Here is a 144,179-nt window from a genome sequence, read left to right as displayed (position 1 = left end):
ACCTTGTAAGTGAAGGCATGTGTCCTACAAAGTCAACACATAATAGAGGTCCTATGGAACATCGCCACTAGTCCCTAATTAAATATTATATATAGAGAGAAGAGTGAAGCCCTCTTCACTCTTGTCAACTCTTTCCTTGCTTCTAGTCTAGATTCCAGAGTTTCAAGTTTTCTTGTCTTTTGGCAATAAGCCATTCTAGTCCCTTATTAATATATATACTTCTTTATTTCTATTTTGTCATTTTTTCTTTGATACAGATTTCATTGGTTTATGCATCATCTTCTAGTTCATATCTTTGATAGATTGATAAGATTATACTTACAATATCAGAGCTTTGTCTTATCTTGATTAAGAGTGGGTTATTCCTTTCTTATGATAAGACATAAGCACATGAGAAGTTGCAGATTATTCTCTTCTAAACTGATATTATTCTTAGTATTTTCTTTGTCCTCAAGTCCTTTCTTCTACTTATCTTAAGTGGCATTAGATTTTCTTTTTTGAGTATTATTACAGCAGAGCTTATTAAAATGAAGAGTGCAATGGCACAAATGCAAGAACAATTGAAGAAGTTGATGCTTGCAATGCATTAACTTAATTTACCACCACAAGGATCAATAAGAATGGTAGGAAGTGAGGATATAGAGATGATTAAAGTTGCTTCAACATCTGCACCAAATCATGTCCCTCTACCCACGATGGAACATCCTTCAAGTATTAGAGAACCAAGAGTTGTCCTGTCCGAGAAGTTTGATAGTATAAGATCCAAATTTTGAGGATTTATCAATGAAATACAACTTATGATTGAATTCAACCTCAAAGCTATCCAATTCCAGGATCACAAGTTAGATTCATTGGTACACTTCTTTCAGGTTCAGCATTATCATGGTTTTCATCTTTTCTTGAACAATGACATTCAATATTAGATAATCTGGAGGTATTTTTGGTAAAATTTTCATCCATGTATAGAGAACATAATGCAAATTATGTAGCAACCAACAAGATTCATATTTTGCAACAAGGCAATCGATCTATAACATTATATGCTCCATAATTTGAACAACTTGCAACTGATATCAAAGGATGATGCTGCACTTATTAGCCAATTTTTCTATGGATTACAATATGAAGTAAAGAAATTGATGCTCAACTTACCTGATCCTCAAATATTGAGTCAAGCAATTGACTTTCTTGTGAAGTGTGACAATCGACTTTTTGAAATTTGATCTGAGAGTCGCAAAAGTGGGCCACAATGTTACTACAATTCAATAGCAATATCAACATCTCTTCAATACATTCATTCAAAAGTAAAGGATATATAAATTGATGTTGTATGTTATTAACCTCTTATCAAGTAAAAAAAGACTCAACACTGTCAAATAAGATTGTGCTTATATTATTAAGAACCTAAACACACTATTCAATATTGTACAAAAAAGTGACAAAACTACAAAATGAGGAGCACAGTTGTCAAAGAAGACAATGTGTTAGAAAATAAATTTATCCAGCTATAATAGAGATCGTGCGGTTGAAATCTTGTACATTTTTAAATAAAGGTCATATCTTCTCCTTAGAATCCTCTCCTTATTTTATAATAGATGTGTATTTAAGACCTAATAATTATAAAGCCTCCACCTTGATAGATTCAAGAGTCTCAGCTTGTTTCTTACACAATTTTTTTTTTTTTAAATTCATAAAATGCCATTAGTACAAAAAACTAAACTTGTTCATGTAGAAGTCATAGATGGTCGTCTGTTCTCTTCTATAGATATAACTCATGAAATACTTCTTATAGATGTAGCAATAAATAGTCATAGTAATTGATAAGACAATAATAAATAATCATAGTAATCTTGATTAAGAGTAGATTATCTCTTTCTCTTGATAAGACATAAACATATTAGAAGTTGCAGATTACCCTCTTCTAAACTAATATTGTCCTTAGTATTTTCTTTCTTTTCAAGTCCTCTCTTCTATTTGTCTTGAGCAATATTAAACATCTTTTTTTCTAAGTGTTATCATCGCAGAACTTACTGAAATGAGGAATGGAATGGCACAAATGCAAGAGCGATTCAAGGAGTTAATGCTTGCAATGCATCAACTCAATTTACCACCAAAAGGAGCAACAAGATTGGCAAGAAGTGAAGATATAGAAATGATTGGAGCTGCTTCAATATCTACACCAAATCATATCCCTTTTGTTATGGTAGAACGTCCTTCCTGTATTAGAGAACCTAGAATTATCCTACTTGAGAAGTTTGATGGCACTAGATCAAAGTTTAAAAGATTTATCAATCAAGTACAGCTTGTTATTGAACTTCAATCCAAAAGCTATTCAACTCTAGAATTGCAAGTTAGTTTCATTGGTACGCTTCTTTCAGGTTTAGTATCATCATGGTTTTCATCTTTTTTTGAATGACAAGATTCAATATTGGATAATCTGAAGGCTTTTTTCGTGGAGTTTTGATCCATATATGGAGAACATGATACAATTCATGTTGCAACCAATAAGATCCATATTTTGTGACAAGACAATCGATTAGTAACATTGTACGCTTCACAGTTCCAATAAATTGCAACTGATATCAAGTCGGATGATGTTGCACTTGTTAGCCAATTTTTCTACAGCTTATAATATGAAGTAAAAAAATTAATGCTCAACTTAGGTGATCTTCAAACATTGAGTCAAGCAATTGACTTTGTTATGAAGAGCGACAATCGTCTTTTTAAATTTTGATCTAAGAACCATATAAGTGGACCTCAACGTTATTATAATTCAATAGCAATACCAACATCTGTTCAACACATACATTCGGAAATAAAGGATATGTAAATTGATTCGGTACATTTCAAAACTCTTATTGAGTAAGAAAAGACTCATCTTCATCAAGAAGGATTATGCTTATATTGTGGAGAACCTAAGCACATTGCTCAACATTGTCCAAAGAAATGATAAAACCATAAAATGATGAATATGGTGTTATAATGTAACACAATTGATAGGTGAAAGAGTGTAGAGATTATTATAATTTAGGAGATCTTAGTTCAAAGTATTAGAACAAATTATCTTAGAAATATAGTTAATAGTCAAAGGGGTAGAAAAATTAAAAGGTACCAATACTGCCTTTTAGAAAGATGACTTCTACTTACTTTGTAGCACCATAAGTAAGGCAAATCAAAGTAGGTTGGAAAAATAAATGATATAGGCATCTTTAGAAGGAAGTTAAGAGTAAATTCTAGAAAAAATGTTACTTAGAAAAACTAGATATTAATACCCGGAGAGGGCCGGTTATGAGCCAGGGTTGAAATCAGACCTTAAGGCGCAAAATCCAGTCTCGATGATGACTCCGGAATTCTTTTGCAGATTGGAGAGTAGGGTTTGATAGCAGATTGAATAGGATTTGTATATGCATTGATTTTGGGTGATTTGGAGTTGTTATGACTTTGTAATAGCTTTGCAAAGTCAAGGCTTTTTTCGGATGACTTGTATTTTATGAAATAAAATAGGGTTTACGTTTTGGGTGATTTTAAGAGTTTTGTAATAGATCTATGGATGAAAATTTGTGGATTTATAGTTATAGTTGTGTTTAATATGTTTTGTGAATTTAAGCTCAATCTAACGGTTGAATTGATGAATATTGAGGTTTAAGTGGATGAGGCCGACTAATACCCGAGCACGTTTTTGAGATTATTGTCTATTTAGTAATTGCGATCCTTTTCAAAAAAATTGTGATTGTTTTCAACTTAGTTTTTAAAAAGTGTGCAAAATTTGAGTTAAGATCAATGCTTTATTCATTAATTATTGAGGTTTAAATCTGTTGTAGGAATTACTAGGATTTGGTTAAGGATTGGTTTGGATTTAGGATTTGGTTTAGGAATTGGTTAGGATTTGGTTTAGAATATAGGGTTTAGGATTTGGTTAGGATTTGATTTAGGATTTAGGATTTAGTTAAGATTTGGTTTAGAATTTAGGATTTGGATTAGGATTTGGTTGAGATTTGATTTAAGGTTTGTTTAGGGTTTGATTTAGGGTTTAGGATTTTATTAAGATTTAAGATTCAATTATTTTTGGTCTAAATTTTGAATGAGGTTCAATAGGATTTTTACTAGAATTAAATTAAGATTGAATTGAGATGTATTTGAATGATATTTGTTATCCTTCTAATATTTTTTTAAGAATTTTTATTCTTTGTTTGAAATTTCTTTGAGATTTTTTTGAATTTGATTAAGCTTGCTTAACATTATTATGGTCTAATTAGAGCATTGTTAGTATTCTATTAGAATTAGGATTTTTTTATTGTAATTTCTATTCTTCCTTCCACAGCTAAGTGCACGAAGCATTCTCAAGCAAGACTTCACATATTACGACATATTTGGTGAATCCGAAGTGAAACGCTTGAGGTAGAAGGAATTTGATTTATTTGAATTTTAGAGAAGGAATTCAAGAAGAATGGAAGGAGGAATTTTTGATGGTACTTCAAGTGGAGTTGGAAGTGGTGCTTCAAGTGGAGTTGGAAGAGGAGCTTCAATTGGAGGATAATGTATGCATTTTTATCCTAACTCTGCAAGCATGTTTGAAGCTTTACCTTTATTCATGCAACAGCAACAGTAATAGGTTAAAGATCGCAAAGAAAGTATGGCTAACAAAGCATGATAAGCGGTTGTGGACAAGATCGATCAATTTGAAGGAAAGGATATTACAAAATATTTAAGATGTTATGTAAAGAAAATGAAATTGAAGCATATTTCAAAAAAAGAGATAGTTCAATTATTTGAATTAGCCTTTGTACGAGAGATAAGAAATCAAGTAAAGTCTCTTATACAATATTTTGGAGGTTCATGGGAGAAATTTTCTCAAGCATTGAAGAATGAATTTTTCATGGAAGATAGTGATAGGATTATAAAAAGGTCTTTTTTTGAATGGATTGAAAGGTCAGAGAAGGACCTTCTAGCAATAGAATTATTAAGAAAGTTTGAAAAGTAATATTCTTCTTTATCAAAGAAAAAAAGACAATTATTGGATCTAAGTAAGGTAGATTTCTTTCTTCAAGCAGCTAATGGAAAGTTATAAGAGAACTTGGAAATCATGCTTGAAGATAAAGAAGAAGATTAAGGATTGACAACAAATTGGAAAAAGGTAGAGGAGGTTGTAGGATTGTTGACAAAAAGAGAAAGGAGAAAAGATAGGGAGGGTGATCAAAGACCATTATAAACATCTAAGGTAAAGGTATCTATTACCCATCCATCATCTTTGATTCAACCTTCAATGGCTACATCAAAGAAAGAAGAAATGGGCATTGTTGAAATCATACCTGAGATGAGAGATTTGCAAATAAAATTTATAAAACTTGAAGAGAAGGGTCAATCATCAAGAATATCAACAAAAGAAAGACTAGGGCCAATTGAAGGTATAGTACATAGGTGCATGTGGTGTGATAGCATAAATCACTCAAAGAGGGAATGTGAAGATTTTACAGAGGCATTATGTAAATGAGTTGTTTTTTTTAAAGATGGTATGATACACTCAAAAGAAAGTGGAGAAAAATTGGAAACAAATTTTGGTAAAGGAAGAATGAAGTTATTTGTTTGAGATACTTTTAAAGTACATACAATCTCAAGCAATGAAGCATCAACATATTGGGTGGAAGCAGATCCTAGTAGATGTTTAAGTATAAAACTTGAGTTTTCAAGAGAATCTAGTTCTTTGTGGAGAAGTGCAATGAGTTATACTGAAAGAGAAAATTTTACTAGAAATGATTTAAAACGTGTTGATAATAACATTCGATAAATTACTAAGTGGGATGATCTAGTAGATAGATTGTCTGTATATGGTCATATTGCAAGGAGTCAATATGAAGCATTAATAGAAGAAAAATGAAGGAGAGATGTAAATAATGAAGGGCCCTCAAAAAGAACTACAAGAGAAAAAAAAAACACGACAACAAAAGAATCCTATTCAAGAAGAGACAATAGAGAATATTTCTACAAAAAGAAGGGAAATTAAAAAAAAAAAAGCGAAGGCTCCTACTTATAAATTACAATCAGATGTTAAAGCTACTACAGATTTGAAGAAGGTATTGGAGGAGAGGATTTTAAGTAGAAAGGTTGAATTCACAATTGGTGAAATTCTAAGAATTGCAAAGCATGAGTTTCATGAAGTTATTATTGATACAATAAAGAAAAAATGACAATCTATAGGAGACTTTATGATATCAAAGGCACAAGGAACAAGAGCAATAGAAAGCAATGAACATAAAGAAGATGAAATACAAAATTTTGGAGATGTCTTGTAAGTAAGATTTGCAGAATAAGAAGATGTCATTCAAGCTTCTAGTCATTATTCTAGAAGTCATTTGGCAAGGGCTACGACGGAGACTTTAATAAAATTAGAAAATTTAAAAAAACCAGTTGTAGCATTAATTGATCATGGTTCTGAAATCAGTTTGATGTCAAAAGAATTGTATAATAAGGAAAAATGGCCTATTAATATTGAACATGGGTGGATGATAAGAGCTACAAAGAATTCAAAGGGAGATTTGTATGGAGCATGTCCAAATATTAAGATGACAATAAGAGATGTTATTCATTAATAGAATTTCTTTGTACAAGACATGTCTACATATCCTATTATATTAGGACAATCATATATTATTTTCACACAAATAGAAATAAAAGTAATGGATGACGGTTTAGCGTATACAAGAATAAGAAGCCAAGATGGGTTGAAAGTTCAGTTTTTAACTGTTTGTCCTAATCATGAGAGAAATCGTGATAAGTTGAGAGAGAAGCCATTATCAAATGAGAAATTTGAAGACCTTAAGGATTTTTACTACATACCATTGTAAGGCGGGATTGCAATGGATTAGAAAAAGTAAAACTCTTGCTTAATTTAGAAGAAGAATCATTATCTATCAAACTTATTGAAATGATACAAGATTGTGTATTGACTTTTAAGATTATTGATAAGATGAAAAGGAGGGACAGATGTTATATTAAAAATATTGAGCAAAATTTGAAAGAAAATGGAGAATTGGTTGAAAATGAATTTATTTCAGGAGCATATGAAGAAGTAGGTTTTGTAGATACTATTGGGAAATTAAATTATCTATTATAATGTGGGTTACAAGTAGAGAATAGAGTTATTAATGTATGTTCTAAAGAATTTTATGATGAAATTTAAGGATTTATAGAAAATTTAAGTCGCCAAGAGGTTTATATTGAAACTAAGTATAAATCAATAGCAAGGAAGGTCAAACCAGTGGCTTTACCACTGCCATCTGATTGTGAAGAAAAGATAAGTGGAGCATTGACACAACCAAATTTAAGAGATCCAAGGAAGATAAGGCATAAATTTATGGATGTTACATTAAATGGATTAAATGTTAGAGGCCATGGATTTTTGACAAAATGTGAAGAAAAATATTTTGGGGATATGCTTTCACGTCATGGAAAGGCTTTTGCATTTGAGACACATGAAATTAAGTGTGTTGATCCAAGTATTGAAGTATTTATGGTTATTTTTACTATTCCTCATGAACCATGGAATTTGCGACCAATTCCAGTACCAAGAGCGTATTTATCTAAGTTAGTAAATTTACTCAATGAAAAGATTAAAATGGGAATTTTGGAACCATCTATTGCACCTTATTCTAATTGATGTTTTACAGTGCCAAAGAAAAATGGAACAATGAGATTTATACAAGATATGCAACGCGTAAATAAAGTAACTATTAGAAATATGGGTTCAAGTCCAATTGTGGATGAATTTACAAAAGTATTTGCTGAAAGAGATATCTACTCAATGGGTGATCTTTATTCAAGTTATGATCAATTTCAATTGGCAATATAAAGTAGGGATTTCACAACTATGAAGATACCATTAGGATTAGTTAGAATGTGCACATTACCTTAAGGGGCTACAAATTCTGTAGCACATATGATGAATGGAATGTATAAGGTATTAAGAGATTTTATTCCAAGAATAACAATGCCTTTTTTGGATGATGTACCTATTAAGGGATGTGAAGAAGAAAGAAAAGATGAAACTTTGGATTCAAAGGGATGTAGAAAGTTTATGGCAGATCATATTGAAGATGATGAACAAGGGAATAGATATGTAGTAAGTTTTGGAGCAAAGGTATTGAATTTCAGGCAAAGGACATATGCGCAAATCAAAAGAGAATTATGGAGTGTAGTAATAGCTATGAAAAATGAAAAAGAGTACTTGATTGAAGCATCAGCAGTTATAAAAACAGATTATCTATCTTTGCTAGGCATGATTATAAGTTGTTCAACTCGTGATATTGCTATGTTGAGGTGGATAGCATATATCAAATCTATGAATCCAGAATTTAAACTTATTGCAAGAAAAGAAAATTCAGTTGTAGATATGTTATCAAGAGCAAGGTATATTGATAAAGAAAAGATAACTGATTTAGAAGATGATGTGGATACAAAATTTTATACCAATGCGTTATCAAAGGAAAAGGGTGTATGTTTTAATATACTATTGGAAATATTTTTAAGAGATTTATATGAAAATGAATGGAAAGATGTTGGAGAGTATTTGAGCACATTAAAGCGACAAAAAGGTTGGACGGATCAAGAAATTAAGAAAATCTGTAAGAAAGCTTATGGATATTTTTTACATGATAGATATTTATAGAAGCATCCAAAAAAGAGACGAGAAGTACCACAAAGGGTGATATGTGGTTTAGAAGCTCAACAAAGGATTATTAAAGAATTTCATGAAAATTTATTGATAGGGCATCGAGGTATTTGGGTAACATTCACTAAGTTAAGAGAAAAATATTAGTAGAAGGGAATGTACAAAGACATAGCAAAATATGTAGAATCTTGTGAGACTTGCCAAATGTATTCAAATATTCGATATCGAGATGGATTACATCCAATATACCCATTGGCTTTACATTATAAGAAGGTAGTGGATTTAGTGGCAATGCCTATGGGACTTCGTTAAATGAAGTATTTGATACTTGCATGAGAAGATTTATCAAATATGGTTGAAAGACGGGCATTAAGAACAAAGGATACTAAAGGAGTATGTCAATTTCTATTAGAAGAAGTTATTTATCGCTATGGTTGTATTGAAAAAATTACGGTGGATAGGAGTGAATTGGATGCAAAGGATGCACGAGAATTCTTTAGTAGAATAGGAATTAAACTTTCTTTAACAACAGCATATAACCCAGAAGGTAATGGTAAAAGTGAGCATGGGCATTCACCTATTGTTAAGATATTAGTAAAGACATGCAATGGCAAAGCACATGAATGGCCTAGACTACTACCATTTGCACTATGGACAAATTGTACAACTCATAGTTCGGTAACAGGTTATATGCCTTCTGAATTAATATATGGACAAAAACCAGTAATGCCAATAGAAGATGTAGTACCTACATGGGGTGTATTGCCTTAGAAGAATAATCTTAACAGAGAAGAACTTTTAGCATTACGGATTCAGCAACTAGAAAGAAGACCCAATGATATTGAAATAGCAAAAAAAAAATTGAAAGAAGTAAGGAAAAAGAATTAGGAAATATTTGATAAAAAAACATTGACTACGACCTAAGGCTATTGAAGATGGTGATAAGGTACTAGTTTATCATAGTAGCTTAGACAATCAACATAACACTATGAAGAAGTTTGCAAAGAGATGGTTTGGACCTTATATTGTCAAAAAGGCACACAACAATGGAACATATTCATTACAAGAACTTGATGGTACAGAATTGAAGATACTCATAGCAAGCAAACGAATCAAGTTATTTAAACAAAGAGATGAAGACATTTATTTTGATGAAGAAAAAACTCCAATACAAGATCTTGAGATTGGAATAGAAGAGCATACTGAAAATCAAGAATTAGACTAAGATGAAGAACATTCTACATCAATATATTGAAGAATTTTTCGTGCATGCCGAACGGTGCACAGATTCAAGGGAAGTGGATGTCGTGATGTAACATGATTGATAGGTGAAAGAGTGTGGAGATTATTATAATTTAGGAGATCTTAGTTCAAAGTATTAGAACAAATTATCTTAGAAATATAGTTAATAGTCAAAGGGGTAGAAAAATTAAAAGGTACCAATACTGCCTTTTAGAAAGATGACTTCTACTTACTTTGTAGCACCATAAGTAAGGCAAATCAAAGTAGGTTGGAAAAATAAATGATATAGGCATCTTTAGAAGGAAGTTAAGAGTAAATTCTAGAAAAAATGTTACTTAGAAAAACTAGATATTAATACCCGGAGAGGGCCGGTTATGAGCCAGGGTTGAAATCAGACCTTAAGGCACAAAATCCAGTCTCGATGATGACTCCGGAATTCTTTTGCAGATTGGAGAGTAGGGTTTGATAGCAGATTGAATAGGATTTGTATATGCATTGATTTTGGGTGATTTGGAGTTGTTATGACTTTGTAATAGCTTTGCAAAGTCAAGGCTTTTTTCGGATGACTTGGATTTTATGAAATAAAATAGGGTTTACGTTTTGGGTGATTTTAAGAGTTTTGTAATAGATCTATGGATGAAAATTTGTGGATTTATAGTTATAGTTGTATTTAATATTTTTTGTGAATTTAAGCTCAATCTAACGGTTGAATTGATGAATATTGAGGTTTAAGTGGATGAAGGTCTCAGAAAGTAGAATTCTAGGTCTAATAAGGGTTTTTAAGATTTCGTACAATCTACTAGTTCGATTGGAGTGAAACTTATGTGAAAGAATATTAGACTTGTTTTTGTATGTATATGAGATTTTTGAGATCAATCGAACGGTGAAAAAGAGAGATTTTGGCTTTGGAAGATTAGCATCAAGGTTGGAGAAGGAGGCCGATCAATACTTGAGCACATTTTTGAGGTTATTGTCTATTTGGTAATTGCGATCCTTTTCAAAAATTTTGTGATTGTTTTCAACTTAGTTTTTAAAAAGTATGCAAAATTTGAGTTAAGATCAATGCTTTGTTCATTAATTATTGAGGTTTAAATCTGTTGTAGGAATTACTAGGATTTGGTTAGGGATTGGTTTAGATTTAGGATTTGGTTCAGGATTTGGTTAGGGTTTGGTTTAGGATATAAGGTTTAGGATTTGGTTAGGATTTGATTTAGGATTTAGAGTTTAGTTAAGATTTGGTTTAGGATTTAGGATTTGGATTTAGCATTTGATTAGGATTTGGATTTAGCATTTGGTTAGGATTTGGTTAGGATTTGGTTTAGGATTTGGTTGGGATTTGATTTAAGGTTTGTTTAGGGTTTGATTTAGGGTTTAAGATTTTATTAGGATTTAAGATTCAATTAGTTTTGGTCTAAAGTTTGAATGATGTTCAATAGGATTTTTACTAGAAATAAATTAAGATTGAATTAAGATGTATTTGAGTGATATTTGTTATGCTTCTAATATTTCTTTAAGAATTTTCATTGTTTGTTTGAAATTTCTTTGAGGTTTTTTTAAATTTGATTAAGCTTGCTTACCATTATTATGGTCTAATTAGAACATTGTTAGTATTCTATTAGAATTAGGATTTTTTTATTGTAATTTCCATTCTTCTTTTGACAGCTAGGTGCCTGAAGCATTTTCAAGCAAGACTTCACATATTACAACAACAACAATCAAAGAAGATAGAATGTTGGAAAATAAATTAGTTCAACTACAATAGCAATCGTGCAGTTGGAACCTTGTATAACACTTAGTGAAGGCTTTATTCTCTCCTCACATCCTCTCCTTGTTTTAGGATAAATGTTATTCTAGGACCTAAACATCACAAAGCCTTTACCTTGCTAGATTCAAGAGTCTTAGCATGTTTCTTAGATGAGAATTTGCTAAAAGATATAGCATAATTTTAGTGAAGAAAACTAAATCTGTTCATGTAGAAGTCATAGATGGTCGTTTGTTATCTTCAGGAGATGTTACTCATGAAACCTTTTTTTATAGAAGTAGCAATTAATGGTCATAGTAGCTTTGTAATATTTAATATCATTAAATCTCCCTCTAATACAATCATTTTAGGTTTATCATGGCTTAAAAACATAATCCTAAAATAGATTGGATTTCTTGTAGTCTTGACTTTTCTAAAAGTATAATTAAGAACGTAATTCATCAAGTAGAAAGTTATACATTTAGTACTATTAAACTTATATTTGTAGGTGCAAGAGCTTTCTTGCATGCTGAAAAAGAAGGATCCCCTTATGTCATTTATGCTACACCGGTGTCGGGATAGAGAGAGTTTGCCTCAAGAAAGCGCTGGGCTTCTGGCTGTCACTAAATACTCAATCAAGTTTGAAATATAAGGATAAAAATTATATATATATAAACTCATCTCATTTGGAGCAATTACATCAATATACAAGCCTTAAAATCCAAAGAACACCAAAATACTTGATAAGGTGTTACAAAAAACTTATATATCCTTATGAGGAATTTTTCCCGAAGTTCAACAGCTCATAACTTACGATCTAACCGTCTAAACAACTCCAAATTGTACATGGAGTACTGATATATCTTTAGCAACTACCACACCAAAATTCAACCGTAAATTCGTCTCGGATCTTGTGATATCTTGAAAACATTAACTGTAGCTTCAAACCCTAGCTTTTTTACATCCGTGTACAACTTCCTTCATATCTCACAAAGTAATTATTCAAATACTATGAAACTTTGATCTAAAGCTTCTTAACCCAATTATACACACTTGTAGAAATTTTGAGCCAAAAATTCGTCTAGAAACTCAAGATATGGCTCCACCCATAACTAGCAACAAAACAATATACTTACTGCCTTCAAATTACAAGTGCTGTCTTCAACGCCTCATAACTCCTTCACCCAATCTTAGAATTCACTATACAGTAAGTAGAATGTGTAGCCGAGAAAATGCTCCCTCCAAATCCAGTCGCCGATCTTCTGTTGCTCTCCGTATTCGTATGTGATGCCCAAAAGAAGTGACAGTAGGTACGAAATTGACACCTTATCTTTGAACACTCATATCTTTTCCATAAAAACTCGAAATCACACAAAATCTTCACCCAAATTATACCCAAAACCCTAAACCTTCTGATCCTAGCCTCAAAAGCTCGAATGGCCTCGAAAGAGGAACCCTAATCCCTAATATGGCCTCGGGCAGCCTCCTCAAAGCCCATTGGGCATGGTATTCGACCAATAGGGATGAAGTTCTTTACCCCTTGCCTTCATCCAACCATGCCTTACTTTCATCCTTCCCAATAAGCCTCCTTCTAGTTATATTTTCATCTTTTAACTCCTCCCTTCCCTTAATCTTTATACTAACTATCTAAATCCTATATAATATAAACTCTATAATCAAACTAGATTAACTTCCAAATAATTTTTCTTATTTCAATTCATTTTAAATTAACATACTAACTATTCTAACTCACATTAAGACTTATAAACATATTACATATTTTTACTAATTTTTACATACTGTAAGTAATTACAATACGACACCGGTTTATATTGGTGCAAAGACTTTAAGTGGCATTCCAAGCAAATATCAAGCTTTTCAAGATGTATTTGAGAAAAATGCAAAAACTCTTTTGGAACATTATTCATATGACTGTTCAATTGACCTTCAAGAAGGAGCCGAACTACCATTTGGACCAATCTACAATTTATCACAAAATGAATTGGCTGAATTCAAGGAGTATATTGAAGAAAATTTGGCCAAGAACTTCATATGCTATTCCAAATGTCTAGCACGAGCTCAAATTTTATTTGTGAAGAAAAAAGATGGATCATTGGAGATATGTGTTGATTATCGAGGACTCAACAAAATCACCATCAAGAAAAGGTACCCACTACTTTTGATATCTGGACTCCTTGATTACTTGAATCAAACTAAGATCTATACAAAAATTGATCTATCAGGAGCATACAATCTAGTAGTCATCAAAGAAAGAGATGAATGGAAGACTGTGTTTTGAACAAGGTATAGACATTTCGAATACAACATCATGCCTTTTGGACTTACAAATACACCAATAGCATTCCAACATCTAATGAATGATGTCTTTTGGGAGTTTTTAGATGATTTTTTTGTTTGTTACTTAGACGACATCTTAATCTATTCTAAGAACTTAGAAAAATATGAACTTCATGTTCGTCATGTGTTACAAAAACTAAGATATGCGGGACTCTATTCCAAGATAGAAAAGTGTGTATTTCATACTACTTAAGTCGAATTTTTAGGATACAACATTTCAAATGATAGACTTATGATGGATCCTAAGAAAGTTCAAACTATTATGGATTGGAAGATCCCAAAAACGATAAGAGATGTCCAATATTTTTTGGGATTTGCGAACTACTATCGGATCTTCATCAAAGACTTCTATCAAGTTGGAGCTCTACTTACTTGTTTGACTTGTAAAGACAAACTTCAATAGAATCAAGAAGCAAAAGTAGCATTTGTAGCTTTGAAGATAGCCTTTGTTTCTGCACTAATCTTGTATCGCATTGATTTTTTTAAGCCATTAATTATGGAAACAAATGCATCAGATTTTGCTTTTGGTACTATATTATTACAAATGGGAATAGATGATAAACTTCATCCAATAGCTTTTCATTCCAAAAAATATTTTGCAGTTGAAATCAATTACGAGATCCACAACAAAGAACTTCTTGCAATTGTGGATTTGATTCAAGAATGGTGTCATTATCTAGAAGGTGCTTCTAGCTTAATCATTGTATATATGGATCACAAGAATCTTGAATATTTTATATTAGTACGTATTTTAAATTGTTGCCAAGCCCGTTCAAATACGTCTTTGTCAAGATTTGAATTCAAGATCACTTATCGACCAAAAAAATAACAAGGTTTGTCAGATGCACTCTCTAAATGATCTTACCTTGTACCAAAGAAAGGAGATATTGCTTTCAATCAACAATGGACATTTCTCTTGAAGCCAGAGTATCTTCACCTTTGAGTAATGAAATCAACACTAACAGTTGATTCAACTTTTATTAAGTAAGTTCAATCAAGTATGTCTACTGATTCTCTTATTCGTGATATTAAGGAAAATCCTTCAAAGTCTAATGTTACTTCCAAGTCTGAATTTAAGAAAAATCAACAATATTTTGAAAGACGCTTATATGTTCCAAAAGATGAAGTTCAATTAAGTGTTCTTCAAGCTCGTCATGACTTTCCAGCAATAGGACATTTTGGATACAATAAAACTTTAAAAACTAATATTCAAGGACTTTTGGTGGCCACAAATGTGGAAAGCAGTCAAAGATTTTGTACAATCTTGTGATGTTTGCTCAAGATCAAAAACTCCTTGTCATCGACCTTACAGACTTCTTCAGCCATTACCCATTTTAGAACAACCATGGTCTTCTGTTTCTATGGATTTCATTACAGATCTTCCAATCTCAGGTTCTTATGACTCTATATTCGTGATAGTAGATCATTTTACTAAGATGGCACATTTTATACTATGTACAAAATTCGTCACAAGTGAAGAAACAACTAAGGTCTTTCTTGACAATTGTGATTGCTCGTTTTACTTATTCCAAATTAATCTAATGAAAATAAATCCATATAGGAGGATTTGAATACGAAGAATAACTAGTTGCTTAAGCGTTCATGTTAGGATCACACAATCAATTACCTCCTGAATGTATCGTCTCTATTTCCAATATTTGAATACACAAGGAAACTATAATCTCCTCCTTCACCTTATCGGTCTCTTCCTTACAATAATTCAGTCATATCAATAACTGCTATTTCCACCAATATATTCACCCTCATAATCTTCAACTGTAATACTATGCCCTCATAGCTTTCAGCACACAATTACTCTCATTTCAATCACTGGAACTCTTCACGCAGAACTGCCATTCATATTACAGTGTCGTATTATGTGATTTCCTGCTTGAGAACACACCGGGCGTCTGGCTGCAGGAGGTAGTATGGAGATTTGCTAATATTCAAGCAGTCTATCGGTTTTTGACTGTTGGAATATAAACGATTGTAAGAATATACTATAAATCTATACAGATGTCCTTTGACTGCTCGCCAAAATCCTTTTTGCCCCAGCCGATAGGTCTCTAGACATTACAGAGAACCCCGAACAACCCAATCTGCTAATCTCCAATACCACTTTATACTCACGACCTTGTATCCACTGACTGTCTTATTAGATTAACCCAAAAAATTTCATTTAGTCCACATATTCAATCCTATAGACACCCTTTTAATTCTTCAATCATAGACGTAACTTTGATTTCACAAAATAGTCAAGAGTAATCACACCCACTTCATTAAAATCTCGATTCACTAGTACAATACATCGACCTTTCAACATTGATCGCCAGAAGTTCTTTTTCTGATCCCTTCTCAAAAACCTTGTATCCTCTTTTTTTCTTAACCTCCCTAATTTCCGAATCTCTGAATCCTCTCCTCTACCCTAACCATTTTTCGATTTTTTTTTTTTTTTTTTTTTTTTTTTTTTTCTCTCAAATCCTAGCCTCCGAATTCCTTCAATCTTCCATCTTGGATCCGAAATTGGCTCCGCCATCAAAGCTTTCTCCTCCACTTTTTACCTTTTAAAAGGTTCTTTTTTCGGAAACAACATTTCCGAAAACGGCACAGAGAATAGGACAACCTGAAATGGAATCAAAACCCCCGTAATCGGGACCACATTGAGTTGCCCAACCAAATCAGGTCTCATATTGGCTAAGAGGCCTGTAGTAAGACTTAGATGTTCCCGTAATTGGGTCAAATTAGTCCTTCGCGTCAGGCTCGCTCAGTCATCGATTTAGTCTTTTCAATTCTGTTGACTCCCACTATTGGACTCGAATAGAGCATTTCGTTACTGGTAAGTATGCCTGACCGACTGTGACGGGGTGTCTGAACTGGCCCCTGAATATTGGCACTGGAATCTATCGTTGCTCCCAATATTCGAGGTGACTGAACATTAATAAAAGTCTCCTTTATTTATATTTTCATAGTATACTCGTGTTACAACACGACAACGGTGTTTCATACAAACACAGACTCATTCTCTCTATTGAATTACAATCTGATTTTAGCATTCAATCTTTCTTCTTCTCAAATAATACCAATCACATTTCCATTCCATAATTCACTTCATAATATTCAGAAACTCTCAATTCTCTTATTCAAAGAAAATAACAAACAAAAGAAAAGAGGTAGCACCAAGCTTACCTCAGCTTACACTATAACAGCGATGGTCTTTGGTTCATGACTCTCACAGTCTGATATCTTAGTTAATTTCTACAACTCCTATATACTACTACCCCTGATTCTTGAGATTTCAACCGTAATTCTATAATTAATTACTTTTAATAACTAAATCACTCATCTATCTTCCTGAATTTCCTATTATATGGACTATTAATATATTTTACCAATATCTTTCAAATATGAATTAATATCTATTCTACATAGCTCCACTTCTATCTGTGCAGCGTCCTTGCCGTCACGGCCATAATCATGTAAGCTAATAATTACATATAGAAATAGGTAGAAGTAAGTAAAAGTAGATAAAAGTAAGTTAATTCTATAATATTTAATATAGAAGCTTCCTAGAAACTTCCTAGATGCTACTTTGACTTCATAGGTGTCTTTAATTGACTTTTTGGATTAGAAACGTGGTCAACAAGTTGGCCATGTGCCACACATGTTGTTAGCTTGAAGATCAAGCTAACTATGTGGCCCACACGTAGAAAAACTTGCCTTGTAAGTCAAGGCATGTGTCCTACAAAGTCAACACATATTGGAGGTCCTATAGAACGTCACCACGTAGCTTCTTATTAGATAGTATATATACAGACAAGAGTGAAGGCTTCTTCACTCTTGTCAACTCCTTTCTTGCTACTAGTCTAGTTTCAAGGGTCTCTAATTTTCTTGGCTTTTGACAATAGCCATTCCAGTTTCTATTTCAATATATATACTTGTTTATATATATTTTGTTACCTCTCTTTGAGTGAAGGCTCACTTGTCTGAATTGTTTTTTCGTCGAGTTCTTGTCTTTGACAGATTGACAAGAGTGTACTTACAATATCAGAGCTTTGTTTTTCTTGAGTAAGAGTGGATTATCCCTTTCTCTTGACAAGGCATAAGCGTATTAGAAGTTTGCGGATTACCCACTTCTAAACTGATATTGTTCTTAGTATCTTCTTTGTTATCAAGTCTTTCTTTTCTTTTGTCTTGAGCAGTATCAAACAAATTTTTCTTCTTAGTGTCATTATGGCAGAGCTTGTTGAAATGAAGAGTGCAATGGCACAAATGCAAGAGTAAATGAGGGAGTTAATGCTTGCGATGCATCAACTCAATTCACCAACACAGGAAAGAACAAGAATGGCAAAAAGTGGGGATATAGAGATGATTGGAGCTGCTTCAACATCTACAACAAATCACGTTCCTTCTCCAATTGTACAACACCCTATAAGCACTAGAGAACCAAGAATTACCTTACCTGAGAAATTTGATGGTACGAGATCAAAGTTTCGAGGGTTCATCAATCAAGTACAATTGGCAATTGAACTTCAACCGCAAAGCTATCCAACTCCAGGATCACAAGTCAGGTTTATTGGCACTCTACTTTCTGGTTCTGTATTATCGTGGTTTTCGTCTTTTCTTGAACAACGAAATCCAATATTTGGACAATTTGGAAGCTTTTTTGGCGGAGTTTTGATCTATGTATGGTGAACACGATGCAACTCGTGTTGCAACAAATAAGATCCGAATTCTGCGACAAGGAAATTGCTCAATAATAATGTATGCTTCACAATTTTGACAACTTGCAATTGACATCAAGTGGGATGATGCTGCACTCATCAGTCAATTTCTTTATGGATTGCAATACGAAGTAAAGAAATTGATGCTCAACTTACCTGATCCTCAAACTTTGAGTCAAGCAATCGATTTTGCGGTAAAATGTGATAATCGACTTTTTGAATTTCGATCCGAGAATCATTTACGGGAACCTCAACGTTATTACTCAATGGCAACATCAACATCTTTACCAAACGTACATTCAAAAATAGAAGACATGTAAATTAACGCGGTACGTTTTAAACCCCTAACTGAGCAAGAAAAGATTCATCGTCGTCAAGAAGGATTATGTTTATATTGCAGAGAACCTAAGCACACTGCTCAACATTGTCCAAAGAAAGGACGCAATTATAAAATGAGGGGTACGACGGTCAAAGAAGACAACATGTCAGAAAACGGATTCTTCCAGCTACAATAGGGACCGTGCAGCTGGAACCTTGTACAATTCCTAATGAAGGTCCTATCCTCTCCTCAGAACCCTCTCCTTGTTTTATAATAGACTTATATTTAGGACCTAAGAATTACAAAGCCTTTGCTTTATTAGATTCAGGAGCCTCAGCATGTTTTTTAGATGAACAATATGTTAAAAGTCGTAAAATACCCTTTGTACAGAAACCTAAACCAGTACATGTAGAAGTCATAGATGGTCGTCCCTTGTCTTCTGGAGATGTCACTCATGAAACTCATCCTATAAAAGTAACAATAGACGGTCACGATAGCTACATAGCTTTTAACATAATTAAATCCCCGTCCAATCCAGTTATTTTAGGTTTATCTTGGCTAGAAAAATATAACCCTCGAATAGATTGGAATTCACGTAAACTTGACTTTTCCCAGAGCGTTATTAATAGTTCTACCAATCAAGTAAAAAATTATAAGTCTAGTATAATAAAACCCGTACTGATAGGTGCAAAAGCATTTATACACGCAGCAAAAGAAGGATCAACTTTTGCTATTTATGCTGCACCTATTTCTGAAAACATAAAGACTTCAAGTGGCATTCCAAGTCAATATCAGGAGTATCAAGACGTTTTTGAGAAAAAGAATGCAGATATTCTTCTTGAGCATCGCCCATATGATTGTTCAATCGACCTCAAGGAAGGAACTCAGCCACCATTTGGACCAATTTACAGTTTATCGCAAGATGAGATGGCTGAACTCAAGACATATATTGACGAGAATTTAGCGAAGAATTTCATATGCCATTCAAAATCTCCAACAGGAGCTCCAATTCTATTCGTAAAGAAAAAAGATGGATCTTTATGAATGTGTGTTGATTATCGAGGACTCAACAAGATCACAATCAAGAACAGGTATCCATTACCTTTGATATCAGGACTCCTTGACCAGTTGAATCAAGCTAAGATCTATACAAAAATAGATCTAAGAGGAGCATATAATCTAGTACGGATCAAAGAAGGAGATGAATGGAAGACTGCGTTTCGAACCAGGTATGGACATTTCGAATATAATGACATGTCCTTTGGACTCACGGATGCACCAGCTGCTTTTCAACATCTCATGAATGATGTATTTCGTAAATTCTTAGACAATTTTGTCGTCTGCTATCTAGACGATATCCTGATCTATTCTAAGAACGTCAAAGAACATGAAGTACATGTTCGTCAAGTATTACAAAAACTTAGAGATGCAGGATTGTACGTCAAGATGGAAAAGTGTGTATTTCACACTACTCAAGTTGTCTTTTTAGGATATATCATTTCAAATGATGGTCTCATGATGGATTCTAAGAAAGTCCAAACAATCATGGATTCGAAGATTCCAAGGACAGTAAGAGATGTCCAATGTTTCTTGGGATTTGCCAATTACTATCGAATCTTCATCAAAGATTTCTCACGAGTTGCAGCTCCACTTACACGCTTGACTAGTAAAGATAAATTCTAATGGAATCAAGAAGCGGAAGCAGCATTTGAAGCCTTGAAGACATCGTTTGTCTCTGCACTAGTCTTATATCGTGTTGACTTTTCCAAGGCATTTTTTATGGAAACAGATGCATCAGATTTTGCCTTGGGTGCAGTTTTATCACAAATGGGAACAGATGACAAACTTCATCCGATAGCTTTTCATTCAAGAAAATTCTCAGCAGTCGAGATCAATTATGAGATCCACGATAAAGAACTTCTTGCAATCGTGGATTCCTTTCAAGAATGGCATCATTATCTAGAAGGCGCTTCTAGTCCAGTCACTGTGTATACAGATCACAAAAACCTCGAGTATTTCATGTCAGCACACGTGTTGAATCGTCGTCAAGCTCGTTGGAGTATGTCTTTGTCAAGATTCGAGTTCATTATCACTTATCGGCCAGGAAAACAACAAGGTTTGTCTGATGCCCTATCTAAACGTTCTTATTTTGCACCAAAAGAAGGAGATGCCGCTTTTGAGCAACAAAGAACGGTCCTCTTGAAACCGGAGCAATTTCATCTCCGAGCAATGAAATCAACATTGACTGTTGATTCAACTTTTCTCAAGCAAATCCAGTCCAGTATGTCCTCAGACCCTCTTGTTTATGATATCGAGAATAATTCTTCTAAGTCTCATGATTCTTCTAAGTTTGAATTCAAGAATAATCTATTATATTTTGAAGGACGTCTATATGTTCCAGAAGGAGAAGCACGTTTACGTGTTCTTCAAGCACGTCATGACTTTCCAGCAGCAGGGCACTTTGGATATAATAAGACTTTGGAACTCATATCAAGAGATTTTTGGTGGCCACAAATGTGGAAGTCAGTCAAAGACTTTGTACAATCATGTGATATTTGTTCAAGATCAAAAATTCCTTGTCATCGACCTTACGGACTTCTTCAGCCATTACCTATCCCAGAACAACCATGGTCTTCTGTTTCTATGGATTTCATCACAGATCTTCCAAGCTCAAGATCTTATGATTCTATATTTGTCATAGTAGATCGTTTCACCAAGATGGCACATTTTGTACCATGTACAAAATCTATCACAGGTTGCATATCGGTTATATCTACCGGAGTCAATGAAGATCCATCCTGTATTCCACGTGTCTCTTCTTGAACCATATAAGACAGTGGATATACAAGGAAGAAGACAAATGCCACCGCCTCCTATAGAAGTAGATAATAATGAACAATTTGAGGTAGAAGAGATATTAGACTCAAGGCGGCACCGAAATAAGCTGGAATATCTTGTTCATTGGCGCGGATATGATATTAGTAAACGCACATGGGAGCCATCCAAGAATCTAGCAAATGCATTAGCTAAAGTCAAAGTTTTTCATCAACGACATCCATCAAAACCAAGATGAAATCTCTCTTATAAAAGAGACAAGATTGAGGCAAGATAACATTCAATTTCCTATCTTTGTTTGTAACTTATTTATATTTGTGAAGCTAATTAGATGGAGAGCCAACAACCAGCGGATTCAACTCAAGAACCTTCGTTTGCTGACCTGCCGGACGAGACATTACGATTGTCACAACCTTCAAGACGACGCAATCGAGATGAAGATCTTCAAGAACGACATGTTCTTCCTCGAATAGATGGTGAGATACATCGCGTTTGGTATCACGATTTAGGAAGGGACTCTCGATGTTTGGTGATTTTGCTAGAGGTAGGAACAACTCCTGATGGTGTTCCGAATATTCTATTCGAAGGAAGTTACGAAGGCCTCAAGAATGATCAAATAACTGGATGGTCTTCCCGCCTTGGTATGGGACACTACCGATGGTTGAGAGGCCCTATCAATCATCTTCGAAGAGAACAGAGATCAGAGTATGTGGCGAATACAATTCGTTGCATCATAGATTTCCTCAACATATGATGACCGCTCCTCGTGGAACTCGTCTCTAGAAGGGGGGGTAATGTCACGGCCATAATCATGTAAGCTAATAATTACATATAGAAATGGATAGAAGTAAGTAAAAGTAGATAAAAGTAAGTTAATTCTATAATATTTAATATAGAAGCTTCTTAGAAACTTCCTAGACGCTACTTTGACTTCATAGGTGTCTTTAATTGACTTTTTGGATTAGAAACGTGGTCAACAAGTTGGCCATGTGCCACACATGTTGTTAGCTTGAAGATCAAGCTAACTATGTGGCCCACACGTAGAAAAACTTGCCTTGTAAGTCAAGGCATGTGTCCTACAAAGTCAACACATATTGGAGGTCCTATAGAACGTCACCACGTAGCCCCTTATTAGATAGTATATATACAGACAAGAGTGAAGGCTTCTTCACTCTTGTCAACTCCTTTCTTGCTTCTAGTCTAGTTTCAAGGGTCTCTAGTTTTCTTGTCTTTTGGCAATAGCCATTCCAGTTTCTATTTCAATATATATACTTGTTTATATATATTTTGTTACCTCTCTTTGAGTGAAGGCTCACTTGTCTGAATTTTTTTTTCATCGAGTTCTTGTCCTTGACACTTGCAAATACTCAATTGATACTTATCTAAAAATTATCTAACAAAACTCTATAAAGTTACTAATTCCTCTAGCCTATCTAATTAATCAATTGCCATAGTATTTGTTATTGGTTCCATTGATTCCAGTTCCAACTGCAAATCTTCGACCTCCTCCAATCCTTCCATTGGCTCTTGCCTCAACTGAGTTGAAAGGTCTTCATTTTACTCACCCAGTTAACAGACTTGAGCATCCAGTTTCAAGATCTGGACATCTCGAAGTTTCAATTGTTGCTATTGCTGATTCATCCATTCTAGAACATCTTCAATCGATACTTGTAACTACCTCCTCACTATTAACTTTTAACTAAAACTACTACTCTCGAAAATACAAGAAACACAAGAAAATGGCACTCCTGCCAATCTAAAACAATACCACAGAATGACTTTAAGTGGTGTTCCACTCGTATTCTTTTACCTAGTGGTGATAATGACAACATGTTACCCATACTGTCCGTGAAAGGTAATGGGAAGTAATCTTTCTTGGTGGCCGCATTTAACTTTCAAAAATCTTGACATATCCTAATTTTTCCATTCTTCTTCGGTACCATCACGATTGGTGACACCCATGCACTATGTGAAACAGGATAAATTAAATCCACGTCGAGAAGTTTATCCAATTCTTCTTTCACTAAAAGAAAATATTTTGGGTTAAGCCGATGTTGGTTTTGACGAACTGGCGTAACACCTTCCTCCAAAATAATCTGGTGCTCATATACGTCAACTAGAATTCCTTTCAAATCCACATACGACCACGCAAAGGTAGATTTGTGACAAACAGAAAACTATTTCTAAGTATCCAATTTTGTACCGATAATATCGACATATATTTTAATTAGCTATGGCATTTCATTGATACCCAAGTTAATAGATTGACACACAAGATCTTCAACAACCTCTGATTTAATTATTTTCTCCTGATCTGAATATCTTGTATTATCCGACATATGGAAACCATCCAAATCTGGTTCTAATGTACTGACTCTATTGACTGCGGAATTATTCATCCATTCGACAATAACATGATCCGAGTTAGTTGCATCCTCTTGATGCAGTAAATATTTGCCGGGACTTCCACATTGGTAGACTCCTGCCTTTGCTGTTAAAGTATTTTGTCCTACCCCAAATTGTGGTGAACCTGTAGCATCGTCATCTACCTCAATTGATTGACTCTCATTGTTTGATGTAAATTCTGATTCTGGCAATTGAGATTCTCCATGATATTGTATCGGGTACATTTGTAAAACAATCTGGTCATGGCCTTTTTCAATTGCCAATGTGCCTCGGTCCCAATCATTCTTAGCTTTGGCTTGATAAAGCCAAGGTCTGCCCAATAAAATGGGATATGATAACGTAGAACTCTGTAATCGAAATACAATATAATCAATTTTGTATGTCAATCCTGCGATTATAGTGGCAATATTTTGTAAGATTCCCATTGGTTTTAGCCAACTATGATCTATCATTCACAAGACCAATGTCGTAGGTAGCAATTGCTTTAGATCTAAGTACTCTATTGTATCCACGTTCATTTAATTCACACTCGAACCACCATCGACTTGTACCCTTAGAATTAAAATGCCATCAATTGATACATCGATTGTTGGTGCTCCCGGATCAGGGTTCAAATTGACTTCACAAACTTCTTTATTACGATACCTATGCCGTGTTAACGATGAGTTTAATGTAGAACGGTACTCTAGTGCGATCACTAGAAGTTACTTCATAGAAATAGAAGGTCGAATAGTGTCCAAATCCTTCAAAATATCATAGGATTCCATATTTAGGATAATTTCCAATGCCCTCTTTCTTTTCATTGGTTTGAGTTTAACTCCGTGAAGTAAGATATTCTTCTACCCTGGACTTAGAATTGGAACAGCAGCCGGGGCTTCCTTAAAATTTCCACCCTCGAGAGGATCTTTCAATAGATAAGACGTTTCTCAAAACTGCGTAGAGATCGAAACTGCTTGGAACGAAACCGAACCCTCCGTAATTGGGACCTCATTGGGTTGTGCCATTGAGTTAGGTCTCATACTGGGTACGAAGCCCGTAACAGGACCTGGATTGGATGGTCTCCAAATTGGATCAAATTGGTCTTTTGCATCAAGATTACCCAAATCTTGAATTGGTCCTTTTCTCTTTTACTGACTTCGGATAAGAACGGCTTAGACACATTCTACCCGATTTACCGAAGAATCTTGAAGACCTCGATTTATCTCCTCAATTTTTCCTTGGCTTTGCATCTGCTAATCCCGATTATTGAAATTGAATGGAGCATTACATTGCTAATGCGTATACCCCGACTGCTTGCAATTTCCACAAACTGGCGCAAAATCATCACTAGCTCTAGGATTGGGACATTCATTGGCATAATGACCAATTTGTCTGCAATAGAAATAACGAAGTGGTCTTCTTGTACCCCCATCAAGCATATTGGGTGTCTCCATCAGTATATACCTACTAGGCTTGTTCCATGTAGGGTTAGAAAATGATCCTGGTTGTCCCGTTGGTACTGAGGGAACTTGTTTCGATGACGTTGGTGGAGCATATTGCTGATACCTCTACTGCTCCTTATCGTAGTTCTGGGAGTACCATGCAGACCTCTGATTAAAATTGGAACTTTGAAAGTTATTGAATGCTCAATTTTGTAGATTAAATTGATTTCTATTCCATCCAAACATATTTCCTGTTTACACTTGATTGACGTTCCACTGGGTTGGTGGGATCATGGTTTGATTACTAAATTGTTGTTGTTGTCTTTGCCAATTCCAATAATTTGCTGTTAGGTGCTTTCCTCTATAAAATATACATTGATCCATTATTTGTGAGGATGAGGGGCATTTTGTTATAGAATGACCGTGGCCCTTACAATTACTGTACCATACATTGGTCCTAGTATTGGTAGGCTTTTGCCTCTTCTCCTTATCTTTGGCCATATTGATGGCCATTTCCTCCATTTTCTTCGTCAAATTCAATAATAAGGTTTCATTGGAATCTTTTAGGGCTGGCATTATTGATATCTCTACTGTAGTTAATACTTGTTGTTCATACAAAACATATGGAGCATACACTGTTATCACGTTCGGTAGTATAGCTTACAATAGAGTGACATTAACTGGCCCCTGTTTCTAACATTCGTGGATAATTACCCACTGATTCGTTCCAAGTCGGATTTTGATATCTACCTTAAACTGGAATCATCGTGGCTTCCACAGTTAAAAACTAATTATAATGGCATTCCTCCCAAACCTTGGCTCTATTAAAGAACGCAACCACCGTAACGAGTTGAGCTTCCTTTACAAACATTTTTAGCTCTGGTGAGTGCAAACCATTGATTAATATGGATAAGATAAATGCCTCTGATATTTGGTGATTCGGCCACTTACTGAGTATATCAGCTACTCGGCCATAGTACGATTCCACCGCCTCCTCTAGGATCATTTTACTGTTCATTAACCTCTCTCGAAGGCGGTCCTCAAAACCAATTGGCCGAAAATGAGATAAAAATGCATTCTTCAATACTTCCCAATTCGGAAATTGATGCACTGGTTGGCAGTTGTACCATTCAAATGTCATGTCTTTTAAGGTCATTGGCAGCAATCGCAACCAAATATCTTCAGTTTTGCCATTATTAGCTACACATGTTGTAAGAAACTGAGACAAATGTTGATCGGGATCCGCACTCGAAAATCCCCAAAAAGTAGGTAGTGGCACGACACTAGTCGTACGGTCACCTACTGCATCCATTTGTACTACAATCGAAATGACTGGTCCTCCTGATGCCATTGAATTTCTTGTTTCGCTAAACTCCATTTTAAAATAATCTCTGCTTTCCCTTATTCTAATTTCCGAGCTCTCAGTGCTCTCCGATTTACTGTTATTTTTTGCAAATAGTTTTATTGGTTGAAATGCATGTAAAAACATTGGATTTTGAAATATAATATAGTTATCTTTATTGACAACCAATTTGTGCCAATCTGAAGAACCCCTATTGCTCGTTTCAACGGTACCCCTTACTGGAAAAATACCCAATGGAGTACCAAATTCTTCTACGCCTCCTTCTCTTTCAATTAACGGCCTCAAGATTTCTACTAGAATGTTAACAAAATTTCTCGCAAGTGTTCTTGGCAGTTTTTTTAATGGTACATATGACTGCAAAATTAACAGTCTGTCTGGTTCTAGATATGTTTGGATTCGCCGACAAGCTTGCAACCATGGTTTAATCGAATTCTATCGATGCTTCTTTTTATGATAATGTTCTTCCTCTTTTCTAAGCAAGTTCCTTCTTTACGCTCTTCCCTATCTTTCTCTCAACTGATTTATTTTCCTCGATGCAATGCTCTTGTTCTTATTAACCATAATCTTGCTTCAAACACTACTAAAATCATCTTCTATTGCCAATTTTCTCACATGTTTGGTAAATAACTCCTAACACTTAAAGCTATTATCACTCCCCGGCAGTGGCGCCAAAATGTGATTGCTTATTTTACTTATTTCAAATTAATCTAATAGAAATAAATCTGTATAGGGAGATTTGAATACGGAGAATGACTAGTTGCTTAAGCGTTCACATTAGGATCACACAATCAATTACCTCCTGAATGTATTGTCTCTATTTCTAATATCTAAACACACAAGGAAATTATAATCTCTTCCTTCATCTTATCGATCTCTTCCTTACAACAATTCAATCATACCAATAATTGCTATTTCCACCAATATATTCACCCTCATAATCTCCAACTATAATATTGCGCCCTCACGGCTTTCAGCACACAATTACCCTCATTCCAATCACTTGAATTCTTCACACAGAACTACCATTCACATTACGGTGTTTCATACAAACACAGATTCATTCTCTCTATTGAACTACAATCAGATTTCAACATTCAATCTTTCTTCTTCTCAAATAATACCAATCACATTTCCATTCCATAATTCACTTTACAATATTGAGAAACTCTCAATCCTCTTATTCAAAGAAAATAACAAACAAAAGAAAAGAGGTAGCACCAAGCTTACCCCGGCTCACACTATCACAGCGATGGCCCTCGGCTCACGACTCTCACAGTCTGATATCTTAATTAATTTCTACAACTCCTATATACTACTTGCCTTGATTCTCTAGATTTCAACCATAATTCTATAATTAATCGCTTTTAATAACTAAATCACTCATCTATCCTCCTGAATTTTTTATTATATGGACTATTAATATATTTTACCAATATCTTTCAAAAACGAATTAATATCTATTCTACAACAATATATATCATTGTCATGGATTACCCAAGGATATTATATCAGATAGGAAAATTTAGTTTGTATCAAGATTTTAGTGGACTCTTTTCAAGATTCTAAAAGTGGATATAAAACTATCTTTGGCATTCCATCTTCAAACTGATAGACAAACGGAGCATGTTAATCAAGTTTTAGAGGAGTATTTAAGATGTATCATCAACTACTAATTAGATGATTAGACAATTCTTTTGCCATTGGTAGATTTTACTTACAATAACACGATACATTCTTCTGTAAAATAAACACTTTTTTTTGCCAATGATGGTTATCATGCACGACTTGATACTTTTGACTTTTCAAAAGCTGATAATCTTTTGGCAAAAGATTTGGCAATTCATTTGTCAGAGCTACATGCAATGATGAAGGCGTAGTTAAAAGAAGCTCAAGAACAACAAAAGGTCAATGTGGATGTTTGAAGAAAGGAACAACCACCATTCCACACGGGTGACAAGGTATGGTTACTTAGTCACAATATCAAGACCACTCATCCTTGTGATAAGTTGGACTATCAAAGGCTTAGATCATTTTCTATTTCTGCTAAAATCAATCTAATTGCATATCGTTTATACCTATCGGTATCATGTTGTAACACGACTATATAGTAGAAGATAATAATATGGATCTTCTTATAGAAGAGCCAAGTTAAAAGATATAGTAGAAAAATATGGATAAAAGATAGGAAGGTAATAAAATTTTTAATAGGAATACTGCCTTTTAGAAAAAAAAAGCTTCTATTTACTTTGTAGGGCCAAAAATAAAGTAAAATAAGATAGATTGGAAAAATAAATTATATAGACAACTTTAAGAGAAAGTTAAGAGTAAATTCTAAAAAAAATTACTTAGAAAAGTTAGATATTGATACGTGAGGAGGGCCGGTTATCAATCTGGATCGAAATTAGACCCTGAGACACCAAAACTGAGCACCTATTGCAACTCAAGGGTTCTTTTGCAAATCGAAGAGTAGGATTTGATAGCAAGTTGAATAAGATTTCTATAAGCATTGGTTTTGGATAATTTGGAGTTGTAATGACTTTGTAAGAGCTTTACAAAGTCAAGTTTATTTTTGGATGACTTAAATTTTGTGAAATAAAATAGGATTGACGTTTCTTGTGATTTCAAGAGTTTTCTAATAGATCTAAAGGTGAAATTATATGGATTAATGGTCATAGTTGTGATTGATATTTGTTGTGAATCTTAACTTGATCTAATGGTTGAATTGAGGGTTATTGAGGTTTAAGTGGATCAAGATCTCAGAAAGTGGAATTTTAGGTCCAATGAGATTTTTTTAGATTTCTTGTAATCTACTTATTGGATTGAAATGAAATTTATGTGAGAGGATATTAGACTTTTTTTTCTATATTTATGAGAATTTTGAGATCAATCAAACAATGAAAATAAGAGATTGGCTCTGGGAAATTAGCATCAAGGTTTAAATCTGTAATAGAAATTATTAGGATTTGGTTAGGATTTGGTTTAGGATTTAATGTTTGATTAGAGTTTGATTTAGGGTTAGGATTTGGTTTAAGGTTTAGGATTTGATTTAGGATTAAGATTTGATTTAAGGTTTAGGATTTGATTTAGGGTTAGGATTTGGTTAGGGTTTGATTTTGGATTAGGATTTTTATCAACGACATCCATCAAAATCAAGATGAAAACTTTCTTTATAAAAAAAACAAGATCTAGGTAAGATAATATTCTACTTTCAATCCTTGTTTATAGCTTCTTTATAGTTGTAATCTAAGAAAATAGAGAATCAACAATCAACGGATTTGACTCAAGAGCCTTTGTTTGCTAACCTACTAGATGAGATATTATGATTGTCACAACCTTCAAGATGATGCAATCGAGATGAAGATCTTTAAGAATGACATGTTCTTCTTCAAATAGATGGCAAGATACAATACGTTTAGTATCACGACCTTGAAAGGAACTGTCGATGTTTTGTGATTTTACTAGAGGTAGGAACAACTCTTGATGGTATTCCAAATATTTTATTCGAACAAAGTTATAAAGGCCTCAATAACAATCAAATAACTCAGTAGTCTTCTTGTCCTAGTGTGGGACACTATCGATGGTTGAGATGCCTTATCAATCATCTTCGAAGAGAACTAAGATCAGAGTATGTGGCAAGTATAATTTGTCGCATCATAGATTTCCTCAACATATGATAACCGCTCCTTATAGAACTCGTCTCTAGAAAGGGAGGTAATGTCATAGACATATGCATGTAAGTCAGTAATTACATGTATAAATAAGTAGAAGTAAGTAAAAGTACGTAAAAGTAAGTTAATTCTATAATATTTGCTATAGAAGCTTCTTAGAAGCTTTATAGATGCTGCTTTGATTTTATAGGTGTCTTTAATTGACTTTTTGGATTAAAAAATTTGTCAATAAGTTGGCTATGTGCCACATATGATGTTAGCTTCAAGACCAAGCTAACTATGTGGCCCACACATAGAAAAATTTGCCTTGTAAGTCAAGGTATGTGTACTACAAAGTCAATAAATATTAGAGGTCCTATAGAACATTGCCACGTAGAGCCTACTTAGATAGTATATATAGAGACAAGAGTGAAGCTCTCTTCACTCTTGTCAATTCTGTTTTTGCTTTTAGTGTAGTTTCAAGGATCTCTAATTTTCTTGTCTTTCAGTAATAATCATTCCAATTTCTTTCTTAATATACATATTGAGTTATTTCTATTTTTTCATCTTTCTTTGACAGAATTCTCACTTGTTTATTTGTATTTATCAAATTCTTGTCCTTGATATTAGATCTCTCTCTAATCTAATCATTTTAAGTTTATCATAGTTAGAAAAATATAATCGTTGTATAGATTGGATTTCTCGTATCCTTGACTTCCCTAAAAGCATGATTAAGAATGAAATTAATCCAATAGAAAGTCATAAATCTAGTACAATTAAATCTATGTTTGTAAATGTAATAGCTTTCTTGTATGCTACAAAACAAAGATTATCTTATGTCATTTACGTCACACCTATTTTTAATGATGGAAAGACTTTAAGTGGCATTTCCAACCAATATTAAGAATTTGAAGATGTATTTGAGAAGAAGAATGTGGATACTCTTTCAAAACATCATCTCTATGACTGCTCAATTGACCTTCAAGAAGGAGCATAACTACCATTTGGACCAATTTATAATTTATCACAAAATGAATTGGCTGAACTCAAGGAATATATTGAAGAGAATCTAGCCAAGAATTTCATATATCATTCCAAATCACTAGAAGGAACTCCAATCTTACTTATGAAGAAGAAAAATAGGTCATTGCAGATGTTTGTTGATTATCTAGGATTCAACAATAGATATTCTCTATCTTTGATAATTGGACTTCTCTATCAATTGAATCAAGCTAAGATTTACATAAAAATAGATCTACGAGGAACATATAATCTAGTACATATTAAAGTAGGAAATAAATAGAAGATTGCATTTTGAACTAGATATAGGTATTTTAAATACAATGTCATGCCTTTTGGACTTACAAATGCATCAACAAATTTTCAACATCTAATGGATGATATTTTTTGAGAGTTTTTAGATAATTTTATTGTCTATTATCTGAATGATATCTTGATCTATTTTAAAAACACGGATGAACATGAATTTCATATTTGTCATATATTACAAAAATTAAGAGATGCGGGAATCTATGCCAAGATAGAAAAGTGTGTATTCCATACTACTCAAGTCGGTTTTTAGGATACATTATTTCAAATGATGGATCCTAAAAAAATTTAAACAATTATAGATTAGAAGATTCCAAAAACGATAAGAGATGTCCAATCCTTTTTAGGCTTTGTTAACTATTATTGGATCTTCATCACAGACCTTTTTTGAGTTGCAACTTCACTTACACGTTTGATTTGCAAAGACAAACTTGAGTGGAGTAAAGAAGCAGAAGCATCTTTTGAAACTTTGAAGTTAGCCTTTATTTCTACACCAATCTTGTATTATATGAACTTTTGTAAGGCATTTTTTTATAGAATCAAATGCATCAGACTTTGCTATGGATATCGTATTATCACAAATAGAAATAGATGATAAACTTCACTCTGTAGTTTTTTATTTCAGAGAATTTTCAATAGCCAAGATTAATTATGAAATCCACAACAAAGAGTTTCTTGCAATCATAGATTCATTTCAAGAATGGCTTATTTTATACTATGTACAAAATCTATTTTAGGTGAAGAAATAATTAAACTCTTTATTAGCAATATCTATCACTATCATGGATTATCCAAGGATATTATATCGGATAGGAGAACTCAGTTTGTATCAAGATTTTGGTGGACTCTTTTCAAGATTCTAAAAGTAGATATAAAACTATCTTTGGTATTCCATCCTCAAACTGATGAATAAATGGATCATATTAGTTAAGTTTTGGAGTAATATTTAAGATGTACCATCAATTATCAATAAGATGATTAGACAATTCTTTGCTATTCATAGTATTTGCTTATAATAATATAATACATTCTTCTACAAAATAAATACATTTTTTTATCAATTATGGTTATCATCCACGATTTGATACTTTTGACTTTTTAAAAGCTGATAATCATACAGTGAAAGATTTGACAAATCATTTGTCAAAGCTACATGCAATAATAAAGGTATAGTTAAAAGAAGCTTGAGAACAACAAAATTTTAATGCAGATGTCTATTGAAAGAAAAAACTATCATTTCATATAAGTGACAAGGTATGGTTAGTGTATCGCAACATCAAGATCACTCTTCCTTGTGACAAGTTGAACTATTGTAGACTTGGACCATTTCTTATTTCTGTACAAATCAATCTACTTGTATATTGTTTACACCTACCAGAGTCAATGAAAATCTATCCAATATTCCATATGTCTCTTTTTGAACCATACAAGAAAGTAGACATATCAAAAAGAAGACAAGCTCTACCTCTTCGTATAAAAGTGGACAATAATAAAGAGTTCAAAGTAAAAGAAGTTTTAGATTTAAGGTAGCGCCAAAATAAATTAGAATATCTTATCCATTGGCATGGATATGACATGAATGAATGCACATGGGAGCCAATAAAAAATCTTACAAACTCAATAAAGGCGGTGAAGGCTTTTTATCAATGACTTCTATCAAAATTAAGCTAAAGACCTTTCCTATAAAAGAAAGAAGATCTAGGCAAGATAATGTTCTACTTTCAATTCTTGTTTGTAGTTTTTTTTGTATTTGTGATGTTAAGGACATAAAGAACTAACAACCAATGGATTTGTTTGAAGTCCCTTTGTTTGTTGACATGCCGAATAAGACATTGTGATTGTCACAACCTCAAGACGATGCTATCGAGATGAAGATCCTCAAGAACAATATATTTTTCCACAAATAGATGGCAAGATATAATACGTTTGGTATCACAAACTTGGAAGAGACTCCCAATATTTGGTACTTTTATTAGAGGTAGGAACAACTCCTAATGGTATTCCAAATATTTTATTTGAAAGAAGTTATGAAGGCCTTAACAACGATCAAATAATAAAGTGGTCTTCCCACCCTAATATGAGACACTATCGATTGTTGAAAGGCCCTATCAACCATCTTCATAGAGAACAAAGATCTTAGTATGTGACAAATACAATTTGTTGCATCATAGATTTTATCAACATATGATGACCAGTCTTTGTAGAACTTGTCTCTAGAAGAGAGGGTAATATCATAGATATATACATGTAAGCTAGTAATTATCTATATAAATAAGTAGAAATAAGTAGAATTAGATAAAAGTAAGTTAATTCTATAATATCTTCTATTGAAGCTTTTTAGAAGCTTCATAGACATTGCTTTGACTTTATAGGTGTCTATAATTGACTTTTTGGATTAAAAACGTGGTCAACAAGTTGGCCATGTGCCACATATATTGTTAGCTTAAAAATCAAGCTAATTATGTGGCCTACATGTAGAAATACTTACCTTGTAAGTCAAGGCAAGTGTCTTACAAAGTCAATACATATTAGAGGTCTTTTAGAACATTGCCATGTTGTCGGGATAGAGAGAGTTTGCTTCAAGAAAGCATTAGACTCCTAGGTGCCACTAATTGCTGAATCAAGTCTTGAAATAAGAAAGACCAAATATATATATATATATATATATATATATATATATATATATATATATATATAACACTTTTAGGTACTATTATAAAGTATATAAGTCTTAAGTTTTTAAAAACATCCAAAATATAATGAAACCTTTAAATCCTAAAATATCCTTATAGAATATTATTTTTAAATTTTAACAACTGATATCTTCTAATGTGACTGTTCAAAAATACTCAAAATTTATCTGAAGTACTAATGTATTTTTAAAAACTACCACAACAAATTTCAACTAAAAATTCGTTGTAAATCTTAAGATATTATTAAAATCCTAATAGTAGCTTTAATTTCTAATTTTTATACACCTGCATATAATTTTCTTCACATCTCACAAATAAAGTACTTAAATGCCACAAAATTTATATGCATAGATTTTCAATACAATAATCTATCTTTTCTAAAATATTTGAGCCGATAATTCATCTAAAAACTCAAGATATGGTAGAAAGCATTACTACGAACAAAATCACTTACTTACTGCCTTTGATTTTGGATGTGCTGACTTCAACTTTCTATTACTTCTTTATTTAAACTCCAAATTCATCAAATAGTATATAAAAATTATAGTTGAAAAATTTGTCTATCCAATCTTAGCCGCCGATCCTTCATTGCTCCTTGTAAACATATGTTATGTCTCAAAGATTGACAGTAGGTACAAAATTGATACCTTAACTTTGAGGGCTAATAATTCCTTCATAAAAACTCCAAATCACACAAATTTTTCATCCAATTCATACTCAAAAATCTAAACTTAGAGACCGTAGCCTCTAAAGCTTGAATGACATAAAAAAAAAATCCTAATCCCTAATAAGGCCTCAAGCAGCTTCCTTGAAGCCCATTGGATATGGCCTTTGACCAATAGGAATAAAGATCCCTATTCCTTTCTTTCATCCAACCATGCCTTACTTTCATTCCTCCAAATAAGCCTCCTATTAGTTAAGCTTTTCATCTTTAGACTCTAATCTCCTCTCAAGGCTTCATACTAAACATGTAGGTCATATAATTTTTTTAAATGCTAGAATCAAAATAGTTAAAATTCAAAATAAAGTTCTTATATCTTCTCTCTTTAAATTAATCTATTAACTATTCTAACATACACCGAGACTTATGAATATATTATATATTTTAATTAATTTTTACATACTATAAGTAATTACAGTATGATAACGTAGCCCTTAGTTAGATAGTATATATAGAAATAAGAATGAAGCCCTCTTCACTCTTGTCAACTCCATTCTTGCTTTTGGTCTAGATTCAAGAGTTTTAATTTTTTTTGTCTTTTGATAAAAAACTATTCCAGTCACGTTTTAATATATATACTTCTTTATTTTTATTTTGTCATTTTTTCTTTGACATTGATTTCATTAGTTTATGCATCATCTTCTAGTTTATGTCTCTAACACTAAGTAGATTATAGATTTAGGTACTACTAAGCATATGATATCATACAAGTCTTTATTTGACATTTATGAAGAAATTCCAACAACAAAAGTTTGGTTATGAGACAATGGCATGGTATAAGTCATTGAAATTGGATCTATTGTTGTAGAAATTTTTGTGAAGAATCAAATCAAGAGAATCAAGTTGAAAGAAGTCTTATATATACCAAAGATAAAAAAGAACCTTTTTTTGGTAAGCAAACTTATATCACATAGTTGTAAGATTTAATTTTATAAGAATGGATATTTTCTGAAGACATTGAGTAGACACTATGTTGTTAAAGGCCTTAGAAATGAAAATCTCTACTTCATCAATTGTGAGAAGGTGAATAGATTAAAAGTCGCAACATTTAGTGATCTTTCACATAATTAAGACAAGTTTGGAATTTGGCATCAACAACTTGATCATTTGAATTGTAAAAGCATGAAGGAGCTCAAATCCATATTAAGTGGCTTGGAACTTGGTCAATTCAACTACAATGCTTTGATGCTTGGTTGTGAAGGTTGTATACAAGGCAAACAACAAAGGACTTTATTTCTAAGAAGAAATACAACATATTGATGTATGGCATGATTAGAAATCTAGGATTAGATAGAATATTTAATTATAGAAAGTTTAATTTTAACCTATTGGCTAAGCTTTAATAAGTGATTTATTCCATCTTTAACTTATATACAAAGTTTTGGCTCTCAAAACCTTTTCACTTTATAAAAAATGTCCAAATTGTAGTAAAATCCCTTAAAACATATTTTTTCCATAAAAGATTTATCCTTCTTAAACTTTAGAAAATCATATCTCTTAATTAAACCATTTAGTTTCTTTTAAATTTCTAGATAGTGTATCACTTACTCTTAAGCTTTATCATAAAAAAATAAAATAAACTATAAATTCGCTACTGATCTTTTAGTATTTTAGAAATCCTAGAAAGTGCTCTAAACTCTAATCTACAAGCACCTAAGTACTATTTTATTTATATCTTGAAAACAAAAAATTCAAATATTACAAAATTTAAGCATAAAGTTTAACAATATTAATATACACATTTTTAAAAAATTTGAGTTAAAATCTCATCAAATTACTCAAGATATAGCTCAAAACACAACCACTATTGAATTGGATCACTTACTACCTTTAGATTTAAAGCATTGACTTCAACTTCTAATATTTCTTTCATCCCAACTTAGAATTTATTAAAAAAATAGATAAAAAATATAGCCAAGAAAGTAGCTTTTTTAATTGCAGTTATTGTTCTCTTATTGCTTTCCGTATGTATGTATTATGTTCAAAAGATTGACATTAGGTACAAAAATAATCACCTTAATTTTGAGCATCCATATCTCTTTCATATAAACTCTAAATTATACAAAAAAATTATCAAAACCATAGTCAAAAACCTAAACTTATTTATCCTAGCCTCCAAAGTTCGAATGCCCTCAAAAGAGTAATCTTAATCCCTAATAAAGCCTCAAGCAACTTCCTTGAAGCGCATTGGGCATGCCTTTTGGTCAATGGTAAAGAAAATTTTCATCATCTATCTCCATTCATCCATATGGATGTCTTAACTATTCTTTTTGCTATTAAAAATCCTCTCCAAATTTTTTTCTAATAAGATTTAAATAATATATGCCCTAAACATCAAATAAAAGAAACAAAATAAGACTTTAGGAGTCATTAATGTCTAACAAAGGTCACTTTAAATATGTAAAAGTTACTATCAACCAAAATCAATCTTAAAAACCATTATCAAAAGAAAATAAAGTTATATAAATTCTAATAGTAGTTCTTTTAAATAACCTCCTTTCAAAATAATAATCTAACTACATTCTATAATTAATTAAAATCCATTAACATGACTCTTATTGTATTACTTAATAAATTATATATTAAATATATAAACATAATATTTTCACATAGTAGCCAAACCACAACATATCAACGTACAAGCAAATTATTGGAGAATGTGCATTTTGATGTTTGTGGATCAATGAAGATACCATGAATTGAAGGAGCAAGGTACTTTATTACATTTATTGATGATTTTTCAAATAAAGTATGGATTATCATCATTAAAGCCAAGAATGAATGTTTCTTAAGGTTTAAGGACTTTAAAGATCTTATAAAAAAAATAATATGAATGTAAGATCAAAGTGTTGCACAGAAACAAAGGTGAGTATATGTCAAAATATTTTGATGAATTCTTAAAGATTCAAGGTTTTACAAGACAATCCTCTACTCTCTAGACTCTATAACAAAATGGAGTTGCTGAAAGAACAAATTGCACTATTGTGGAGATGTTAAGAAATATGTTTCATATACAAAATTTTAGGTATGAATGTTGAGTAGAAGCAATGATAAATATTGTATATACAAGGAATAAGTACTCAAAAGTGCACTCACATCAATGACTCTACAAGAAGCTTGGAGTGGCAAGAAACCTTTTATTTCTTACATAAGGATTTTTGGATGTATTTTCTATGCAAAGATACTAGATTGTATGAGGTTCAAACTTGATCCAAAAGATACTAAATGTGTGAAAAATATGCCAATATTATATTTCTTACTAATCTATTGAATTTGTGTGATGAAATGAAGTCCACAAATACTATGAGATTAGAGAATGCTATGGAAGAAGAGTACAAATCACTCATAGACAATGGAATATGGCAATTGACTCAATTTCTATCAAATTCATCTTCAATTAGTTATAAGTAGGTATTTAGAACCAAAAAGGATGCAATGGACAATGTTGTAAGATGTAAATTTAAATTAGTTGGCAAAGGCTATTCACAAGTTGTTGATATTGATTTCAATGAGATATTTGCTTCCATGGCCAAATTCACCACCATTAGAACTATTGTTATAATTGAGGCAGCAATAGACTTTTAGATGCATTAAATGGATGTGACGACGACTTTTTTGAATGAAAATCTAAAAGAAGACATTTACATGGATCAATCTCAAGGTTTTGTAGAAGAACGGAAATAATATCTTATTTTTAAGTTAAAAAAAGCCTTATTTGGATTCAAGTAAACTCTAAGGACATCGTACCAACACATTGATATATTCTTTGTAAATAAAGGATTTGAAAAGAATGAATCTTATCATTCCTTATATGTGATGCAATCAAGTGAGTTCATATTGATTATCATCTTCTATGTTAATAATTTAATTATTTTTACCAATACTATAAAGATGATGGATTGGTTGAAAACAAAGTTAGAAAAGAAGTATGAGATGAGTGATTTGGGAGAACTTTACTATTATTTAGAAATAGAGTTTATGAGAGATCATGCTAAAAAAACCATTAAAATGAGCCAAAACAAGTACATTAAAGAAAAATTGAAACAATCCAATATAGAAGAGTATAAGCTTATTAGAATACCTTTAGAAGCCAATTTAAAGTTAATGAAGCTCAAGGATGAAGAATTTACTAAAGTTGAAGGTCAAATATAAGGTATTTCATATAAAGTAGCAATAGATTCATTTATATATGCTATAGTTAACATAAAGGTGGATGTTGTATATGCAGTGAGTGTTGTGAGCCAATACATATCAAAGGTTGGACTAATCTATTAAATAACCATCGAAAAGATCATGAAGTACTTAAAAAATACTTTATATTTCAAATTATGCCATAGAGATGATAATATTAATTTTCATAATTATTGTGATGTTGATTAGGCTGGAAATGCAAATAATAGAAGACCATCAATGGAATATATATTCTTTGTTGGAATAAGAGTTATTTTGTGGTATCATAAGAGATAACTAACAATTACAAGATCAATAATGGATGTAGAATATATGACAATAAGTCATGGTGCTGTCAAGGACAAGAACATGATAAAAACAAATAAACAAGTGAGACTTCTCTCATAGAAAGATGATAAAATAGAAATAAATTCATATATATATATATATATATATATATATATATATATATATATATATATATATATTAAGAAAGAAACTGGAATAGCTATTGCCAAAAGCCAAGAAAACTAGAGATCCTTGAAACTAGACTGGAAGCAAGAAAGAAATTGACAAGAGTGAAAAAGGCTTCACTCTTGTCTCTATATATACTATCTAACTAGGGGCTACGTGGTGACATTCTATAAGACCTCTAATATGTGTTGACTTTGTAGGACACTTGCCTTGACTTACAAGGTAAGTTTTTCTATGTATGGGCCACATATTTAGCTTGATCTTCAAGCTAACAATATGTGTGGCACATGGCCAACTTGTTGACCACGTTTCTAATCCAAAAAGTCAATTAAAGACACCTATGATGTCAAAGTAGCATCTATAAAGCTTCTAGAAAGCTTTTATACCAAATATTATAGAATTAACTTATTTTTATCTACTTTTACTTACTTCTACTTATTTATATATGTAATTACTAGCTTACATGAGTATGCTTGTGATAGGTGCAATGGAAGCAATATAGTTAAGACAACTTTCGGAGGACATTAAAATATTACAAATGAAAGCAATTCTAATGGAGTGTGACAATCAAAGATGTCTTGTATTTATAAAGAATCCAAAGCATCATTCAAGAATCAAAGACATTGTCATTCAACATTACTTCATAAGGGAGGAGATTTAAATGGGAGTGATTGATTTGAAGTATTGTGCAACAAAATACATGCTTGCTAGTTTGTTGACAAAGGTATTAATAAAGGATAGAAATCATATGTTGAAAAAAATATTAGGATTAAAAGCCTTTCGACCAATAACAAAGTAGGAGTGTAAAAGTAAGTAAATAAAAATGAAAATAGAATAAATTATCTTATAAAAGATATTACTTTAGATAAATTGTTAATAATCAAAGAATTCACTTTTGGTGGTTAAAAAGAGCATTCTATGGATATAGAATGAGGTCAAGGAACAAGAGTCAAAGTCAAGAGGATAGAGTATGAACTAGAGAATATCCAAAGACTAGATAAGAATAATTAGTATTTGGCATAGGATATCTTTATGATTAGAAAGATGCCAATCAATCTTAAGATTAAATTTGTAAAAGTCAAAGAATGGAAGTTGCCTTGTAAAGCAACAACCACCACTTATAAGTATTAGGTGTTGGAAGTGAGAAATATCTTACTCCATACTTTCTTTGTGTGCAACCTTGCTAATACTAAGTGTTGCAAATTCATAGTACTTATTTTTCAATACCTCTTCATAATTAACTATGATTTGCTCAACATTTGTAGTATTACTCTTTTGTTATAGGTTGAGATGAGTAGAATGCAACGTAAGGGCCTGGAGGAAGTAACATAATAACTATAATAATAATAATAATAATAATAATAATAATAGAATAAATACCATTCAGATGCCATAACTTGTTATTATAATTTTTAAATTATTTCTCTCCTATTTTTATCCAACAAAATTTTGAATCAATATAAAATATTATTTTATTGATTTTTTAAAGTAAAAAAATTCATTATCAATATATATATATAATCAATATAAGAAAATATTAAATTGATCCACATGTTACGTATTTTAAAATTCATGAATAGAGAAGAAATCAAACTATCGCAATAGAAGTAACAATTATATTAGAAGAAAATATAAAAGAAGTTGAAGAAAGCTAAAACTGAGTTGTAATGCAACTTTTATCAAAACAATTTGTAAATTGGGCTTGGAATAAATGGATTGATTTAAGATATAGGTGGATCAATTTAATACTTTTTAATTTTTGAACATATAGATATATATATATATATATATATATATATATATATATATATAATATTATTAGTATGAAAGATTATTATTTATATTCACAATAGTCATTATTAAAACTACCAAATATTGTAAAGGTAGTTAAAAAAGCACTAAAGTTGAAATAAGATTGAATTAATAAACTATTATAAGTATCAAAAAAAATTAATAAAAAATTATTATATAATTGAGAAAAATAAAGATTAGCCTATGGACATGGAGATTGTAAAAAATAATAATATACACATAATTATAAAGTACATTACTTCTTGGAGATGAAGTCTACAAAGAAATAAAATAAGAATGTGATAACAAAGTTAAATAATGGTTGTGCAACCGTAAAGAATACATAAAAGAATTATTAAGAGCATTATGGATTTGGATTTTAATTAACTATGTTAGAGAGAAAAAAAATATATCCATTGTAATAACTTATACAATGTTTGTTGGATCATTACAAATAAGTTTTTCAACAAGCTATTCTTTATTCAATAGAAATTGTAGATGGATGTTTAAACTTTTTAAAGGTAGAAAAAAAAAGAATATTAGGCTATTCAATAGATGTTGTTAAAAAATATTATGATAAATCTAAAAAAATATAGAGTTTCTTTCTATATTAAGTATATATAATAATATGTAATTTTTTTGGCTCTTCTTTATTTTTCTTCATAATGTTTTTTCCAAAATTATTATCTATATTTTAAATACAAGTAACTTATATTATTGTTACATAAAATGCCAATTTTCAAAAATTTCTACTTGTATGATTTAATAAAAAATATAAATATAAAAATAAAAAAACTTCATATAAATTCTAAAAATAATATAAAATCCTTGCCTACTAAAATTTATAGTCATTTAAGCTATAGTATTTTTTTTTAATAAACAATCTTATCATACTAACAAACTAGACTTTTTATATAACTCATCTTCAATCACTCTTTTATGCATATATCCTTAAATACAAGTCTTGAAATAATAAAATTAAATAATTTTTTTAAAAAATAATTATAAATTTTATTAAAAAAAAATAATTAGTCATTATTTATATTAGGACTAAATTAATATCTACCAAACTTGTTGTTCTTGAACTACAAGCATGTTAAGTCTTGTCAAGTTTAGATTTTTATTTATTACTCTTCAAGAAAAATCTTTGATTCAAATTATTTTATAAAAATATCTTATCTCATTTGAATGTTATTATTAAAGAATAAACAACATAGGTAATATTGAAAGTACTATAGGTGTAGAAGAATCATATATAATAACAAGTCAATAGTTCTATATAATCCTGTTTATTATAAATTTATTATTACCAAATTAAAATTGAAAATTGTTCTACAAGAACAATTGTAAAATATTTCTAAAAATATTCTCAAAAAAGGTATTACTCAGCAATAGTATCTTTGTAAAACCTTTTATAAGAACTTAAAAATATAGAAGCTTCTAACGAGTTTTTTTAATATTTTGATACTTGTCATGTATTATTATTTAAAACTTATAACAAATTTTAAACTTTAAATTTTAGAATAGAAACCTTAATGTTCAATGGTCGTAACTTTATTTAAAAACTCAACATATGATGTATTACAATTCTAATTTAACTTTATGAAAAATAATGGATATCCAAAGGTGGACAATATTGACAAAAAGAGTTGTAACATATGTAAAAGATGATGTAGCTAAAAATTAATTATATAAAAAAAATTGAGATTATTATGCTTACAGATAAAATTATTATTTCAATAAAGACACAGTAGCAATGATTGTCCCAAAGAAAGACATACTATTTCAATATTGACATTGTACCAAAGGATTTTTACTTGCAACCTTTTTTTAAAATTATATAATTAATTGGATTTGTTTTTTTTTATTCAATAACTATTATTTCTTTTTAAAGAATATGTTGGTGTACTTTATTTCTTATTTCAAGATGTAATCTACACTCTTAGATATTTAGAATTCAACAAAAAATAAATCCATTCAATGCCAAATGTTATTAATAAAGAAATACAACATATATTAAGACTGTTGTTTGTCCAAGTTTTGGTTTTTGAAAATCTTAAAGATAACAAAAACTCATGGTGATATAACTATTGTGGCTATCATAGAAAAAATTGTAAATAAAAGTTTGATGCGAAAGAAAACTTCCAACAATTAATAATTTGTTTAATGTTCTCCAAAAAGTTATCAAACATTAAATTTTATCTTTCACATAGTCAAACAAGTTTTAAAACTTTCTAATCTTGAAACAACTTGATAATACAATTATCAATCACTTAATACAAAAAAATAGAAGTTGATTTTTCTCCAAGCCACATGCTATACATTCAAAGAAGTTCTTACATCAACACACATCTATTCACTCATTGAATAAACAAGAATATGTGCTACATAGAATACAATCAAATCTTTCATACAAAATAAAATTGTTGAAGAAAAAATATATATAGAAAGAGAGAGAAACTTTAAATAGACCTAGACTTTTACTAAATTGACCCACCCATCATGAAAAAAAAATGACCTCTAGATTCATTTCTATACTACTAAAAACCAAGCACATTCATGATGATTACCATATTCTTCATCACGGATACATCAATTTAAAAAAAACTTGGGTCTATTTAACATTCTCCTATATACATACATGTAATAAAAAAAAGTTTTTGTCACAAAAAAAAAATAAAAATAAAAATAACCATCCTTTATATATAAATAGATAACTATTTTTCTTCAATGGCATATTTAAGCATGAAAAAAGACTAAATAGTCAAAGCAGTTGCTTCGTTTGAAATTCCTTCTTTACGGCCTTCAAGTGGGAAAACAATCTAATCCAATGACAATGCGACACGTGGCAGCTTCTGATTCGGCCCATCAGTCCGGACCCCTACACGTGGATTCGTGGGGGGGGGGGGTGTGGGGCTGCGTGACGGTGGAGTTGCGTCGTCGTCTTTGCTTTGCGTAATGTACCTGGTGGCATACCTGTATCGCTTCGTCTCTTCATTTCCAGTCTACCCATTTCATTAATTACGTCTTTTCATGTAGTTTGGATACCTTTTTTTTTAGTACTTAATTTCATGGTGTGAGGCGTTGGGACCATGTGGTCGTTGAACCTTCACAATTTCTGAATCGACTGGAATTCGGTGTTCAATTTGGATTTTGCATTGCTTGGAATTGTCCGGTAGGTTGAATTTGTGGTGGGTTCGTTTTTTAGCTGGTATTGTTTTGTTTCGAAAGCGCTGTGGTGAAATCATCGTTATGATCTTTTTGTGTGTTTGTGCGTGTAGTTGTGTATGTTTTGTGTGTCGATTCGTATCTTTGTTGGATGCGAATTTGAGGGTTTTATTGAATGATAAGATCGGCAGGTGAGGTGGTGAAGAACTGAAGGGAGCACGATGATCAAGTTGTTTAGTGTGAAGCAAAAGCAGAAAGAAAATAGTGCGAATGGAAGACCCATCAATAAGCAAAGCGCTGGTGAATTGCGAGTCCAGAAAGGTTTTTTCGAATCACCTTCCCATGCTTTTGTGTGTAGCTTTAAATTCCGTGACGTTAGCTGAGTCTCTTGCACGTGCTCTGTGTTAAATTAGGGTTGTGTAGCTGATCTGGTAAGACTTCGTAGTGGTCTTTGAGATCGACAGTTGCTTGCCTACTTTTGATTGGCTGATTTTATTTGATTTGACGCTGTCTGTTTGCACAAATCTTCAGTTGCTTTGTATTCATGGTGAGATGATCTTTATGCTGCCTTTTTCGGTGTTTGCCTACTTTTCTCCTTTCTTGCTGCTTCCGTGATTCTAGTTTCCTAGAGATCTATTGCTGTAAGTTATATGTTCATGTTCAAGTAAGTGGTCATGAGCATGAATTATTCAGCTTCTTAATCTGCAACCCGTTCTCAAGGTTACGTATGTTGGTATTCCAGATATAAGTGAGTTAAATCTTGCAAAGACAACTTCTATAAGCTTTCCGAATGGGAAGGACAAACTTCTCGACTTTGAGATCACTATTCGCCCGGATGAGGGCTTCTATCAGTGAGTAGCCTGCCTTGCCTCAGGGATATTTATTACCTTTCTTTCTTTTTACCCCTCATTTTGTGTTTCCGTACTTATAATTGATAGGTATTTTCATAGGAGTGGGTTTATTTTGTCGTGACAGATTTGGTCTCTGAAACCTTAATTGAATATTGAACACCTTGATATTTTTGGCAGAGGAGGCATTTTCATATTCAGTTTTCAAATATCGCAGGTGTATCCTCACGAAGCACCAAAGGTCAAATGCAAGACAAAGGTAGGATGAGTAATCGACTCTAAGGTTTTGATTTGGGAGCGAGCATTTGTTACTTACACCATCGTTCGTGTATTTTTAAGCGTCCTGCAATCTGTTCTCATAATTCTTGGAATGTACGAGTAGACACCGACACTGAGTAGATTCATGATTTTGAAACGTCATCAATCTAATGTAACGATTGCTCAAGTCTTAACTACTTGACTTACAATGTGTGTAGGTTTATCATCCAAATATAGATCTGGAAGGCAATGTGTGTCTGAATATTCTTCGTGAGGATTGGAAGCCTGTGCTGAGTGTAAACTCTATCATATATGGTCTCCAATATCTATTCTTGGTAGGTTTCTGATATTATCTGTTAATGTGTGACCTTGTGGTTTGAAAATAATTCTTGGGGTCCAGACAACTGCGTGGTGTTAATGAAGTGGTATAGCCTCGTGCACAAATTGACTTGGTCGATACATTTCTTATTTAATAAATTTGTCACTTTTTGTTAGATAATGTGACTACTTCTAACCTCTTTTTTCTTTTCTTTTTTTGTTTTTATTTTTTATTTTTTTATTATTAATCTGTTTTTTCAACAGGATCCCAATCCAGATGATCCACTTAACCATGATGCTGCACAAGTTTTGCGAGACAACCCTCGACAGTTTGAACAAAACGTGCGGAGATCAATGGCTGGTGGCTATGTCGGAGGCCATCATTTCCCTAGATGTATTTAACCTCATTTTTTGAATATTAATCAATTTTGTAAGCCTGCAGGTCAGTGGCTCATTCGTTTGAGCACATTGTCGTCATCAATCACTGTAGAATGGTGTTGTAGTGGACACTAGATCCAATTATTGGATGCTGAGTAGTTTTTAAGTGCTATGTTAATCCTGCAGTCCTCTTTTGAGTCAACACTGCCTGAAACACCTTGTGTGAAATGTAATTTTGGAGAACCAGAATTCATGGTTCTTTTGAAAGAAGTCCGTGCCTGGTACGTTGAGGTGTACTGGCCAAGGGTACTTTACTGACCTTGGTCCAAGGCTGGGATTGTGCACATGTTCCTTAGCTTTACTAATGACGACATAGTACGGTACGGTATAAAATTTTGAAATTTTGTTTCACCAAGAGTTTAACTTTCTGCAAATGCAAGGACATTGAATAATAGTTTGATTTACACTGCAAGCACAATTACTACAGGCTAGTTTTTGTGATGTGAGAAGTATCCCTTGAGTCGATGAGATAGAGAAAACTACTTGTCTTGATAGTCGTTGTTTTTCTGTCGAGAAACGCGGTTTATCTTCATTTTATTCATCTCCATTGGCAACCTGGTGTTTTCTCTGGCTATTCATACAAGTTTCTCACGTCAATTTGCAGTCCAACAGATGTGCAATTGTAATAGACGCTGTTTAGTTCAAAATCTGAATAGCATGCCACGTTCCTTTTACCGAGTTCTTTGATTTACATTACAATTTTATTCCAGGTTTCATTTGGACCTGAATTAAGCAATTGCAACCGTTTAATTTTCATCACTGGATTTGGTTGTGCCCGTCTTCATCACCTGTTAGGATAGAAAAGAATGTGCGCTGCCGAGAATGGACCTCTGAATTCTTACCAACTCCAGTCACAGAAAGTAATCGATTTTCAGTAGGTCAGAAAATGGCAGATCAAGGAAGTAAGGTAGTAATGGTAGAATAGGTGTGAGACACAGCGGCTGCCAATGTACCTCAATTTGTTTGGAATGTGCTTGGAATGTGCACTAGTGGTAAAGTTCGTCATTTCTACCAACTGATTGGGAGGTAGGCGAACATGGCATCAAACTTGGTGGAGGATCGCTATTGCCAGAGGATTCTTACACACATGGACATGGAAGAATTGCTTTGACTGAATTGTAGTGGCACAACGTAGAATGCGACTTAAGCTAGCCGACCCATTTCTGATAACCTAAGCATTGTAGCATATATACAATAAGTGTACAAAAAAAAAACGTATATATATATATATATATATAATTCCATGTAGGAAAATAGAAATAAGGATGATTTTAGGTGCTTTCACACAATTTTGTCCAAAGACAAAATTTATATTAATAATTTAGTTGAAGATTTACTTTGATCCAAATTTGGCAAATAGGCCAATTTAATTCCAACTAGTGATTGGTTACAAAATCAAGAATGCTTGATTTCATCCAAATTTCTAAGTTGACATGAAATTTTTAATTTCTTATCCAATGGCCCCATGAAGTTGAAGAAAAATATAAATAATATAAATTAAGTAATGTGAAATCATTAGGTGTCAAAATTGATCAATGTTATTATATCAAGTAGAAATACACCTTATATGTCAAAAATAGAGGGGTGATTGAGAATGAATTGGCCACCTTAGTTGGTACTAAACTTTACAATTTTATTTGCAATTAATCAAGAGTGGGTCAAACCAAGCAATTGTAAACTCAAGGTGTCACTTTCTTACTATTGCTACACCATTAGATTTGGCCATCTCTTCAATGAAATATCTAATTTAATCCAATTTTGAAGAAGTGGCTGATTGTTGATTACAAAGAGAACTACAAATCCAAATTTAAAGTCATTTTTTTATAATGAGTGAGAATTAGAAATATTTGGTGAAGTAGGATCTTGAAGAGCTGTGTTTTCCACTCACAAAAAATTGTAGTTGAGAAAGAATTGAACGGCTATAAAGTACTTCTAAAAGATCTCGAAGCATCAAATAAAGTTTCTTTAATAATCAAACATAGGAGTTGAAATAAACAAATACATCTATTGAATTTATGGTGCTTATTTCTATATCCAAAAAACTGCTCAATAGTTTATTGGTAAATAGCTTATAGTTAAGATGTAATTAAGATAGCTATATATATATATATATATATATATATATATTTTAATCAGAGGAAATATTTACTTATTTATGTAATAAATTGCTCATATTTTATTATTGAGATTGAATAAGTTATTAATGTCTAGGATACTTAGTACTATGTAAAGATAGCTATCATTAACTTCTTTAGTGCAAACATCTTTTTTGAGATCTTGACCTTTTAAAAGTAGTATCCAACATATTTTAAAAGTATTTTTAAAATTATATTTAGTATTTAAAATTATTCTTATAATACAAAATTGAGGTTATATAATATTTAAATAAATTGTTGAAGATAAGGTCTATAGATAATTTGGTAGTACATCATTTATTAGTTGAAAAAAATCTACATTTATTATTATAATGACCATACTATAGGAAATAAAATTCTTTAATAAATTTGAGATTTTAGAGGAAAACAAAATAGAAGATTCTATTCATAAGAACTTAAGTTTGAGATTTTTTTAAAGTTGTGATAATCCTAAAAATGATTTTTCTCATATATAAGAATCAAAATTGTCTGTATATACATATATATATATATATATATATTAAATCATGTTTTATTTATTAAATCATGTTTTATTTATTAAATCATGTTTTATTTATTAAATCATGTTTTATTTATTAAATCATATATAAGAACATTTAAAATTATATTATAAATATACAAGATTGTAGACTAAAAAAATTAAAACCAAAAACAAAAACACTTCAAATCCATTAGATGGCTTTATATATTTCTAAGAAAGAAAAATAAAATAGAAAATATTTTGAAATTGAAATAGAGACATTATAGAAAATACTAAAAATCATGGAATTAGAAATTTAAGATATATAATATTTAAAAATAACTACAAATAATGAACAATATTAATACTTTCGAAAGGATTTTTTTGGAATACGATTAGAATAATTAGAAAGAAAAAATAATATATAAACATATATATATATATATATATATATATATATATATATATATATTATTAAGACAAGTGGATCAATGTAAAATGATACAACATTCTAATATCTTGGTACAACTTTTTATTAAGGCTAGTAAATACTTTAAAAAAATAAAGTTATATCAAATGTGTTGTTATTTCCATGAAAATTTAAATAATAAATCCTAAAATTATTTTATTTATAAAATAAATATGATAATAAGATTTATATTTTAAAAATAAATAATAATATAATAATATAAAGACAGAAAAATTCAAAAAAAGTTTTAGATATTAGATTCAGAATATAATACTTAGAAATTTAAAATTTATGATTTGAAATTCAGAGATTTAGTAATTTAATAATTTAATAAATATTAAATAATTATTTAGAATTTAAAAATTCAATAATTTAATAAACAGTAATTTACCACTTGATTTGTAGACCTTCAAAATTAGAAGGTAAGTCAAATTAAAACTTACAAATTTCTACCCATGTACAAAGTCAACTCAAAAATCAAAATGGTCAAACACCTAATATCTATAAATATATACACTTTTAGGGTAAATTAATGTTATTTTTAAAATATTCAAATTACAAATAGATTCAATGGTGGTTTCATAACTATCAAAAATCCTTCTATAATTAAAGTCAACACCTTAAAAGTTAAATCAAAGTTGCTATATCTTAAAAACTAAGAATTCATGTGACAAGTTATTTATACCAAAGGAATTATAGATAACAAAAATAGAGTAGATCAAGTCAAAGTAAAAAAATAAGATGGTAAAAAAATTGGATACATTTTTTTAATTTATAAATTCTAAATCCTATATCTTATATCTTAAATCATAAATCCAATGATATTAAATCATGTTAAACTCCAAAAATAAAGATGTGATTTAAATTGAGCACATTTATGTATATTTAAATCTTAAAACTTTGTATCTAATTTGTCAAAAATTTAATTGTTAAATTTAATTTTAGAGCAATTTTATCTTCCTAACCAAATTTTCATAGATCAAAGTATTTATACTATTGGAATTAAAATTTTTAAAAATTTGAAAGTATATCAAGTCAAAATTTTAAAAATAAAGACATCAAAAAATTGAAAACATCTATATAACTTGTTATCCAAATCTTAAAATATAAATTTTTAATATTTAATTGACTTTATAAATTAAATATGTTAGATAATTTGAATATTTACTTATTATTATCTCTTTGTGTAGGTTTTTTTTATATGATCTATATCTAATCTTTTTAAAATAACTATTCTTTATATACTACTATATTTTTAATATATCTTCTCTAAGTTTGATTTTACTTTTTTTACCAACTTATGATTATATTATCTACTAAATTTTAAATAATTTTTTTAAGTATCTATTTAAGAAAGTATTGATAATTCTTTTTGATAATGATATCAAATTTAAACATATTCCAAATCAAAGTGAGTAAAGGATATAAAATTGCCCAATTCATGTTGCAAAGATGTTAATCTTAACTACCAAATAATATTAAAATAAGTCAAAGATGTCAGACCATCTAATTTATTTAAAAATAGTCTCAATCTTTAAAAATAGCTTATATTTAAGGTAGTTAGAGATGTGAGGTTGTATCATGGATATATACATTTATTCCAATAGCTACCTATATGATTAGGTAGAAGTAGCTAAATATAAATTAGTTTCATAAAGTCTTCTAGAAAAGCTTTCTAGAAGCTTTATAGACGTGGTTTTGACTTTAGATGTGTTTATAGGTTAGAAACTTGGCCAAAAAATTAACTACGTATTGATAACTTGTAGAACAAGTTAACTTCATATAGTAGTTCGTGAAATAAGTTAACTATGTGGTGCATATGTAAATAATTTGCCTTGCAAGTTAAGACACGTGGCTAGGAAAATCAACACATGTTAGAAGTCCTATAGAATATCGCCATGTAGCTCCTAGTTAGAGAGTGTATATGGAGGCAAGAGTGAAGCCTCCTTTACTCTTGTCAACGCCTTTCTAACCCTTAGTCTTCTTCCAAGACTTTCTAGTCTTCTTATTTTTGCAACATCCATTCCAGTTCAATATTATATTAACTTTGTGTCTTTCTAGTTCCTTTCAGTGATACAAGAGTCTATTAAAGATTTTCTTTTCTCGAGATTTATGTCCTTGATAGTTTGACAAGAATGCTAACATATTATTTTTGTCTTGCTTTAGAAGTAAGTGAATTATTCCACTTTTATTGTTGTGTTTTGAAGGTTGTAGACTACCCACCTTTAAAGAAACAATCTTATTTTTTAACATTGATTTTTTTTTGAAAGAGAGTGAATTTTCCCTCTTCATGAAAATTTTCATTAGACATTAGAGATTGCAGATTATCTTCCACTAATTTAATTTTTTGAATTTTTTTGACTTATCTAAAAATATATATATATATATAGATACTACTTTTAATGGAAGTGAGAATAGATTTGTATCTATTATGGATCTTCATAAGCTTATTAATATTCTTAGAATAGAGATCTTATATATTTTCAATGTGAGTTATAGAGGTACTATTTGTATGCCTATGAAAGAACTTCAAAGTCTACATCAAGAAGTTGTGTAGTTGAAGGAAGCAAGTAAAACAACTTCACAACTAAATCTAAGAAGTTTTGTTTATACAAGTACAATGCAAACCAAGATTAGTATGCTCGAGAGTTTTGATGGAAAAAGATCAAAATTTTGAGGATTTTTGCAAAAATTCAAGCTTTATCTAAGTTTGCATGCCTTCCAATATCTTGATGGATTTACTCAAGTTAGATTTGTATGCACACTTCTATCTAGAAGTGCTCTCTCTTCATTTACATCTTTAATAGAAAAGGATTTACAACTTTTTTATGATTTGAATTCATTTCTAGAAGTATTTATTGCCACATTTGGAAAAAGTGATCAAAAAAGAATAACAAAGACTAAGCTCTTATTTTTACAATAAGAATTATGATCAGCCACCATATATGTTGTTGAATTCCAAAACCTCACTTGCAACATGGACTAGAATGACAAAGCCCTTATCAATCAATTTTGATATGGATTGAAGGATAATATCAAAGATTTATTATTGTCAATACCAAAAGCAAAATCTTTGGATCAATTTATTGCTCATGCCATTGCATGTGATAATAGATCGTTTCAAAGACATTAAGAACAAAGACTTGATTGAAGAGGAACAATTGAAGTAATGATGGTAATTCTTAAGTTTTTTGAAACTTATTTACTAAGGTCAGAACCAATACAAATTGATATGGTACATTTTAAACCCCTAACAGGATAAGAAAAAACTTACCATTGTCAAGAGGGTCTTTGCTTATATTGTAGAAAAGCTAGGCACACTACTCAACATTATCTAAAGAAGCAATGCAATTACAAAATGAGAAGCACGATTGCCAAAGAAGATAATGTGTCAGAAAACAAGTTCCTTCAGAAATAATATAGACCATATGACTCGAATTATGTACAGCATCTAATAAAGGTCCTATTCTCTCCTTAGATCCTTTATCTTATTTTACAACAGAAGTTTGTTTAGGACCAAAAAATCACAAAGACTTAGCCTTGTTAGATTCAAGAGCCTTAGCCTATTTTGTAGATGAAGATTTTGCCAAAAAATAAGATATATCTTTAATTAAGAAAATCAAAATGAAGGTCTTGTTAAGTAAATAAAAATTCATAAGTCTAGTATATCCAAACCATTATTGGTAGATGTAAGAGCTTTCATGCATGCGATAAATGAAGGACTATCTTTTACTACATATGCCACGTCTATTACTGATGGTGAAAAGATATCAAGTGGTATTCCTAGCTAATATCAATATTTTGAGGACATTTTTTTTTAAAAAAAAATGTAGATATTCTTCCAAAGCATTGTCTTTATAATAGTTCCATTGATCTTCAAGAAGGAACTCAACTACCATTTGGACCAATCTATAGCCTATCACAAAATAAGTTGGTTGCACTCAAAGAGTACATTGATGAGAATTTGGCTAAAAACTTTATACGCCATTTTAAATCTCTAGTTGGAGCTCCTATCTTATTTGTAAAGAAAAAAGATGGATCTTTGTAGATGTGTGTGGACTATAGAGGACTTAATAAGATCACCATCAAGAATATGTATCCTCTACTTTTGATTTTAGGACTTTTTGATCAATTAAATCAAGCAAAGATTTATACAAATATAGATCTATGAGGAGCATATAACCTGGTTCATATCAAAGAAGGAAATAAATGAAAGATTTCTTTTCAAATTAGGTATGGGCATTTTGAATATAATGTCATGCTTTTTGGACTCACAAATGTACCAACTGCTTTTCAACATCTAATAAATGATATCTTTTGTGAATTTTTTGATGATTTTATTGTTTGTTATTTGAATAATATTTTAATATATTCTAAGAATATAAAAGAGTATGAAATTCATATTCATTGTGTGTTACAAAAATTAAGAAATGCAAGATTATATACAAAGATGGAAAAATGTATATTTTGTATTACTTAAGTTGATTTTTTGGAATACATTATTTTTAATGAAGGCCATATGATGGATCCAAAGAAGGTTCAAATTATCATAGATTGGAAGATTCTAACAATAGTAAGAGATGTGCAATGCTTTTTGGGCTTTGCCAACTATTATCAAATCTTTATCAAGAACTTTTCTCAAGTTGCAACTCCACTTACACGTTTGACTTATAAAGACAAACTTTAATGGAATAAAAAATCCAAAGCATCGTTTGTTGTTTTAAAGAAGAAATTTATTTTTGCACCAACCTTGTATTGCATCCACTTTTCTAAGATATTCTTTATAAAAATTAATGCATCAAACTTTGCCTTGGATGTAGTATTGTCACAAATAGGAAGAGATGATAAACTCCATCTAGTAGCTTTCCATTTCAAGAAATTTTTAGCAACCAAGTTTAACTATAACATCTATGATGAAGAGCTTCTTGCAATTGTGGATTCATTTCAAGAATGGCATCATTATTTAGAAGGCCCTTCAAGACCAATCACAATATATACAGATCACAAAAACCTCGAGTATTTCATGTCAACACATGTTTTAAATCATTGCTAAGTCCATTGAAGCATGTCATTATTAAGATTTGATTTCAAGATCACATATCGACCTCGAAAACAATAAGATTTATGAGATGTTCTTTTTAGATTTTCTTATTTTACACCAAAAGAACGAGACATATATTTTGATCAACAAAGAGCAATCCTCTTGAAGCCTAAAAATTTTCATCTTTGAGCAATGTTGATTTGACCTTTGTCAAAATAATTTAAGTAAGTATGTCCTCTGATCCTCTTATTCATGATATCAAGAATCTTTCTTCTAAATCTCATGATGTTTCAAAGTTTAAATTCAAGAACAACCTATTCTATTTTGAAGGCCACATATATGTTCCAAAAGGACAAGCACGTTTATGTGTTTTTCAAGCATGTCACAACTTTCTAGTAGTATGACATTTTAGATACAATAAGACTTTAGAGCTTATATCTAGAGATTTTTGGTGGCTATAAATATGGAAGATAATAAAAGACTTTATCTAGTCATGTGACATTTTTTCAAGATCAAAAAATCCTTGTCATCGATCCTATAGACTTTGCCAACCATTACGTATATCCAAAGATACATGGTTTTTTATTTCTATAGATTATATTATAGATCTTCTAAGTTCAAGTTCATATGACTCTATATTTGTAATTGTAGATTACTTCATCAAAATGACATATTTTGTACCATATATAAAATCTATTTTAGATAAAGAATTAACTAAGCTTTTTATTGGTAATATCATCACTATCATGAATTGCCAAAAGATATTATATTGGATAAGAAGACTCAATTTGTATCAAGATTTTGAAGAACCTTATTTGAGATTCTAAAGGTGGATATAAAGTTTTCTTTGGCTTTTCATCCTCAAATTAATGGGCAAATAAAATGGGTGAATTAAGTTCTAAAATAGTATTTGAGGTATACTATCAACTATTTTCAAAATGATTGGATAATTCTTTTGCTATTGGCAAATTTTGCATACAATAATTTGATACATTCTTCTCCTTAAGAAACACTTTTTTTTGCCAATTATGGTTATTATCCATGACTTGATACTTTTGAATTTTCAAAAGTTGATAATTCTATGATAGAAGATTTTGTAAATCATTTATTAGAGCTACATGTAATAATGAAGATACAATTAAAGGAAGCTCAAGAATAAAAAAAGACCAATGCGGATGCTTATTGCAAAGAGCAACCATAATTCAATGTGGATGACAAGATATGGTTACTTCATTGTAATATCAAAAATACTAGTCATTGTGATAAGTTGGACTATTATAGGCTTGGAACTTTTCTTATTTGTGAATAAATCAATTTTATTGCTTATTGATTACATCTACCAGAATCTATGAAGATCCACCATATATTTCACGTTTCTCTTCTTAAGCCTTATAAGATAGTGAATATTTTTGGAAGAAGACAAATGCTACCTCTTTCTATAAAAATAAATAATGATCAAGAGTTTGAGGTGGAAGAAATCTTAGATTCAAGGCAGCACCAAAATAGATTGGAATATCTTATTCATTGGCATGGATATGATAATAATGAATGCACATAGAAGCCAGTAAAGAATCTTGCAAATACAACAAAGAAGTTTGAGGCCTTTCATCAACGACATCCATCAAAACTAAGATCAAGAATTGTAAGATCCATGAAAGATAATGACCACTCCTTGTAGAACTTGTTCCTAGAAAGGAAGGTAATGTCACAAACATATATATTTATCTCAATAGTTACTTATATAATTAAATAGAAGTAGTTAAATATAGATTAATTTCATAAAGTCTTTTAGAAAAACTTCTTAAAAGCTTCATAGATGCGATTCTGACTTTAGATATTTTTGTAGGTTAGAAACTTGGTCAACAAGTTAACCATGTATTGATAACTTATGAAACAAGTTAACTCCATATAGTAGCTTATAGAATAAGCTAACTATGTGGCACATATATAGATAACTTGCCTTGCAAGTTAAGACATGTGACTACCAAAATCAATACATGTTAGAGGTCCTACAGAATATTGCTACATAACTCTTAGTTAGAGAATATATATGGAGGCAAGAATGAAGCCTTCTTCATTGTTGTCAATGCCTTTCTAGTTTTTAGTCTTATTCCAAGACTTTCTAGTCTTCTTATTTTGGCAATAGCCATTCTAGTATAATATTAGATCATCTTTTAGTAACTTTCTAGTTCCTTTCAGTGATACAAGAGTATATTATGGATTTTCTTTCTTTGAGATTCATGTCCTTGACAAGTTGTCCAATTCATTTGATAATAATATCAAGCTTGAGTAATTGCTTATTTTAATAGTAGTCGAAGATGTGAGGTTGCATAGTTCATTTAGAAGTGATGTTAGATTTAAAGAATAGCTTATATCCAAGGTAATCAAAGATATGAGGTTGTCAATTTTATTTGGTAATGATGTGAAGCTTTTGTACTTACTTGTATTAAAATTAGTCAAAGATGTGAGGCTGCTAATTTCATTTGGTAATAGTATCATGCTTATGTACCAATTCATATTTAAGGTAGTCAAAGATGTGAAATTTCTAAATTCATTTAGCAATAATATAAAGCTTGAGCATTCTTTTATACTTAAAGTTGTAAAAATTATAGAGTTTTTAAATTCATTTGATAATGATATTAAACTTAAAATAACTTATGTTAAATATAGTTAAAGATGTGATGTTTTCTAATTTATTTGATAATGATATGAAGTTTGAGCATCTATTTACATCAAAGGTAGTCAAAGATTTAAGATTGTCCAATTCATTCGGCAATAATATCAAGTTTTTGTACCAACTTATATCAAAATGAGTTAAAGATGTGAGGTTGTTAGATTCATTTAATAATGATGTAAAACTTAAACAATACCTTATGTCTAAGGTAGTGAAAGATGTAACATTATCTAATTCATTTGGCAATAATGTCATACTTAATTACCATATTATAATAAAATTAGCCACTAATGTAAGGTTGTTCAATTCATTTGGCGATGATATTAATCCATACCATTCATGTGCATTTAATATAGTCAAATATTTAATATTTTCTAATTTATTTGACAATAATGTCAAACTTGAGTAATAATTTATATCAAAGATAGCCAAAGATGTGAGGTTGCTCAATTTATTTAGCAATGTTATCAAGTTTGAGCATCTACTTACATCAAAAGTAGTCAAAGATATAAGATTATCCAATTCATTTGGCAATGATGCCAAGCTTTAGAAAAAGCAATATTTTCTAAACAAAGTAAGCAAGCCAAAGCAATATTTGTCAACTACTCATAGAACAATGTTACTTGCACCAAAAAAAGAAACATCATATTATATAAGCATCTATACAAAAAAAATGCATGAAGCTTACAACAATCTTAAAACAAGGCAAGCAACTATGAATGAGGCCAAATAAGGTACTATTTGCTTAGATTTCATCATGTTGAAGATGAGAGTGGAACTAATGGGTGGTCATTATACTCAAGACAAATGAAAAGTCTATTTAAGATTATTTTTAATTTTACACACACACATATATATATATATATATATATATATATATATATATATATATATATATATTAATCAAATTAATATAAAAATAATCAATCTTATAATAAAAATAAATTTTAAAAAATTATAACAACCAACTTTATTCTAGGATAAAATAGAATTAAATAAGTAAATCAAAACTATCAAACTATAAAAGGAATTGAAAGTTTATTGGATTTATTTTAAATATAAAAAATTTAAAAAGTAAAACTATAAAATAAAAATATATATAATCTAAGAAATTTAGAAATAGATTAATTAAACAAATCTAGAGAAAAGAAACAAAGGTACGAACTTGTGATTGTAGAGCTTGATAAAACTTGAAGAAATATAATTGAAGTAATAGAAGAATTGAAAGTACTAGCAATAAGTTTATAAATAATGAATAATAAATCTGCAAAAAAAGAGATATTTTGGTGTAAAATACTTCAACATGCATAAATATTAAATTTATTCTATATGAAATATTTTTAATTACAAAAATAATAATTCATATTCTTAAATAATGAATCATTTAAAAATTCTAAAATTATTTTTAAACACATCAACATTCTCATTCTAATGTTAGTTCTTAAGTTTTTTAGTTTTTTACACAAGAAAAAATAAATTTTATGTAAAAAACTAATAGCAAAATGATTAATTAAGAACTTAAATACTTATTTTATTATTTGAACAAAATTATACTAAAAATAGACATCAAATAGAATAATATCTTTTATTTATTATACCACTCTCAAATGATTAGAAAGTTTGCTATTCTTTTAAACTCATCCTCTTAATACTGCAACCTCTCAATTTGCAAACTGCTTACAGTTGCCATCTTTTTTGTTTTTTTTTGCTCCCTACTTATGATGGGTTGTAATTCAAGTTCCTTACTAGCCAATTGATCTGTCAACTTTTCACCTTGGGCTTCAAAACTTGATGTATTTGTTGTTGCTCAAATGACAAAGTGCTCTAAAAACAGCACATTTGGGTGCAACAACCTATCTGTGGTATTCATTAGAAAAATGTAGAAAACAATTCTTAAATTGCACTCAAATCTGTGCACAAAACCATCAAACATGTATAGCAATCTCTCCTCCCAACACAATATGACATCCACTCCACAAAGGTTCAACTCATCTGTAGAAAAGACCAAACCTTGGAGTGCTCACATAGGAGGCATCAATATACCTTAAAACAGCTTGTGCCTATTAAACCCACATAGAATCAAACCCTCCACTTCCACCTAATTCTCCTCATCCTCCTACTTACTCTTTCCTAGTATAGAACCAATTCACTAGAAAAATGATTGGACTATTTTATCCTTCACCAAAAAAAATAATAATACAAAAAAAGGACTGCCAGCGAGGCTCCACGACAGCCAAACTGGGGGGTGTGTGTCCAGGTGTAAGACGCACAGCCAAAGTTTGGTGGCAGCCACTTAAGCACCATAAGCCCATGCCAAGTGTAAAATGAGACACTACCTCCCTCCCCTCAACCCACAAACGCACCCAGCTCTCACTAAAATCCACCCTTCTTCTGCTTCGTCTTCTTCTTCTTCACCCTTTGCTTTGCTTCGCATTGCAGCTGCTCTGTCCTACTCACTCACTCACAGCAAAGTTTCTCGCACACACACTCTTGTTTTCATCATAGTTTTGTGTTCCACGTCTTTGGAGGCTTGGACCTGGTTGCTCCCAACGCCAGGTGTGAGAGAGAGAGAGAGAGAGAGAGAGAGTTAAAGAGAGAGGGTCTTGTCTTTCACTTGGCAATTCTGTGGTTTTTCCTCATGCGTTGATTTGGTAGGGCCTGGGCTCGTTTGGTTGTGTTACAGTTGTGTGACGATGAGTAGCTGCTGCGTGACTGGTAGTATGGCAACAGTGGGCTTTCTATGAACTTTGTCTGAGTAATTTCAAGTTCGTTTCGTTGAAGGTTTGAGTTGCTGGTCTGTGTGTTGCAGAGTTCAGCTCATTGGGGTTTAGTGGGTCTTGATTTTGTGGCTGGAGGTTTGGCTTTGAGTTTCTCTCATTTGCCCTGTTGGAGGGGTGTGCGTTCGGGACATAGGGCCTGTCGTTTTGTTTCCTGTTTTGACTCTCTTGAGATTTGGTTGAGATTTGGTTAGTTCGAAACGGACTTTCTGAGGTCGTGAAGGGAGATACATTAGTCCTGGGGTTAATGTGGAAAGCACAGAGCGATAACTTTTCTTCACTGATTTCATGTTATTTAAGTGCTAGAAATTGTGCATCTAGTGACTCAATGTGAATTTGTGCGAATTTTGGTTTTTGGTTTAGATCTTTGGAGGGACAAACGTTGTGGTCTGTCCCAACCAAGCACTCAGACTTATGAGTACTCTGACATGAGGTGTTCAGCACTTTGATAAAAGTGGAAAGCTGCGATTCTTTTTATTTCTTTTTGTAATTTGGAGTTTATGGTAGGTTTAGTACAAATACTGGATAAGTTGGAGCTAGAATTACAGTATGGAGGACTAGAACAATCCATTGAAGTGGTAAATTTGGAGGTGATGAGCTTCACGTTGAACCTAGTAATCTTGAGAGCACCTGATCTACGAATCCACCGGTACTTCTTTTTGCCACTCTAGCTATGTAATCTGAAGTTTTTAATGTGTTTCTCAGCTTGGCAGGTTTTGACTTGGTGACTGGTTAGGAGATTAATGGCATTGTCCACCGCATCTGAATCTAGGCGTGCTGGGCCTCAGGATCCCATGGTGATTCTTCTATGGTCCCTTCGATCTTGGAAACTCAAGTATGAAAAAGCTTTGATAAAAGACGTAGAGTTGTAAGATAATTTAGACCTTGGTAAATTATGGCCTTTATATTGTGAGTGCAGCCGTCGGTGAGTACCCACGATTCTTCGGGAGCAAAGTTGAAGAATTTCAAGTTTGTATTTGTCACAGGTAAGTGTATCAATTTAATGCAACTGAATTGGTACAACTTCCTAAATTTTGGCATTGAACGTACTAAAATAATCCCCTTCAAAGCCGCAGGATTTATTTGCTGGCAATTCAGCTCTCTGTTATTATCCAACCATGCACTTAATGACCAGATCACGTTTTGGGTGGACAGAAGTGATAGCTGTTTCTTTAATACTTTTTCGTTCATGAAGAGGAGAAATAATATCTAATCGATAACTCAGTTCATATTATGGGGTATCACAGGTGGGCCGGGAAGTGGGAAAAGCACACAATGTGCTAAGATTGTGGAGAATTTTGGGTTTGAACACCTCAGTGCGGGAGATTTGCTGCGAGCAGAGCAAAATTCAGGCACTGAAATTGGGTAGGATTATGTAGCCATTTAAGACGGGTGATCTCACATAATGCTCATGTTACGCCGTGCACTCTAAATCCTCAGGGTTGATCTGTTTCCACCTTCGATTAACATCCATATTTTACACTAGTTCTGCCTCGTAATTGAGGGATTTCTTTTCTTTTCTTTTCTTTTCTTTTTTTTGAATGCTGCGTATTTCTCTTGCTAATTAGAATCTAATAGCAACAAATACATATGATGTGCCAGGAACATGATTAAAGATTTGATCAAGGAAGGAAAACTAGTACCATCAGAAGTGACCGTAAAGCTGATTCTGAAGGCGATTTCGGAGAGTACCAACGATAAGTTTTTGATCGATGGATTTCCAAGAAACGAAGAGAACCGCGAGGTTTGGGATCGCGTGGTAAGTGACTATATTGCTTATACTATTTTCTCTGGTACTTTTTAATATCGTTAGAAGTATTCGACAAAGGCTTGCGTTGTTGGTAACCTCTGGTTCTATGTTACCAAATTATAAAGATATTGATTACATCAGTGACAACTCAATTTTTTTAGCAGAGTATAACCTAAATCATGGACTGCAACATTTTTCTTGAATTCTTATGAGACTAATGTTTATCTTGAACTTTTTGTAAAATCCTTTTAACCAACGAGCCACGAAGTGTTTGCAGACTGGACTTAAACCTGAGTTTATTCTCTTCATTACTGGCTCAGAGGAGGAGATGGAAAGACGAGTTTTAAGTCGCACTGGGGTAATTACTGTGGTCAATTTTTTTCTATTCCCGTCTTACATAAACCTGCCAACTTTTCCCATGCAGAATAAGAATTCTCCTTTGGCTCTGGTTTATTTCCAAGGTTTTGTGGGTATTCTTAATTTGCAATCTTTGTCGATTGTACAACTGTCACTGAAAGGATTGCTTGTTCATATTTTTTCCGGATACTCGTGCTAGCTGTTTTAGTGGCCTTTCATTCTCGCAATTGTTGATGGTCACTATCTGAGATTATCTTGGATTAGTCTTGATTGTGGGTGGGAAATAGGGTCGAGATGATGATAATGTTGAAACTATTCGGAATCGGTTCAAAGTATTTAATGAATCTACGTTGCCTGTTATCAAACGCTATGAGACCAACACCACAGTACACAAGGTTAGTTGCAAGGCTATTTATTTCCATCAGAGTCTGAATCTTGTAGTCCTTCCAGGAGCTATGGTCCTCGAATTGGAGTTGCTTTCTCTGCATATCTCATCAGTCTCACTACAGTATGAAAGCAATTGTGCTAAGGAATTCCAAATTGTTACCTGAACATGAATCATAATCCTGATTTGCAGGTAAATGGATTGCACTCTGCCGACGAAGTTTTTGCCTCAATCCGACCATTGTTTGAGCTTATTGTACAGGTACGACGACAATTCACTCCCATCAATTTTTAATCCCCTATGTGAATACTTCGAGTTTTCAATTGCTTGTTCAACTCTTCAAGTCCCAACGAGTTAAGCTGTGAGCACTTGGAGATTATGTTCAAGATGACAAGAAAACTTTGGATGGCAATGCTTCGCAGGCCAGCTAGTGGAAAGTTTGGACTTCCCCAACTTCATACTCAACCTGAGCCAAGCTAATGATAGCTGTTCTATATCACAAATGCTGAGCTCCAGTGTAGTGGCTCGCAAATTTACTATCCTCAACACTAAGCTGTTTGTATTATACACGAGTATTGAAACAAAAAAACATCCTAGATAATGAGGACGTGAAGACTTATCATAGGACAGGAGCGTGGCAATGGCTGCAAAATGATGATAGTCAGAAGCCTGGGAAGTTGACCATTACCACCCATCTGTTGCAACCACCGTCCACCATTACATAGTTTTTTATATTAGTTGTGGAAAAATAAATGATTAACGTTCAATTTGTAAAAATACAAGTGGCGTAGCTTGCAGATACGCACAGAAGTTCCCAACCCATCTGGACAATAAACCAAATAAATATTCATGATCACCTTCACAACAAATTCAATCGCCGTCTCACATGTGTTCTTTAAAATCATTAAGTAACGTTTAAATTTATAATTTCATCTGTTATCTATTGAAACATGCTACTCCTGGCATACATTGAAATATATTCGAAGATATTGTACATAATATCTAATCACTTCTGTTGCAACAATTTATATCATCTTTTAGAAAACTCAGTTGACACCTAATATATTATTTGCAAACCATGTTTATTACAAATCAGACAGTTCCAAAAACTGGACTTGCTCCCAAAGCTCGTAAATCCAACATAGAAAACTTGAAATGTTATAAAAACAAATCTGCTTGAATTGTTACGCATCAAGTACAAGGTCATTTGGTTTGCAAGAGCACCTGATTCTCCACTATTCGGCTGCAAAAGTACTGTAACAGGCATTAAAGGAGACTACTAAACGACCTATGAAAGTAGTATTTGCCAGAAATTAATCTGTAGTAGGACTGACTAAGAACAACGATCTGCTGTAAACCAGAGAAGGAAAAACTTTTAACCTAAAAGCTGTCCTTTAACCTTAATTCCTGGGAATGATGGCTTGACGGCAATCAAAGGATCTCCATACCCGACGGGTACTGCAGCACGAAATATGAAGAATTAGTACAAGAAGTTACAAAATCCAACAGTTAGATATCAAATAATTGGAAATATATACACTTCTAATCAAAAACGTCCATGTGCAAGTAAACCAATGATACTCAAGGGAATCAGGGCTGGACTGTAGCAATGACTGGTGTCACGATTATAAAAAGATGACAGCGGGGAAGAATATTCCAGTTATTACAAGCATAGATGTGCAGATAGGATGATCAAAAAACAAGAAAGAAAACCTCATAATTCTTATCTTCAAACAATCAATCAGCAAGAAAAAGTAAGGAAGGGAAGGAGAAGGAGAAACAGGAAAAATAAAGAAGTGATCAAATACCTCCGTCTTCCCACAAAACTTTCTCAACTTCACCAGTAACATCAGCCTGCATAACCGAGAATTCGAATTGAACATATGAAAATGGGGATCAAATTTTTAAACGTCACCATTTACATCACTCCTTGAAATCCACATCCTCTCATTCTAGACAAGAGTGTTGGTTGCCTTAACACAAGAGACCAAGGATAATACATAGTGAATGTCCCTAGCTCATGTGATGCCACCTCCTCAATATATTTGTATTCTTTATACAAAAGAGTAACGATCTTGACAGTGGTAAAACAATAATCATGTTTATACTGTAAGGTAAACATCATCACAATGCGAAAGATTAGTATTGACACCAAGTATAAAATGCTCCCTATGGAATCTGCTAAAAGAACATTTACCTCTACAGGTTGTTGCGTGCCGAGCTGCTCCAAATAGCACACCACTTGACCCTCCTTAACTATTTGTCCCTGAGGAAATAGCAAAGCAAGTGCACAAATTAGTGAGGTAACATGATCTCTCGACATCCCACTCACAACTTTTTGGAGCACGGAACCACATGTATATGTCAATACCAACGATACCAACCTCAAGTTCCATGCCTCAACATCTTTTCATACCCTACAATGGTTCTGAGTTTCACTTTTACATGGAAAAACTAACGACCAAACGCGAATTCAATAATGCTTCTGTACTTCATGCTGATCAAGACTTCAAGTTCCTCGCATTTGGAGCCCTCAGAAGAACAGCCACATAGGAAATTACAAAAAGCAAGCCGCACTTATTAAATAAAATCATCGACAACCGCTAAAATTTGAGGATACCTCTTCGCAGAGTGGAGGACCACTTTTACCCTTCACGGTTCGCCCTTTCCTGAAGAGACCCACCTGATCCTCAACAAGTACAAAAACATAAGTGATGCATGCAGAACCAAGGACTTCTTCAAGTCGCAATGAACCTTACTAAACTCAACATTACAGCTTCGATATAACAGACTAACTAGTGTACCATACATTTACTGCAGGGTAAAAGACAACAAACGATTTCGAGAAATGGTCAACCACTCATAAATGACTAGGTCAGCTGGTTAGTACCCACGATAAACAATCCTGAACCAAAAAAGCAACTAGCATAGTGCAAGAGGTGAAATTCAGTCAACAAAAATCATAAATAAATAGTTGTGCAGCGTGGAAAGAGTAGCATGCTTGCATTACCTTTGGTGAGGTAATGAAAAGCAATCCTGCATCAGCAGCTGCTTCTATGAGACCAAAATTTGAGACGGGCTTCAATGACGACCCAGAGAGGGCTTTCTTGGCGAGCTTGGTGGAGGTAGGCTTCGAAGCGGCTGGAACGGCCTCAGCTGGAATGGATTCAACCATAGCCTTACCCAATACTGGAGGCCCTGCTGCAACTGGCTTCGGAGCCGGTGCTGGCTTGCCAATCTCTCTCCTTACTCGCAAACTGAAGGAACCCACCTGTAAACCGTGACAATCTTTTAAACCTAGCCAATAGAATGATTCTTTTGAACACGTTGAGCCCCGAAATAGATGAACGAAACTTCATTCTTAATCGCCTGCCTTGCTACATTGTTATCTGAAAAACAAATAAACATGAAAAACCTGTAGAGTCCAGCCAATTTCTTCTTTAAAAAATTACATAGGTCAACTAAAATGTGCAATAGCGACCGCAGAATACCTGCTATCACCCAGAAAAGACACGTCAAAGCAGAGGCAAGAAATTTTACTTTCATCTGCACCTCGGAAATGTTCGATGTCTCATCGCAGACCTGCATAAGGAGATTTTGAACCTGTACAAATACGGCTCCCCACTAATCAGCTCCCCACTAGAGCCAATGCCAAAAACAGGACGAACCATTCGCGAGGGGGGGGCAAAAACAGAAAAAAGATTGCCATAGGAAGATGCATAGAATGCTGATACCTCAAAGGCACTGGGAATCAAGGGGTTCTCTTCTTCTTCCTCCACAACTTCTTCGACCTCCTCCGCATCCAAAACCTCGGATTCTTCTGTCACGAACTCAGTCACGAGCGCACGAGGCCGGCGCCCTCGCACCACAGCAGCCATCCGGGAGTGGGAGCATTCCCGCAGCGGAGCTGCAAAGCATGGACGCCCGGCGGAGATCCCGATGCGCTCGGCCGGCGCCGCTGCTGCTGCGCGCAACGTCTCATTCCCCACCAATGCGTTGCTCTCCAGGGAGGGGCTCCTGGCCACCACGAACCGTCCCGCTACGAGCGCCATGGCTGCAGACTCTCTCAACCAATCCCCCACTCAAAAACCCACAGGCTCTCCTGCAAAAACCTTGCGCTCTATTTCCTTCTCCCTTTCTTTCTTCTTCCTTGTTCCAAAAGCCCTCCAAAGCCCCGCTTGGGAAACGTCGACCTAGAACGCACGCACACAGTGGGTGAAATGGCTGCTAACCGCAGATAAACATGAGAGGAATTCACTCAACTAACACTTGAGCTGTCAGACAGACAGGGATGTCGTCTCCCATCTACCAGCGTGGCTTCGATGCTCAGCCTCGGGATGGACGGTCGATGCTCGCGCGGTAGAAGGGTCCTGCTGGACACCCATCGTTGACTCCGCCTCGTAAAAGTCAAAAATACATCACAGACGTGTAGTAAATATCGTAACAAGTCTTTATTAACTACTGAGGGATTATCTAAGTGGATGTGATTTCAGTAAACCATTCGGTGTATTTTTTCCACCAGGGTCGTGAAGGTGAAGTGAGATCGTTTTAGATAGTTTGTCAAATTGGTGAGGGTGAGCGTGTGTGTACAAGCAAGATAATTAAAACTTCATGTGATTCAATTATTCTTGAATCTGGTTAGGAATATGTTCAATTACATAGCTTGTTGTTAGTGCATCTATGATATTTGGTTTTCAGATTAGATGGATGTAGCGAGGTTCCCATATATATATATATATATATATATGAACATTTGGTGTAAAGGATTGATCTACTTAATATTTTTTAATTTTTTTATCAAGATTAAAACTACTCTACTTTCTAAACTATAAAAAATATATATATCAAGACATTCTATCATTATGATGAAAACTTATGAGCACTTGTGGATTGAGCAAACTTAAGAAGAATTGTGAAAGTGGCAAACTACATGTATCTTCCATCCTCACATTTAGAGGGAAAACAAATCAAGTCAAGAAACTGAGAAGCAAATAAAGAAGATTCAGAGAAACTGCCTTCAAATAACAACCAACTTAAAGAGACAAGGACATAAAATTTTGATGTCAATTATGCATACAGATCTCTCCAACACAGAAAGGGTCTTCACCACTAACACACTCGAGCACAAGCTGGGGTGCCCAACCCCTACTAACTTAGCAGTGTGCAGCTTTCTGCTGGATAGCTATATCCAAAAACTCAACTACCATTCGCGCCTCAAAACTGCAAACTGCTCCAGAGTCCTGCACATATTTAAGACGGCACATAAGATCAGTATCCACCTTAGGCATGTATCAACAACTACCACCACTAGATTTCGCGGGCATTCCTACACACACCTGCACAAATAAGAAAGAAGACTGACCAGGAAGTAGACTGTTCCACATTTATCTCCGAATTAGTACAACAGATTACAACCTTCTCACCTGTTTAAATGCGACTGGGATACATAAACACCCTCACTCGGGCACCCTGGGACAAAGAATATAACGAATAGGTTAAGGTTTGAGAAAAGCTCCGCCACTAAAACTTCAAAATTAAACTGAACGTAATCCATGGACTCGATCTCGCGATATCATTCTACTTCATAGGATATAATACCAAGGTAACATGTTCACAAAGTTCTACAGAGAATTTTACGAAAACAACTAAGTCTAGGCATCCACAGTGTAAACTTTCTACCATTGACACGAGAATGTAAGGTCTGTTAGAAAGATTATTTCTCAGGATTGGTACAGACAAACTCACCAAAGATGAAGGAGGGAGGTTGTTCCTGAACCTCGCGCGGACAACTCCACTGCTACCGTGGGGGCGGGCAACCTTGCCCCAGACGCAACGGAACTGGGATCCATTTTTCTTCGTCTTGGCCTTGTAAACGTAAGCCAATCTCTTGCCGAGGTACCAATTCACCTCATCAGATGTGTTGACGCCCTCAATCTGGAGGAGTGAGGTGCTTGGGTATTGGTTGGACTTCGACCTGAAAGGAGCCAGCTCTATAGATAAGCAACACATCAAACGATCCATGATATTTTATCACTGAATTTTATATAAATGAATCCACGTGAGACACTCAATTAATTTTCAACTAAATCATCTGATGCGTGCACAACCCCGCTTGGAATTCTAGCAGAGATACCCAGTTTCCCTTCGAACGAAATCAATAAAGATAAAGTTTGCTAATTATCACATAAACATAATGAAAGACACACTACAGAATTTTAAGACGGTATTGAATTTTCTTCCTCTAACTCTAATGCATCAACTCCGTACTAAGAACAAGTTGCGGTTGCGTCTTCACTGAACCCATCCACCCTCGCAGTGTTTTTAAATGTAACCTATCTACACATCAAAATTAGGTCAAAATTTGGGAAACCCTGATTTAAGACACCTCGAGATTCAGCAAAACCGTAACACCACATCGAACAACGAGAAAAATAAAACATCACAGAAAAACCATCATCGTGAAGAGAAACCTCAACGGAACATACCTTTTGTACCCGAGGATAGTTCCTCGCACGTACAACCTGAAATGCCACCGCAACCAAATAATCAGAACACTCCCAAATAGTCGAAGTCCACAATCACATCCCCTCAAGTAAAAACCTCACTCTCATCGTCGCAATGCAAGCTTCTAAGCCACTCTCTCCATCAAAAAACAGAACCCTACTATCACCTGCTAACAATCCAAGTAGCGCGTCCCCATCCCCTCAAAAACAACCCTGCCACTGAATATGCACCAATCTTGAGATGAAATGGCTCTTTCGAAAATGCTCGAAGCCAGGAACAACCTGACGCGTTCTCCCTTGCGTTCCACCATAGCTGCAAGGGTCTGGAGCTCGTCGGAAGAGCTGGTTCTGGAGATCTGTACCGTAGCAACCGAGCGAGCGAGCGAGCGAGCGAACGAGAACCCAAAGAGATTTACAGATTAGGGTTTCCGCCCCCCATATTGGTTTCGCCCTACGTTTGGGAACGTGGGAACTCCCGGGCTGTGTGTTCTCCAACTTCCCGACTCAGACCGTGGGATGACCCAAGACCAATCGAAAGGCACCCCAAGACCGAGCCGCCTCCTTCAAGGTAAAGGTGCTGCCTATGCTTCGAATTGCATTGTAGTGCTGTTGGAGAATTTGTGAATTGAAAAGAGAGTGCAATCAATCCTTTATGGTTTTAATGTGTTTTTTAGGGTTTAAGTCGTGATCTTTCATCTCTTGCTGGCAACGGTTTGGGAGTTGGGTCTCGGAGAAGGCTGGTGGATGTCGAGGTTGTGTGCAGTCCACTCAGTCACCGAGCCCAAGTGTGAGTTTTTGCTTTGTTAAAATTGCTGAGACTCGGGGAAAGACAGAGTATACTGCTCGATCACAGTTGGATCAGTTTTAGGTGTTGGCTTCTGCTGACATATTTTCTCGTGTAGGGTTGTCGGTTAGGGTGGGTCACTCGACTCAGCTGGTGGATGGGCTTCTCGAATTGGGCTACATTGTGGGGGGGGGGGGGGGGGAGAAAAAAAAAAAAAAAAAAAAAAAAAAATGGCCATAAAGCTAGTCTTCATATCCATAGACAGATTACAACTTGCCTCAATATAGTCGAATTGCATTTCCTCTATGTTTTCTCAATGGGAATAACACGTTGTCTGAAACATGGAATATCTGGTATTCCTGGTTGAAATGAGAGGAGTTGGGAAGGTCTCTATGCCGTGTATTGTCGTCTTCTATAGCCTTGAATCTTAGGTCGGCCCATTCAGGATCATACCTCTGCTTGCACCCTGATTCTTTCTGGTTCGATTCGCCATGTGATGGGTTTCAACAGCTTGTGGACTTTAGATCGCGTGAAACAATTCTATTCTTCTCTTCATAATATGATACTGGCAGACTCTAGACTATTCCTAGATTGCAATACTTCTGGTTAGATCCAAAGAGAAGAACTAGCAAAGAAGCGTATGAGCAGAATGATACCAAACCATGTATTTTGTCATGCTTTTAACAGGTGTGTAACATGAAACCGCCGAGTTGAGCAAATTCAAGCTCAACTTTCTCCAGCCATTGTCAACGATGAATTTGTTTTCACCAAGAGATATATTTTCACATGAGAATCAATGAGTCTCATGAGTGTTAAATATATTGCTCTGACGTGCTTCCACAGTGGCTGAATTCCCTCAACAGAAGCTGCAATGAAACCTTAACACCATCACTGAAATGTCATGGTTGGCTAGGTATTGTTCGAGATGTGTATAACTTCATCAAAATTAACCCCACCTGGACTAATTCATGAGGAATTATCCAAGATGGCATTGGCTCAGCTGGGTTCACTCAAACTTATCCAGGTGGGTATTCATTAAACAACTGTAGCAATAGACTCTCTTTCCAAGTAAGCTTAACTGAGTGAGCTTGCAATCAAAACGATTTTCTACAACGTGGAAAAGTTGTTTCATTCTGAGAATGGTGATATTGTGCCATGACAGGTTTCCAAGGAGACTCTTGCAAACTACAGCAAGAGAATGCATTCTGCTCTCTTCTGGTGGTTAATATTTATCTTTTGATATTGTTATCTGTAACAACAATTCTATTAAGTGTTTTTGTAGATGCTAATCACAAATAAACAGTGAATACAATCGATAATTGCATGATTCTGCATCTTGTTTGACTGAAACATCTATTTAGAATATTTAAAACAGAAGATTTCAATGTAATCGAATTGGAATTTTAAAATCAGGAAGATAGCTGCAATTTCTCTTTTCAGCGTAAGTGTTTTTAAAATGTTTCAAAAAACCAAACAGATAAAATCATAACCTCAATAAAATACTTGCGAATTTCGAAATAATACGATTGGATCAAGAAAAAACTGAGAATTTTTTTCTGTATGTTGTTTTCATTAGTTTTCAAACAATTGTATCCTTGACCTTCATAAAACATTTTAGTAGTGTTTAGATCAAATTGAAACATGATTAATACCGAATAGACGGCACAATTACAATACATTGTTTAACATGTGTTTACTAAATATTTTACAGCTGAATTTTAGAGTGGTCTTATAATGATTTCTATATATATATATATATATATTCATTGCAAATGATTGCAAATGGTTATGTGCTTGACAAGCTCAGAAGTTTTAATCACTTTCTAATGTTAATAACATGTACATATTTTAATTGGTATGTACGTGTGTGTGTGTATATATATATATATATATATATATATGGTAAATAAATTAAGTATTAATTTTTGGAATTGTCATTAGATAAAAAGATCTGTAATACGGTTTTATGCCAACTATTGAAAAAAAATTAATACATGAATGGTTATGTTATAAATCACCAGTATCATACACATATGTTCTAGTTTTTGTATAATATTTTATCGTATTAAAATAAAATAAAATAAAATAAAAACGAATGTGAAAATACGTCATAAATAATTTTCATGATACTAGAAAGTATGTCAATATTAAAAGAGAGGATTACAATTAAATCTATGATTGTATATTTTGAAGATAGATGTTTGATGTAACAATATCAACTTCAATTTTAATTTCGATATTTTGTCAACTCTTAATATAAAAATAATAATAATATTATTATTATTATTATTAATAATTTTTATTGTAGTATTGTTTATTGCAGACAATTCCTGTTTGAATAACACTGCTTATTATATCTTAGTTATTTAACCTAAAAATATTTAAAGTTAAATATTAAAACAATATTAAAAAAATATACAAAGAAAATTTATATTTTAAGGTTCAAATGATATTGTCAAGAGATCTGTGCAAAACTATCAAAGTTTTTAGAAAGTAAGAAATCGTACTATAATAATGTATGGTATTCCATGAAATGCTAAATCATGTTTTTAAATAAAATTTGAACTAACTCATGATTCATTACAATTTAATGAATCTGACTATATATAAAAGCTTTATCAAACTTTTTCAGATGTATCAGTATGTAATTTATACAAATTTGAAAAAAAGAAACAATGATAATTAATTAAAAAAATAAACATTGAATGTAAGAGTTTTTAAATATTTTTAAATAAACACATTTATTTCATGATTCGTTTTAATTATATTCCAATAATATATATATATATATATATATACATATAATTAAATTTTACCATTGGCCATTTTTCTTTCATTTCTAGTCATCCAGTTTTCTGATTTTGTTTGTTGTTTTACATCAACAAATGTTTGTTGATAAGTGTGTTGAGACATTTTTATTTATTTATTATTATTGTATTGTGTGTAATACTAGGATCATATTAATTAATAATAATACATTTGTCTACATGTCATTAAATATTTAACATATACATGTATATATTTACAAAAGAAAAGATACATTATAATTATTTAAGTTGTAAATTCTGAATAGAACACCGTTTTATTTTTAATCCAAGATTTAAAATGTAATGTTTGATTGTTTTTGAAAGTTGTCACTGAAAATATGGAAATTTTACCCAATACACTATTATGCTCTATTTTGGAAATTTAGATTGTATTTGGATGTTATTATATTTGTCATTCAACTCAAATATCACGCTTCAATTTTAATTTTTTTAAAAAAATCATAAATAAAGAGTGAAGTGTATCCTAATTTTGATTTAAATAGACAACAAAGACCTTGATAAAACATGAAAAGACTTGTGATATTTGTAAGTGTGCAACTGACATGATGATTATTTGGTTGAATAGCAACAAAATATTATTAATTTTATAAAGGTCAAATGTTACTAAAAAAAAATGATGTCATTTCATATTTCTATCAATTAATTTTATTATACATATTTTTTTTTTGTAAGCAAAACCACGTTTTGGACCACGTCTATGATTGTCATAATATGTCTATTGACATATAAAATACATTCATAGTTGACTTTTTAAGGTTATGCATCCAATTTCTATGCTTTATCAATACAAGTTTGCAAATTTACCTCTTCTAAGTAGTAGGAAAAACATGTTTTTAATGGTTTAATTTGTCTTCAAGGCATGTGGGAAAAAGTTTTCTAAAAGGTCATTCAAATTACTCCCTCTATACCTAAATTTAGAAGATGCATGTTGTGGTTCAAGTCAATCATTTTTATTTGTTTGAAAACTATAATTATTCTCAAGAAAAAAATTTCAAACCATGATTTAGTATATTATTTCAAAGTATAATAATTGTAAGTATATACACAAAGAAATGATTATTAACTCTCTATCTCACAAACCATCATTCTTTGCAAAATCCATGTTCCTATGTAACAAAGCATTCGAGTTTACAAAATAGAAACAAGAATTCATCCATTATTGGCTCAGGAAAAAAAAAAAAAAAAAAAAAAAAAAAAAAAAATCCTATATCGAGATCCCTAGATGAAAGTATTTCAACGACATTCATTACTGGAGTAGCGTTATTCATCTACTTAGGTCATTCCCGTTCTCAGGGGCATTTCGATTTCGTCATCGAAATGGATGAACGAGGCCACATCCAATTAGAAGGAGACGAGCATCATCCACGGGACAGACACAAGTGTTGTATGTGCCCAGATCTTCTGGAATGAGGAATCGAACCTGCGCTGAATTCTTCTTACTGGACCCTAGATAGACAATTGTGTTACATAGTTTAGAATATTCGTATAATATCAAATAATTCTCTGCCATCGTATTAGAACGAGAATACATCGACAGATCCATGAACCCGCGTGATGCTTCGATTGGCTCAAGGTTCGTGCAATAGTGCCAACTGGCACACACTCAGTACACGTCAGACAGAATGGGTCGGTGATGCATTTTTTTCCAGTAATGGGTGTCACCCGTGCGCCACTTGGGCAAGAAGAAACGAACGGAGGAAACTTAGTCGAAGTTCCCGAATTTCTTTTTTTATGGCCTAAAGGATAAGTAGGTGTCTCGACACGTCATTAACTGCAGGGTGGAGAGCCGGTTCACAATAGCATCAGTGCAGAAAAAGATAAAGAATGGCAAAATGGGAAAGAAGATAAGGAACGGTGATAGGTCCCGAGTTTCTTTGTTTCTATCCTTTTTGGTATTTGGGTTTTTAGTGTGTGCGAAATTCGATGGGGAACGTACACCCGTGATGACGAAATCGGCACGGAGAAGGGGGACCAGGGGCGAAGAATTTGAATTGAATGCGAGGGAGTGGGGGTGGGAAGGGGAGAAAGGTCAGGTAAGTTTGAATTGGCACGAATTTATCATGACAGCGACCCAATCCTCGCACGTAGCAGTGTGGGAAGATGCTGATGTGGCATGAGTCGACCCCTGCGTGAAAATCTGACATGGCACGTAATGACGGCGGAGACCAGGCATGGCATAGGGATGGGCCCCACATTCCGTCTTGAGAATCCGAATGGTCAACTTGATTGACTCACACAACATTGCATTCTTTTCATACAAATTTTGAGATCTATAGATATATATATATATATATATATATATATTTTGTATTTAGTGGTTCTGTGAACTTGTTTTGTATGGACATGTTTTCAATTCTACAAGTACATTTGTACACAACAAGAAGTGTTATGAGATTATGGTTTGTTTAAGTAGTATAGTGTCTTGCAAATTCGAGGCAACTATTAAATATTGAGCGATCTTGTATGTTTTTGAACGCTGACATTTACTTTTTGTTGATGCTACGCACGATTTATTACATGAAGTTTGTTATATTTTACTTTATTTTGCGTGAACTTATTAAGCAGCATTGTGGTTTTACACTCTCAAAAGTCACCATTATGCTTCAACTTTAAAGTTCCATCGGAATATAATTTTTGGTGTTTTACAACACCGTTGACACAACATTAATCCGTAATATGTTTTTAATTTCGTACCATCTTTATTATAATTATAGAAAATACATGCAAATTGAAATTTGCTTCAATAACCTTATTCTCAATCTCATGATCGATTGTCGAGGTTGCCATAAGTTTTGAAATTGCATGAGCAGATGTTGAAAAATATTGGCCTTTTCAAGGAAGCTTTCAGCATTGATATGGCTTGAGCCCATAAAACTTCCTAAGTTAGAATGTGCTGACACCCACTCTAGAAATTTTGTTCACAATGTTAGTGACGGGCAAAAGCCAATGTTACAAACGAGACCCCTTAAAACTTGTGTTGGATACCCTAAAAGCTACATCATCCCCAAAAGATCCCATTGCTGTTGACTCCTGCATCAGTGTGAACGCAGGAACCACACCCCCATATTCATCCAAACATCCACCCAACGTGCATATTCACATAAATCCATCCATAATTCATCCATCCACCGGTGTCAACCATGTGACTCAGCCGTTCTAGCGAGTGGTGAGAAGGTGGGGTGGAGAGGGTTCAAAGTGCAGCATCCGTGCTGGGGAGGGCGGGGCGGAGGACCGGATGATGCCGTGGCCCTTTCCGCACAGTAAACGTTGGTTTGCGGTGTGAGAGTTGATGCCGTCTCTCTCTTTCTCCGGTAAAATTCAAGGTCCTGTGTGTTTCGGGGCCGCGCTTGGCTGCTACTTCCTCGCTGCCAACAGAAATAGTGCTTTCCACCTTGTCCGATTGTCTTTTTAATGCAGCTCTTTATGCGGAGTCGCCAACACATTCGTCGCTACTGCTACCGTCCACGTCTCCACTTGTTTCCTCAGGAGGTTTGGATTCCAATGGGAGAGTGTCAATTATATGCCGTTCTCGGCATTTGAGGAGGACTTGAGGAGGTGGAGAGGTTAGGAGACCAATTATTGTAATCGTAGTGTTTGGAATTGTTGAGCGTGTGGAGTAGCGAGGTGGTGTTTTGGTTGTAGTTTTGAGAGAGGAAGGAAAGTTTTCGAGGTGGAAGAATCGGCGCTGAGGACAAGGGACTTTGAGGTACTTGTTGTTGTGCTGTTGGTGGAGTTTCGCAAGGAATTGTTGTGTAGACAATCGACCGGAAGTGTTATTTCTTTTTAATTTGGTGCGAGGTGATCTGTGATCTGGACGGGTTTCGAAGTACACGATGAATTGGTGTTTTGATTAGTAATGGATTAATTCAGTGGTGGAGTAGCTCGAGTGTAATTTGAGTGGAAAGGGGTGTTGAGGTTGGCCTTACGCAGGATTCAAAGGTGTCTTCCAATATTTGCCTTGGGGTTCTCAACTCTCACAGTGCACGAGAACAGGATTTCCCCCTCAATCCGCCTCTTGATGGGGTTCTGATCACCAAATGGGACTTCTGCTCGGCTGTTTTTTCCGCGTTCAATTTGATGATGCATCGAAAGTTAGAACGGAACCTGTTTCCTACCGTGGAATCAGAATGAGTCGAATTCTTTCTCCGTTCTTCGTCGATGCGCAGATGGCAACATTGCTTCGAATCCTCTCTAATTAAGAACACCTGTGCCAGAGAGCTCTGCTTGCGTATTAGCGGCGCAATGTTGTGTTGGTAAGGCCACGTGCGTGTGTTTTGGATTTTGATTTGCTTTGACAATGACAGCTTTCAAACCTAATCAACTTGGAAAGAGTAAATCCTCTAAGGTCAGAACGTTTGCTGACCTCTTCAAAATGTTCATTTTGGTCGTAGAAAGCGGACTTTGTAGCGTTGCGATTCCCTTTAGCTCTCCTTCTTCAGTGTGGAGGTCACAGTGAATGTGTAATGTTGAACATCCCAAAGATTCTGTTCGCACTGCGAATATTAGATGCGTGCTCATGCCCGAAGGTCACATTTGAAGTTAATGGTATCCTCCTCTTTCACTTTTTTCTTGAAGAGTACTACATCGGATCGTGTATAGTGTCAAAACCAAGAACCCATTCATACTTAACTGAACGCATTCACGCGCAGAACCTTCCATGCGGCTACTTTTGCTGCATAAACAGTACCTGACTGAATTGGATCCGAGAGAAGAGTATGGTAAGGTTTGGTGTGGTTGGTTTGAGTCTTCGTGAGTCGCTGACTAAAATTTCAATAAAAATCGACCTGGTACCGCGTACTCGTTTGTACTGATACTTTTCGTAACCTTGTAGTGAGAAAATAGAACGCATCACCCTCTGTACTTTGCATCAGCAGTGAGCCGATCGCTCTAGATTTCTTTGCAGGGACAGAAGCATCTCTTAGATTCTGTTCCGTGGACCTCTCTGGGTTTTTTGGAACAGTTACACAACCTGCATTGTTCTCGTTCTGCATTCTCTACTGCGTCCAAGATAGAAAATCTGTGTTGCAAGATTTCAGTAAATATGGAGTGAACCAATATGCCTCCAGTCTTCATGCTGTCATGTTTTAAGTATTTTTCTTGGTTTTTAATTTCCAAGATAATCAAGAAATCAAGTACTTACGGATTTCTGTTGACTGAAGCAGGCCATTCATGGCGGTCTGGAACATATGAAAAAAATTCTGAGGATATAAGCAGGCATTGTGCCAGGTAAGCCAGGTTACAAATGCTGTAATTGGTATATTTTCTTACAGCTCAAGAACTGTTGAGGTGCATGTTGATTGTTCTCTTATATTGGTAAAGGACACCACACACTGTTCTGCCGCTGCAAGCCAATCAAACTATCCAGGGGCGGTAATGGGATGGCGCCATTCGATCAAGAATTAATTTAGGTTACAGTGTAGCCTTCTTTTGAGTCTTACCATTGAGAAGTTTTGATAACCTCACATAAAAACTCTTTTCTTTGTGCTTGTTACCCATTCACGAGATCGTCGTTTCGTATCTGAGCTGGAATCAGGATGTCGCAGAACCTATGCAATTGAACCAATGCAGGAAATCGAATGTGCGTTGCCTCTGATTCCTCTCTCTCCATTATTTAATACTATCAGGGTCCAGGTAATTTCTTCATCTAAGAGTGGTTAATTTTATCAAGAAAACAGCGATAATTCCCGTCTTTTTCTGCACTGGTGCTACTGTAGTGATGTATCGTTGTGAATTAACATAAACTGGGTCTCGTTTGAATTGACCGAGGGACGTCACATCATAATTGTTCCCGAGATTCTCAAATGCGGCATGCTTAGTAGATATTGTAGTTGGTAAGCTGAAGAGAGATCACTGCCTTCTCTGTAATGACCTGTAATCAATTTGGTTTGAGGACTTGCTGGCAGATGCATGCTTCACTTACGAGCCTCTCTCATTGCTATGAAGACAGCTCTTGACTGACGAATGTGTTAATTTTTTCGGTTCAGCATTATGATGTCGAGGACAATCAGAGTGGGCTTTCATCGGATCTTCATTCTCAACGATTCGCTTTGGAGCTAGAGGTAACGCTGAATTTTGAGTGACTGAAGGGTTTGCGAATTCATCATCCTTTGTCAATTCATGCGTTGTCGATTATTTCTACTCCCAATCAATATTTTTTCTGCACTGATCATTCAGGTGGCCAACTTGAAGGAGAAGCTAACAAATGAGCTTTGGTTGCGGGAAGCTTTGAAGAGTGGTCTCGAAAGGTCTCCGGGCACTCTCCCCAAATTTCCTGGATATGTTCCAGCTAAGGTGCGCATTTTCAAATTTAATTACGTCATTGTCCTACTTTAGAGCCTTTTGTGTGGGTGTTTGGACTCTTCTTTGTTAGAATTCCGTAAGACCTGTTGGTAAATTATCCATGTTATAACTCCAATTCTTTTTGAGGAACCTCACGTCCTCCAATAGTGGTTTGAACTTACGCATTTAAGCGAATCAATATGGCCTGCAGACGAGAGAGCTACTATTTGAAGTTGCTATTTTGGAAGAGGAGATTATCTTCCTCGAGAATCATGCAGTATCTCTGCGGCAGGAGCTGCAGGATGACAATGAACCTGGATCCTTTATATCCTTTCCACCAGACAGTGAAAATGAGATAGTCACTGTTTGCAAGAAACCCATTGTTTTGGAGATTGAGATTCCAGAAATTGGAACATCTGGACCACCGTCGACTTCTGAGCCAACAACACCGACGCTCACGGTAACGCCGTCGGTGACACCGTTTGCAACTCCTGAATGGGGACCTTCTCCTTCTTCTTCTCCTTCATTCATGTTCGATGAGAGCATTCAGCTATCTTCACTCGAACCTTCAACTTTTTCGTTACCCCTTTCCATGAGTTCTATTCTTGTCCATGATGATGAGTCAGATAGCGTACCTTGTCAGTTGAACGGAAATAAATTGATCAGAAGAGGTCCCTCGCCGTCAGAGTCACTTCCTGCGAACTCCGATGTACGACATACTGTGGTTGGGAAGCCCTCCAAAAAGAAGGCAACCCACAAGAAGTCTGCATCGCTCCCATCAATCGCCAGGAACGCAGGTACAGACTCTGACGCCAATTTTGCCAAATTTTCTTCACTGCGGAAAGAGGTGGATGTAGGAGATGTCTTTCAGAGACTATTTGCATCATAGAATGGTGGACGAGAGCGACTAAGAGGAAGTGCATCAGTTCTTAACTCTGCCTCTACAAATTCTGAAAAACCAGGGAATGATGCTCCGAGGAAATCTCTAACTGTGAAGGATGTTAAGAGCAAGTCTCCACCGGCAGCCCCTCTAGTAGTTGAGAAAGTTTACAATGGTTCCAAAAAATCTCGGAGAAAGGAGATTCACAGCCGTTCACCATCGCTTGCTTCCTCGCAACTGGAGAATAAAGAAAAGCCTTACTTCAGACGCTGTTCCAGTAATAGAGAAATGCGTGCTGAATGTTTACCTGAATCAACCCCGTCTCCAATATTTGAAGACGAGGCCATGGCTTCTATCAAGTGCACTGTGTCAACCATGATCGTATCCGGATCTCCTCCATCGAAGTTTCACAATTGTAGCAGCTCGCCGCTCACCCCTACTGTGCAGCAGGGAAATCAGCTTCAGTTGGTGACGCCCTTCAAGTTACCTCCAACTGTGAAGAAGAAAAATATAAAGGAGTTGACTCTAAGTGATGAACGACGTAGAACGCACGATCTTGTCATTACCAGGTCTCTGCCTCCCATCAAACTAATGAAGGCATCGGACAAAATAGTTGCAAATCCTTCTAAGAGTTGTGTCCAACATCGTCTAATTGAAGAGAATGTTTTTTCTGGAAATGGTAAAGCATGTGCCAAGACAAAACTCTCCACCACACCGACTAAGCAAGGATCCAAAGTGAAGCCCGTTCAAGTCCAGGTACCCTCATCTAAGAGTGGCGATAACGATCACCCAACTTCTCCACATCAGGAGAAGGTCTATCCGTCAAATCATCGGTCTGGAAGCCACAATGTCGATAATGATGATAAGGTGTGTTTGGTTTGCATTGCCCTTGATCTATTTCCATTTCTCCCTTCTTGAAGCGTAAACTAGTATTCAACGACTATAACCCTTGAGCACAAAGTAGCAGTGCCGTCTACATCGTGCTTAGCGATTCTTAACTGACTATAATTCTTGTTTTATTTTTTTATTATATCGTCATATTAGTTATATCATTCAATACATATTCAGTACGTTTGATGATGCTTCCAGTTCTCACTTATCGGAGGTATTTTGGTACGTTAGGATGATAAGGTGGAAATGGCCTGTGGTCCAATATCGGACACCACTTGGCTATCAGAAGATCTGGTAAGATTGTTTGGCTCAGTTTGCTGCAAAATCCGCAAGCATTCATCATCTTCGAACTCAGCAACTTCGAAGATGGTTGTGAAGCCTCCTGCTTTGATTGGAGGATCTCGGAAGGTTTTCCCGTACGGAAGGAGTCAGATTTGTGACATTAGGAGTCAGGGGGCCCTACAATTACTTCAAGAATACTGTTCAGATGACAGGGGGTTGTCAGGTTCTTATGATGTACGCAAGCATCGAGCACTGGATGTAGGGCCTCACCGCCATCATTACAAAGCACTCAAAACTACCTCTTGAGCAGAAATTGAAGTAAGTTTCCTCTAAATTTCCTGTCCTGGTTATATTAAAATCATTAACCATGAAAGAAAAGATATGCTTGGGTGGACTGAAACTTGCAGATTTAGTGTTTGTTCACACATTATACAGTCTCTTTAAGTTGTATGAGCTGGATTTATTTGGCATTGTCAGGATTTTGCACTTGAGGATTGTGCCCTTAAAAAACAAAATGTAAGAAGCAGTATTAACTAAGTAGGTGTTTTCTTACAGGGCTTAGCTGTTGGAACTTGAAAGTGAGATCTAGATCTCTCAACCTTCACTCATGAAATGCGATGTTATTCTGTGCACATCGGTGCTTTGATCCACTATCATTACATTCTACTCAACACGGAAAGAAGACGAGGGATAAGTGGAATCACAAGGATGGAAATTGGGATTAAATTGAGCATACCGATCTGCGCACAAATTTTTGAAAGAAGTCTTTGTTGACCTGCGAATGGTTAAATCACGGGCTCCACAGTAGTATGTGGAAGGAATGCATGAGCAGAAGTTTCACTTTAAGCAATCCAGTTGCTCTCGCAAATGTCTAAACTTGATATTTCCATCGGTTATGCTGTGTAAGCCCTCTTTCACTTTACTTTTTGCATTTCCTGATCCTATCAATTAAGAGAAATTGTACTCGTTGCTGCCAAAGTTATGCCCGTTATCATACTATGAAGTTTCAATCTGCTGCTTCATCGTTATGTCTGACTCGTGGTTTGTGAACAGGTTCGATTTGAATCAGATTTCTGTGCGTGGATTGACGATGGCGAGGCACGATTGTGAGCTTCAGCGCTGGATGTGATGGATCTTTAGGCTCCTCTGGGCTCGATTTTTATCTGCTGTAATTCTTCGTTTTTTCTCAAATTTTGATTCCCTAGCCCCTACCAATCCTCGTGAATCAAAGCTTCTGTACACATGTATCATACTCATTTCACTTCATTTACAAGGAGACTGACGTACTTTTCACTTCGCAAATTTAGTATCTGAGTCGGATTTTGCAAAGTTCTATGCCTTGTCGAATCCCTATGCTTTAGTAGATTATCATACCGAATGGATCATGGTGATTTACACGATGAAGTTATCTTTGAGACCTTGCTGATAAGTCGCTCTGAAGTCTGATTAAAAATTCACTTCAAAGATCTTATACTACCTTTGTAGGGTACCCATTAAATATGGGTCCAATATCCTTTTTGCCGCGGTTTATTCAGAATGCTTCATGCCACCAAGCTCTGTCTCCAACAAATCTTTCTCTTCACAAGTGGGTTTGAGTCTCAGCCATGAAGTAAGAGAGTTGAATTCGAGGTGCTCATTGACTCAACAATGGAGTTTTCAAATATTTATGCCTTCATTCAACAATTGCCACTTCATTTTTTTTTTGTAGTACTAAAAATCATTTCTAGTAGGAATTAGGTTGTTATTTTTAGAAAAATATACAATTCTCTAAGACAGTCTAAATTAATCAATGATTGATGTCACGATTCAAACTCTAATATAATAAAGAGTGTTAGGTGAGAGGAATGACCAAATTCCAAGAGAATTCACATAGTCCATAGATTGGTTCTCATTGATATCTCCTCTTTTTCAGTTCTTCTTTTTTTATTATTTTTTAAACATTTCGGTGTTTCTAAAAATTGAGGATCAGAAAGCAACCAATAAGTGGCTTAAACAAAGGTTGCTTGTTAGAAAAAGATCGTAGGGTTCTTTCAAAAAAGTTATATTCTTTTGCTTGCACACATGTCATGCTCACTGTGCTTGTAATATTTTCCAAAACATTTTTCTTTCAGCCACTGTTCCACAAACATAGAATAATGATGTTAACAAAATATTTACACCCTTAATACTAAGTTATGTGTGTGTATATATGTATGTAATCCTTTATCAGAGTATATTTATCATATTTAATAAATTATTAACGATTTGCAGTGGTTGACTTGGTCTTGTTACAATACACTAAAACACCCCACCAAAAAATAAGAAACGTCATTGATTGTCATGTATGCAAAAACTGACGATATTTTATATCAATTAGAGGTTGGGGTAGTTATAAAATATAATACCTTTTAATCAGTTTTAAGTATAATTATTTGACTTAAAATAAATATAATTTTTTTAAAAAAAAAATCTCAAATAAACATTCTTCTATCATGAAAATAATGTTAAAATACACAATTAAGTTTGGAATTATAATTTTTGTATTCTAATTTTTGATAAATACAATTGAGGTATATATATTTTTAAATATATATATATATATATATATATATATATAACCCTAAAATATGTTGAAATAGCAAGAAAATCTATGTATTCTTGATCATAGCAAATGTATCCCTTACTTTTGTGATAATTGCAAATCTACCCTAATACTTGATAAGGTATAATCTTATTCCTATTTTAGGTGAATTTGGAGCCAAAATTGTGTGCTAAGCACATTTTGGTGCAATATTTTTTTGTACAAGTCAACCTCCTTGCAAATCATACATCAATATTGCCACTACCTCTATCGCTACTCCTACATTTGATCACGATCTTCCAATATTGGATTGAGCTTTCTTCTCTTCAAATTTTAACTGATTTATCTCCTTGATTTATCTCCTTAATGTTTGCATTGCTTTCAGACTGCTACTAATCTATGTCTATATATACAAGCATAAACAATTGTCAAGTTAATGATATAGTACTAGGCTCCTACTTTAAGAATGACTAATTTTATTGTTAGTCACAACTCTTTCTTGATGCTACTTCTTGCCACATCCAGAAGAACCTTCTAGACTTTGCAAGAATTTAATCTACAAATACATTGAGTTTATTGTCAAAAATCTCATTTATATTTCCAACATGCTACCCCTAATCTTAAGAAGTAATTCAAAGCAGATTAGAGAGCAATGCCACATCTACAACAACTATTCTTTAGGTTTTCAGCTTCTCGATCATTTTATGATATACATTTTGTTGCTAACAATTTATGAACAATCAAGCAATAGAAATCAAGCACATCAAGACAACCAACAATGACATTGATGGTGGAGATGGTGGTAGCATCGGCGTCTGATTCTTAGGGGGCTAACTTATGTGAAAAAATGCTACACCAAAATGTGCACAAGTCACAATTTGGACCCTAGATTCACATAAAATAGAAATAAAGTTATACCTTATCAAACTCAAGGGTAGATTTGCAATTATTACAAAAAAGAAGGATATGTTTGCTATTATTAAAAATACATGGATATTCTTGATATTTCAACATATTTCAGGGATTTATATGATATTTTTTCTAAAAATAATAATTTATAGTATAATTAATGTAATGTAATCATTTGATGATTCTATTAAAAACAATTTTATGATTTTTTAAAAAGAAAGTTCCACAACTATGTCTTTTGCAATGGATTAAATCCAACAACTATTTTTAATACACACATAGATATATATATATATATATATATATATTTCATAAAAGGGACCACATATACATGTAATACCACTGACATCTAATTAGCAACTTTTTCATGTTTGTTTGTTTCTTTTATTTTCTTTTTAAAAAATTGTATCATAAAAGAAATTTGAACACACAACAGCACTGAATTCAGGACTGATGACGTGGAGGGCGGGACCAGAGCGAGAGAGATTCCAGCTAAGCAAAGTTATTTTCAAACCCAGACCCCCAACCGGGCCGTCCAGGTGCCACCCTGGCACTTGGCCAATGTCAACGGATTCCTGACGTCAGCAACTTATCGGATCGGAACTTCCTCGTTCCGGCCGACACGTTTCACCACCTCTCGTCCTAAATTGCGCTATTCCCACTCTCTGCATCGCCCATCGAACGCTTACTAGTCCCCAATTATTATCATAATATATATATATATATATATATATATAAATATCTTTGGTGAAATTCTCGGCTATGGCGACAAGATTTACAACCCAGAGCCCGTAAGAGAGAGAGACCGACCCTGATAACGAGGGACATAGTTTCTAAAGATGATGAGGATTTGCGTTACGCCCGTTCTAGTTTAGAAGAAGCGGTGTTCAAATTCCCAGGCGGCATTCCCGGCGATGGAGTGGTCGATCGATCCCCGCTCTCATTCCCCCAACACAGAAGCCGAGACTGATTGGGCTTAAACTTCCGCATCGGCACCAGCACCAGCGCCTCCAGCATCATCCGAGCTTGCAGTTGACATAGTCGTGTTCCTGATTGAGCGCAGTCAACCGTGAGGATGAATGCTACGTGGAGGAACTCGAGCTGCGGGGCTATCTGGACATAAGCCTCGAGCTCGAGTGTCGTTTCTGCACATTTGTGGCTGCGTAGGTGTTGCAGAGAGCAGGGATCCTCCCGGGTTCGCAGTCTCATTAATAGAGCTTTTTCTTTTTGTCTTTTCTTACCGGGTGTGAGTTTCAGCTCGGTGCGGCGGAGGGTAATGGTAGGAGCAGCTCGTCGACTTTTTGGTTTCGATCACACAATTGCGGGTGTACCTTTCATGTTGTGTGAGTGTTCGGTTGAGATGGTGAGAGCTTGGGTTTGATCACGCTTGGACTCAGTGTGTTCCTGTGCTTGGACTGGTTTGAGTGTACCCACCGAGTGTTTCTTTCCTCAGAGCTGTTCTAGTTTACTGGCAGTTCGTGGAAGTTTTAAGTTTTGGTTGTGGATGTGCGTCATGGCGCACTGGGTGGTCACTTGTTAGAAGTCTGATGTTCTGGTGCTTTTTTGTATTTGAATGCAGGAGTGACAACAGTGTAGATCAGGTCAGTGCTGTTGTCCAGCATTTGGATCTTGTTGTGTGCTCGGGCAGCATGGTCATTTTTTCGATTTCACCGTGGTGCTGGGTGAAGGATTTCGATTCCTGAGCCAGTAGTGGTGTCCGATCGTACGAAGCTTTTGCGGTGAACATGGTACAATCGGTGAGGAGCGACGCTAGCCTTTTTGTCAAGCTCTTCTAAAAAGCTAATTATTACTAGTATTATCACTATAATTATTCTTGTCATCATTTCTGCATCAAACGCATAAAGTTTTCAATAGCGATAAACCGTTCAGGTTGACGAACTATTCTCAAATTCAGCGATGGAACTGCGTGATGTGGAGTCGTGGAATCTGGCGATTGGCGAATTGGACAAGGGTGTTGTCACACTGCAAGTAGGGGGAGAGATGAAAACATGTAGTGCGCCTAAACCGCTGGACCACGACGGAACTGACATCTCCCTCAAAGATTGGGAGCTGGGTTCTCGAAATTCTGTAGAGATGGAGCCTACGGTGGGGTATTCTCTGAAATCCTTGAAGGGGACTAGCGTACGCACGAAATTCACTCCGGTTGAGCCTAGCGTCGATGAGGAACATAGTCCCCGCCATTTCTCCTCGCTTGACAGGGTCGACACTGCCCCGACGACGCCGAGAACACCCAGGGGGAGTGGAACACGCAGCGGGTCTGTCTCGCCGACGAGATTAGAGCGGAAATCAGTTCAGCAATTAGTGGTCGATAGGGGTAGTGCCAGCCACCATCTGGACAATGTGTACGATTTTAGTGCGGATGCTTCGTCTAGGACCCTGAGAACTGGGTCTATTAAGGGGAACTTAAACAGTTCAAGCTTAAATCACATTAGCAACCTGCGTACAAGGTCAGAACGAGGGATGGCACTGCACGTCTCATTTGAAGGTGAGTCGGACGTTGATAAGGGTTTGGGCACGTCGGGGCGTCGCTATAGGTCTCCGTCGAAATGCAGAATGACTCGGCCCCCCTGGAATGACGAAATAGTAGAGCATCCTAACTGGGAGAGTCCCAAAAAGATTCGTCCTCAGTCGACGTCAATGCCGAAAACGCACAACGTTCACCCTACTTTACATGGTACAAGTTCCAGAAGCACAGTCCATAATAATAGTGCTCTTAGAGTAAGAAGCTCTTCTTTGCTGATACCAGAGATTGCAACCGAGAATCAGAGCAATGGCATGCCTGCACGCAGAAGCAGGGCCTCAGAAGTTAGAACGTCTTTAAGCTTACAAACCATCGGAGAGAGAAGTAGGTTCCACGACGCATCGTCCAGTTTCACGTCAAGCTCTTCAGTATCAGGTTCGTTTCAATACAGAAGTGAGAGCACAGAGCCAACTTCGAAACCTGATTCGCCCTCTTTTCTTCTCCGATGTAATGCCAAGCGAGAATACAATGATGTTAAGGACGAAGAGAGTGGGGATGAGGTACGTTGCGTCGTAACATTCCTTGCTGAATCTGTTTTTCCAAAAGTTTACTAAATGTAATTACACCTCTGGTCTCCCTTTTTCAAGGTTGTCATTGTCAGATGTGAGGTCAAATCTCAAGTCAGTAGAGAAGATTTCCCCTACGACTGCTTCATGGTGTGTTGCAATAATTGAGAAGATGTTTTCACTTCGGTCCAGGATGTGAAAGTGGGAATGGTGTGCGGTGGAGGTCTCGTTGACACCGATATATCCGACGACCCTGTTCGACTTCTCGGCAAGATGTGTGGAGTGCCACTGCTATTGTCGAAACAGCCAGTCACAAAATCATCCTCGCAACAAATGGGACGCAAACTTAACAGATCCAACACAACTGCAGGTTCATGGGAGACCCCGGACGCGGAGATGCGTGAGAATTTTGCAAACCTTGGGCGTCACGCCAGCCTGAAACTGCTCTCAGAGCGCTGCTTTTATGGGCCATACCCTCCATACAACGTGCACAAGGTGCCTCGCAAGATTCGAGACCACGAACCTCACCAACACTTCTACAAGCCCATCTCCAAATCACTCGACCAGCTGCTCAGGTGTGTCACCGCTCCTGTTTCCGAATTCCTTGCCTTCTGCAGCTCGATACCCTCAATTGGCTCACATTCACACCCCAATTCTCTCAGCTGACAAATGCGTTTTACCATTCAGGAGTTGAGAAGAAAACGTCGTATGAATCTGGCTGAGTGGACATGGGTCATCAACACGAGACTCTTTAACGACGTGGATGTCCATGAACGAAACGGCTGGAACAGGTCCAACGACCTGCACGTCACATTCACCGGCACTACGACGACTACTAAAAATCTCATGCTCATCTTCATAGAGGATAGCCTCCGCACCTTGTACATATTCCTGGTGAGAATCCACCATGTATGCTCGTGATTTTCAATGTCGATGGTCTTATCCTAGAATTGTTATCCGTCCAATTGGCCTTTATTTGAAATCCTGGGTAGCGTGATGATTCTTGTGCACCAAGCACATTCCTGCAAGATCAATTTTGATGAGCATGATCACTCGCCAGAACCACGTTTTCGACTTTTCCTCCCTGAAAATACTGTAACACTGCCTGAAGAGCGAACCACGATTTGATGGATCAGAGCTTAACAACACGCGATCCTGGTCTGTGTAGAACACCATCCCAGACAGAGCCGTTTCGGTAGAGGAGTGTGAAGACCTCTTGCGGAACACTTTAAACATCGGATTGGCGTACCGGATGCCCATTTCATAAATCTCACTAGGTACTGTTTCATGACCTTAAATCGAGATATTCTACGTATTATTGTGCACTGCAATGACCCGGCACGCAACATTTTTCCTACGTATCAAAGCAGATTCTTCAAGCAGCGGATTTTATAGCCAGAGTCTGCAGTTTAGACATGATGTTTTGCGTCATCGAGATGAGATCGTTGCAGTTGGGTTTAGTCGGTGATTCCCTGAAACATGTGTACGATGATTGAATAGTGGCTGTTGGATGTGTTGAATCGGTGAGCAGATAGTCTATTATCGAGCAGCAGGATTTTGAACAGTGATCCATGAATGATCCTTCCATAGAAAAACATTCTGGTATCTGAAAAATACAGTTTTTGTGTTGAGAAGGGCCATAATGGAATGCCAGCAATGAATGGAAAAAAAAAATGTTAATAAGTTTTAAAATAGAAATAGAATTCTTTTTGACGTGAATTATGGGTCAATGGACACGTTTAATTGCATTAAATCCACCACACTGAACGATGCTAATTTCAAGCTTAATCACTGTTTAATGAGGAGCTGTTCCTCTTCGGCATTTCTCGATTTGTGGTGGACATTTTGTGTGTATTTGAGCATCAGATCATGCAACATCGGCCAAAATGCGTTTAAAGTGTAAAGGTACAATTGATTTATTATTGTAATATATATATATATATATATATATATATATATATCATTTTTTCCATGAAGTGCGAACAAAAAAATCTTTGTTATGTATGCATCATTATTATGCAGACAAATAGTAACCTTAAATATTAATGCATCACAAGTCAGCGAATTTCTTTAGTTAAAAAGAATAGAAAATGAAGCATAGTATCAATCACTTACTAAATTTAATAGGGGAAGGGGTAGTATTATTATTTAGCAGTACTTTCAGGTAATAGTAATAATAATAATAATAATAATAATAATTTTTTTATTATTTGATTTACAAACCACAGTGTTCACTGGCACTGAAATACATGGCAATAGAATTGGGAACTCTTTTCTTTTACGTGACCGTATATTTTGAGTGTTTTTCCTGTTCTCCAGATGGACCATTTTGGTGGCAATGTTGAGCACAGTGAAATATCCTCTGAGCTTCTTTGCTCCCCTTCATCAGCTTACTCACTGAGTGCTGCTGCACTACAATATAAATGGATTGTTGAAATGTGTTAATTGATTTTTTTGATAATGTTTACTTGTGTGTGTGTGTGTGTGAATATATGTATATATATATATATCTACACAAATAGTCACAGTATAATAAGTGAAAATTTATTTAATTTCTGGTTCTCATCATTTTTATTGTAAATTATGAAACTTTTGAATTAAGATTGTTGTATTGTTTATACATCTGATTGCCACTTCTGAAATCAGTTGAAGTAAAGATTTTAAATTTATTTTTTAAGTCAAATTGTTGATTGCAAAGAAGTGGATATAGACTTCTTTGTTTGTCAGCAAAATATGTGATGGGTTTCATTGAAAGGTATTGTTACTGCTACCATAATTTTTGCTATTTGCCACCACAATATGCCATCCATTATATATATGTATATATATATATATATATGTATATTAGTTTAATTTATTCCAACCAAGATTTTTGTTAATATTTTCAACATTTTTTCTGTTTTTCTAAATCATATATAAAATGAATTTAATTTTAATAAGAAAAATGAAAAACATATAATTATAGAATTAGTCAAAATAACTTATTATTCTTTTAAAAATACTATATATATACATAAATAATTGTTTAAAATTATACTTTTTTTATTTAACATTGACAAAGACATGTATAGCATGTGGTGGATGGGGGATTGTGGTGACATTAGCAATACTCTTATTTATTTAATGTCTAGTTGTGAAGAAAAATAACCACAAACAATTTTTCTTTCTTTCTTTCTTTCTTTCTTTCTTTCTTTGTTTCTTTGTTTTTGTTTTGTTTTTGTTTTTGTTTTTGTTTGTTTGTTTGTTTGTTTGTTATTTTTTTTTTTTTTGAGAATTGAATTAAGAAAATGCATGTGTAGCATATCTCATTAAAAAATGCCTACAACACTGAAATTTATACCTTTATAATTTATAAGACAATCCGCAATCTTTCAAAATTAGAACACCAAGACTTACTTGAATCAAACTTGAGAATAAAAAAAAAATACAAGTCACTATAAGAAATAAATGAGTAAACATAATATGGTTGTTTAATTCCAAATAATTTTTCTCTTCTTGCATTTTTTTTTTTTTTTTTTTACTTGAGGGTATCATCATTCCATTATTCACAACATGTAATAATTTTATAAAATTCTTTGGTCATTGTGTGATCATATTTGAAATCAAGGTATTAAAGAAATAATATTTCCTTTTTGATTTTGACATTACTTGTTATTAGTTAGGACTTAGTGTTATTTATATAATATGACTCAGTGTATTTTTCAAAAGATAATTCATGGTAATGTACTGCAATAATAAGATGTGAATTTCTATTTATAGGAATTAATTTATATTTTAGCTTAGTTGGTTTTTTAAGAAAACGGAAACATATCTATACTAGAAAAATATATGGTATGTATAAGTTTATATATCACAACCCATTTATATAAGTAGTAAATATTATCAGTATTAATGCTAAAATAAAATGATATAATATTTTACTTTAAAAACTTTAAAATAAGTAATTCAATTTATGATAGTTTTTTATTTTTAATTTTATTTTTCCAAACTCTATAATCTACCATATACTAATGAAGTTACAAAAGTCACATAACTTTTTTTTTTTTTTTTTTTTTTTTTAACTAAACACACAAGGACAGTAATTTTTATTTTATGAATTTCTCAAAACTATTATTTGCACTAGTACATGATTTTTTGGGTAGTTTTTAAAACGATTTCAATGACTCCCAACATAATTAAGCATGCTAATTAAATTGCAAATTTCAACTCCAAATGTTTAAAAAAATTACCAAGTAGTGGTGCCTCTACAATCCTCTCTAGAACACACTTGAAACAATCCAATACAATTGTGATTTATGGACATACAACAAAACACGCAACAACAACAAAAAATTTAGGACTCCTACCAAGGGGATGGACGTAGCCATGCCAACCGAGAACCGAAATTCATTCAATCAAATGAGAAATGACCCCGTTCACACCGTGGGGGAAGCTGACTCACCGACGTCGCCAGAGCGCGGGGTGAAGCCCCCGCCGCGGGCACGCAGCGGCGCCGCTTGCGATCAGTCGAGGGATCGAAACTGCTGATTGCGGACCCCGCAGATGGATTGTCGACTAAGCCCAGCGAAACGAGATGAGGAAGCCGATTAGTGGAATCGGGCATGATTTCTGTGCATGCCGGAATGTGCGAGACACTGATGTTGCGTGCTGCGAGCGAAGGCGCGAGCGGGGGCGAGATCGAGCGGCCGTGCGCAACGATCCGAGGGGCCCAGGTGCGACTGTTTCGGATTTTGAGGGCGAGGATCGTTGTGAGTGTGGGGTCGGAGCTTCGATGCTTGGACCTTGATTCTCAGCGGATTCCGGCGACGCCCCGCCTTGAATCCAGGTGGTTCTGGCTTCCTTCGGGGAGCCCTGCTGCGTTATAGTCTGGTTTCTAGGGAGATACCTGCTCCTCCTCCCTTCACCTTGGAGTATTCGCGGGCTAGATCTTTTTTTGTTTTGATGGGTCGACAGTTTCGTCGCGGTTGGTTGCAGCAGCGCCGTGGTCGAGACGACAGTGCGTGACGTTGCCTCTTTTGGCGTTGGTGGATCAAACGAGAGCTAATTGTGGACGCGAAGGAAGTGCATCGGTCTCGTCAATTGGGGTCTAGCTTCGTAGAGAATTCGAAGTTTTCTTTGGTTTGTCGGTTTTTCTTATCAGTGTCATTTGTGATGCCGACTTCCTTCCTTCCTTCCATACATGTCCAGAGGCTATTATTGAAGCGGATGCGCTATTAGGAAACGGGTCTTTATTGTTCCTCATAATACAGAGTATCTGCACCAGCCTGACAGAAGGAGAAACAGTTGTCGTTCTGGAGAATCTGTGAGTTAAGTTTTTCAGACAGAATGCTAGACATTGAGCTGACCACCGTGCCAAAAGCAAAATCCAAGAATGGGAGGAAAACATTTAAACCTTCGAAGTTGGAAGAGAAGGTTGTGGTCGGTGAAACGGATATGCCGCAGGAGCTGCAGTCACATGCTCTCAGGGCTGCTACCGAAGCACTAGATATTCATGAGGGCACCGATTACAAAGACGTTGCTTACTACATCAAGAATGTAAACTTCTGGCAACCCTGGCGGTTAGGTGCTGCAGCCTGAAATTGTCTTGTCTGACCGTCACCAACTAGAAGCCTCTCCATCTTCTGTTCTTCCAACTTTCTATTTGCCTAGTGTAGGATATATAGATGGAAACAATTAATACACCCGTTGAGTGCAGCTCTGGAAATTATAGTATTCCTTTTGCTGGGCGTGAAAAACTTTGACAATATCCTCTAAACTGTAGGTTACTTGGTGGTGGTTGTGCAGCAATTTGACAAGGCGTATGGTTCAGGGTGGCAATGTATAACTGGTGTAAGCTTTGGATCCTACGTAACGCACTCTTCGGGTTCATTTATCCACTTCTGTCTTGGGAGGTTAGCGATTATGCTCTTCAAGTCAGCTACCTAGACAATCTTCAACATAATCTCTACATTTGTAGCCTGTATCATGTGTCGGTACTCTCGTCGCAACCGCGGCAACTTACCGATGCGGAGTGCACTGCATATACAGTCCCGTCAATTTTCCTTAGCAAGCTGGTACATAATGTAAGATCAAAAGTCCTACACAAATGCTTTCATGAACTTCTCTGAGGTGATGAGCGCGTAGAGAAAAGAGGGGGCGAAGGGCTTTGCTGGATGAAGGATTTTAACGGGAGTGGGCGGGGTATTGCTCCAACTCTCGAATGCTACAGAAGCTTCTAAAGGAATAAGCCATTGAGCTCCTCTGCATAAATAGAAATGATGACGTATGAGAACAGCCTCAGGACTAGATTACAAATTGACAGCGATCTCTTGTATAAAAAAGCGAGTCCTATAATGAATGTAAACCAGTCAGTATATCGTACTGATAATTATTATTTCAACAGATCTGAAACTCACCACCCTCAATTTACTTCATATGGAATGGCCAACTCTCAAAAATTGCCAATAACAAAATGTGTTATTGAATTTCAATTTCATTGCACATCGCTTCGCGCCTTCGTCATTTATTGTGAATGATGAAAAAAGCTTACAACCTGCGGCCTGAACATCAGATTTCCTGAGGTGAAAAGTCATGGTTCTATTGCACAAAGGAGATCATTGAATGCATGCCTGGTAATTCGCCATGTGAAGCAGTCCCTATCCAAGCGCTCAATAACTACAGAAAACTGTAATTCAAAGATGGGGAAACGTAATCATGCCGACTGAATTATCCAAGGGGCTTGCAAATGTCCAGAAAACCTTCCAGCTCAACTTGCCGTCGAAGAACTCCCAAATCAGAGTTTATTGTTTTCTTTAGTGGAATGCAAACTTCTGACTACGAGTTGGGCATGTCGATCGATTGCTCAAGCTTCACTTTCTCCCCATTGAACTTCCGAAGTTAAGTGCACCAGGTCACTGAGCATTTTGAGAACAGCCGGTTTGATCTCTAGTCCCCAGGTCCCTTTGGCCTGGAAGGACTAGTCTGTCCCAAGCACATGTTTGATCGAATTTTAGACTAGGGTAGCACCCTCCCAGAATGGGACATCAAGTTACCGATTCGATAACTCATTTAACGTGGAAGTTGGAGGTAGCCCCACGAGCCAAGGACATTGAGTGGATTACGAACTGAAGTTGGGAGGAACCTGGGACATTGTGTCAGTATGGATGCACATAATCAAGTTCATATAAAATGACGATGAGGCATCCAAGCATCTCAGACCCTTACATCCTTTCAGGTCGATCCAAGTGGATAGTCAAACGCATTTCCTCTCCAATCATCAACAACACTAACGTTGAATCAACTCTCAAAATTGGAAGCATGAACAGATTCTTACAATGGTGAATCTATACCCTGATTTTACTTGTAATTCAGCATAAATTATAATTATGTAGAGGCTGAGCTGCTAATAAAAGAAAAGTATGACACTGCTAAGTACAATTCGCAAAATATGCGCGGTACCCAAGTTTAGATAAGAACCAGCCTACAGAGATGTTCATCATCATTAAGGACAGTCTAGGGTGGCAGACTTTGAAAACTGCTCGCTATCCCCTCTTCATCTTGCCAAGAATGGTGCTCATGAAGTACTGAAGGAGCCTTGGTAAATTATCAATTACAGATGGTACAAGACGTTTTTAAGAAAACAATTCTCCCTGGTGAAGTCCATCTGGCTGCGAGGAGGATGCCACCATGCAGTGGAATCGTAACAATGTTGGTACCTAAATCAGCCAATCTCAAGGTTTTGCTTGAAGTACCATTGTCCAAGTTATCACTAACTGCCCGAAAGTGCAGTGCGGATGTAGTACGGATTTTTTTTCAATGAGAACTTCGTTACGTGTCTCATCCGTTGACTGCAAGGAAACAAGCAAGTCAAAACATGGAATACCGAGAGAAACCCTACAAATTATTGAACTTTGCGAATGAATCAATTTCGATAACACGCCATTAGCAGATAAATAAATAAATCGATCGATCAATCAACCAATCAATAATAATGTTACCAAAGCTTATGTAAGAGCTGATTTGTAACAAGGCACAAAATGAAAACGTAAATAGTACCTCAAGTTGACTGGCTGTAAAAAGGGGAATTCCAACTTGAGATACTGCAAGGCCACCAAAGTAATTGCCCATTAAAACCGCCTGTTCCATAGGAACGCCCTTATATAAGCCTGCGGAGAAGCCAGCCAAGAAGCTATCTCCAGCTCCTATAAGGTCTACTTCTATCGCAGGAAATGCAGGGACACAAAACTCCTGGTCTTTGGAGTAAATCCTGCAGCCGTTCTTTCCCTCAGAAACAATGAGGCACATCGTTTGACTCACGTTTTCGATATCGATGAACAGAGCTTCGTTACGAGCTGCTTTCAAAAAATGAATGTCCTCAAGCATGTCATAAAAAATAGTATCCTCCAAATTTTGAAGCCCAATCAGGCCAGTTTCTGAATCGATGGTCCTTGTGAGTGCCTGGAAACATCAGCGTGAAATTTGAACAGGGTGTAAGACTTGGTAAAGGCTGGTCTATCAGTACAAAAAATTCCTCATCGCTCTGTAACGTTCTTTCTCAAGAAAATAACAGCAACCATTGGGCGGTGTAACAATCTATTCAAAGTCCTTGAGATGGATCGCTTTAAACACAAGGCATTTCAATAGTCTAGCCTCTAGTGGATCGTGTTGTATCCTTTCTAGCTAGCCTTTTTAAACCCCAATCTCTGACCCATTACCTGATATTTTGACAAAGGGCAGAATACTAAGAAAATTTACCTGCACATCAACCACTACATAACGGGCCACGTCAACAATATGCTGCAACGTTTCAAGCAACACTCCACCAGCAATTCCCACCACGAGACCTAATTCATAATCCATTTCGGGAATGTCCATCGATTCAATCGGAGCACAAATATTTCCAGCCTTCAGAATCCTCTCCTCCTCTTGTGTGAAGTCAGCGAAAAATTCGGTAGTTTTCTGGTCTGCAATAACTTTCGGTGGGTGTGAAATCTTTGAACAGTACAAGAAGTCGGGCCCAACCTTCGAAGCTACCTGCAAGAAGATATCAAGTTTTAGTGCATTGAATTAGGAAAACAACAAATATTAGAGACTGCTCCCACAGTAAAGAATATGCTTCCAACCATAGAAATATCTACACAAACTCTAAATTCCCTTTCCCGAGATTCCATACCGAGTGCTTGAAACACATTGGTGATGAAAGATCCAGACTCCCCCCCCCCCCCCAAACTATACACAATCTCGCCTCCCTGAAGAATGATCTGGTCATGGCAATAATGTCCCACAACAAGAGCTGCACATTGGTCTTTCTGTCGCAGAAAATGTCGACGTATGTTCTTTAGATCTTGCACCTTCTGTTTCATTTCCTGAGCCTTATTCATCCAAAGCAGAGCTTCGTGGCGTCACAACACCCCAAAGCTGGAGCTAGTGTAGGCACATTCTTAGAACTATTACACTTTTTAACACGAGGTACTTCCCAGCCGTGCCGTTAATTCAATTGAGAACCAGCTTTGCGTTTTACTTACAACTTGGTGTATAAAAGTGTTCAATTAGCATGTAATAGGTCGCACTCTTGTCTGCACTTCGACGGTTTCATGGATAAATTAAAAACTTCGTAACCTTTCGTATGCCTTAATAAAATTGCTTGTAGTTGTAGGCTCATTGGCATTGCTCTCAAATTCTCAAACGACCTTCGGTAGAAGAGTTAACATAGTACTGAGAATCACATGGTGTGGATACGTTACAAATGTTAACAAGATTCCTTCATACGCAGGCGTGGACGGTAAAACAAATGTTGTACTTACAAAACGAAAAAAAATAAAAGAATCAAGTGAATGGTGATCGAATGCATGGAAAATGTGAAATCAATGAAGCACAAGCGAATTGGAGATCGAATAATGAGCCTTGCGGAGGTTCTTACTGGACACAAGCTTCCCCGAAAGAAAAGCAAACATGCACCAAATTCCTCACGGAATCATGGTTTACTCTTGTGTCTAAAGTGCATGCGACGATCAACCAACATTCAATTCCACGACATGAACGAGGATAGAAATGGCATAAATGAATCACCTCAAAGAACTCACGAAGTCAGTAGGAGCCAAAAACAGGAGCCAGAAAAGGAGAGGGCAGGAGGGGAAAGAACAGGAGCAGGCAATCCACCTCCTTGACAGACATATCCGGCGCGAAGGGCGACGTTAGTGGACTGTGCAACGGCAAGCGACTCGAATCCAACGCTGCTCCCGATTGCGTCAACCGCATGACGTCCACCTCCAACCCCCTCTCGAGCTTCCCCCGCTGCAACTCAGGACTTTCTCCCCCCTGGCTACCATGCCCCCTCTCGTGTCCATTCTCCCTGTCGCTCCCCACTACTGCTAACAAGCTCTCTCGCTTTATCCACTTCGCAACCTCCAAACAACAGCGTCACGCTCCAAAACACCCAGATCTCCTCAAAACCTCAAAGGATGCACCCCAATTTCCACCCTCTCCCTTCCCTCCCTGTCTACGTCAACAACCCAAGTGGGCAATTCTTTCGCTCAAAAAACAAAATTACAAATGTACAAAAGTCTTTCGTCTCCTGAAACTGCAAGATTCCAACACCACCTCGATACTTTGTGTCCTTCGCAACCAACTAATCAACCTCCTCATGATCAAACTTCAACTCCGGCGGAAAAGAGCCCCACCTCATCAGAATCAAACACACGAAATTCGTAATAGGAAGAAATTATTCTTCATGGGTCTTTTTTTGACTACAAGGGGCCACAATTATGAATCCGAGCGACCCGCTTGACGCCAGCGTTTTGGCGACGAGGATTCAGAATCCTTCCTCCCTCCCTGGCTTGGAGCTCCCTGTCCGACGACTTGGTCTTCGCTGGAGCGATAGTGGCCGCGGTGATAGGGAAGGTAATGGTAATACCCTGTGAGCGTGCGAGGGGCTATTACCAGAATCTTGCCCCGCGTGTCGATGGTGGAGTGGCTGCTCGCGGAAGAGGTGGCAGGTGTTGAGAAGCTTCTCTTGCGGAACATACGATAAGAGGATTTTAAAATTAAATTAATTTAATTTAAATATTTTCAAATATATTTATATATATATATATATATATATATATATATACATGTAAAATTATTTTTAAAAATATATGTATTTTTAAATCAATTTATTTTAAAAAATTAAATACTTTAATGGTTAATAATTGTAGAATTATTTTTTATTTAATTTTTTTAAAGAAGTTTTTTAAGTATTTAGTTTTAGATTAATTTTTTTAATTATTAGTGTGTATCTTATTCAAAGGTACTAATTATGTCTATAATTAGTTGATTATGTATTAATTATATAATATAAGTTAAATGAGAGATTTTTATTTTTATATCTTTATTTATTTAGATTTTTGGTTTTCGATTTTGTTTGTTGTTTGTTTGTTTGTTTGTTTGTTTGTTTGTTTGTTTTGTTTTTTTTTTGTTTTTTTTTGTTTTTTTTTTGTTTTTTTTTGTTTTCTTTTTGTTTTCTTTTTGAAATTTCATATACATATTTAAATGATAATAACCTAAAAAAATGATTTGTTGATTTTTTAATTTATAAATAAAATTTTAATTTTGTATTCAATAGAGCAATTAATTTTTAAAAAAAAATTCAAAAAATCAAAAAAAAGAAAGATATGTTACTAGTTTAGATCCAATATCATTTTAACCCTTGTATCTAGTGCAACAAATAAGGTCAATGCTTTCGAATTGTAGACTAATAACTTCTATTACACTTGACCATTTAAAAGCAAGCTATATATAGTTTATTTTTGCAGTTTCATAAAAATATATATTTGGAAGCATGCGAAGAAGAAAGCATATTGGAAAAAATATTTCAAATCTCAAACCTTAAACCCTTATCAATTGGAATATACACCAATATTGCACAATTTCACATCCATTTTGAAAATAGAAGATCACTTAGTACAATAAGGGGAGTCAACAATACAAACAGGGTTTTATTCAAATCAAGTTTCTATTTTAGTAATACTTAGAACTCATGGCAAGAATAGAGTGCCAAACCTCCATCTTCCATGTTATCTATAAAACCTTATAAGAAATATCTTTTTCACTAATAAAATCTGTAATGCAGTATTTTAAAAACCTCAAATTTACATTTATGCACCAAATAATGACCAACTAGTCCACCTTTACTTGAAATATTAACCCTCACTTCTGTCTCTTACTTTTACATCTATTGTGACTAAAAAGAAATGTATTAGTGGGTCTTGTAACTGAGAGACTACACACCATTTGCCAGTCGTTTTGATACACGATTTTATCTCATTGGTAGTGACGGCAGCGCTTTGGAACGTGCGTGGCATAAGACTATGGAGGTCACCTTTTTTCAGAGCAGATTCCGATTTGAGATCCAGTCTGAACATGTGCAGCAGGGAAATGTTGGTTTAAAAGTTGACACGATGGGGTGACGTCCGTTGGCTAGACATAAATCACACTTGTGGTCTGTGCACTTGGTGCTACACAGCAGGTATAAACCTCCAGCGCAGAATTGTAGCCTTCAGTTTCCGAAATGATTCAAGATTTGCACAACAAATATCGTGTGTCAAAAAGGCTGTACTTGTCTTATACGATCGAATTGCTCTGATATTCGGACTGGTTGCATCCTGGAGCAAATTCTTACCCGAAGAACTCTTGGCAGATTTCTACAAAGGGCTGCCTCAGATTTCATAAACATCTGTAGAATCAAAGATTAGCTAGAAAAGCCAGCCGGTGACGGTTTCTGAAAGTCTTTGGGTGCATCGTGAGCTTTGTGTGTTCAGAGACAGACTCGCCACCCACAAGTTTCTTCCTTCTCATCTAATTCAATTTGGACCCTTTCTAATGCAAAATAAGAATTGATACTGGGCTATGGGAGATCGTGCAGGCCAGCACACACTAGGTTCATCTGCTCGTGTCCCAACCACATTTTCAGGTTGATAGCTGAGTCTTCAAAATCCTCATGGGGTATGTTGGGGATGTATTCGTTGCACATCTGAATATCATAAATAGCTCCAGAGCATGAGACAGCCTCTATGGGAAATGGACCATGGACGAAAACCGAGTAAGGGTGAGGTTAATTTTTCCCTCTCTTGGTAGCTGATCTGGACCGAGCGGCGCTGTTCATTTCGCCAGTGTAGTCGTTAGTGACCGGCGTGAGCCTGGCCGTGTTCTTCTGGTGCTTGCACCAGATCTGGTACGAGAGTCCTAAGAACACCATGGCCACGCCAGTCCATTGTTGTGCAGACAGCACGTTGCCGTTCCATAGCGACGACACGAGAATGCTCACGAACTTCCGGGTTGTGGTGATGGTGGTGTTGGTCAGCGCCCCGAAGTGGCTGATGGTGAGGAAGATGAAGTTCTGCCCCACGGCCCCGCACAAGCAGAACAGGAAGATGTCCCGAGCGGCCTCGGAGTGGGATAGGCAGAACGAGACAGCAGCGTAGCCTCCCCCACCCGGCACCAGAAACATAAACAGGCACATATACAGGGCACCCCACAGGTTCATCCCCATCATCAGATGCCATGCAGTCACCTTCGGATACCTGTCCGAACGCAAACACCCAACCAAAATCGACTGTAGTAAGCTTTCTATGCGCGGATCGGTGACACGAGTGAATCACCATACCGACAGTTGATGAATAAAGCATTTGTATTAGCGGGAGAGAGAAAGACAAGGGCTGGTGATCACTTGGCGCTTAGAGCATCTTGTGTGGCGTTGGTGAATCCGTCCAAGGCAAGATTAAGTAAACATAAGGTGTAACCCAGAGGTGCATTTGGACTGGCGATCTTGCCGGGCTTGCCGGAGCTCTCCTGAAATATATCCAGCTATTAATTCTGTGTTGAAGAGCAACAAGTGGAGCATTTGACCACAAATATGAGTGGATGGGGAAGATTACATATGAAGAATGAGAAAGAAAGCTGAGGTGGAAAGGAGTGGGGCATGTATTGCTACTTTGATGGCGAAGACCGCCACTCCACCAGCCACCAAAAAAGTGCACAAATACTCTTGGATGGAGTAACGGACTCCGTATACGAGTGCTCCCATCAGCATTACTGCCACGCACCCTCATCAGCGACACGCCCAGAGTCAGTCTTCCACTATCAAGTAGAGTTTTAACTTAGCTGCTTGAATTGGCATGATGTGCTTCGATCAGTGTATCCACAACAAATGAGGTGGTACCTGGAATCATCTTGGAAGACTTGGCCAGCACCTGTGGTGTTGTACAGCATCAAGCACATATATGTCAGCCGTTGCATAGCGCAGGGAAGAGGAGAGACGTGCACGCTACTCTGAAATCGAGATTGATTTCCATTCTTGAAGGCTTCGGATGCATCACTTGCAACCTACCTAGCTTTCAGAACAATAACAGTTCTCTTTGCAGCATCTACACCGGTTTTCGTTCTTGGAAGGCTTGCTTTCCAGGTTAATAGTACTGATAGCGCGTTCTAATGGAATTGCGGTGCATGAAAGATATATCTCTCAAAAACACAGGAGTGTGTACGTAGGCTTGAATCAGAACTGAACTGTAGACTTTTGACAGTGCGTTTATGGTGCGGAAAGCACCGAGCTCACGGGTGCCAAAGGCAAATAAGGCCCATTGACATAGAGAAATAGCAGCTGCTTGGAAATTCAAAGACCTCAGTGGTGATGTGCTCCGTCTAATTAAATTGTGTGGAGCTCATGCAGGTCTAGCAATGCTGACCTGAGCAGGAAAGCTAATGAACTTCAGCGCAAGCATCCCACACGCCGGACCAATGGCATTGGAAACGCTGCACCAGCAGTACTCTAAGATTGGTGCTTCGCTGCCTGGATCTCCGGGCCATATCTTCAGCACTACAAGCACCCATGAACATCTACGCATTCAGAAACACTTCAATTCTAGAGAATGACTCTATGCACCCCTTTCAGATCACGAAGGCTCACAGTAAATTTAAATATATTATAAGAAATTTAAAAGGATTTTGGTGCTTTCTAGTTTTGGATTCTCACTTGTATGTAAAAGCACAGAGCTGTCAGATGTAATCACAACATAGCGCAGACAGTAGACGATCTCAATACAACAAATGCGGGAAGTAGAAAGAGTTGGAAGCATACAGTGAGTACCCACTTATAAACGACCAGACGAAACACACGAGGCACTGCGTCAAGTTGAGAAAGGTGAGGTAATCAAACCGCTGCTGGTCCTTGCCATACCTCGTTGTTGATCTGAAGACAGTAAGCCAAGACATAAGATGAATAAGTCGGAAAAATTGGCTGAAAACGGATATGAGATAAGTTACGTCCACCAAGTCCTGATGACCCATCGCACACAGAACGAAGATTGGTTGTGGATCCTAACATTTTTTCTTGTAGCACTCCTTGAGTTATGTATGCTCCATATATGGCAGCTACGCAGAAAGAAAACAGGGCCACCTTGCTCGCCTCATTAGCACGAGGAGCAGCAGCGTCAGAAGATGTTGAATTCCCACTTGAGCTTGATGAAGATTCATCTTCCCACCCGTTGTCCCTCGGCGGTCGGCGCTCTCTCGGAGGCATCCAATCTCCACCTTAATCGCTTCTACCTCGTCGTCTTTTGTTACTACGTTCTCTTACAGAACTCGTCCTACGTTGTGTCGTTGTGAGAATTCAACCTCGTAGACAATCTATCTGTTAACTGTCCCTTCCAAATTCATCTTCTACTCACTTTTACGACAAGGACATTCTGGTGTAGCGACGGCCAGGGACTAGTTCCATTTTCATGTAGCTTTTTGTGGACTTGAGAAGTTTCAGCCAGTCATCATGATATTGCGAATGAACCAGATTTCGATTGACACTGCCATCTAGCTTCTCTTTAAGAGCCAATCCTGTGGTCAATCCGTTTTATACACGACTTAACGCTCATTGATATGCAACTCACTGAGCAAAGTCTGCATTTCCTCGAGTGATTCAAACAATCTCTACCTCGCTCATCAATGAATTTCTGCTCACAACTCTAAGTTGTGGCTCGTTATTCATATCAGATGCTTACCACCCTCGGCCACGGTGGGCTTTAAAAATCAAAGAATCCTTTGGCTAGGATGATGCAGCAGACGGAAACGATGATGCAAGTCCGATGCAACAACACGGAATGTGGTGGTGATGTGCCTTGTCGAGTGAAACTGTGTTTTGAGACCCCCAGGTGATCCAAGAGGCGTGCGAAGAGTTCTTGGATCCGTCTCTTCAACCTTTGAGCACGTACCGCTTGCAATCCCAGCAATGGAATGGGTGAGCAAGAGGCGTAGGAGACCCACTGTTACATCACCAAGCTGCTGCAGCTGAAGAATTGGACAGCAGCAGGACCTGGACCTGCAAGAAGAAACATGTGACTTGCAATTGTGGGTCCGTCTCAAGGAACCACAAGAGGTAGGAGAAGCAAAAACTAAACCAAAAGTTGCGTCCAGGTAATGAAGGAGAGACTGATCAAACCAATCACCGAAGGTTTCTTTCCCCATCATCCTTCTGAAGCAGGCATTAGCTGAGTTGCGTAACTCCGTAGAAGCTTGTGAAAACTATGCATGACCGTCGGGCAACATCGACGGATGATGCAAATACATCAAAGTAAGATTACCAGCGACAATCAGAAACATGAATTTCTGTGCTGAAGAGCTGTCTAGACTCATGTTTTGTTCCAGTAAACCTTTGTAGAGGCACTTTTGATTAAGCAAAATGTAGTTGGATCTCAACTTCGTTCCAAATTCATTGCATCATAGTTTTCATAGTTGTTCTCTGCCAACTCTTTTAGTGCAGTTGAAAACTTAGTGTTGTTGTTAAAACACAATTTGTTCTATGCTGATTTTTTGTAATTTAAACGTCTATTTTACTTTGTTGTTGTTGTTGATTTTTTTATCTTTTTTTTTCTACTACATTTTTTTTTTTTTTTTTTTTTTTTTTTTTTTAACCTTCCTTGTGCTCCTATGAACTTACTTTTTCCTCCAATTAAGAATTGTTAAAATTTTCCAAAAACATTTAAAATTTTGAGACTCTTAAAATCATACAAAATTCATTTTTGAAACAATAATGTGTTATTTTACTTTTTTAATTTTAATTAAATGACTGTCTTGTAGTTACTTATGTATTGATAAATATATATATATATGTACATATATATATATATATATATATATATATATATATATATAGTGTTATTCATATATAATCTTACTACTTTTTTAAAATATTAAAAAATTCTTCCAATTTTATAAATCTATTTTTTTATACCACCACAAATCTAAAGCATCACTCTAAAATAATTTACAGATTTTTTTATAATTGAATTTCTTTCTAAATTAAGCTTTAATATTTTAAAGAATTCTTGCTATGCAAGCGACTAAATAGAATCTAAAAATAATAATTAAAAGTGGTTGAATTTAGTTATGTAAAATAAAAATAAAATCATTTTAAGTATTAAAGTCTAATTATCAAAAAGATATTTAAGTTGATAGTAAAATTTATAGATTGTTAATGGTGATAGAGATTTAAAACAATAATGTGGTACAATTTATTTTTTAAAATCTCACATTGTGAATGAATATGATATCTTTTATTAATTATTATAAAATAATCAAAAAAAAAAACAAATCAAATTTATTATTAATAATAAGAAAAAATAGACATAAATACATGAATTATTATAGACATTTAAAATTTTACTAAATAAACACATGACCTTAAAATATCTTAGAATGTTTTAAAACAATGGTGAAAGATGGCACAAAAATATCAAGAAAGCACCTAAAGATTTGGTATTATTCTTTAATGAAAGAAGCTACTAAAAATGCTAAAAAATATCAAAAGTTATGTACTTTCTTTCCTTAAATTCAATAATTATAATATGGTGCTTATTGTTTTAATGTAGTTTTATTATTGAATACTAAAATTAATAATAAAATATTTTTATTATATTTTTAGGTATGCTATACAAAATAATAAAAACCATTGATTTAATGAAGTGATTTATTTAGGCAAGATTTAATAAGTTTAGTATATTAATCTATCAAACTTTACCTAGAAGATTCACAAAAAATCTTCTTATATTATCTCATTGTATGTGAACTGAAGAACAACATGTTTTAGTCAAAGTATGTATTACAATTAAGAGTGCTTTATTTACATCTGGATAAAAATTTGAATGCTTAGTATTATTTATTTATAAATTTTAATGGTATATTTTTAATTTTGGTTTAATTATTTTATATTATAACTGATACTTTTATTTTAAAAATAAAGATAAAATAAATAAAATAAATAAATGTTTGAACTACATATTTATCTAACAAATAAAAAAAAATCAATAAACAGGTATTTTAAAAGTATCAAAAGTAACATATAAATTTTTAAAGTTTGTAGATAACAAATTAGTTAAAGTAAATAGAAATTTTAGTATTTATAATTAATTAGATTTCTACTAAATGTCATTCTAAACAATGTCTTTAAAACACATTGTTTGGAATGACAATGTCTTTAATGTCTCTAAAACAATAGTCTTTATATTAAAACACTATTCATGTAGTAAAAAATAAATAAATGAAATTGAGTTTAAGAATTTTTTTGTAATTGTTTTACAAATTCAATTCTCTTTCAAACTATTTGTCTGAATCTATTTTATGTTGTAAGGTCATTTATTATTTATCTTTAAAACAATCTAATGCTAAGTAGGCAACATATCTTCTTCTTTTTTGATTATTTATTTATCTTTCATGAACTTAATTTTTAATTTTTGATTTTTTTTAAATCTAGTTTTATAATTTAAATAAATTTTTAATCCTTCCAAAATCATAACAATCTACCTAATCATCATCGAAATATCTTTTTTTTTTTACAAGTTGGGAGAATTCTTGGTTGACAGAAAACTCAATTATAGTGATTATTCTAATCTTAACACCTCGACATATTTTGCACAACAATCATTTTTAGAGTATGCACTTTTTACACAAAATCATTAGTGATATGTACATGAATACACGCTACCTGCCTTCGATCTTCAATACTACTATTTTCTTGCAATTATGTTGCTACAGCACATATTGACAGCTACAAAGATGCCCTCAATTCCGAAGATTTTCCATTATCAAAATTCAGACTTTCACATGTCCACGGTGCAGTCTCTTGTGAGAATTCGATAGTTGCCAAATTTGAATATGCCCATGTCAGCTGATACAGCTATTTTTGAACACCACCCACCAGCTCCAATTGTCATTCACCTCGAAGCATTTCAAAACAATGTAAACAGTGTAACCTGAGACTTTGAACACCTTGTTGACTTCAAACAGTCTCCCCTGCACCACAAATTTAAGAGTTGTTACCCTTGAGATCACTGGTCACGATCTTCACCAGTTTTTGTGGTTAACAGTCCACACCTTGATGCTTTCAACCGTAGGTTACTTTGGAATGTGCTGTGCTTTGAGTTAACTATCCAGCCACAATAAGTTGAGAATCTACGCCCATAGTCCAGACGGTCCTCACAAGGCACAGATTCACTCATTGGTGAATCATTCAGAGCTTTCGGCCTGCATTACAGATAGATTCAGAATCGGGCAATAAGAATGACCAATGTGAAGATTGAGTATTGTATACACACAAGAGATTTACTCTACAAAATTTAGAGTTGTTATGGATATAATATGGCCCTTCGCAATAATCTGCTATGACAATGTGCATGAAGAAAATGAGAAATATCAAGGTTCTGTATCGCTCGGCGCGAACTAATCTCATTATATTCTTATCACATCAAACAAATCCTCTCCCTTCACGGCGTCACATAGTGAGCACCAGTATTCACTGACCACACTTGAAAAACCAAGTTGTCATCAGAGATACAGCACATTCGGACAACATTCAGAGTGACTTGCTGGATCACAATGCGAGACAATGGGGGACAATGTCATGATTCTAGTGATGGCAATTTATTCGCAATTCAGGCCGCAAATGAAAACGTTCTCAACATTGAATAACCTGTGCGTCATGAACAGTCGACAGGTTATCTAATCACCAATGTCGGTCGATGCGAGCTCCGAGGAGTACAAGGGATGCTGATAAGATCTCTATGGCCTCAATCTATGATCCTAAACTCATCAACCCACTGCAGTAGGTCATCCCCACACCTGACATAGTAACTAAACATCCCGACTCAATTTGATTGAATAAATCCTCAGTACCTCATGGTAGCACGAAAAAAATAAATACATACGCATTCAGATCAACCCTCTACTTCTTAGGCTCCTCAACCACACCACCGGTCGTTGGCAGACCCACGAACACCTTGAACGAATCGTAGATACCCCACTGTGCTCCCGTCAATGTACCGATCATGATAATACGCAATGGCAGCCCCCGGGTGAACAACGCCTTCAACCCCATCTGGTCAATCGCCTGCTTCACCGTCGCATCCTTCGACTTGTTCAGGAACGACACCAAGTTGTCCGCCGGGTGCGAAATGATGGCGCAAGCCACTCCCGCAATGTATCCCGCCGTGAACGAGATACCCAACTGTGAGCTCGACGACACCTCGCTCTTCGGCACTGGCACCGCGTACTTGTAGATCGCCTCCACCGTGCTCTCGAACGTAGCGAACTTCATCATCGTGTACGGGATCTGCCGTCCCCACAATGGTACCAAACCCTTGAACAGCCCCTTCACACCGTCCGACGCAATCAGCTTCGGCATCCCGTCGCTCAGTCCCTTCGCGAATCCCGGGTTCGTCTGCACTCTCACCTTCACGGCCTCGAATGCGCACAACCCCACATCCGCAATCACCTCCGCGGACGCAGACCCGGCCAAGTAGATCACCGTCTTGTACTTCTTGGCGTTCTCCGGCCCGGCCATGTCCGAGTATGTCTTCTTAAAGTACTCGTAGAACCCGTACTTGCAAGCACCCTGCACACTGTACCCAAGCAGCGTAGGCACCCACCCTCGGAACAGACCCACCACCCCGTGCTCCTTCACGATCAACGAAAACCCTCCCGAGATCGACTTGTACTTCTCCGGGGCGATCTGCATGTTGCACTTCACCACGTCGATGGGCGTCACTCCCATGTGAGTCAGCCCGCAGCACAGCATCCCTCCTACAGCGCAAGCGCGGTAGTACTCACCCGAGAACATGACAATCTTGCGCTCGCTCGCGGACGGCACCATGAGTGGTGACGCCACCCCGGCGGGGGTTCTCGCGGCGCCCGCCACCTGCTTGAACAGGCTCGAGGCCGTGTAAGCGGGAGCAGCATGGCTGCTGGCTTCCGCCGTCAGGGCTTGGAACAAAGACTTGGAGGCAGAAATGCCACTCCTGGCCGTCTTGGTGGAGTAAAGAAACTCCGGCACCATGGAGGTGCGCTTCTCTGCGAACACCATAGCTGCACGAAGCTCTGCGACGAGCTCCCAGCAACCCCACGGACAGAAGACACACCAACCTAGACTCTCACACTGTCCAAGATCGAAGACAAATACGAGTTCCTAGTACCAAGAGAAAGCATAAGAAGAGGTCCTCAAACTGTGGTGGGGATCACGGGCAGACGGTGCGAGCGAGATGGAAGCCCTAAAGCAGCTCGCAGTTGCAGCAGAAATTCTCGGGTCTAGGGGAGCACCGATTTAGACCTGGAACAAAGCTTCGGTGGTAGGGGCCCAATATTGGTGGGGCCCAATCCCCCAATCGCACGGTCATGGGACTGGGATTGTCGACGGTGGAGAGTGCACGGTTCTGGGGCTGGTCACCGTCTTCATGCTCTCTCTCGTTCCCTTCACTGTTCCCGCTGGTCCTCTATGTGTTCCCCGAGCTTGCATCAGCCGAATCCACCGTTCCCACTCGCCGTTCCAGAGCACGTTCTCCTCAGTGGGTTCCAAGGGGAACGACGAAAGTTGCCTTGAAAAGAAGCTCTGGAAAAGCATGTCCATTTAGGGCATCGTTGTTAGTTGGGATCTTTTGGGAAACGCGGGAACGGCGACCAATGGGATGTTACAGCGTGGCTTCTGGCATCCTCTCGTTGGCTTGGCTGACAATCTCTTTTATTGGATGGAAGTTCACAACCCCAAAATGAGACAAAATTAATAGAAAAATTGGACATGGATGCGTGGGTTCCAATTATTCCGTGTCATGAAAAGATTGTTTTATTGTATGAAAATAGTTGAACTAAGGCAATTAGTTTTTGTATGAGTGATTGTTTTATCACATTCATCTAAGACCCAAATATTCAAAATTTAAATTTAAATTTTATTATTTTTAAAGTATTTTTGGTAGAATGTAATGTCAAGTAAGTGTCTATGATATTCATGGACATTAAAAAATAAACAAAAAAAACTTGTTAGTTTCTTTACTTATAATATTTCATTCTCTTGTTCAATTTATTATTTTTTACATTAATAAGTGTAGGAAAAAATAAACCAAATGTTTTTATTTCATATTCCTATTTAATGAAACCTATTTGATAAAATAAAAAAATCACATATAAACATGAATAGGTAGGTTTCATGTGTGCATAAATATATATATACCATCTTTTACATAAAATCAAAAAATATATTAAATTTTTCAGTAAAAAAAAAAAAAACACTTTACAAAGATTTATAAATAAAAAAATATATAATATTTTATACAATATTTATTGTAAAGATACAAATCTCATAAATTTTATTGTCAAGATGATAAGATGACTTCAAAATGTAGATATAGATATATTACAAGACTGATGACTTATTATCTATCCAATGTCTTGTTACTTAATATAAAAAATATAAAACTAGAAACAAATTGTTAAAAAAATTCACAATTACAATCAAGAAAGAAATTAACTAAGAAAAAAATACATATAAATAAATAAATATATATATATATATATATACAGAAAGAGAGAGAGAGAGAGAATAGTTATTTTTAAGTATAGAAGATAAAAAGACACTTAAATCATACTAAGTATACAATATAAACATTGAGAAGAGTAACATAACTTTGGCTTTATCTCTCTCTAAACATGAGCATTTCTAATTAGATTTGTGCAAATATTACTGAATAGAGCAACAAGATACAACTTTGAACAACTTTATTGTAATTTTAAGATTTTTATTTTTTTATTATTTAATAATAAAATATAAAGCAATTTGCATAATTAATAAGATTAAAAACTTGCAATATTAAAATTATTTTTTATATATGGATATTTTGCACTTTTAACAACTAAAAATCAATATTTAGTAAAATGATGTTATAATTATCAGCCAATTGTTTTACAAATTACAATGTGATGTAAAGAAAATTGATATTTAATTTATTTCATTCTTATACATTGGATCAAGCAATTAATTTTAATATTGAAGGAGACAAATAACTCTTTCTATTTCATTTAGAAAGTCACACAATTGTACTTCAAATTTTTCATAATTTTGTTGCAATATCTATAATTTCTAAAAACATGTAGTCACAAATAGAAGACAGGTAAATCAATATTGAATGATTTGAGTTTCTTACATTTCAAGAAAAAAAATGGCAAAAAAAAATTTGTAATTATATAAAAAAGATTTAAAAATATAACTTACGATTATTCTAAAAAGCCACAAAATTATATAACAAAGTCTAAATATATATGAAATCTAATTCAATTAATATATAACTTATAGTTGAGTGTATATATATATATATATATATATATATATATATATATATATCTAAAGATTATTTTTTGTATTTAAAAAATCACACTATATTTTTTTCAAAATATTAAAGTGATGTAGAAATTATGAAGTATTTTGGTCTAAAAACTTATTATCTTTAGGTTTTCATTTTTTTCCTTATATTAATATTTTGTATAATAAATTTTATAATATCAATGTTATTATACATGTGATTCTTTTACAAATTTTATATTTTATAGATTTTTTTTAAAAGCTAACAAAAAATCAATGTTTAAAACTTTTAAATTATATTTATTAATAAAAAAAATTATAAAAAATTAATACTTATTTATTAGAGGTTGTGGATTACCCCTCTTTGTAGAAATTTTTATTAGAGGTTGTAGATTACCTTCCTTTAATTTAACTTTTTGGATTTGTTTGAATTGCCTATGGAAGGAAAGATTATGGACGCTACACCTAGCGGAAGTGAGAATAGATTTGCAACTATTGCAGATCTTCATGAGCTTGTCAACACTCTTAGAGTGGAAATCTTACGTGTTTCTAACGTGAATCATGGAGGTACTATGCGTACACATATGAAAAAGTTCAAAGTTTACAGCAAGAAGTTGTGCAATTGAAGGAAGCAAGTAGATCGACCTCACAACCAAATCTAGAGAGTTTTGCTTCTACAAGTATGACAAAAATAATGATTAATATGCTTGAAAATTTTGATGGAACAAAATCAAAATTTTGACAATTTTTGCTACAAGTCAAGTTCTATTTATAGTTGCATTCTTTTTAATATCCTCATGGATTTATTCAAGTTGGATTCATAGATGCATTTTTATCAAGAAGTGCTCTCTCTTGGTTTGCACCTTTAATAGAAAAAGATTCATGACTTCTTTATGATTTGAATTCATTCCTAAAAGTGTTTATGGTAATATTTGGAGAAAAAATCGAGAACGAGTAGTAAAGACCAAACTCTTATATTTACAACAAGGATCACGATCAACCACCACATATGCTTCTGAATTCCAAAACTTTGCTTGCGATGTGGACTGGAATGACAAAGCACTCATCAATCAATTTTGATATGGATTAAAGGATATTATCAAAGATTTATTATTACCAATGTCAAAAATAGAATCTTTAAAATAATTTATTGCTCAAGCCATTGCATATGTCAATCGATTATTTGAAAGGCATGAAGAACAAAGATTTGGCTGGAGAGGAACAAGTCAAGTAATAGCAACAGCTTCTAAGTTTTTTGAAACGTATTCATTAAGGTCGGAACCAATGCAAATTAATACAATAAGTTTTAAAATTCTCACAGAGTAAAAAAAATCTCGATGTCGCCAAGAAGGTTTGTATTTATATTGTACAGAAGCTAAGCACACTACTCAACATTGTCCAAAGAAGCAATGCAATTACAAAATGAGAAGCACAATTATCAAAGAAGATAATGTGTCAAAAAATTAATTTTTCAAGCTACAATAGGAATCGTGCGGTTGGAATCATGTGCAATACTTAGTAAAGGTCCTATTCTCTCCTTTGATTCCTCACCTTGTTTTATAATAGATGTGGGTTTAGGACCTAAAAATCACAAAGTCGTTGGTTTATTAGATTCAAGAGCCTCAAATTGTTTTATAGATGAAGATTTTGTCAAAAATCAAAAAATACCTTTAGTCAAAAAAACTAAATCCGTACATATAGAAGTCATAGATGGATATCTATTATCTTGTAGAAATGCTATCCATAAGACTGTTCTTTTAGATATACCAATTAAAGATCATAAAGCATAGTAGTATTAAATGTAATAAGATCTCTCTCTAATCCGATTATTTTAGGATTATCATGGCTAGAAAAATATAATCCTCAAATAGATTGGATTTCTTGTAACTTTAATTTTTCTCGTAGTATAATCTAAGATCAAGTTAGCAAAGTAGAAGTATAAAAGTCTAATACTTCCAAACCTTTATTTGTAGGTACAAGGACTTTTATGCATGCTGCAAAGAAGGATCATCTTTTGTTATATATGCTATGCCGATTTCTAATGGTGAAAAAACATCAAGTGATATTCTTAACTAATTTGAAGAATTCTAAGACGTTTTTGAAAAGAAGAATGCAGATATTCTTCAAGAGCATTGATCTTATGATTGTTCAATTGATTTGTAAGAAGAAGCTCAACCACCATTTAGATCAATCTATAGCTTATCGTAGAATGAGTTGGCTACATTAAAGGAGTATATTGATGAGAACTTGGCAAAGAACTTCATACGCCATTCCAAATCTCCAGCCAGAGCTTCTATCTTATTTGTGAAGAAGAAAGATAGATTTCTACAGATGTGTGTGGATTATCAAGGACTTAATAAGATCACCATCAAGAATAGGTATCCTTTGCCTTTGATTTCAAGACTTCTTGACCAACTTAATCAAACAAAGATCTATACCAAAATAGATCTACGAGGAGCGTACAACTTAGTTCGTATCAAAGAAAGAAATGAATGGAAGATTGCTTTTCGAATTAGGTATGGACATCCTGAATATAATGTCATGCCTTTTGGACTCATGAATGCATTGGCTACTTTTTAACATCTTATGAATGATGTTTTTTGTGAGTTTTTAGATGATTTTGTCGTTTGCTATTTAGACAACATTCTAATCTACTCTAAGAACATAGAAGAACATGAACTTCATATTTGTCGTGTGTTACAAAAATTAGAGATGCATGATTATATGTCAAGTTGGAAAATTGTGTATTCTACACTACTCAAGTTAACTTTTTAGGGTACATCATTTCTAACGAAGGCCTTATGATAGATTTCATGAAGATCCAAACTATCATAGATTGGAAGATTCCTAAAACAATACAAGATGTGCAATGCTTTTTAAGCTTTGTTAACTACTACCAAATCTTCATCAAGAAATTTTCTCAAGTTACAGCTCCACTTACTTGTTTGATTTGTAAAGAAAAACTTGAATGGAATAAAGAAAAACAAGCATCATTTCATGATTTAAAGAAGGAATTTACTTCGGTACCAATCTTATATTGCGTCAACTTTTTCAAGACATTTTTTTATGAGAACAAATGTGTCAGACTTGGCTATGGGTGCCATGTTGTAATAAATGGAAATAGATGATAAATTCCACGTAATAGCTTTTTATTCCAAAAACTTTTACAATCTAAAATTAATTATGAGATCCATAACAAAGAGCTCCTTGTAATTGTGGATTCATTTCAAAAATGACGTCATTATCTAAAAAAGGCTTGAAGTCTAATTACCGTATATACAGATCATAAGAACCTCAAGTACTTCATGTCAATACTTGTTTTGAATTATTGTCAAGCCAATTGGAGCATGTCTTTATGCAGATTCAATTTCAAGATTATTTATTGACTCAAAGAACAACAAGGTCTATCAAACGTCTTTTCTAAACGTTCTTATCTTGCACCAAAAGAAGGAAGTGCATCTTTTAATCAATTAAAGACGATTCTCTTGAAGCCCGAGCATTTTCATCTTCGAGCATTAAAATCAACATTGACTATTGATTCAACTTTTATCAAACAAATTCAATTAAGTATGTGCTCTGATCCTCTTGTTCATGATATCAAGAATCTTTTTTCTAAGTTTCATGATATTTCAAAGTTTGAATTCAAAAACAATCTTTTCTATTTCGAAAGATGTTTATATATTCGAAAAAAAGAAGTACATTTATATGTTCTTCAAGCATGTCAAGACTTTCTAACATTAGGATATTTTGGATATAATAAGACTTTAGAGCTTATATCTATAGATTTTTAGTGGCCGCAAATGTGGAAGGCTATAAAAGACTTTACAAAATCATGTGATACTTGTTCAAGATCCAAAACTCCTTACCATAGATCTTATGGACTGCTTCAATCGTTACCTATTCCAGAACAACCATGGTCTTTTGTTTGTATGGATTTTATTGCGGATATTATAGTCTCAGGTTCACATGATTCCATATTTGTAATCGTAGATCACTTCACCAAAATGGCACATTTTGTACCATGTACAAAATCTATTTCAGGTGAAGAAATAGCTAAGATTTTTTATTGACAATATCTATTGCTATCATGGATTACCAAAGGATATTATATTGGATAGGGGGACTCAATTTGTATTAAGATTTTAAAAAATCTTATTCAAGTTTCTAAAGGTGGATATAAAGCTTTCTTTGGCTTTTCATCCTCAAACTAATTTATAAACAAAATGGTATCCTAATATGTGAAGTCTTGCTTGAGAATGCTCCGAGTACCTGGCTGTGGAAGGAAGAATGGAAATTGTAATAAAAAAATCATAATTCTAATAGAATACTAACAATGCTCTAATTAGACCATAATAATGCTAAGCAAGCTTAATCAAATACAAAAAAAATCTCAAAGAAATTTCAAACAAATAATAGGAATTTTTAAAGAAATATTAGAATGATCACAAATATCTCTCAAATATATCTCAATTTAATCTTAATTTAATCCTAGTTAAAATCCTATTGGACTTCATTCAAACTTTAGGCCAAAATTTATTAAATCTTAAATCCGAAATAAATCCTAATAAAATCCTATACCAAACCCTAATCAAATCTTAAATCCTAAATCAAATCCTAAATAAATCCTAAATCCTAAATCAAACCCTAATCAAACCCTAAATCCTAAATAAAATCCTAACCAAATCCTAAACCAAATCCTAAACCAAATCCTAACCAAATCCTAAACCAAATCCTAAACAAACTCTAAACCAAATTTCAAACCTTAAATCAAACCCTAACTAAACCCTAATCAAACTCTAAACCAAATTTCAAATCTTAAATCAAACCCTAAATAAATCCTAAATAAATCTTAAACCCCAAACTCTAAACCAAACCAAAAACCCTAAATCAAATCCTAATCCAAACCCTAAATCCTAAACCAAACCCTAGTAATTCCTACAATAGATTTAAACCTCAATAATTAATGAATAAACGGTTGATCTTAACTCAAATTTTACACACTTCTAAACAAATAATTTCAAAATAAGCACAAAAAAATTGAATAGGATCGGACTTACCAAATTGATGATAACCTCAAAAATGTGCTTGGGTATTGACCAGCCTTCTTTTCCAATCTTGATGCCAATCTTTTAGAGCCAATATCTCTCCATTGCACTGTTCGATTGATCTCAAAATTCTCATATATATAGAAAATGAAGTCTAATATCTTTTTATGCAAATTTCACTCCTATCCAACTAGTAAATTGCAAGAAATCTTAAAAACCTCCACTACACCTAAAATTCTACTTTCTGAGACCTTGATTCACTTAAACCTAAATATTCCTCAATTCAACCATTAAATTGAGCTCAAACTCACAATACATATTAAATACAACTATAAACATAAACTAAAAAAATTTCACATGTAGGTCAATTAGAAAACTCTTGAAATCATCCAAAACATAAATCCTATTTTATTTCATAAAACCTAAGTCATCCGAAACAAACCTTGATTTTGCAAAGCTCTTACAAAGTCAAATCAACTCCAAATCATCCAAAATTAATGCCTATAGAAATCCTATCTAATCTTCTATAAAATTCTACTCTCCGATCTGCCAAAGAGTTTTGGAGTCGTCGTCCACACTTGGATTTGTGCCTCAAGGTCTGATTTCGACATTGATTCATAACCGGCCCTCTCCGTGTATCAACATCTAGTTTTTTTGACTAATTTTTACTAGAATTTACTTTGAACTTCCTCCTAAAGATGTCTATATCATTTATTTTTCCAATCTATCTTGTTTTGTTTTATTTTTGGCCCTAAAAAGTAAGTAGAAGCTATTTTTTCTAAAAGGGCAACATTACTACTAAAAGTTTTACTACCTTCCTATCTTTTATCCATATTTTTGTACTTTTTCTTTTAACTTGGCTCTTCTATAATAAGATCCATATTATCATCTTTCACCATATAGTTGTGTTACAACATGACAACGTCGCCACATAGTCCCTACTTAGATAGTATATATGGAGACAAGAGTGAAGCCTTCTTCACTCTTGTCAACTCCTTTCTTGCTTCCAGTCTAGTTTCAAGGGTCTCTAGTTTTCTTGTCTTTTGAAAATAGCCATTCTAGTTTCTCTTTCAATATACATACTTGTTTATTTATATTTTGTTACTTTTCTTTGAGTGAAGGCTCACTTGTGTGAATTGCTTTTTCATCGAGTTCTTGTCCTTGATACTATCATCAAGATGATTAGACAACTCTTTTGCCATTGGCAGAGTTTGTATGTAATAATTCAGTACATTCTTCTAATTAATAAATACCTTTCTTTACTAATTATGGTTATCATCTATGACTTGATATTTTGGACTTTTCAAAAGTTGATAATCCTGTGGTGGTAGATTTAGCAAATTATTTGTCAGAGCTACATGCAACAATGAAGATATAATTAAAAGAAGCTCAAAGATGGCTAAAGACGAATGTAGATGCCTATCACAAGGAGCAACTACAATTCAACATAAGTGACAAAGTATGGTTACTTCGTGACATTATCAAGACTACTCGTCCTTGTGATAAGTTGGACTATCATAGGCTATGACCTTTTTCTATTTGTGAACAAATCAATCATGTTGCTTATCGATTACATCTACAAAAGTCTATGAAGATCCACCTTGTATTTCACATGTCTCTTCTTGAACCTTGTAAAATAATGAATATTTTGGAAAGAAGACAAATGCCACCTCTTCCTATAAAAATAGATAATAATAAAAAATTTGAGGCGAAAGAAATCTTAGATTCAAGGCAATGCCAAAATAGGTTGAAATATCTTGTTTATTGGCATTGATATGATCTTAGTGAATGCACATGAGAGCCAACAAAGAATCTTAGAAATGCAATAAAGAAGATTCAGGCCTTTCATCAATGACATTCATCAAAACCAAGATAATGAATTGCAAAGATCCATGAAAGATGATGACCGCTCCTTATGGAATTCGTCCCTAGAAGAAGAGATAATATCACGGAGATATACATTTATGTCAATAGTTACTTATATGGTTAAGTAGAAGTAGGTAAATATATATTAATTTCATAAAGTTTTCTAGCGAAGCTTTCTAAAAGCTTCATAGACGCAGTTTTGACTTTTGATGTGTTTGTAGGTTAGAAACTTGGCCAACAAGCTAACCTAGTATTGGTAACTTGTAGAACAAGTTAACTCCATGTAGTAGCTTCTGAAATAAGCTAACTATGTGGTGCATACATAGATAACTTGCATTGTAAATTACAACATGTAGTTAGCAAAGTTTACATGTTTTAGAGGTCTTATAGGACATCGCCATGTAGCTTCTAGTTATAAGTATATAAGGAGGCAAGAGTGAAGCCTTCTTCACTCTTGTCAATGCTTTTTTAATCCTCAGTCTTGTTTCAAGACTTTTTAGTCTTCTTATTTTTTGGCAATAGCCATTCTAGTTTAATATTACATCACCTTTTGAGTGACTTTCTAGTTCTCTTCACTTACATAAGAGTGTATAGAGGATTTTCTTCCTTCGAGATTCATGTCCTTGATACATGTTGAATGTAGATTCAAAGTTATAGTAATATATATTCTTATTATTTATACACATTCATATATCAAGTATGATAAGACATACTGCCTATTTAATTCCAAGATCACTTGTATTTCGAAAATATATTTTTATCCTAAAAGCTAATAAAAAATTGAATTATCTTTGGTATAAAAATATTTCATAAAATATGTATTATTTACTTTTGTGGAGAATTCACTAATTCTACTGCAAATGCTTCTAAAGATACAAAGTATAAATTAAATTTTGAAACATAGTAGTACAACTTTGTATACAAAAAATATACTTCTTTGTAATTAAATTCATCTAAAATTAAGTATTTAATTTGTAAAATGGAATGCTTACTTATAACTTATTTTGTTAGATTAGTTGAAAAACCACAATAATTATGTATAATACTAAAACAAAGAAAAAAAATATATCAAAAATTCTATCTTATCATTTAAAAAATTATTATTATTATTATGTAATATTTTTAAATTTAATATATAATATAACATATATTTTACATAAAAATTTTAATAAATTTTTTTTTTCTTGTTGAGTTTTATGTAAAATTTATGCTCAAGGTATTTTATAATATTTTTGATTATGCATATATTTGATATGTTTTTAAATCAAATTTTCTAATTTTTTAAAAAATAAATTATTAAAAATATTAGATTATTGAAAAAATATGCAAGTTAGTTTAAATTTTAACATCAATAAGATAAAAATTTAATAAACTTAAAAAAATATTATATTTTCTTTCAATACCATTGATTAAAATTAATGAAGTAAAAATGTCTTCAATGAATTTTTTTCCTTTATCAAATTTATGTATCAGATACTTATTTTATTCTCAATATTTTTTATTACACTCTTCTAGCTTTAAGTAATTTTTTTTGTGTCTTCTTCTATGCTTGATTCATTGTCTTGTATATCAAATAGATCATCTATATCAATTTAAGATTAAGTGTAATTATTATGTAATATCATATTACATAAAATATAACATATTTTTATTAATATATAACATGTATCTAATTTTTTTTTTTAATTTTTTAGTTGGACTTATAAGCCTTCTAAATTTTAAGATTATCCATTTTGTACACTAATAAATTGTTTGATTTTAACTTCTTTAAATGCATGAAACAATATTGAAAGTAGCATATTCTAACTTTTAGGATTACAAATACTTGTATACTTTAATAGTAATTTTAAAAAATAAAAAAGTATTATATATATATGTAAATACTTATTTTTATAATGTATTATAAATTATTTATTTATTATTTATAATTTATAAACTCCTTATTTATAATTTATAATTTATATATGTCAAGGACTTAAATCACAAATATAAATACCTCAATACACTCTTGTATTATTAGAAAAGAGTAGATACTCACTCAAAAATAGTATGGTATTAAAGTAAAATAACTATTGCCAAAGACAATAAGACTTAAGGTTCTTGAAATAAGATTAAGAACCAAAAAGACATTGATAAGGATGAAAAAGACATTACTCTTGCTTTCATATAAACTTATTAATTAAGAACTATGTGGCAACATTCTTTAGAATCTTAAGCATGTTTCAAACTTGTAAGACAAGTTTTCTACATGTATGCCACATGACCAACTTGTACTAGAAGTCATGAAGATGTGTGACATGTAGTCAACTCATTGATTTAGTTTTCAACCTATCAATCACCTACAAACAAGTAAAAAAATCAAATCAATGTCTATAAAGTTTTTTTACAAGATATTATCAAGTTTATTTACTTCTACTTACTTCTATCTAATTCCTCCTATCTATATCTATATATATATATCTACCTATAACTATATATTATAATTATATTATATGTAGATAGTAGTTTAGCTATTTAAAGTATATATCTTATTTACATCATTTCCAACACAATTTATAGTTGGTAAATTATAAATCACAACATTACTAATGTTGACTAATTTATGAATTGTTAGCATTTCTATAAGTGATTAGTGTTAATGCCAAAAAAATCTTATAGTCTAAAAATTAAAACAACTTTTAAGTTTAAATAAAATTGTTGAAGAATATGGAAGCTTTACTATGCATCAACATATTATATTAGTGATTTGAAATATCTTAGACGTAGATTAATCTCTATACATAATCAAACAATTATATAGATAATTTTATTATATTTAGGCTTGTAATGAAAAAATAATATTTTATTTTAATTACTACTAAGATATAATATAATTTAATAAATTTATTTTATTTTAAATTTGGTGACACCTTATTTTTTTATAATTTTTTTTAGTAAAAAGAAAATCAATTATCAATAACAATGAGTATTTTTATAATATTTAATAGGCTCAAATATTAGATTCTTATTATTTTGTGAAAATCAGTTGTTAACTATTCCTACATATTGAAATGACCACATTATTTTATTTAATCAATACGTGTCTATGTTCAAATATGTCACAACTACTAATTACTACAAACTATATATCAATTATCCCTACACACCAAAACAACCTTCTAACTAACAAGGTTATTTATCACATTAAACAAAATTTTTTCTATCACTCTACACATGTAATAAAAAACTTAGTTGAATCAATTTTCGACCATAAAAGAATTTCCAATACAAGTTTATAGACTACGACAAATTTTTTGTAAACAACAACAAAACAATACAAAGATATTTTGGGAACGAAGGCCATCGGCCGTCTGAGGAACCGACGAACAGAATCAAATTTCGTCCACCGACCTGTTCCTCCGTCCGTTCCAGGGAAGCCGATCCAAGGCTTTGCTCGGATAGGGCGACTGGGGATGTATACGTCCACTGGACGCCTTCAATCGCCAGTGTAATGGCGAGCCTCATGGCGCCGAATCTGTGATCGTTGCGTCGCGTTTTCGGCACGGAAATGGTGCTCGGAGATGCGTTTCTAATCCCCGTGGTGGTAGTTTGGGTGTAGCAGTACTTTGCTTGTGAAGCTGATCGGTGTCTTGAGCTCATCGTTCATCGCCATGGTCTTCTGAACTCTGCAATTGGCTCATTGCTTCTGGTTTTCCATACTCGATTGCTCATTGAAGACTTCATAGCCCATTTTGATGATTGTCTTGGATGATTCGTGAAGCTGGTGGAAGGGCTTCGTGACATACAGGGCCAGGTTCCTGAGCTGCTAATACTCGTTACCTTGCTGCTGGATTGTTTTCGCTGCTTTGTATGTTTGTGGAATTGGGTTGTGCCAGGGTAGCTGATTTCCATGGCAGTTTTCTTTGCCCCCAGAAGTTGAGAATCCATGTGTGGATTGATTGCTCATCTGGGCACTTGTTGCATGGAGTTTTTCGGTAATGGAGGAATGATTCCTGGGTTTGGAAATCGTCTTGAGGGCCTTGGAAATTCACCTTCACTAATTGGCGTTGTACAGCAGGAGTAGGACGAAAGAGTTTCGATTTCAATGTCCGCCGCCAGCTTGTTCTGCAATCTTGCTTCATCATCAGTCGACATCACTCTACTCGACTGCAGGCCCAAAGCATCGTGGGCTGTGAAGAGTAGGAGTTTTTTCTCATCTCTGGGTCGTCGTTCCCAGGGGTTTCTGCCGAAACTTTCTGTGAGTATCAAGAAGGCTGCAAGTGGACGTAGCAGTTCCACGGTTATCAAAAACTCCGGAATGGATCCCGAGAGTGAAATTGACAGGTTTTCTCTCGTTTTCACATTGTTCTTTTCTTAATTTCAATGTCGACAGCATTATATGCTTCCTGATTTCTAACGTCCGGTTATTTTCTTTTTTTCAGGCGGTTTACTGGCCGAGTGTTGGCACCAGCTCCTGGAGACTCAGATTGGTGGGATAAGAAGCTACTGTCAGGTGCAGTAGTTGTTCCAGAAATCGGAAAATCAGGATACCGCATGTATTATTATGGACGGGGCGGTGATGAGTGGGCTAAGGGGGTGCAGCCCTTCAATGCCTCCTTGCCAACGGGAAGAAATGGCATGGCCGTCAGCGAGGATGGGCTTCAGTTTGAGCGCTACATGGGTCATCTTAGCGGGGGCGCCATAATGGACCCTTCGCCAGATTATGCCGCGTTCGATGCAGTGCACATCGGGGTTAGTGACGTCCTTTACGACCAGGCTGAGGATGTCTGGCGGATGTTCTACTTCGGCGGTGGTTACGAGGAGTCTACCCTTCTGGGATTAAACCCAGACAAACTGTTTAGGTGCGTATCTTGCAGAGGTCTGCAGTTGTTGAACGTGCCATCCAACAAAAGAGCGCGAGGCTTATTTGTAACGTGCTTGTCTGTATAACTTTACCTTATCAGGCATGAGATAGCTCGTTTACATGAAACAAAGTGGGAAGCTTCTGCTACCTGCTGCTTAGCGATAAAACTGAAATGTGTCTCAACGTTTTCTATGTAATTTATTCTTCAGAGGGGTGAAGTTGCGACCTGGGGTGGCTGCTTCAAAGGATGGTCTTTCATTTGATGATAGGGAGGGTCCTATCCTTGAGCTGGGAGAGAAAGGCGCCTGGGATGAGAATGGGGTGTCGTGGCCTAGAGTGTTGCCTCCTGAGGGTAATTCACTAACTCATCTTTGTGACGCTGTGGTGACTTGAGCAACCATTTTTTTGGGTTCTTTAGAAGGAGTTCCACCTTTATCACACGTTAGAATGCAGCCGCCTTGTAGGCTACAGCGTGACGCCTTGGTATTGTTATGTACACCCAGAAAATGGGGATGAAAAGGACAAGGGGAAGAGCAACTGGTTGATGACATATCACACACGACAGTCGGGTGGTCCGAATAATTTCGGATTCTTCTCAGCTGGAGTGGCAACGTCGGCAGATGGGAAGCGTTGGCATAAGCACAGCAAAATATTGTCGGCGGGGGACCCAGGTGCATGGGATGAGGGAGGTGTGTCCGTTCGCCATGTGCTACGAGTGAATGACAAGTATGTAATGTTTTATGAAGGCTCAAATTATAAGTTCCAATTCGCAATTGGCTTGGCAACTTCAGATGATGGCCTGGTTTGGGAAAAAGACTTTCAAGTCGGACCGGAGCCTGGAGGCCCTATATTGAAAGCTCGCGTCGGCGAGAATGTGTGGGATAATGTTATTGTTGGAACTCCATATGTTGTGGCCTTGAGCGACGGGAGCTTCCGTTTGTATTATCTGGGAGTCGGCAAAATGGTAGGCGACGAAGCATCGAAGCAAGGGATTGGGCTGGCAGTTAGCGACGGCCCAAATTACAGGTCGTGGCGAAGGTTCAACGAGTGAACAAAGTCTTCAACGTTGCCCCTTCTTCATTTTCTCCTCTTGTATGTGTAGATTGTGTAAAAGATGGAAGTAATAGTGTGAAGTGAAGTTGTGGCTTTCTCCTTCTTTTCAAGTTTTTGGAAAGGAGACTGGGGATGTGGAAATTAGGATCCCTTACCAATACATGGAGGAAATCAAACAGTGCACAGAAGTTGATTGTAGTTAAATTGATTGGTGACGTTTGAAGAAGATGAGCTGTGAATTTAACACCCACGTCGACGACATTGGCCAGGTACCTGATTTGAATGGTTTTCTCAACTAAAAGTACGATTCGTTTACTTGTGCTAGGATTGAGTCGATCGCTCTTGCTTCAGATTACCTCACTCGTATCAGACTGATCTTAAGATCGATCCATATCCATCTCACATGCTTCATCCTTATATTGTCTGATATCATTTGGCATATTCAAACGCGACCCTTCTCGTCCAGCACATGTGACATTCTCCTGTGCACTTTCTCTCTTCCTCCGCCAAGTTCACTCTGCAAACAATATGTCTGCCTTGATACTGTATTCTCCAAACACATACTGTGACCCTCTAACGCCTATCTTTCAGAAGTTAACCTGTTCACGTTTTCCAATGGATGTTCTGTTGGGCCAATTCTACCACTAAAATCGAAGTGTGAATGGTGAACTTTCTAGCCCCATGAACAATCGGCAGCGAGTTTTCTCTGATGAGATTATTTGTACCCTTAAGTTCTGTCTTGACAATCCGTCACAAGCATCAACTACAAAATGCCACACAAGACAACCTTGTTAGAGCTAAAATACTGGCTCAATATCAAACATTCAAGGCATTGGAGGAGCTTTATGGAAAGAATGTCAAGAGTATATTACAACATGGGAGGTTTTGCTAAAAAAAAGACATGTTGAACTAAAACCAATGTGCAAATTAATACAAGAAAATTGAAAATGTTGTGAAGGTGTTTGACTCTGTGTTGACATGCAACAATAATCAATTAGAGTGTGCTACTTAAAGACAACATGATGTAGTGTTTTTTTATGTTGCAACCTATGATGAAGTGGAAGATGATGAAAAATATTTATATAAAAGGTTAATTCTTGAAAGTGAAGAATATTTTCAAGAATATGGATTGACATATCATTTATTGCAAAGATTAAAGACTTGAGTTGCATGGAAGATGGAGAATTGGATGCTCTAAAACTATCATCAAACATGAAAAGTCATAAAATTATGAATTATATAAATGAAGGATGTTTTGGAAAAGTTTACAAGTCAAAGTGGTTGGAACTTGTTTGTACAATTAAAAAGATGAATGTTAAGTATCATAAGTTATTTATTAAAGAGATGAACAAATTTTTAGCAAGTTTAAGACATCCCAACTTGATAAAATATTTTTTTTGCAATAAGAAGTAATGCAAATAAAAGTAGAGAATGTTAGCAATAAAAAACAAAAGAATAAAAAAATAATACTTAAAGATGGAATTGAAGGAAATAAGTTTAAATAAGATAGTTAAAAAAATAAAGAGATATTTTACATATATATTTATAATTTTTTTAATTTTTAATAAATATTATATACCAAATTGCAAGAAGGATGTATTACTCCCATGACATGCACATTGCACATTACAATTTGAAGGTTAACAATATTTTACTTAATATAAAAGAGTAGAAAATCTCAAATAAAACTATTTAACATGCTATTCTGAAAGTGATGGACTTTGAGACGTCTAAGATTGAAGTTGGAAGCGATCCAAAAGGTAAAAAGAATTAGTACATATATGAAAGTACAAACTACATAGCTTCTAAGGTATTGAAGGATAAATTTTAAATAATGAGAATGTGTCTTTTTGAAGCAAATGTTTATTTATTTGCAATGGTATGTTGTAAGATACTCTCTAATAAATATCCATTTTTATGATGCATATGAGATAAAATATATATATATATATATATATATATATATATATATATAAATAAATAGAAAATGGTGAAAGACCAAGATTAGCTTTAAATTGTGATAAAATGACTAATCTCTTCAAAGAATGTTTGAGGTTCAATCTTTTGACGTGGCCAAAGTTTGCAAATATTTATAGCAAATTGATTGTGTTAAAGAAGAAGTTTGTAATTGAAATAATTCAAGAAAAGACACCATATTTTGGTGCATCAAAAGACAAGAGTCATCAAAATATAGAATTATAGCAACCACATAATAGACTACTATTGATAAGCCTTATACCAAAGTTGATAGTATATTCATATCAAATTGAGCAAATTGATTTGATTGTTTTATTTTTATACATACTTATATATGATGGTGATAGTTAGATGTTTAATTATAAGTTTTTATTTGTAAAATTAGATTGAAATATAATATGTATACATATATATTTTTTATATATATATTTTTATTTTTATTCATTTTATTTTATTAATAGATGATTTATTTTTTCATATTAGGTTTATAAAGTAGATAAAAAAGGTTTTGGTAGAAACTTATTGAAAATAATACATTTATATGCAAGACTTATTGAAAATAACACATTTATATGCAAATGAAGTAAAGATATTGTTAGTTATTAAAATGAGTACAATATGCAAGACCATAATAGCAAAGGGCACATTGAATTGTATGAAGCAGATATATGATGTCTCATATTATGTTGACTATATTGAAAGTAGTGGTGATTCTTATAACACATCTTACAAAATTTTAGAAAAATTGAAGTTATAAAAAATCAAAGGATTTGAAAGATGCTCAAGAAATGTTGAAATTACTATTGACCAAAAAAAATTATTTCAGTCTTTGAAATTGTGAAGAACCAAATACAAATTGAAGATGTTGTCTCAATAGATGATTTATTTGCTAGCAATGGTAGGTAATTGATTATGACTACTTAAGATTGGAAAGCTATGGAGCATTGTGCTATAGAAATTTATAAAGTGAATTTTAAAGAATTTGATGAAGAAATAAGTTTAAGGTTTTTTATCACTTGTTATTATAAATATCAAGATAAGATGATTTATAAAATTACTAAAGTTGATAAAAATATTGTTAAAGCTTATAATATTCTATTATTAAGTTTGAAAGTTATGAATGCATTTTTAAGAGAAAAAAAGAAATTGATATGTTAGGAGCGAGCTTACAAAGATTAAAAAGAAAAAGAAAGTTTGATGGAGATAAAAAAAAATAGTAACCATAAGATTTAGGATATATTGAGAGAAAATTTTAATAACTTGAAAGTTAAAGATAATAATATGATTTTAGACATATGTTATTTTTTTTGTAATGGTGAGTATTCATAAGGTATGCTGAAAGAAAGAGCATTGCAAATATCAACTAATAATAAAAAAAATATTTAAAGAAATTATAGAATATATATTTAATATATTGGTGAAGCAATAATTGAAAAAAATAGAAAACAATGGAATTATAAGAATACATAATCATCTACGAGACATGGATAGAAAGATTGCTGAAACAAATACAGAGTATAAGAATACACAAATGTAAAATATGAATATTGAGGCATTCTATGGATATTTACTTGATAGTTATTCATATGGTAGGCATAAAAGTAATAATGATAAAAAGATTCACATTTGAAGTTTGGAAATATAGCATACTAATATTATTTAGATGTTATTATACTATTGAGGTATATATTGATATAAAGTTAATTATTGATTTATTTATTTTGTATTATTATAAAATTTTATATCTACAAGAATTACATTACTTGTAAAAAAAATTTAAACTTGTTTTGCATTGAAATTATATTATTTTATAATTAGAAAGATTATATTATAACAATCTAAATAATATGTCTAGTGATATTAGAAGTGGTTTTATTAGCACTTCAATTATTAAGCTATATTAATAATCTTATATCGAGAGATGATATGAAAAGATGAAGCATATTTTTTGATTTGATAAAAAAATCTCTCAACTTAAAATATTTTTTATTAAATATATTATCTACATATTATATAGAATAAGTATCAAAGACAAGAACTCGATGAAAAAACAATTCAGATAAGTGAGCCTTCACTCAAAGAGAGGTAACAAAATATATATAAACAAATATATATATTGAAAGGGAAACTGGAATGGCTATTGCCAAAAGACAAGAAAATTAAAGACCCTTGAAACAAGACTAGAAGCAAGAAAGGAGTTGACAAGAGTGAAGAAGCCTTCACTCTTGTCTCTATATATACTATCTAACTAGGGGCTACGTGGCGACGTTCTATAGGACCTCCAATATGTGTTGACTTTGTAGGACACATGCCTTGACTTACAAGGCAAGTTTTTCTACGTGTGGGCCATATAATTAGCTTGATCTTCAAGCTAACAACATGTGTGACACATGGCCAACTTGTTGACTACGTTTCTAATCCAAAAAGTCAATTAAAGACACCTATGAAGTCAAAGCAGCGTCTAGGAAGTTTCTAGGAAGCTTCCATATTAAATATTATAGAATTAACTTACTTTTATCTACTTTTACTTACTTCTACCTATTTCTATATGTAATTATTAGCTTACATGATTATGGCCGTGACATTACCCCCCCTTCTAGAAAGGAGTTCCACGAGGAGCGGTCATCATATGTTGAGAAAATCTATGATGCGACGAATTGTATTCGCCACATACTCTGATCTCTGTTCTCTTCGAAGATGATTGATAGGGCCTCTCAACCATCGGTAGTGTCCCATACCAGGGTGGGAAGACCACCTAGTTATTTGATCATTGTTGACGCCTTCGTAACTTCCTTCGAATAGAATATTTGGAATACCATCAGGAGTTGTTCCTACTTCTAGCACAATCACTTAACATCGGGAGTCCCTTCCCAAATCGTGATATCAAACGCATTGTATCTCACCATCTATTTGAGGAAGAACATGTCATTCTTGAAGATCTTCATCTCGATTGCATCGTCTTGAAGGTTGTGACAATCGTAATGTCTCGTCCGGCAGGTCAGCAAATGAAGGCTCTTGAGTTGAATCTACTGATTGTTGGTTCTCCACCTCCTGAGCGCCACTACTACAATGAAGCTACGAATAAGAATTGAAAGTAGAATGTTATCTTGCCTAGATGTTGTTTCTTTTATAAAGAAGGTTTTCATCTTGATTTTGATGGATGTCGTCGATGAAAAGCCTCCATTGCCTTTGCTGCATTTGTAAGATTCTTTATTGGCTCCCATGTACATTCACTAATACCATATCCGTGCCAATGGACAAGATATTCTAATTTATTTCGGCGTCGCCTTGAATCTAAGACTTCTTCTACTTCAAACTCTTCATTATTGTCCATTTCTATAGGAGGAGGTGGAGTTTGTCGTCTTCTTGGTATGTCCACTGTCTTGTATGGTTCAAGAAGAGACACGTGGAATACTGGATGGATTTTCATTGACTCCGATAGATGTAAACGATATGTAACTGGATTGATTTGTGCAGAAATAGAAAATGGTCCCAACCTTCGATAGTCCAACTTGTCACAAGGACGAGTGGACTTGATATTGCGACAAAGTAGCCATACCTTATCACCCAAGACGAATGATGGTTGTTCCTTTCGATAGACATCCGCATTGGTATTTTGTTGTTCTTGAGCCTCTTTTAATTGTGCCTTCATCGTTGCATGTAGCTCTGATAAATGAATTACCAAATCTTTTGCAACAGGATTATCAACTTTTCAAAAGTCAAAAGTATCGAGTCGTAGATGATAACCATAATTAGCAAAGAAAGGTGTTTGTTTTGTAGAAGAGTGTACCGTGTTATTGTAAGCAAATTCTGCCAATGGCAAAAGAGTTGTCCAATCATCTTGTTGGTAATTAATGGTACATCTTAAATATTGCTCCAAATCTTGATTAACACGCTTCGTTTGTCTATCAGTTTGAGGATGAAATGCCGAAGATAGTTTTATATCCACTTTTAGAATCTTGAAAAGAGTCCGCCAAAATCTTGATACAAATTGAGTTCCCCTATCTGATATAATATCCTTGGGTAATCTATGATAGCGATAGATATTGTCAAGAAAGAGCTTAGCTGTTTCTTCACCTGTGATAGATTTTATACATGGTACAAAATATGCCATCTTGGTAAAACGATCTACTATCGCGAATATAGAGTCATAAGAACCTGAGATTGGAAGATCTATGATGAAGTCCATAGATACAGAAGACCATGGTTGTTCTGGAATGGGTAATGGCTGAAGAAGTCCAAAATATCGATGACGAGGAGTTTTCGATCTTCAGCAAACATCACATGATTGTACAAAATCTTTAACTACCTTTCACATTTGAGGCCACCAAAAATCCCTAGATATCAGCTCTAAAGACTTATTATATCCAAAATATCCTGCTGTTGGGAAGTCGTGACGAGCTTGAAGAACACGTAAGCGTGCTTCTCCTTCTGGAACATAAGGGCGTCCTTCGAAATAGAGTAGGTTGTTCTTGAATTCAAATTTAGATGGATCATGAGATTTAGAAGAATTGTTCTTGATATCATGAACAAGAGGGTCTGAAGACATACTTAACTGGACTTACTTAAGAAAAGTTAAATCAACAGTCAATATTGATTTTATTGCTCGAAGATGAAATTGTTCCGGCTTCAAGAGAGATGTTCTTTGTTGCTCAAAAGCTGCATATCCTTCTTTTGGTGCAAGATAAGAACGTCTAGACAAGGCATCGGATAAACCTTGTTGTTTTCTTGGCCGATAAGTGATGATGAATTTGAATCTTGATAAAGACATGCTCCAACGAGCTTGGCGATGATTTAATACGCGTGCTGACATAAAATATTTGAGGTTCTTGTGATCCATATACATAGTGACTGGACTAGAAGCGCCTTCTAGATAATGATGCCATTTTTGAAAAGAATCCACAATTGCAAGAAGTTCTTTGTCGTGGATCTCATAATTGATTTCTGCTGCTGAGAATTTTCTTGAATGAAAGGCTACAGGATGAAGTTTGTCATCTGTTCCCATTTGTGATAAAACCGCACCCAGAGCAAAGTCCGATGCATCTGTTTCCAAAAAGATGCTTTGAAAAAATCAACACGATACAAGATTGGTGCAGAAACAAACGCTATCTTCAAAGATTCAAAAGCAACTTCCGCTTCTTGATTCCATTGGAGTTTGTCTTTACAAGTCAAATGTTTAAATGGAGCTTCAACTCGAGAGAAGTCTTTGATGAAGATCCGATAGTAGTTGGCAAATCCCAAAAAACATTGGACATTTCTTATCATTTTTGGGATCTTCCAGTCTATAATAGTTTGAACTTTCTTAGGATCCATCATAAGTCCATCATTTGAAATGATGTAACCTAAGAAATTGACTTGAGTAGTGTGGAATACACACTTTTCTATCTTAGCATAGAGTCTTGCATCTCTTAATTTTTGTAACACGTGACGAACATGAAATTCATGTTCTTTTGGATTCTTAGAATAGATCAAGATGTCGTGTAGATAACATACCACAAAATTGTCCAAAAATTCTTGAAAAACATCATTTATTAGATGTTGAAAAGCTGTTGGTGCATTTGTAAGTCCAAAAAGCATGACGTTGTATTCAAAATGTCCATACCTAGTTCAAAACGCAGTCTTCCATTCATCTCCTCCTTTGATGCGTACTTGATTGTATGCTCCCCGAAGATCTCTTTTTGTATAGATCTTAGCTTGATTCAGCTAATCAAGAAGTCCGGATATTAAAGGTAGTGGATACCTGTTTTTGATGGTAATCTTGTTGAGTCCTCGATAATCAACACACATCTGCAATGATCCATCTTTTTTCTTCACAAATAGAATTGGAGCTCCTGCCGGAGATTTAAAATGGTGTATGAAATTCTAGCGTAGATTTTCTTCAATATACTCCTTGAGTTCAGCCAACTCATTTTGTGATAAACTATAGATTGGTCCGAATGGCGGTTGTGCTCCTTCTTGAAGGTCAATTGAGCAATCATAGGGACAATGTTCCGGGAGTGTATCCGCATTCTTTTTTTCAAATACATCTTGAAATTCTTGATATTGGCTTGGAATGCCACTTGAAGTCTTTTCACCAGTAGAAACGGGTGTAGCATAAATAATGTATGGTGATTCTTTCATAGCAGCATGCAAGAAAGCTTTTGCACCTATAAATACGGGTTTAATTGAACTGGACTTATGACTCTCTACTTGCTTAACTACACTGTTAGTTATATTTTTAGAGAATGTAAGAGTTCAGGAAATCCAGTCTATTTGAGGGTTGTATTTTTCTAACCACGATAAATCTAAAATGACTGGATTAGAGGGAGATCTAATAATATTAAATACTACAAAACTATTATGACCATTGATTATTACTTCTATAGGAAGGTTTCGTGACTAATATCTCAAGAAGACAATGGACGACCATCTATGACTTCTACATGAACAGGTTTAGTTTTCTTTACTAAAGATATGCTATGTCTTTTAGTAAATTCTTCATCTAAAAAACACGCTGAGGCTCTTGAATCTAACAAGGCAAAGACTTTGTAATGTTTAGGTCCTAAAATAACATTTAATGTAAAACAAGGAGAGGGCTCTGAGGAGAGAATAGGACCTTTACTAGAAGTTGTGCAAGGTTCCAGCCGCACGGTCCCTATTGTAGCTGGACAAACTTGTTTTCCGACATATTATCTTCTTTCAAAGCCATACTCCTCATTTAGTGATTGCGTCGTTTCTTTGGATAATGTTGGGCAGTGTGCTTTGATTCTCTGCAATATAAACATAATCTTTCTTGACAACGATGAGTCTTTTCTTGCTCAGTGAGAGGTTTGAAACGTACTGCATCAATTTACATATCCTCTACTTCCGAATGTATGTGTTGAAGAGGTGTTGGTGTTGCCACTGAATTATAGTAACGTTGAGGTCCACTTGTACGGTTCTCAGATTAGAATTCAAAAAGGCGATTGTCGCACTTCACAGCAAAGTCAATTGCTTGACTCAATGTTTGAGGGTCAGCTAAGTTGAGCATTAATTTTTTTACCTCATATTATAATCCGTAGAGAAATTGGCTAATAAGTGCAGCATCATCCCACTTGATATCAGTTGTAAGTTGTCAAAATTGTAAAGCATATAACGTTACTGATCGATTGCATTATCGTAAAATATAGATCTTATTGGTTGCAACACGAATTGCATCATGTTCTCTATACATGGATCGAAACTCTGCCAAAAAAGCCTCGAGATTATCTAATATTGGATCTCGTCATTCAAGAAAAGATGAAAACCACGATAGTGCCGAACCTGAAAGAAGCGTATTAATGAATCTAACTTGTGATCCTGGAGTTGGATAGCTTTGGGGTTGAAGTTCAAACATAAGTTGCACTTGATTGATAAATCCTCGAAACTTGGATCTGGTGCCATCAAACTTCTCGAGTAGGGTAATTCTTGGTTCTCTAACATTTGAAGGGCGTTCCACCATAGGAGAAAGGGCATGGTTTGATGCAGATGTTGAAGCAACTTCAACCATTTCTATATCTTCACTTCCTGCCAATCTTGTTGCTCCTTGTGGTGGTAAATTGAGTTGATGCATCGCAAGCATTAACTCCCTCAATTGCTCTTGCATTTGTGCCATTGCACTCTTCATTTGAAGAAGTTCCGCCATGATAACACTTAGAAGACAGAAGATGTCTAATATCGCTTAAGACAAATAGAAGAGAGGACTTGCAGACAAAGAAAATACTAAGGACAATATCAGTTTAGAAGACGATAATCCGCAACTTCTAATACGCTTACATCTTATCAAGAAAAAGGGGTAATCCACTCTTAATCAAGATTAGACAAAGCTCTGATATTGTAGGTGTACTCTTGTCAATCTGTCAAGGACAAGAACTCGATGAAAAAACAATTCAGACAAGTGAGCCTTCACTCAAAGGGAGGTAACAAAATATATATAAACAAATATATATATTGAAAGGGAAACTGGAATGGCTATTGCCAAAAGACAAGAAAACTAGAGACCCTTGAAACTGGACTATAAGCAAGAAAGGAGTTGACAAGAGTGAAGAAGCCTTCACTCTTGTCTCTATATATACTATCTAACTAGGGGCTACGTGGCGACGTTCTATAGGACCTCCTATATGTGTTGACTTTGTAGGACACATGCCTTGACTTACAAGGCAAGTTTTTCTACGTGTGGGCCACATAGTTAGCTTGATCTTCAAGCTAACAACATGTGTGACACATGGCCAACTTGTTGACTACGTTTCTAATCCAAAAAGTCAATTAAAGACACCTATAAAGTCAAAGTAGTGTCTAGGAAGTTTCTAGGAAGCTTCCATATTAAATATTATAGAATTAACTTACTTTTATCTACTTTTACTTACTTCTATCTATTTCTATATGTAATTATTAGCTTACATGATTATGGCCGTGACAATAAGATAAATTAGATAAAGTAGGATATTTGCTAAATAACCAAGATTTTAAAAAGAAATTTAAAACTTTGAATATCTTGGAATTGAAGAATTTTACTTAAAAATGAAGAAGTATTTAAGCTTGAGATCATTGCCAGATAAATTGTACAACCTCACATTTTTGACTACTTTTAATATAACATGATTTTCTAACTTGATATTATTATCAAATAAATTGGACAATTTTACATCCTTAACTATCATTAATATAAGAAAGTACTATAGATTGATATAACTACCAAATAAATTAGATAACTTCACATCTTTGACTACTTTGGATATATTAGGGTGTTCAAGCTTGATATATTTGTTAAATGGATTAGTCAATCTCATATCTTTAATTACTTATAATATAATATGGTATTCAAGCTTAACTTCATTATAAATTGATGATGCAATAATTGCACAAATGTTGACTAATCATACTTCATTTCTGCTACTCAAAATCTTTATTATTATAAAAAATGATGCAAATATATATTAGATTTATATTATGTTTTGCAATGATCCTTAGCTTTAAAGATTCCTTCTAATTCTTTAGTATTATGTGTCGAGTCATTTCATACTATATATTTACATTGCCTAGAAGTTTTTGAAGGATCTTGAAAAAAACATATACCTAGTTAGTTGGTGATAAGATATTACAAACATAACCAACACATATAATTACCTAAATAAAAATAGTTATATAGAAGTAAGTAAAAATAGATAAATTTGATAATGTCTTATAGAGAAGCTTCTTAGAAGCTATTTGGATGAGGATTTGACTTTATATGTATTTATAGGTGATTGATAGGATAAAATTTTGACCACTAAGTTAGCCACATTGTTATATTACAAGTTGACTTGTCTTAGAACACATTGGATACTTGATTGTGGTAGAAAACTTATATTTTGTAAGAAACAAGAAACTTAATAATCTTAATAATATCCTAAATAAATCTTCATTGAATCTTTATAATTTTAATTGAATCTTAATCAAATTCTAAATAATTCTAAAGAAATTATAAAAAAATCATCAAATGAATTATAAAAATATCAAAAAAATAATAAAGAATATCAAAAAAATTCGTAACAAATTCGTAAAAAAATCATAGAAAATTATAAAAAATTATAAAAAACTTTAAAAAAAATCCTATAACAAATTTCATAGAATATTTAAATAAATCCTAAAACATCTTTATCAAAATTTAAGTAAATTCTATTGAAAACCTAATGAAATTATAACCAAATTCTAAATAAATTCTAATAAAATTTAAGCCAAATCCTAACAATCATAATAAAATCCTAAAAAAATCTTAATAAATCCTTCAAGATATTGTAACCAAATCCTAAATAAATCTTAATAAAATGCTATCCATCCATAATCAAATTTTATAGTAATTTAAAATCTCAATAAATATTAATTAATTTTTTTTTATTTTTATCTTTTTACATATTACAATCTATTAGTTAAAAAAACCATAAAAATATTGAAAAAGAATCTAACTTTTGATTGGAAGGAAAAGCTTATAATTTTTTTGAATATTGTTTGTTCTTTTCTTTCAACCTTGATGTTAATCTATTAATGAATGTATCTCTTAATTGTATTGTTAAATTTTTTTATATTGATTAAAAATATTTAAAACTAATTTAAATACCAGATCATGAAATTTTATCTCAAAATTTTGCAAGATCAAAAAAAAATTCACTAACCTTAGAATTCAAATTTTGAGACTCTAAACCAATTAAAATTTAATAATCTCTAATTTTATCATTTAATTGATTTCAAACTTATAAAATATATTTAAGATAAAAAACCTTCAACCACTTAAGTTGTTATTTATTAATTTCTTATAATGCTTATAAAAGTCTCTAATATGTATTTTTTTTTATTTTACAATTCTAAATTACTTAAAATACCTATTATTTTGAAATATCTTTAGTAATTCAATATTAATCTAAGTCACTTTATCTTAATACTTAAATAAATCCTCGTAAGTTTTTTTTTTTAACTTTGCTCTTTAATCAACAAAAGAATCTCAAAGTTGCCATACATAGAAGGTTTTGAGCCTTTAGATTTCGTTTTAAATTTGACTACCAATTGAGCCACTTTAGTTATCAATTTTTATCTTCTTCAGGTAATTTTTATTAAAAATTATTCTTATCTCTTTCTTAAGTTTCTTATATTAATATTTTTTAATCTATTTTATTTTATTTTATTTTATTTTATTTATGGTCCTATAAAATAAGTAGAACTTTTATTACAAAAAGATAAAATTAATACTAAATATATTCACTAACTCTCTAGTTTTTGTTTATATCTTTTTAAAATATAACTTATATTTTTTTATTTTAAATATGTATTACAATACAAAAATATATGACACATACTAGCTATTTTTAATAAAAGTTGGCTATGTAGAGTATATATGAAAAACTTGCCTTATAATTTAGACATGTATTTTATAAGTTGAACAGATATTGGAAGTCCTATAGAACGTAGCCACATAGTTTATTATTAGATAGTATATATGGAAATAAGAGTGATGCCTTTTTTACTCCTATCAATGTCTTTTTTGTTCTTAGATTTGTTTTAAAAGTTTTTAGTCTTCTTGTCATTGATAACAACTATTGCAATTTTAATATTATATTATCTTTAAGTAAAAATCTAAATTTTTTTAGTAATAGAAGAGAGTATTGATCATTTGGTTGTATATTATTCATGTAAAGATAAACTTCATTAGAAGCTTTAAAGATTGCTTTTACAACAATACCAATCTTGTATTGTATTGATTTTTTTAAAGATTTTTTTTTATAAAAATAAAAATACATCAAAGTTTATTTTGGATGCAATATTATTATAAATAGAAAAAATGATAAACTTCATCTTATAGCTTTTTAATAATTTTTTTTTGGCAATCAAGTTCAACTATAAAATTAATAACAAATAACTTTTTATAATAATAGATTCTTTTTAAGAATAGTTATATTATTTAGAAGGTACTTTTAATCTAGTGATTATTTATATAAATCATGAGAACTTCAAGTATTTTATGTCGATACATATTTAGAATTATTAGCAAGCTTGTTGAAGCATAATTTTATTAAAATATCTATTTAATATTATTTATTAATCAAAAAAATAATAAGATTTATCTAATTTTATTTTTAGATATTTTTATATTATATAAAAAATAAAAAGTTAGCTTTTAATTAACAACAAATCATTCTTTTAAATTCAAAATAATTTTATCTTTAAGCATAAAAATCAACATTAAGAACTAATTCAATCTTTCTAGACCAAGTTTAATCAAGTATATCCTCAAATCTTTTTATTTATGATAGTAAAAGTAATTCTTCTAAAGCTTATGATACTTCTAAGTTTGAATTAAGAATAATCTATTGTATTTTTAAAGATGTTTATATATTCTAAAAGGTGAAACATAATTACAAGCTCTTCAAGCTTATAACAATTTTCTATCTATTGGATGCAAGAAGACATTTGAATTAATCTTCACAGCCCTTTTTGGCTTCAAATATAAAAAGTAGTTAAAGACTTTGTTCAATCATGTGATATTTTTTCAAGATCAAAATTTCCTTGTCATCTATTTTATATATTTTTTTAACTACTATCTATACCAAAACAACTATGATCTTTTATTTCTATGGATTTTATCATAAATCTTTTAATTTCAAGTTTTTATAACTTTATATTTATGATAGTAGATCATTTTATTAAAATTGTATAGTTTGTATTATATACAAAACTATCACAACTAAAGAAACAATTGAATTTTTTATTAATAATATTTATTGCTATTATGAATTGATAAAAGATATTATATTGGATAGAAAGACTCATTTTTTATTAGGATTTTAAAGAATTCTTTCTAAGATATTGAAAATAGACATAAAACTTTGGCATTTTATCTTTATACTAATGGACAAATAGAACAGATAAATCAAGTTTTGAAATTATATTTGATATGTACCATCAAGATGATTAGACAATTCTTTTGCCATTAATATATTTAACATATTTCTAATATAATATATTCTTCTATTCAAAAAACATAATTCCATATTATTTATGGTTGTCATACACAACTTGATAGTTTTGACATTTTAAAGTTAATAATCTTATAACAAAAGATATAATTTTCTTTTTGTCAGAGCTACATATGGCAATAAAGATAAAATTAAAAAAAATCAAGAATAAAGAAAAGATAAATATAGATATCTATTGTAGGAAACAACTTAAATTATGTGTTGGCAAAAAAATATGGTCATTTTTTTGTAAAATTAAGATTAGTTGCTCTTGTGATAAATAAGATTATTATAGACTTAAAATATTTCTTATTTGTGAAAAAATCAATTTAACATCAATTACACCTACCAAAATCTATGAAGATTCTTTCTATATTTTATGTATTCTTTATTGAGCCATACAAGATAATAGATATATTGAAAAGAATAAAAATGACACCTCATCCTATTGAAAGTTAATAATAATGAAGAATTTGAGGTAGAAAAAGTCTTAGATTTAAGGTTGTACTAAAATAAATTAGAATGTTTTATAAATTTTTGTAAATATGATATTGAAAGCACATGAAAACCAACTAAGAATCTTATAAATACATCAAAAAAAAGTTATGTTTTTTTATTAATAACATCCATCAAAATGAAGATAATGAATCAAGAATTTTTTTGCTATAAAACAAAGAAGGTTTAATAAAGAATTCATTTTGTATTTTTATTTTTATTTTTATTTTTATTTTTGGTGCTAAAAAAATAAAAAATAAAAAATTATTAGATTTAATTTAACAACTATTATATTTTGAGTTATTATATAAAGAATTAAAATTATCACAACTTTTAAGATGACATAATAAAAATGACGATACTCAAAAATATGTTCTTCTTTGAATAGATGATAAAATATAATGCATTTGAAAGCTTCAACAATAATCAAATAATAAAGTAGCTTTTATGTCCTAATATAAGATACTATTAATAACTAAGAAGATCCATCAATTATCTTAAAAAAGAATAAAGATCAAAATATATAATAAATATAATTTATTATATCTTGGATTCTTTCAACATGTTGTTATTGCTTCTTGTGCAACTTGTCTCTAGAAAGACAAAAGAGAAAGAATAATGTTATGGACATACATATCTACCTAAATTAAAAATAAGTAGATGAAAATAATTTTGATAATATCTTATAAGATAGCTTATTAGAAGCTTTATAAAAGTGGATTTGACTTTATATGTATTTATAGGTAATTGATAGGTTAAGAACTTGGTCAATAAGTTAGCTATGTGGTGCACATATGAGAAATCTGCCTTGTAATTCAGACATGTGTCCTATCAATTAGATATATGTTGAAGGTTCTATAAAAAGTTCCCATATAGCTTTTACTTAGATAGTATATGTAGAAAAAAAAGTGAAGCCTTATTACTCTTATCAATGTTTTTTTTATTGTTTTTATTTCAAGAGTCTCTAATCTCTTTAGCAATAGTCATTTTAATTTTAATATTACATTATTTTTGAATAAATATCTATTATTTTTTGATGGCACAAGAATACATTATTTTTTTTTGGATAATTGTGATTTATATCTTTGACACAAGAATATAAAGATATTATTATCTTCATCAAGACAAAAAATATTACTTCAAGACTTATATGCACTTTGAAGAGTTGTACAAAATAAGTTCCATTGAAATAATTTAAAAAAATTAAAAATAAGTCCTATTTTAAAACATACTTAAAAAAATTTCTAATTTAATTCTTTATTCTTCAATTCAATCAAGTAAAATTTTAGAATTTTGAAGCAACAAACTTTAATAGGATGCAATAATACAACCATTACTTTGATATATATTATAATTTTATATATCATTGATTTTAGTTTTTTTATTTTTAGTATATTTGGTATAATATTTAGTTATTTTATTATATAAATATAATTCTATTATAATATAGATTCTAAAAGATTTATCATTATTAAAATCTATATGAATTCTTTTAAATATTATTGCATGAAATATTATTAAAGTTGTTGATTTCATTTAAAATAAATAGATGTAATAAAATAAATATACCAAATAAAGTTTTACAAACCATGAAAAAACCATAAAGCAATTTATTAAATAATCGCATAAAAAAATTTGAATTTATTATTTTTTAAAAAATATAATTTTATATAACTAATATTTATGTGAATAAATTAATTTATATTATAATTTTTTTATTAATTTATAATATATATAATATATTTATTTATTTACATCTAATATAATTATGTATCTATATATATATATATATATATATCTATATATATATCTATATATATATATCTATATATATATATATATAGGTAAAATTTTATGTTTAAAATTTTCTGATTTAAAAATAAAATTATTAGGTAGGTTTTAAATTTTTTAAATTAAATTTATTTGAATTAATTATCTTAAAGAAAAATATAGAATAATATTAATTTATATATATTATTTTTATAAAGTATTTAATTTAAATTATTTGAGTAAATTAAAAAAAATCTTAATAAACTTTAAAGTCAAAGTTTTATACATAATAGAATACAATATTTTTATAAACATATATATATAAACATATATATATATATATTCATTAATATTTTTTTACATACATGTATTAATAATGAATAAATACTAATCTATTTTTTTAACACTTTCAAGTTATTTTTATTCATTGAGTTGCTTATTTTTAAAATATAATTAGTATTTTCATCAAAAACGAAAAAAATATTAAAAATAATTATTATAAAAATAAATTGAAATAGAGATATATTAGATTATTTAGAATTTAAAAAAAATCTAAAATAATTACTTTAATTAGTATTTTTGATAATGATTTGAATATAAAAATAATCAAATCATGTAATATAAAATTTAATTATTAATTTTGTATATATTTTTATATTAGAATATCAATCTACCATTTTATTTATTTTTAAAATTAATTTTTTTAAAAATATCAAAAAATTAGTATAAATCTTATTAATTACCAATACTTTAGTTTTTTAGGATGATTTATCAATTGAATGTTTTATATTATTTGCAACATCTATTATACATATACATAAAAATATAATATTTGTTTGATAAATAATCTGTAATAATCAATTAAAAATTTAGAAACTAATTCTATTATATTGTGCATAATTAATAATTTCTAATTTCTAATTAATAATTGGTTTTTATTAGCTTTTATTATAGAATGTTAAGCTTAACATACTACATTTAGCTATCATAGATTGGTCCTTTTACATTCTAAAAACCAATTTTTTGACCTCTAACAACTTATTTAAGATATATTCCTTTAGTTGGTAATTTATTTTATATTTATTAATTTAATATTTCTTTTTAGAAATAAAAATCTATAATATAGAACCTAAGAAGTACTTCACTGTGAGGTGGATTATTCAATTGAATGGATTGTTCAAATTCTCAAGCATAGTATGAAATGCTTTATGGCAACCATTGTAATTGTGACTTAATGCTTTTTTAGATTGCAATAGATTATTGCTTTAGCAAGTAGATATCTTTCATAACTTACACTCTTTATTATTTATTATATTAGTAGGAGACAATTTTACCTAGTTTAATACGTGAGATGCTGGTTCTAAATATAGATTAATATGACCCTAATATTTTGGCTTAATATCTATATAATTAATTTTTTTAATTTTAAAAAAGCTATATTCACAAGTATAAAGAACATATCTATTGTTCAACTTTGTAATACCTCATGATATAATTGCATTAATAGTAGAGTGTATTGACCTTAGTTGTTGAGATTCTTCTAAGGAGATTATGTATATTTGCAATATGATGCATCTACAACACTTGATGTAAAGCCAAGGGAGACATATCTTTCTATAAAGGATGTATTACAAAGTGGTATTATATTGCTTAAAGGTAAGGATTGACATGAATATTGGAAGTATTTTAAAAAATTATATTTTATGTCAACTTCTTATTATATATACATCTTAAATTAATAATTGAACCAAATGGTAATTTTTATTTTATTTGTAGTAAGAAGAAAGAGATTACTATCATGCTATTATATGACCAATGCTAATATGGGTGGTATATATAATATATAATACTATTACAATAGATTAAAAATGCACATACAAAGAATATATATAATCAATAGATAAGATACACAATGTAATTGCTCAATTCAAAATTAAAGCTAAGTCTATTAGAATACATCTATAGAAACTCAATTTCATTAGAGAGCATATATAGTATGCAGCACAATAATGTTTAAATAAAATTTGAGTATAATTCTTAAAAATTCTATTTTTAACTTTAATATTACCATATAATACAAATTTTAGCTTGAAAATATGTCTATCATGGACATACAACTAAAGAAGATTCAAGAAGGTTTTAAGAGCTTCTAAAATATTCCAAAAGAGTTTAGGAGGTTCTAAGAAGGTTCTCGAAGGTTCCAATAGATTCTAAGAAAGTTCTAGAAGGTCATATGAGATCTTAGAAGGTTCTAGGAGGCTTTAGATGATTTAGGAAGTTGCCGAAGAAAGATCTTAGGCTTGCTTTGTTCCCAAGCCTCATAGAAACTTCTCAAGAAGCTTCTTAAGACCTAAAATATATAGGAATCAAGGTTGAGGGGATCTTCAATCTCAACAATTCACTTCTTGTGGTCTATCCAGGACCTTCTTGCCTTATATTCAGTTATTGTTCTAATGTCAAGCTAACTCCATTTCTTGGTCTTGAATCCTTGTCTTATATATGGTCCCTAACAATATCAAGGACATGAATTGGAAGAAGATGTATTAATTTAAAAAATTTGTATAAAAAAAATGATAAAATAGTAATAAAGTAGTATGTATATTAAAAGAAAATTAGAATGGCTATTGCCAAAATACAAGGAAATTAGGGACTCTTAAATCTAGATTAGAAGCAAGAAAGCAGTTGACAAGAGTGAAGAGAGCTTCACTCTTCCCTCTATACATACTATCTAATTAGGAGCTACATGGCAATGTTTTATAGGACCTCTAATATGTGTTGACTTTGCAGGACACATGCTTTAGCTTAGAAGACAAGTTTTCTAAGTGTGGTCACTATAGTTAGCTTGTTCTTCAAGCTATCAACATATGTGGCACATGGCCAACTTGTTGACTATATTTTTAATTTAAAAATTCAATTATAAACACCTACAAAGTCAAATTAGTGTCTATAAAGCTTCTAAAAAGCTTTTATAGAAGATATTATGGAATTAATCTACTTTTACCTACTTTTATCTAATCATATAGGTAATTATTGGTTTACATGTGTATGTCTATGATAGAATGCACGAAGTTC

The 144,179-nt window shown here is 33.6% G+C and overlaps 11 protein-coding genes and 2 long non-coding RNA genes across 42 annotated transcripts; 7 read left to right on the top strand and 6 right to left on the bottom strand.

Moving 5' to 3' along the window:
- The first annotated feature begins 44,863 nt into the window (after nt 1–44,863).
- LOC112288326 (NEDD8-conjugating enzyme Ubc12) lies at nt 44,864–47,136 on the top strand. 2 transcript variants are annotated; one of them, XM_024532428.3, is made up of 6 exons: nt 44,864–45,071; nt 45,256–45,385; nt 45,807–45,915; nt 46,093–46,171; nt 46,389–46,505; nt 46,753–47,136. In XM_024532428.3, exons 2-6 carry the CDS (start codon nt 45,286–45,288, stop codon nt 46,888–46,890), a joined length of 543 nt encoding a protein of 180 aa, XP_024388196.1. In that variant the 5' UTR covers nt 44,864–45,071; nt 45,256–45,285; the 3' UTR covers nt 46,891–47,136. The 2 variants fall into 2 exon arrangements, with proteins under 2 accessions (XP_024388196.1, XP_024388195.1); XM_024532427.3 differs by having other exon boundaries at nt 44,879–45,071; nt 45,248–45,385.
- Nucleotides 47,137–60,086: 12,950 nt separating this feature from the next.
- On the top strand, nt 60,087–63,864 carry LOC112288512 (UMP-CMP kinase 3). Of its 6 annotated transcripts, none has more exons than XM_090254212.1 (9): nt 60,087–60,282; nt 61,217–61,300; nt 61,423–61,489; nt 61,751–61,868; nt 62,106–62,262; nt 62,531–62,611; nt 62,898–63,005; nt 63,188–63,256; nt 63,418–63,864. In XM_090254212.1, the coding sequence occupies exons 2-9, from the start codon at nt 61,247–61,249 to the stop codon at nt 63,424–63,426; spliced, it is 663 nt and encodes a 220-aa protein (XP_090110338.1). In that variant the 5' UTR covers nt 60,087–60,282; nt 61,217–61,246; the 3' UTR covers nt 63,427–63,864. The 6 variants fall into 6 exon arrangements, with proteins under 6 accessions (XP_090110338.1, XP_024388506.1, XP_024388508.1 ...); XM_024532740.3 differs by having other exon boundaries at nt 60,111–60,282; nt 61,209–61,300; XM_024532738.3 differs by lacking the exons at nt 63,188–63,256; nt 63,418–63,864 and having other exon boundaries at nt 62,531–62,954.
- A 273-nt stretch (nt 63,865–64,137) lies between these two features.
- Nucleotides 64,138–67,139, bottom strand: LOC112288511 (uncharacterized). The gene is made up of 7 exons (XM_024532732.3): nt 66,730–67,139; nt 66,536–66,598; nt 66,006–66,266; nt 65,616–65,678; nt 65,193–65,261; nt 64,804–64,849; nt 64,138–64,453 (listed from the first exon to the last, which is right to left on the bottom strand). The coding sequence occupies exons 1-7, from the start codon at nt 67,045–67,047 to the stop codon at nt 64,371–64,373; spliced, it is 903 nt and encodes a 300-aa protein (XP_024388500.1). The 5' UTR covers nt 67,048–67,139; the 3' UTR covers nt 64,138–64,370.
- Nucleotides 67,140–68,041: 902 nt separating this feature from the next.
- LOC112288513 (large ribosomal subunit protein eL33z) lies at nt 68,042–69,896 on the bottom strand. Its single transcript, XM_024532742.3, has 5 exons — nt 69,781–69,896; nt 69,481–69,516; nt 68,741–68,969; nt 68,419–68,464; nt 68,042–68,235 (listed from the first exon to the last, which is right to left on the bottom strand). Exons 1-4 carry the CDS (start codon nt 69,807–69,809, stop codon nt 68,423–68,425), a joined length of 336 nt encoding a protein of 111 aa, XP_024388510.1. The 5' UTR covers nt 69,810–69,896; the 3' UTR covers nt 68,042–68,235; nt 68,419–68,422.
- Nucleotides 69,897–70,019: 123 nt separating this feature from the next.
- On the top strand, nt 70,020–71,609 carry LOC112288514 (uncharacterized). The gene is made up of 2 exons (XR_002971593.3): nt 70,020–71,306; nt 71,445–71,609. It is a non-coding gene; the product is annotated as an uncharacterized LOC112288514 (long non-coding RNA).
- Nucleotides 71,610–76,326: 4,717 nt separating this feature from the next.
- LOC112288987 (uncharacterized) lies at nt 76,327–82,744 on the top strand. Of its 13 annotated transcripts, none has more exons than XM_024533820.3 (11): nt 76,327–76,816; nt 77,041–77,363; nt 78,273–78,336; nt 78,654–78,688; nt 79,095–79,169; nt 79,285–79,401; nt 79,601–80,186; nt 80,352–81,136; nt 81,392–81,760; nt 81,998–82,344; nt 82,496–82,744. In XM_024533820.3, the coding sequence occupies exons 4-9, from the start codon at nt 78,659–78,661 to the stop codon at nt 81,746–81,748; spliced, it is 1,950 nt and encodes a 649-aa protein (XP_024389588.1). In that variant the 5' UTR covers nt 76,327–76,816; nt 77,041–77,363; nt 78,273–78,336; nt 78,654–78,658; the 3' UTR covers nt 81,749–81,760; nt 81,998–82,344; nt 82,496–82,744. The 13 variants fall into 13 exon arrangements, with proteins under 13 accessions (XP_024389588.1, XP_024389581.1, XP_024389589.1 ...); XM_024533813.3 differs by having other exon boundaries at nt 78,654–78,741; XM_024533821.3 differs by having other exon boundaries at nt 78,644–78,688.
- Nucleotides 80,950–85,151, bottom strand: LOC141045967 (uncharacterized). Of its 4 annotated transcripts, none has more exons than XR_012218601.2 (3): nt 84,921–85,151; nt 84,106–84,405; nt 80,950–83,556 (listed from the first exon to the last, which is right to left on the bottom strand). It is a non-coding gene; the product is annotated as an uncharacterized LOC141045967 (long non-coding RNA). The 4 variants fall into 4 exon arrangements; XR_012218603.2 differs by lacking the exon at nt 84,921–85,151 and having other exon boundaries at nt 80,950–83,112; nt 83,292–83,556; nt 84,106–84,862; XR_012218600.1 differs by lacking the exon at nt 84,921–85,151 and having other exon boundaries at nt 84,106–84,867.
- Nucleotides 85,152–85,731: 580 nt separating this feature from the next.
- Nucleotides 85,732–89,747, top strand: LOC112288297 (uncharacterized). Of its 5 annotated transcripts, XM_090254207.1 has the most exons (7): nt 85,732–86,274; nt 86,491–86,668; nt 86,802–87,953; nt 88,152–88,534; nt 88,647–88,853; nt 89,128–89,236; nt 89,491–89,747. In XM_090254207.1, the coding sequence occupies exons 2-5, from the start codon at nt 86,657–86,659 to the stop codon at nt 88,651–88,653; spliced, it is 1,554 nt and encodes a 517-aa protein (XP_090110333.1). In that variant the 5' UTR covers nt 85,732–86,274; nt 86,491–86,656; the 3' UTR covers nt 88,654–88,853; nt 89,128–89,236; nt 89,491–89,747. The 5 variants fall into 5 exon arrangements, with proteins under 5 accessions (XP_090110333.1, XP_024388128.1, XP_090110334.1 ...); XM_024532360.3 differs by having other exon boundaries at nt 89,128–89,747; XM_090254208.1 differs by having other exon boundaries at nt 86,055–86,190; nt 89,128–89,747.
- Nucleotides 89,748–92,763: 3,016 nt separating this feature from the next.
- Nucleotides 92,764–94,338, top strand: LOC112289013 (uncharacterized). Of its 3 annotated transcripts, none has more exons than XM_024533878.3 (2): nt 92,764–93,494; nt 93,744–94,338. In XM_024533878.3, the coding sequence occupies exons 1-2, from the start codon at nt 93,285–93,287 to the stop codon at nt 93,882–93,884; spliced, it is 351 nt and encodes a 116-aa protein (XP_024389646.1). In that variant the 5' UTR covers nt 92,764–93,284; the 3' UTR covers nt 93,885–94,338. The 3 variants fall into 3 exon arrangements, with proteins under 3 accessions (XP_024389646.1, XP_090110332.1, XP_090110331.1); XM_090254206.1 differs by having other exon boundaries at nt 92,855–93,522; XM_090254205.1 differs by having other exon boundaries at nt 92,855–93,517; nt 93,744–93,926.
- A 926-nt stretch (nt 94,339–95,264) lies between these two features.
- Nucleotides 95,265–100,947, bottom strand: LOC112289012 (uncharacterized). The gene is made up of 8 exons (XM_090253988.1): nt 100,852–100,947; nt 100,597–100,650; nt 98,717–98,851; nt 98,097–98,342; nt 96,693–96,971; nt 96,255–96,395; nt 95,994–96,037; nt 95,265–95,785 (listed from the first exon to the last, which is right to left on the bottom strand). Exons 1-8 carry the CDS (start codon nt 100,945–100,947, stop codon nt 95,707–95,709), a joined length of 1,074 nt encoding a protein of 357 aa, XP_090110114.1. The 3' UTR covers nt 95,265–95,706.
- LOC112289011 (UDP-galactose/UDP-glucose transporter 3) lies at nt 100,514–104,113 on the bottom strand. 2 transcript variants are annotated; one of them, XM_024533873.3, is made up of 7 exons: nt 103,295–104,113; nt 103,064–103,161; nt 102,659–102,789; nt 102,136–102,166; nt 101,908–102,020; nt 101,644–101,765; nt 100,514–101,497 (listed from the first exon to the last, which is right to left on the bottom strand). In XM_024533873.3, exons 1-7 carry the CDS (start codon nt 103,489–103,491, stop codon nt 101,029–101,031), a joined length of 1,161 nt encoding a protein of 386 aa, XP_024389641.1. In that variant the 5' UTR covers nt 103,492–104,113; the 3' UTR covers nt 100,514–101,028. The 2 variants fall into 2 exon arrangements, with proteins under 2 accessions (XP_024389641.1, XP_024389642.1); XM_024533874.3 differs by having other exon boundaries at nt 101,908–102,008; nt 103,295–104,111.
- Nucleotides 104,114–107,860: 3,747 nt separating this feature from the next.
- LOC112288787 (mitochondrial phosphate carrier protein 3, mitochondrial) lies at nt 107,861–109,554 on the bottom strand. Its single transcript, XM_024533348.3, has one exon. The coding sequence runs from the start codon at nt 109,312–109,314 to the stop codon at nt 108,178–108,180; it is 1,137 nt and encodes a 378-aa protein (XP_024389116.1). The 5' UTR covers nt 109,315–109,554; the 3' UTR covers nt 107,861–108,177.
- A 12,428-nt stretch (nt 109,555–121,982) lies between these two features.
- Nucleotides 121,983–124,633, top strand: LOC112288937 (uncharacterized). Of its 2 annotated transcripts, none has more exons than XM_024533701.3 (5): nt 121,983–122,280; nt 122,545–122,810; nt 122,909–123,328; nt 123,540–123,682; nt 123,834–124,633. In XM_024533701.3, the coding sequence occupies exons 2-5, from the start codon at nt 122,572–122,574 to the stop codon at nt 124,379–124,381; spliced, it is 1,350 nt and encodes a 449-aa protein (XP_024389469.1). In that variant the 5' UTR covers nt 121,983–122,280; nt 122,545–122,571; the 3' UTR covers nt 124,382–124,633. The 2 variants fall into 2 exon arrangements, with proteins under 2 accessions (XP_024389469.1, XP_024389468.1); XM_024533700.3 differs by having other exon boundaries at nt 122,542–122,810.
- Nucleotides 124,634–144,179: the final 19,546 nt, after the last annotated feature.

Source organism: Physcomitrium patens, chromosome 11, assembly GCF_059467195.1.
Source record: "Physcomitrium patens ecotype Gransden chromosome 11, ASM5946719v1, whole genome shotgun sequence".
Taxonomy (NCBI): Eukaryota; Viridiplantae; Streptophyta; class Bryopsida; order Funariales; family Funariaceae; genus Physcomitrium; species Physcomitrium patens.
The sequence above is the reverse complement of the archived record's forward strand: the minus strand, read 5'-3'. Positions and strand labels throughout refer to the sequence as shown.

Coding starts and splice junctions, on each gene's coding strand:
- LOC112288326 (XM_024532428.3), top strand. CDS start 45,286: ATGATCAAGTTGTTTAGTGTGAAGCAAAAGCAGAAAGAAAATAGTGCG. Junction 45,386..45,806: donor TGAATTGCGAGTCCAGAAAG/GTTTTTTCGAAT, acceptor TTGGTATTCCAG/ATATAAGTGAGTTAAATCTT. Junction 46,506..46,752: donor GTCTCCAATATCTATTCTTG/GTAGGTTTCTGA, acceptor TTTTTTCAACAG/GATCCCAATCCAGATGATCC.
- LOC112288512 (XM_024532738.3), top strand. CDS start 61,247: ATGGCATTGTCCACCGCATCTGAATCTAGGCGTGCTGGGCCTCAGGAT. Junction 61,301..61,422: donor CTGGGCCTCAGGATCCCATG/GTGATTCTTCTA, acceptor TTGTGAGTGCAG/CCGTCGGTGAGTACCCACGA. Junction 61,490..61,750: donor CAAGTTTGTATTTGTCACAG/GTAAGTGTATCA, acceptor GGGGTATCACAG/GTGGGCCGGGAAGTGGGAAA.
- LOC112288511 (XM_024532732.3), bottom strand. CDS start 67,047: ATGGCGCTCGTAGCGGGACGGTTCGTGGTGGCCAGGAGCCCCTCCCTG. Junction 66,267..66,535: donor TTTCCGAGGTGCAGATGAAA/GTAAAATTTCTT, acceptor CACGGTTTACAG/GTGGGTTCCTTCAGTTTGCG. Junction 64,850..65,192: donor GCACGCAACAACCTGTAGAG/GTAAATGTTCTT, acceptor TCGGTTATGCAG/GCTGATGTTACTGGTGAAGT.
- LOC112288513 (XM_024532742.3), bottom strand. CDS start 69,809: ATGGTGGAACGCAAGGGAGAACGCGTCAG. Junction 69,517..69,780: donor CGCAAGGGAGAACGCGTCAG/GTTGTTCCTGGC, acceptor GTGGCATTTCAG/GTTGTACGTGCGAGGAACTA. Junction 68,970..69,480: donor ACTATCCTCGGGTACAAAAG/GTATGTTCCGTT, acceptor GGCTCCTTTCAG/GTCGAAGTCCAACCAATACC.
- LOC112288987 (XM_024533817.3), top strand. CDS start 78,673: ATGCAGGAAATCGAATGTGCGTTGCCTCTGATTCCTCTCTCTCCATTA. Junction 78,742..79,094: donor TTAATACTATCAGGGTCCAG/GTAATTTCTTCA, acceptor TTTTCGGTTCAG/CATTATGATGTCGAGGACAA. Junction 79,170..79,284: donor GATTCGCTTTGGAGCTAGAG/GTAACGCTGAAT, acceptor CTGATCATTCAG/GTGGCCAACTTGAAGGAGAA.
- LOC112288297 (XM_090254207.1), top strand. Junction 87,954..88,151: donor ACGAAGAGAGTGGGGATGAG/GTACGTTGCGTC, acceptor ACTTCGGTCCAG/GATGTGAAAGTGGGAATGGT.
- LOC112289013 (XM_024533878.3), top strand. CDS start 93,285: ATGCTAGACATTGAGCTGACCACCGTGCCAAAAGCAAAATCCAAGAAT. Junction 93,495..93,743: donor TTGCTTACTACATCAAGAAT/GTAAACTTCTGG, acceptor GTGGTTGTGCAG/CAATTTGACAAGGCGTATGG.
- LOC112289012 (XM_090253988.1), bottom strand. CDS start 100,947: ATGTGCAACGAATACATCCCCAACATACCCCATGAGGATTTTGAAGAC. Junction 98,852..100,596: donor ATCTGCCAAGAGTTCTTCGG/GTAAGAATTTGC, acceptor GCACGCTCACAG/GGTATTACCATTACCTTCCC. Junction 96,972..98,096: donor CGGATATGTCTGTCAAGGAG/GTGGATTGCCTG, acceptor ATCTTCTTGCAG/GTAGCTTCGAAGGTTGGGCC.
- LOC112289011 (XM_024533873.3), bottom strand. CDS start 103,491: ATGCCTCCGAGAGAGCGCCGACCGCCGAGGGACAACGGGTGGGAAGAT. Junction 102,790..103,063: donor TTTCGTCTGGTCGTTTATAA/GTGGGTACTCAC, acceptor GGGTGCTTGTAG/TGCTGAAGATATGGCCCGGA. Junction 102,021..102,135: donor GTCTTCCAAGATGATTCCAG/GTACCACCTCAT, acceptor GTCGCTGATGAG/GGTGCGTGGCAGTAATGCTG.
- LOC112288787 (XM_024533348.3), bottom strand. CDS start 109,314: ATGGTGTTCGCAGAGAAGCGCACCTCCATGGTGCCGGAGTTTCTTTAC.
- LOC112288937 (XM_024533701.3), top strand. CDS start 122,572: ATGTCCGCCGCCAGCTTGTTCTGCAATCTTGCTTCATCATCAGTCGAC. Junction 123,329..123,539: donor AACCCAGACAAACTGTTTAG/GTGCGTATCTTG, acceptor TTTATTCTTCAG/AGGGGTGAAGTTGCGACCTG. Junction 123,683..123,833: donor TAGAGTGTTGCCTCCTGAGG/GTAATTCACTAA, acceptor ATGTACACCCAG/AAAATGGGGATGAAAAGGAC.